Source organism: Schistocerca nitens, chromosome 6 (genome assembly GCF_023898315.1).
Source record: "Schistocerca nitens isolate TAMUIC-IGC-003100 chromosome 6, iqSchNite1.1, whole genome shotgun sequence".
In the NCBI taxonomy this organism is placed as follows: Eukaryota; Metazoa; Arthropoda; class Insecta; order Orthoptera; family Acrididae; genus Schistocerca; species Schistocerca nitens.
The window spans coordinates 368,364,149-368,508,327 of NC_064619.1; the positions used below are offsets into that span (position 1 = coordinate 368,364,149).

Consider the following 144,179-nt stretch of genomic DNA (forward strand, 5'->3'; position numbering starts at 1 on the left):
CAAAATTAAAAGAACAGAAACCGACGTCTTTGTGCTACGATAAGGCAAGGTAAATGCAAGACGTTAAAATATGTGTTTCTATACAAGTTCTATAATTGATTCCTGACATGAACGAGTTCTTCGTTGTAGCGACAGACGATTTCAGAAAAATCTCTCTACTGAATGGGCTCTAGTGTACTTTCCACCGAGGTTCGTGAAGTGTTCAATCAGATCTTCTAGACTTTCTTTGTTTCTAAGCTCCTCATAGTGAGTGGGAACCAATACCGCGTTTATGCTCTGGCGTAATTTGTTGCGAAAGATACATGAGAAAAAGTTACGCTTTATCATGGAAAACGTGAAACGTTAAATACAGGACAATCATTTGAACTTAATGACGTAGGTTTCAAAGCTGTAATTTGCTACCGATAATGGATTTCATGTATTTGCGTATTTCCTTCCGGGACATGCAACGTAAAGCATCACATTAAGCAGCCAATCACTTACCGTTTTGCGAACGACGTCTGACTCTCAGTGTTACAGTGCCTCAGATATCTTACAGGAAACGGTTGTTCGCTAGCTTTTTCCAATAATTATTTATCTGTCGATCTGTTCTTTTTACGTTGCTTGTTAAACGTCTCAGTAATCAAGTTCGTTGTAGTGAAGATCTGCTTTTTGCACAGCTTATTGTTACATTTTTTTATAATAATGAGTCTGTAGAGATTACTTTGTGGTGAGACAGTAGTACACGCTGACTATGAGTGTAACGGCGGCCAGAGTTCGTAATACTGTTGTTGCCTTTGTGTCACAGCGAATTAAAGTATCTGAGAAAATTAGCTATCCTGCCATATTTCCTTGTGGAGAAGAATACCTTCTGATTAGTGTAGAAGAGTTGGATTATTACGCCAAGTGGTGTCTTAAAAGATAACCAAGCAATGCCCCCACATAAAATAACAAAAATAGTCGACCAAATCCAGCAAAAACGAAGATGACGCCAGTTGTGTTTTAGCCTTAGAAAGCTAGAGTCCTTGTGGATTTTATGTAATCTGAAACATTAGTGAAGTCTGACGTAAACTGTTACACGCTTTGTAAATTTTGATGAGCCATTCAGAACCGAAAACGTCTAAATCTAGGAACTGAGATTTACCTTGATTCACGGCATTGCAGGCCCACGTACTATCAGCTACGCTGTCCTGACGGTTTGTATCTTTTTGAGAATGTTTTTTACTGCACTAAAATCGTGCCCAGTGATCATCACCTCTTCCTGCATCACAATATGTGGTTCTTATCAACATTCTTCACATCTATTTGTTGTAGAAGCTTAGAACATATTCTGAGCTCAAACGTAATGAGATGCTCCAAACAGCTTGGATTCTCAAAACATCGGTCATGCGAAATCCATGTGGCGCTTTTGTCATCCTGACATCCTGAAAGCCATGGATCAAGACAGTCAAACAGCTGCACTATTTATCGATTTCCGAACGGTTTTTGGCTCAGTACCACATCTGAACTAACTATCGAAAATGCAATCGTATGGGGCGTCCAGCGAAATTTGTGACTGGGTGGAGGATGTTTTGGTAGGGAGGACGTAACAAGTTGTCTTGGATGGAGGGTTATCGACAGATGCAGAGGTAACTTCGGATATGCCCCAGAGAAGTGGTTTGGGACCCTTGCTGTTTATGTTATATAGTATTAATGATCTTGCGGACAGTATTAACAGTAATCCGAGACTTTTCACAGATGTTGCTGTGTGTAAAAATCTACGCAAATGTTCAGTCAGATCTTGGTAAGATTTCAAAGTGCTGGAAAGATTGGCACTTGTTTTAAATGTTCAGAAATGTAAATCTGTGCACTTCGCACCCAAAACTAAAAAACGTTGTATCATATATCAATAATACCAATGAGTCACAATTGGAATCGGTCAACTGATACGAATACCTGGGAACTACATTGTAGGAATATGAAATGGAACGATCACATTGGCTTAGCAGTAGATAGGGCAGGTGGCAGAGACCGGTTCATTGGAAAAATGCTAGAGAAATGCAATGAGTGTACATAGCACATCGTTCACAAATCATTCGTGCGACATATTCTGGAATATTGCTCAAGTGTATTGGACCCGTACCAAATACGACTAAGAGGGGACATTGAACGTATACAGAGAAGAGCAGCATGGTTTGTTTGACCGGTGCGAGAGTGTCACAGAGATGCTGAAGAAACTAAACACGCAGACACTTCAAGATACACGTAAAATTTTCCGAGAAAACCTACTTACCTACTTCCAAAAACTAGCTTCAAATGATGAATCTAGGAATATGCTACAACACCCTACGTATCGCTTTCGCAGAGATAGTGAGGACAAAATTAGATCAGTTATAGCGAGTACAAAAGCATTCAAACATTCTTCCCACGCTCCGTATGTATGTGCAACTGGAAAAAATCCCTAGTGACAGATACAATGGGGAGAAGTCTCCGCCATGTAATTTACAGCATCTCGGAGAGTATGAATACAGATGTACATATGCATGTAGATGAGAGCGGAATTCAGATCTAGATGGCTGGAAATTCCAGTTACTTACATTCATTACGGAGTGTGTTCCACGTTATCAAAAGTGCTCGTATTATAATGCGTCCTGTGCGGAAAACATTATCAGGAAGTGTATGTGTGTGATTTGATAGTATATATATGAAATTCACACAAATAATACATTAATAATAATAATAATATATTAATACTAATCCTAATAAAATAATAATATTAGTATGTTGATGTGAATTAATCTTTCCCATCCAGTCGATTCTTTATTTTGGGAATCTCTCTAGACGAACATTCAATGTCACGTTGGCTGTTCCTGTTCTCGGCCGATCTGATACGGGGATCTGCCACCTGAGTGCAGTGGGAGGCGGCATGGCGCAAGTTCCGCGCATATCATAGCTGGCCGCCGTGTGAACGGCCCGTGACCGCTGGCCACTGCCGACACGTGGGCTGCACGTGCGCCCGCCGGCCTTGACCGCTCCGCCGCTGCTGGCCTCGCCGGCCAACCGCAGGCCCTCCACCCCCGCACACGTGCTGCCTCCCTGTCGCTGACCAGCTATGCCGACCCCGGCGGCAAACACTCTTTTTACTCTATAACTTCCCGTATAGGGTTACGATATGTTAACGAAGAGTACGGAAAACGTCTACTACGTACTCTCCCTTTTACACACCTGGTAAACCTTGGGTGCCCGTAACATTGGTGCAAAGTCATTCATTTTCTAGAAGAAATATAATATTAACGGTATTGCATATACACTATGTGATAAAAAGTATCTATACACCCCTACGTAATGTGGCATTGACCACAAGATGTGGTCAATACCCGTCGGATATAAAAGGAGGTGGGGAGTATGGGTCAGTCAGGAGTGTTCAGTCATTTCAAACGTGGATTAGTCATTGGAAGTCACCAGAGTAACAAAACCATCAGGTTCATTTCAACCCTGTTAAAGCTGCCGAAATCGACTGTTGGTGACGTGTCTGTGAAGTGGAAACGTGAAGGAACAACCATAGCTAAATCAAGACCAGGCAGTCCTCGTGTGCCTATGGTCAGAAACCGTTGAGCATTGCGGACGGTGCTTTCAATCAGCTGCATTAAATCAATGGAAGGAATCATTCGTGAGTCCCAAAGTGCGATGTGCAGTCCAGATAGTGCAATGACTGTGCGTAGGGAGTTAAAAAGAATGGGGTGCAATTGGCGACCAGCCCCTCGCAAACCAGTGTAATCAGTGTTAAGCAATGCTTGAAGGGGTGTAATAAGTGACGACACTGGACAGGGGATGACATCAAACAAGCAATTTGGAGTGATGAATCACGCTGTAACTAGTGACCATCCAGTGGATGGGTCCAGGTTTGGCGAATGACTGCTGTCATGTGCAGAGCCAGCAGTGATGTACGGAGAACGTGGTATTATAGTATGGAGTGTTTGCATGGTTAGAGTGTCGTCCCCTCTTTGCACTGAAGAATATGCTAAATGTGGAAGGACATGAATACATTTTACAGCATTAAGTACTGCGTTCTGTAGAGGAATAGTTCGGAGACGACGATCCTTTGTATCAGCATAACAATGCAACCTGTTATAAAATGAGGTAATGAAGAAAAGACATTTTTAAATATTTACAACAAAGCTGATAATCATTTATTGGCTGACTGCTTCCGGGCTTCGCCCATTTTCACAAGCCACGTATTTTGTATTTGAGTTGGGTCTGGTGTTGACAGCTCCACTCATGTCACCACACTTAAGATGTAGCTCAGATCTTCATTATCCATCATGAACTGTTCCACGCGACAATGATACTTCATACACAATGGAGAATTTGTCCTCGTTGGATAACTCTGTGTGTCAGATGGGCTTATTTTTCGTATGTGTTGTCGTAAATTTGACAGAGTTTGGTGGAAATAATAAAATTCTTTACATCACCATCTGTCAAATCATGAAAACACCTAAGAAAATAAGGCCACGAGACACACAGGTTATTCCAACGACAGCAAATTTCCCATTGTATTCGAAATGTATTGTCACGTGGATCACATGAAGTTGGATAATGAGGATATGACCTACATCTAAAGTGTGATGAAATAAATAGAACTATCCACACCAAACGTATCCCAAATACAAAATACGTGGCTTGTGAAAATGAGCAAAGTCGGAACTAGTCAGCCAATAAGTAATTAGCAACTTTAGTGTAAACACTTAAAAAGTCTTTCTACAATATTTGAAAGCTGCAAGACGCGACGTACTAAAACCGTTTGTATGTGAGGCAATGGTTAGATTACAATAACGGTTAATTAGTTAGTTTCTTGTTCCGTAGGTCAAATTCACGATGAATGTTATCATGCCGAACGTATCAATAGAACAATCGTAACATATTTATATACAACTTACAATTAAAAAATAAATAAAAAATAATATTTATATGTCTACAATTAGGCCTTGTACACGTTTGTAACTTTTTTAAACGTTTTTGATCAGTAATTATCTCTACTCAGGAATTCCTCTACGATATAGAAGGTGTTGACGAATAGAAACATCTTTAACTTGACTTGAAACCACTTATGTGATCTGTCAGGTATGTTATTTTCGTGGGTAGATTGTCAGAGTTTTTATAGCTACGTATTTCACCCCTTTCTGTGTCAAAGTTAGATTCATTAAAGGTAATGCAGATCATTTTTCCTCCTAATTTTGCACTTGTGAATATCTCTGTTACTCTCAAACTTAGATAAATTGTTGATAACAAATTTCATAAGGGAATAAATGTACTTTAAGGCAGTGTTAATATTCTCAGCTGCTTAAGGAGTCTCCTACAAAATGTACGTGTGTGAACTCCACACATAATTGTAATTACTTCCTTTTGTGAAATAGACAACCTTTGCCCAAGAGAGGAGATACCCCAGAATATCATCTCATAAGACATCAACGAACTAAAATACGCAAAATACGTTAACTTACTGACTTCTAGATCCTCAAATTTGGTAATTATTATTACGATAAAAGTAGTCGAAACTAAACGTGTTAGTAGATCTACTATATGGTTTTTTCTAGTTTAAGCTTTCATTAATACGTACATCTAAGAACTTTCAATTTTATAATCTGTTTATTATTTCTTGTTGATATACTAGCTTAAGAGGAGATGCAATATTTTTTACAGCACAAAACTGGACTTACTGCGTTTTTTTCAAAGTTTAAAGCTAGCTCTTTTGTGCAAAATCATTCAATAACCATACTATTTTCTCTGTTGATGCTTCTTTGCTCGGCTGCTCGACAGTGCTTCTGTTATCTGCAAACAGGAATACTTCAGCCTCCTACTTCAAATAAAGTGTCATGTCATTAACATAAGGCAAGAAAATACCGGAGTAATGATCGAATCCTGTGATACGCCCACTGTAATTTTTCCCCATGCACATGATGTACCTCTTTGTATTAAGCTGACAGCCTAGGGTAACTTTCTACATCCTATTCCTTAAATAAGAACTGAAACACTATGTGCTGCATTACATATCGCAAAATTACTTAACTTCTCTAATAGAATATTGTAACTGAAAAAAATCAGATGCCTCTGATAAGTCTCAGAATATCCCAATTGGCTATATTTTACCATTTAAAGAATTTTTTTACTTGCTCTATAAATGTATAAATAGCTGACATAGTGTGGCCCCTTTGAACCAAACTGTGGTCAGGTAAATATCCCATTATTATACAGGTGGGGAACAACCGCAGGCCGAAAAACACCATATTTCAGTTTTCTTGCAAAACACTTCGAGTAAGTAATTCATTACGTAAGTGTTTACGTGTTTTATTAGGGCCACAACCTTTTAGTGTCTTATTAGACATATATCCAGCCCATACGAACTTTTACTTTTAGAGTCATGATGATCTGCCTTACTTCATATGGGGATGTTGTAACCTCCCCGCAATAAAGTTGAAAAGTCAATGATTATAAAAAAAATTGCCAAATGTTGTCTTCCCACAAAACTGAATAATAAAAATGAGCCATGAACTGAATGTAACATCTCAACACAAATAATTAAACTTGATAAATCTTATAAGGGCAGCAACGCTGACCTTCGGCCCTGTGTTCTGAATAGAAAAACCAAAATTCTTACCTCAGTAGAACTGCATCTATATCTGCTCTTATTTTTCGGCATAGCTTCGTGCAATGCTGGCTTATATTTAATTTTTATTCTTGGAGGGAATGCATAGGAAATAATATTTAGCTTGAAATGAATCTTTTTCTTTAAATGAGTTACTTTATAAAAAGTATTATTGGGGCATCATTTTGAACAAATTAATTACAATTACCATACATTATTAGCTGAGCGCAATGCTGCTTCATTACCTTCTACAATAATACACATCGTCCACCACAATCCTGACCAGATTCGGAAGAACAGCACGCCGTCGACGCATGCCGACTCCCGCAGACTAGCACCGACTACTACACCAGACTGCTACTACTCTCCAACTGTCTACTCCCTCTCCCGACTCGCCACACACAACTAAACTCTCGCGCGGTCAAGCGCAGACTAGCCACGATAAATAACTCTCTGGTCAGAGATTCTGTCATGCCTCGCCATCGCTGGTAATGAATACATATGAAACATACGTGTTTCAATGTAAGATTAGTTTATATCTCATTACTTGTCCTCCGTACTGCTTCTTCAGTGTGCTGCTTTGCTGTCACTTCTAAACAATTTGGATCGATTCCTTAACCTATTTTTGAAAAGTAATTATCAAAAATATTTGATATATGTGCACTGTTTTTGTAATGTTCCGGCTCTCTTTAACACAGGTAGTATTATCTATAGAGTCTTTCCCTGTCTCTCTAATAACGATATTCCATAATGATTTTCATTTATTAACCGTTCTTTCAGTTTCAGACGTATGCCCATGCTCCTGGTTTTTTTAGACTTTTCTTACTATGTTTATAATAGGAAAGTGTTTCCAGGTCCTTACCTGTTGAGGCTATATTGTATGATGTCCTTTTTCGTTGTGAAGAGACATTCCTGAAATGGACTGAATTATCCACAGTCGTTTCGTTACAGGGGTCTCTACTTCTCAGTCAAGTAGCTCCTCAATTGGCCTCACAAGGGCTGAACGCATCCCGCTTGCCAACAGCGCTCAGCAGACCCAGATGGTTACCCATTCAAGTGCTAGCCAAGTCCGACAGAGCTTAACTTCGGTGATCTGACGGGAAGCGGAGTTACCATTGCGGCAAAGCCATTGGCCCAGAGACATTAAAACACCTCATTTAACGCTATTTTGTCTAAAACTGACATGGTGAGACCGTGGCTGTGTGCAATTAATGTAGGTTGAATCTTACAAAGAAGAAGACAGCAACCAGCCACTATTAATACTGCTATTTATTTAAGTAAATAGCGCCGTAACCGGTTTCGAACTGACAAGTTCATCATCCGACGGCTGTTCACAAGATTTACAATATGCACTTTACATATTCGCCAGTTTTCGATTTTTATTCTTCCACTGTAGCAAATTATTCTTGGTGTGTTGGTGCCCTACGGTAGATACAGTGTTAGAACCACCCTATGTGAACATAATTAACCTCTAAACGATGAAATACAGAGGAAACAAATATGTGAGGTTAAGTGGTTATAGTACTTACATCGAAAATTCCGCGCAATTTTGTTGCGAAGTTGAAGGATTGTATTTTTCAAATATTGCAAAATATATGCAACACTTATATGATTTGCACATCACCATTTGCCACATGTGGCAAATACTTTTGGTGTGTATGTGTGTGTTGCTTTGGACAATATGGTTTCCACCGTAGGGCACCAACACACCAAGAATATTTCGCTACAGTGGAAGATCAAAATCGAAAACTGACGATTATGTAAAGTACATCTCGTAAATCTTGTGAACAGCCGTCTGATGATGAACTTGTCAGTTCGAAACCGGTTACGGCGCTATTTACTTAAATATATAGCAGTATTCATAGTGGCTGGTTGCTGTCTTCTTCTTTGTAAGAATCAACCTACATTAACCTCATTTAAGGTGTTCCCAGCACAATACAAGCCCCCATAAACCCGAAGAGTGGATACACTCTAATTAATGTCGACTAAAAGGTGTCTGGGTACTTTTAATCAGTGTATAAGTTTATGTTACAGCGTCGCCTGCCCACAACGCCTCCAGGCGGCAGTGGCCTCAGTGGTTCGGTTCGTCAGTGTATTTGATATCATTAAACAGGTCTTCCCTGAATATGAAGTTGCAATGGTATTTGTTACTTTAAGTTTGATACTCTAGCGGAAAACATCACAGTGAGTTGTGAGGTTGAAGTACTGAGAGCTCACGCCACGGAAGTCAGAATACAAAGCAGTCCTAATACTGAGTTGCTATTCATCTGAACATAGAAAATGTAGAAAATGCAGTCTTGACCGGAGTGCAACGACTGAAACACGGCATCTTGGGTTACTCTAGTCTATCGATAACTTATGAAAAGCGGGATCATTTAGAAAACGAACGCAAAAGCTGTTCCCCACACTTTACTAGTGACAGACAGACAGACTAGCTGTGACAGACACCCAGCAGTTTAATGTGCTCGCCCCGTCTGTAGGTGGGAGTCCTGGGACGGCAGACAGCGGCGACGTGACACCGTCCACTCCCGTCGCCGATCCTCAGTTTCGCTCTCGCCTGTCTGTCTTATACAGCCTCCCTCTGGCCCTTTCTGAAGTTTAAATTCCTTATTGTTTCGTTTTTTTCTGGTTCTGATAATTTAGTAGAGTTTTGAAAGTCTTCTATTAGTGGAGGTGATCTTCTTTGCAACACAAACAATGGGTTGTTAGCCCGCATCTCGTGGTCGTGCGGTAGCGTTCTCGCTTCCCACGCCCGGGTTCCCGGGTTCGATTCCCGGCGGGGTCAGGGATTTTCTCTGCCTCGTGATGGCTGGGTGTTGTGTGCTGTCCTTAGGTTAGTTAGGTTTAAGTAGTTCTAGGGGACTTATGACCACAGCAGTTGAGTCCCATAGTGCTCAGAGCCATTTGAACCATTTTTTGAATGGGTTGTTATGCATTACTGATCAAACCATAACGAAAATGAAAAGATGGTACTATTTCAGGACACGAGGTGGTCTCTTCTTCCCCGGCGTTCCTGGCAGGTGAATTAAACAGTACGGTTCTCTAACCCTACGCCTGCGGCCATCAGAAAAGGGCGCTCCAGGACGCTGAAAAACTCACAATTTGCCCTCTATGTCCTCAGCCTGCTTTACTATATTGGATAATGAATGCTGTATTACCAAATGGCCGTGTGGTTCTAGGCGCTTCAGTTTGGAACCGCGTGATCGCTACGGTCGTAGGTTCGAATCCTGCCTCGGGCATGGATGTGTGTGATGTCCTTAGGTTAGTTAGATTTTAGTAGTTATAAGTTCTAGGGGACTGATGACCTCAGATGTTAAGTCCCATAGTGCTCAGAGCCATTTGAGCCATTTTTTTATTACCAAATAAACACATGAGAGTCTCCACTTTGCTCACTATAATGGTTCCCTTCAATTTAGAATTATAACGCTCCTCATACTTCAATGAAACTAATTGTGAAGTAAGCACGTTAAAAGGATCTTTATTTGTGTGGCCATTTTGTCCGCAGTTGCTTTATAGTTCTTGACGGTATTTTCGTTCTGTAGTTTCAACTACAAAAAATGCGTGTTTCTTTTCACCAGACGCGCTTCGCTTTATTGAGATAAAGCGTCATCAATGGTCTGTAATTAAATTATTTGCATTTTGATTTGTTTTAAGATCGAAAAAGAGTTCGTTAACAATATTTTGGTTTTTACTTCCGGTGATTTCCGCTTGATTTCTCGCCTACATCGGAAAATGCCGTCTGGTAGTACATCGTTGATGGTTGTTTTTTCTTCTTTAGACTTTGATAATTGTAATCTAATTTTTGCTTGCTCTGCAGAACTACGCATTTTTTATGTTTTACACGGCACAGTTTTTCGCACACCATTATTTTCTGTTTCTTTTCATACCTCTAAGTTTGTATTGTGGTTTGTGTTTTGTAGTGTCGCCAGCATAACCTTGCCACTAGTTTAAGTTATGTTGGCAACACTACAAACCACTATAGACAATTAGAAGTATAAAAACAAACAGAAAACAGTGGTGTGCGAGAAAGCGTGCCGTTTAAAACATAAAAAATGCATAGTTCCGCAGAGCAAGTAAAAATTAGTGTACCAATATCAGTGTCTAAAGAAGAAAAACATCAACGTGTGCTAGCAGACGGCATTTCCCGATATAGGCGAGAAATCAAGCGGTAACCACCATAATTAAAAACCAACATGTTGTTAACGAACAGTTTGTCGATCTTAAAGCAAATCAAAATGTAAATAACTTAATTACAGACCACAGATGATGCTTTACGTCAATAAAGCGAAAAGCTTCTGCTGAAAAAAAACAAGCATTTTTTCTGGTTGCAAGGACAGAACGAAAATACTTTCTAGAATATTAAAAGGTTATTTAAAAAAAGCATGGCTCTTATGTTAGACAGTATTTACATACTCCGCTTTGGCTCAAGCTCCTTTCAAAAATGTACGACTTCGTGGATCAATTCCCTCCATGCAGCATAAACTGCCAGATCTGCGGAAAACAATATAAACGCATTATTTAGGCATCTACTGAGTCAGAATGCCGATTTGAAACTTCCTGAAAGGTTGAAATTATGTGCTGGATTGGGAGTCGTATCAAGGAACTTTGCGTTTCGGGTGAAAATGCTCTGCCGACTAAGCTATCCAAGCATGGCGCACGATCCGTCCTCACAGCTGTACTTCCTCCAGTTCCTCTTCCCCTACCCTCCGAACTTCAGAGAAATTCTCCTGTGAACCTCCATTTCTTCGACGAGTAGTAGTACCTCGAGGTATACCGGAGAACTTCTATGAAGTTTGGGGAATGTGAGAAGAGGTATTCGTGAAAGTAAAGCAGGTCGTCAGTCGTACTCAGGTAGTCCAGTCGGTAGAGTACTTTCTCGCGGAAGAAAAGCTCCCAAGTACAGATCCGGCACACAGTTTTACGCTGCCAGGAAGTTCCTTCTTCTGAATGACATTGATTTTAGATGTCAGAAAGCCGTTTTTGGTGATGTGTTGCAGCTCTTTGATTGGAGTCACGTTGTTCAGCTGTTATTCAAAGAGAGTCAAACGAACGTACAAAGTGAATTACGCGATATCTTGACCAGGTCTGTTAACTGAAGTTATCTAGGATAATGTGACGTCAGCAAGCTGCACCACCGTCTTAAGCAATCAAGAATTGAAGTGACGAGCCAAACAGCTGAAGCGATAGAGATTAAATTCAAACGTGTGATCGCGTTAGGTCAGATGGAACCTATCGCAACGAAAGAGACATATGGTAGTTACTTAATGAATTAGCTCGTGACAATGCGCACAATAACCCGCACAAAAAGAGTGTCCCAAATGAGCCCAGTACTAGAGGATACGTAGAAGACTACGCCAACAACAAGTGATTAACACTACTAAGAAATGGCTCCGACATAGGGCTAGCGTGGCCGTGTTGGTGCCTGTAAAGGTCAGTGTTACGCCAAGCTCAGTGGGTGAAGAGCCATCAGATGAAGCGGAAATGTGAAGTGCCACTATGCCCCGCCGACTACAGATGGCGTAATATCAGTCCCTGTGTGACTCTTTAGGGGGCAGAGTGATCAGTCTTCAAGAAATGAGAACGCCATAGCTTAACATCATGGCTCATGCGTGGCTCGCGACAGTGAAACCATTAGACAGAAAAGCTTTTGACACAGCGACGAGAGGAACTGTGGCATGCAATGTGGACGCAGATGGGCCGCAATCCCGTAATCCAGTGGTCAAAAACCGAGTGTGATTCTTCGCGGGTGTCAGTGGATCACACAATCAAGTTAGATTCGTACGTATTGAGGGCAGTCTATACAAAAACCGGTATATAAGGATACTAGTAGAACGCCAAGCACTCTCCCTCCTTCAGAGATTACTCGTCTCATGTTTCAGCGGAACAATGACCAACCACATGTGAAAGGTAACGCGTAGGTATTCTTCAAAAACCAGCGAGCACCATCACATCATTCACAGGTTGCTCATCGAATGTACCTGTGGTATAATTGTTCGTCAACTAGTTAATATCGAATCCAGTACTTCTGCATCAAGTGTAGATGTTGAAGAATCACTGTGAAGCGCTCGGAGAGGCTGCGTACTCGTGTGAGACAGAGTTATGGTCATCTGACGGAGAGGGGTCTCACTGAGAGTCTCAATTTTGCCACCTGGTCCAATTGCGGTATATCCAAATATGTGGAACATTCTGATGTGACAGTGGCCCGACGTTGGACTGCACGGGAACCTGGTGGCAAGCATACTCGCCGTCAGGGTCCAGTCGACCATGTCTGATCATTACAAGGCATTATGCACCAAGCACATAGTAACCCGTTCACGCCTGCCCCTACCGTCTTAAAAGAAGTAATAGACTCCCTGGAACATTCTGTATCATGGTCCGAGACTAGCACAGCCAGACTAGAGAATTACCGTCCAATGCGGAGGCTGCCGCTAACACCACAACACAAACTGCTGCTTTTGGAGTGTGTCGCGAACAGGTAGCAAGGGCTGCTGATGAATGACGTCGCATTATGTTGAGCGATGAATCACTGTCTCCAACAGCAGGGGTGATCATCGTCGGCTAGCACAGCAGCGACCTAGTAAGAGACCCCATCCTCACAATGCTTTGAAGAGGCACAGCGATGATACTCCTGGGGCTATGGAGTGGATACCCATTTGGTATGACCAGTCACGTCTGGTAGTGATTGAGGAGAACTCCTCCCTCGGGATTGAGTATGTGTGTTGTTCTTAGAATAAGTTAGTTTAAGTTGGAGTAAGTAGTGTGTAAGTCTAGGTACCGATGACCCCAGCAGTTTGGTCCGTTAGAAATTCACACATTTGAGGAGAACTCTCACGGCACAACGAGACATCACGGACACCCTGCGCCGTCGTACGTTATCTCTCATGAAACAGTACGATGGTGTCACTTTTCAGCATGACAATGGCTCTCCACACATGGCACGTGTCTTGTGAACTGTCTGCGTGGTGCTGAGGTATTTCCGTGGCCAGCAACATCCCCAGATTTGCTCCCAATAGAACATTTCTGGGACGAGCTCGGGCGTCAACTCCGTCCTAACATCAGTACCCATAACATCGAGGACCAGTTACAACAGTTGTGGGCCATTTTGCCTCAGGAGAGAACATGACAGTTTTGACGACCTACCCAACGAAATCAGTGCCTGCATCTAGGGCGGAGCGAGTGCAACCTTTCACTGATAAGTTGGCTGATACTGCCAAGTTCTTTGCAAATTTGACTCGATTTTGTAATCACCAAAATAACATCACGTATCCTCTCAACTCGTTCCACCCGCCGAGTTTCGTTTCTTTTCCTCCTTCCTTCCTGGGTGCTTCACCTATTTTGTAAAGCAGTGTATCTCCAAATCGTACAAATTTTGAAGTGTGTGTTTCGATGTTCACCTGTAGTAAGTAGTGTTTCTGAGATGAGGAACTAGCATTAAATTCGCCTAGACGACTACGGAAAACATCTTAGGGATACCACTGAAATCCATCAGTGGTCAAGGTCAATTGTTGCCGAGTGGATTGAATCCCGGCACAATAGTGCACGCCAGATACTATTATACTTATATGACTACTACAAGGGTAGTGGTAGTTGGACTTTAAGTTCAGGTGTTAATATCAGTACGGTAACAACGTCCATCTTATCTGTTGGTGATCAGCATTGGATAACAGCTTACAGCTTTAAACTGAATAATCTGAATATGTAAAATTGACACTTATAGCAGGTTCATTGAACAACAGCAAAAAAATAGTCTGACAAGGTTATGAAAACTTCCACTTTATATTTTAACTTAATCATTGTTTGGATTCTAATTCTTTTCCTTTCCTAAGTAACTCAATGATGAGAATACATAGATGATTCACACATATAGTAGTATCACAAAATCTATTCCTTTTATTCACTGGAAACTTACATTACCTTATAATGCATTCCGCATATCTTCATTCACAATGATATCTTAAACTTTTCTCATGAAATATTTTTCAAGGCTTATTTTAACTAATCGAATCAGTAAGCCCTAATGCTGGAGTAAGGACAAAGCAAAATCTATCGCAGAAATGGGATCCTCAGACTGGCAGTTGTGTCTTTTATATTTTTTAACAGACAGCGAGTAGAGCTAAAATGACTACAGCGATGTTTTAACTACGCACGTGGACGTATTTGGAATCTAACTCGAGCGACAATCAAAGATATGGAACTCGTGGAAAAAACGGCTCGAAATAAAACTATATGTTATACCAGTTTGACACGTCTGAGGGATTTTATTATTCTGATACTGTGAGTGTGTTCTATACTTCCAAGATTTTTAGGTACCTGTGATGATTATAAATTAAACGATGAAGGAAATACATTGATACCTTAGTAGACTTAAACTTAATGTCTACTTATAAATAGGTGACTGAGGATTAGACACTGAGTAAACATGTTTGTAGCCAAGTTGGCGAATGTCATTTACAAGAAAAAATAATTTACGTGAATTAAAACTGTAAGAAAATCACTTGCTTTTCGGATGTTAATTATTCACGCTTGTGTGTCTGTCGCATTCGTCTAATTATTCCAAGTTCCCGCTTGTGTGACTACAACTTTGCCTTCAGTGTGGGCTCTTCTCGCTATAATTGTTGTTATATAGTACTTTTACTGCTAAAAGTATAAAAGTAAATGCAGACAAGAAAACACTTCAAGAGAAGAACGGCAGCTGTTAGCTTTTCTATCGACGCACTGTTGTGCTGGTCTGTGTTAACGGCAGTGCTCTGCTCCTGTGGCTTGCAACCTGCCGCGCTAGTAAGTTGAAATGGATGCCGCCATCCAGGCGTCACGGTTTATGCCTTGCTGGAGCGCAACAGGGCGCAGTGTTGGGGCACACGCCTAACTGAGCAAGAGCATACTATATTACCTTAGTCGTTTGGTGCTTTCAAAGGAAGTGTGGAAAAGAGTCAAAGTAGTACGTTTAACTAGAATACAGAGAACTGGCTTAACATTACACAATACTATTGTATTACAGTACTATTTCTAACTACTAAATAACTTTAAAATTTCTGCAGACGAAAAAAAAATGGACATCTGAAGCTGCAAGTGGAACATCGTTAATGTATACGAGTATTAGAACCAAGAGGACCCAAACAGGACCTTGTAGTATGCCATGTCTGATTGTTTGAAATTCTGAGTGCTTATTATTGAATCAAATGGTTCAAATGAGGGGACTTAATTAACATCTTCCTACCGAACTGCCGGTGCGACAGTAACTTGATATAAACAGTGCACTCCGCAGCTCTCGATCAACTCAGGTAGGGGCAGATGTGCATGTTCTGTAGTTGCATAGCAGCACACGATCAACGCTCGCTGCGTGTGCAATTTCGATCAACTTAGGTAGGGACAGATATGCATGTTCGGTAATTGCATAGCAGCACGCGATCAACGCTAAACAATGAAATAAATACCTGCAGCCATAAGTAGTAATAATTGAATATTCTGGCTGCGAGAATAATACATTTGAGTGTTATTTGTGTATATGTGTTAGTTATAAGATCATTTTGTGTCAACTTGTCAGTGATTTATATATTTGTTGTGCTATATTGGTGATAGAATGGTTAAACAAAAGAAAAATAAACCGAATGAGCATACTGATGCAGAGATGACATCAGAGTCTCAGGTAGAACAATCTACCCATATTTCTGTCGAATTATTAGAAAATTTAATTATGAAACTGATGTCCCGAGTGATAGTAAAACTGAGGAGTTGGCAAAACAAACTGACACTCCTGCATTCAACCAGTTAGGAATTAATGACAATATTTCTTCTGGGCAAGGGGCAGAAGTTAGCAATGCTCAAGCTATGTCGATACAGGATATTCTAACAGCATTTTTTGAAAAGTTTACTATTAAAGAGCAGGAGCGTGAAAGACAACGTCAGCAGGAAAAGGAAAAACGTAGACAGGAAAAGCTTATAGAAAAACAGCAACAGGAGCTCAGGGACCAAGAAAAGGAAAAGAAATTTATGGAAAATATAAACAATATTTTTCTGGAAAGAGATAAAGAAAATGTCCTTAGGATAAATCAAGTGTTGGTCGATCGTGATAATGCTATTACTACCCATTTTAAGCAGGAGATCGATGCAGTAAAAACCACTATTGAACCGTTAACAAACATTCCAGTTCAGGTCAATAGCCTTCAAACTGAAGTAGATAGACTAGATAACCAATTCAAAGCCTTGGCTAACGCTGTGGAAACAATGCAGGACATTCCCTCTGAAATCCGAAAGCAAATCCGAACAGAAGTAGCCAGGGTGCTGAGCTCTGAAAATCAAAACTTTGAAAATCTGACAGTATGCACTAATGACAACACTGGTACTGACAGGCAAAAGATCGCAGATAATCTGACGGCGAATATTAATGCACCACAAGGAAGACCAAATTTTGGTAATCAACCGATATTACCAGAGCAATATGTGACACCAAGGAACAATAATAGTGGAACAGAACGTACTTGTAATAAAGTAACCACACCAGCTGCGAATGATAGCAATTCCATGCACTTAACTACTTTGATGCATGAAGAAAGCCTAATTAAGCATAGACAGTTTCAAATATTTAACGAAGAAAGCAAGAAAAAATACATCCAGTAGTTTTCATTCGAAACTTCAAAAGTGTTCTTCCAAAATCATGGTCGGAAGAACAGAAAATACAGTTTGTGATTTCACATATTTCTGGTGATGCGTCGCTCTGGGCATTAAATGCAGCAGAAACTTGCAAGACTTTCCACGACTTTGAGAAGGCGTTCCTTGATCAATTCTGGTCAGCGTCTACTCAAGAGCGACTCCGTAAAATTGTTTACAATACAGAAATGTACAATCCGAAGTCAGCTTCCTTAAGAAAGTACTTCGAAAAATATATTAACATGACCCGGTACTGGGATGAGCCAGTAACCACCAGAGATATATTGCGAGTGTTAAAAGCTAGATTACCCACACATATTAGAGAAAAATTATTTAATGTTACAGATACCGATCTGAAAGAATTTCTGTCTGTAATTGATTCTCTAGATCTAGTGCAAGAAGACGCCAGAAAAAATTCTGACGTGATCAGCAATAATAATAGTCCTAATAGAAAAAATTCATGGAATGGAAATAATGGAAATAGGGGCGAAGGTAGTCCAAAGAAAAATAAAAGTAAAGCTTATAGTAACGGAAAATACAATAATAATAATAGTAGTAGGAATCCCTACAACCAAAATTTTGGTTATCCTAATAATAATAACAGTAATTATCAAAAGGCCGAAGAACACCAACAACCGAATGGTAATCAGAGGCCCGACCACAATGAAAACCCAAACAATAACAATAGCAATCGAAAGAGACGAAATGACAATAGGTCAGACAGTCCATATAAAGACAAGCCTAAAAATATGCGGGGTGACAGTGAATATTGGCGACAGCCAGGGCCAAGTCATTGGCAGCCGCAGAAAAATTCTATCAATGCAGGTCAGCCAATAAATTATGTACAGGCTATACCTATACCAAGCAATCAATATCCAACGTGGTGGGATCCAAACAGGCCTCCTCCGACTGAAAACTCACAAAATGTTAGAACAGTGGAGGTACCTTCGGAAACAAAACAAAACCCTTAGAAGCCAACAAACTAATTTCCATCCCTGTAGGCCTTCGCCAGGTGACCGAGGCCAACAATGAAGGCAACAGGTCGACGGAACAAAAAAAAAAAAAAAAAAAAAAACATGATACGGTATCAGGATGGCAACAGGATCGAAGATGAGCTATATCAGGAACCTGCTGTCTCTGATAAGCCACAAAGGGAAAATATCCAAGCAAGTGTCACCGGAGCTGTAAATGGTGTAACAGCTACTATTTTGCTTGACACAGGTGCAAATGTATCAGTTATGAACACGCAGTTTTTCAAGAAGGTATCGGAGATAAGGAGATTGACGATTTTGCCGGTTGCAAATTGTATGGTTATAGGGGCATTGGGAAAAAAGGTACAGAGTATAAAATACCAGACACAGGTGGAAGTTTCCTTGGGAAATGATCGCTTATTATGCACGTTCCTACTAATGGATAACTTGTCAGTACCGGTGCTTCTGGGACTTGAGTTCCTTCGGGAAAGGGAAGTGGTAATTGATCTCCCCCGTGGGACATGTGCACTTAAGTACCAACAGCGACCCATAACATTAATGCTGAATCGTGAAATCGGTGCGAACCTTCCGCTGATGAGAAAAATTAATCTTTCTGTCAGCAAACAGAAGTTGTTAGTGTTGGATCATAAGCACCCACAGATGTGTCACAAAAATCGAAATAACGATGCACCCAGCAACGTGAGTGACATCGTCACAACAATAGAAGAGAAAGTACAGGAGGCAACTTGTATTGATGCTTCAGAGGCTAGACAATTAACAGAATTATTATCCGGATACCTCAAAGTAGTCACTGAACGCCCTGGAATCATAAAAGATTACCAGTATAATATGAAAGTATATCCGCACAAGACCTATTGCAGAGCATCTTACTCGGTCCCCTGGCCTAAGAAAAACGAAGTGAAGATACAATGGACCAATCAGAAGTGCAAGTGCACTATCCCATAACTGTATATATAATGTTTATGGTAAAATAATTAGCAGTAATAATTTGATAATATTATGTATGTATTAGTTTATAAGCTTTTATATCAAGTATTACACTGCAATGTTCTTGAATTATTTGAACAAGGAGTAGAGAATCCCCATAATAAATATATTTTTACTCTAAAAGGGATCAATAACTTGATAAACACTTGAGTGTTATTGTATTAAATGTGAGGAATTTTACCTTTCTATACGTAGGATAGAAATGCTTAAAATGCTTAAATAATATATTTGTTTGTGTGTAAGAATGGATATAACAAAAATATTTTCATAAGATTGAGTCATGTAGTCCCACACACGTAGTGAGTGTTGGTGGTGTGTGAGCTGTGTGACTGAGAAAAAAAAATAAAAAAATAAAATAAACTGCTTTCACCACTAGTGAAGCAAAATCTGTATGTGTACTGATTTACGTACACGGTTTCATTACGAAGTCATTTAAAATGCTCTTATGAGCAACATTCCTGTTAGATAAACCGAACATGGACATCTGTCCCAAAAACATGGTAAATACAATCCCAATAAAAAAATAAAAAATATAAATATATGTATCTGTAATAAAAATGGAAATGTACTGTTATCTGGACAGTTCAGTAATGATCTCATGGTCAAGATAATGTAGCAGATTCTGAAAGTTTTATACTGTCTCATGTTTATGTGACAGTGTAAAATTTAAAATATTGATATTCAGTCATGGTAATATGAACTTAGGTGCAAGTGTACCAGACCTCATTATTTGAAAAGTGTCATTTGCATATAGATTGTCTGTTAAGTACTCTGGAAAACTACTGACAGCAATCAGAACAGTGAAACGTGTTTCGCAGGAACTAGTGGACGCGTGAAGAACTGTGATTTATATTGTGAATAATGATGAACAGTGATAAAAGCTGTGATCACGTAACCTTATGAACGCTCTTGGAGTGTCAAAGTTAGCAGCAACGCTATGAACGTTGAGTACTGTTGACTGAATTAATAATTAACTTGAACTGATGACCTTTAGTAGTTTGTTATGAAGCGTCTTTGCGTGCCAAATTTAATGTGACAGACTGTACAGCCAGCCGCGCGGCAAAACAATAATGCAACGTTGGCTACGCAACGCGTCGCGAAAATATTTACATTCCGCTTAAGTAAACGAAGCACACTACGGGCACTTGTATGATTAACGGTGCAGTGTTCAAAATGTGCATATTGTGATGAACTTACATGTGAATCACTACATTGTGTTGAACAGTGTCAAAATACAGAACATACTCCAAAAACAGTCTAATTCCATCCGTGTGAATGCAAGTGAAATGGACACTAATAAACTTTTCCACAGGATGAGAATAGTAATTATCTTGTCACTGATGCTTATATTTTGACATTTCATGTACCCGTCTTAAACTGAATGACGTGGGAAAGGAGAAACAAGACATGCTGCAGCGCGACTTCTAGCCTGCAGCAGATCCAATCCACGATTTTACTTTTTGTTGGTTGGCTTTTGTAGGTTCAGCACGCAAGACGCATATCAAACTGAGGTCTGTTAAGAAATTGTAATTATTTGTTAATTATTACTTGAAAATAGAGTTCATTATTATTATAAATATGAGAGATTAATTATTTGTAACTCTAATTCCTCTCTCAGTAAGCATTATTTGTGTTCATTATTTCTTTCCGCTGCACCGAGCGCAGCCATTGATGATAGCGATTTGTATCTCGTGTTTGTCTGTGTTTTCCTTAGAAACAAATCAAATGTTTGCTTGATGAAGTCTAAATAGTGCACAATACGAAAGTAGAGTTTCCGTAAAGTTCAATAAGCATTTAAAATACTTATTTGCTCTAACAATAGAAAGTCTCTATCAATTGTCTGCCGCCATCTTAACAATTATCACAGCGGCAAATTCAAAATACGCAATTCTGCAGACATAAATGCTGAACGTAATACAAATGTGTAAAAATAAATGTGCACCGGTGGTTCCGAACTCATATTAATGAAAATAATTCGAATCAGATTGGTTCTTAAAAAACAGTGCTCATAGCACGAAGGTTATAACAAACTTTTTTTAGCTGATGTATGGAGCCGAAATTAATTACGCACGAGTTTCGAAGAATATTGTTTCAGGTAACATACGTCAGTGTTGTGCGCGGCTGATATTCGGTGGTTTTACTGATCATTTTGCTGAAGATAACTGTTTCCATCATAATCCATAGTTGTATAGAATCTGTTGTATGAACTGTGGCATGCAATGTGGACGCAGATGGGCCGCAATCCCGTAATCCAGTGGTCAAAAACCGAGTGTGATTCTTCGCGGGTGTCAGTGGATCACACAATCAAGTTAGATTCGTACGTATTGAGGGCAGTCTATACAAAAACCGGTATATAAGGATTCTAGTAGAACGCCAAGCACTCTCCCTCCTTCAGAGATTACTCGTCTCATGTTTAAGCGGAACAATGACCAACCACATGTGGAAGGTAACGCGTAGGTATTCTTCGAAAACCAGCGAGCACCATCGCATCATTCACAGGTTGCTCATCGAATGTACCTGTGGTATAATTGTTCGTCAACTAGTTAATATCGAATCCAGTACTTCTGCATCAAGTGTAGATGTTGAAGAATCACTGTGAAGCGCTCGGAGAGGCTGCGTACTCGTGTGAGACAGAGTTATGGTCATCTGACGGAGAGGGGTCTCACTGAGAGTCTCAATTTTGCCACCTGGTCCAATTGCGGCATATCCAAATATGTGGAGCATTCTGATGTGACAGTGGCCCGACGTTGGACTGCACGGGAACCTGGTGCCAAGCATACTGTTGTTCTTAGAATAAGTTAGTTTAAGTTAGAGTAAGTAGTGTGTAAGTCTAGGTACCGATGACCCCAGCAGTTTGGTCCGTTAGAAATTCACACATTTGAGGAGAACTCTCACGGCACAACGAGACATCACGGACACCCTGCGCCGTCGTACGTTATCTCTCATGAAACAGTACGATGGTGTCACTTTTCAGCATGACAATGGCTCTCCACACATGGCACGTGTCTTGTGAACTGTCTGCGTGGTGCTGAGGTATTTCCGTGGCCAGCAACATCCCCAGATTTGCTCCCAATAGAACATTTCTGGGACGAGCTCGGGCGTCAACTCCGTCCTAACATCAGTACCCATAACATCGAGGACCAGTTACAACAGTTGTGGGCCATTTTGCCTCAGGAGAGAACATGACAGTTTTGACGACCTACCCAACGAAATCAGTGCCTGCATCTAGGGCGGAGCGAGTGCAACCTTTCACTGATAAGTTGGCTGATACTGCCAAGTTCTTTGCAAATTTGACTCGATTTTGTAATCACCAAAATAACATCACGTATCCTCTCAACTCGTTCCACCCGCCGAGTTTCGTTTCTTTTCCTCCTTCCTTTCCTGGGTGCTTCACCTATTTTGTAAAGCAGTGTATCTCCAAATCGTACAAATTTTGAAGTGTGTGTTTCGATGTTCACCTGTAGTAAGTAGTGTTTCTGAGATGAGGAACTAGCATTAAATTCGCCTAGACGACTACGGAAAACATCTTAGGGATACCACTGAAATCCATCAGTGGGGTCTAGTGAGGCAGGGGATACAACCCGTCGGCTTTGAACAATGACATCATTCCTTAGTCATAGATAGTAATGTCTTCACTTCGAGGCATAGATAATAAAGCAGTTCTGTGTTCTAATAAGCGCTATCATTCAAATAATTGAATGTGAATCTAAAAGCGATCGTTTATCTATATTTCACTATTTTACCATATTTCACTTTCTTATTCCACCAATATGCTTCAGTAGCTGATAAGTGTTTTTTGGCTCATTAAAAAAAATCTCACGAGATAGAATAAACTGATCCTAAGATACAGATGCTTCAGTAGCTGATAAGTGTTTTTTGGCGTTTTTAAAAAAAATCTCACGAGATAGAATAAACTGATCCCACTTTATTAAGCAATCAATAAAAAAACGAAACAAACATAACACCAAAACGAAAATGGTAAACTGCAAATAGAATAGATTAGCCATGCATAACACCCACCCACCTCCCCAGGAGTCGGAACTCCCGCACCCATTAGAATATACAGATGCTTCAGTAGTTGATAAGTGTTTTTTGGCTTTTTTAAAAAAAAATCTCACTAGATAGAATAAACTGATCCTAAGATACAGATGCTTCAGTAGCTGATAAGCGTTTTTTGGCTTTTTTTAAAAAATCTCACGAGATAGAATAAACAGATCCTACTTTTCGTAATCTATTCTATTTGCAGTTTACCATTTTCGCTTTTGCTGTTATGTTTTGTTTCGTTTTTTTACTGATTGCTTAATAAAGTAGGATCTGTTTATTCTATCTCGTGAGATTTTTTTTTTAAAGCCAAAAAACACTTATCAGCTACTGAAGGGAGCTACAACACTAAGAAGAATCGCTTCTCGGCTTTTGACAAGATCACTGTGTAGTTCCCTTTCAACAAGTGAAACACAAAGGTTAAATAAACAATCAAAACGTATAAAATGAAACAGGTTGCAAATGTAACGTACGTGTATTTCCACCTATTCGTTACCAGTGTACATATATCGAGGTCAATGGAAGTCTGGTATACATATATTACATACGTAGGACCTTCTGTCATCAGTAATACTGATATGTACGTAAGAAAGGACTGTTAGTAATAGCGGAGACGAAATAAACAGCACATCTACAATTTGTATCTCGTGTTCCACTTAGGGTTTACTGAAGCGGAGGATACATCATTCAGGCGAAGAACAGGACAGTAATGCTAGTGAAAACGAAGAAATCGCCTTACGACAAACTCGTATTCCGGACTGTACTTAAGCAACACACTTCGAATCAGCTTTTAATTTGTATCGGGTGTTTCATTTGCGGTTTAGCGAAGCAGGGGATACATAGTTCAAGTGAACAACAGGACAGCAATGCCACTTGAAACTAAGAAATCGAGTACGCTGAACTTGTATCCCGTACTGCACTTAAGCAATACAGTTCGAAAGACTTTCGAGATATAACTGACATACTTGTAACGTGATGTATTCTTTGCTAGTAATTTCATTCATTTCTTTCCATTGTATTTTGCGCAGAAATACTAAGATACAAACACGCGTTATCGTTAACGTGAAAATACTACTGGCCCTTACATATGTGAAATAAAGTTTATCTCTCTCGCATTCCTTTGTTTCTCAACATTCTCCTCAGCTGTTTCATCTTTGTAATACATGCTCTCTGGCGACTTGTGACGTCATTGTTCAAAGCCGACGGGTTGTATCCCCTGCTACACTAGACCCCATCAGTGGTCAAGGTCAATTGTCGCCGAGTGGATTGAATCTCGGCACAATATTGCACGCCAGATACTATTATACTTATATGACTACTACAAGGGTAGTGGTAGTTGGACTTTAAGTTCGGGTGTTAATATCAGTACGGTAACAACGTCCATCTATTTCCGTGGCCAGCAAGATCCACAGATTTGCTCCCAATAGAACATTTCACTGCCATACTGCAACTGTTGCACAATGTCTTACCAGAAAATGAAGATGTTAAAGAGTCAATTTGTCTTTATCTGTAGCGAGAGATAGACTACTACATGATTTAGTCTGAGTCACTCATTTTGTTCAAGTTTATTCAATGTGTCTGCGCGATTAACACTGACGTGCTAGTATTTGACGCCCGTGGAAGATTTAAATACGGTGACACAGTGCCCAGTGCTACGCAACTAATTGCTACCTGTAATCAGTCAATCATTTCATTAATCCCTTTTCTGATAACTGAGACGACCTGTGTAGTGGCTCATGGTTCATAGTCAAGTGTAACAGAACCTCAATCTTCAGAGTGTTTTGTTTTCTGTCTCTAACAAAAAAAAGTCTTGACACTGGCCATCAGCTACGCAACTGTATACGCATTACATAACCACCTGCTACTTATCCATCCACCAAGAGTACTAAGATCTGTTCTCATATTAATAACAATAATTATTGCCATTTCTATCTTTGAAGTTAACTAACAATATTAGGAAAGGATAGATTGGTACTCACCATAAAGATGATCCTTTGAGTTCCAGACAAGCAGCCGGCCGGAGTGGCCGTGCGGTTCTAGGCACTACAGTCTGGAACCGAGCGACCGCTTCGGTCGCAGGTTCGAATCCTGCCTCGGGCATGGATGTGTGTGATGTCTTTAGGTTAGTTAGGTTTAATTAGTTCTAAGTTCTAGGCGACTGATGACGTCAGAAGTTAAGTCGCATAGTGCTCAGAGCCATTTGAACCATTTTTTTGCAGACAAGCACAACGAAAAGAGCGTTACACATTACATTCGCACAAGCAAGCACGCATGACCGCTACACCCAGCAGCTTCGACCGGAACTCACGTGTGCATGAAATGTGCTTGCTTGTGCAAATGTGTGTTTGCCGAAGAAGGCGTTGGCTGAAAGCTGTAGTGTGTAACATTTTTGTTGTGCCTGTCTGCAACTCAACGGGTCATCTTTCGGTGAGTGTCAATATATACTATTCCTAAAACTGTTGATATCCCGTTCTGGAGTTTCCATTGTTTGAAATTAATTGAATATTTGAGGTAGAGAAAGTTTAAAATGTGCTCCATTTGGAAGAGAGTGTTTAACTGGTCTCACGTTCTACAATTGTAAATATTATACCATCTAATTTTTAGCATTTTCATGTATTTCAAAAGATTTTGTTCTCTTCTTTTCAGTACTGTGCATTGTCCTCGCTTCATTTTCATAAAAGGTTAGACTCCAGACAAATACCTTCAGAAAAGTTTTCCTAACATTTGAATTTATATGTCGTTTTAACAAATTGCTCTTACGTAGAAACATTTTTCTTCATACTGCCAGTCTGCATTTTATATCCTCTCCACATCGGCCATCGTTAGTTATTTTGCTGCAAACAGCGACAGTCATCTACTGCTTTTTGTGTCTCATTTCCTAATCTAACTCCCTCAGCATCGTCTGATTCAGTTCGATTACTTTCCGTCACTCCTGTTTTACTTTTGTTAATTTTCTTCTTATAATATCTTTTGAAATCACTATTCATTCCAGACAAATGCTCTTTCAATCCTGTCGCCCAGAAAGAGCCTCAGTCCATCATCTTTGTTTTATCTCTCAACTTGGCTAAGATTTGAATATCAAGTAATGTTTTTATATACTATGAAAGCTACCGGTAACTATGACCCAGGAAAGATCCTTTTTAGGCTTCCGTATCTCAACTGGTAAGAACAGAACCCTTATAGGATCACTTTGTTGTCCGTCTGTCTGTATGTCCGACTGTTAAAAAATCCTTTTTTCTCAGAAACGGGTAGACTAACCAAGTAGAAATTAATTTATGCCATACACTAACTCATTCATCAAAACCTATAGCGTAGTTTCCATTGGTCTAGAATCATGTAAATTGGCAAGAAGCAAGGTTCCACAGTAAAAGTAAAGGGAAAAGTCCGAAAGTTATTGATTTGTAATTATATCAGACGAAAAAAATTTGTCATTTGTTAGCTTACTGTCTTACCGTCTGTCTTTTAATTGCCCTTTCTTCAGAAACGGTTTAACGTATCAAGTTGAAATTTATGTCTTTGGCCGCTTTCCGGTGTAAAACATTTAAGCATCTAAGTCAGTGCAGTTAAAGGATTCAGCATTTATGTCATACATTTAGATGATGGCAAACTCACTGAGTAAATCTACAGGGCTCTTCTCGTTGACGTAGACTCACGAAATTTGGCAACAACCAAAGTTCCGCAGTACAAGCAAAGGAAAAAAAAGTCCGAAAATGTTTGTTTTTAGTTACACCAGATGAAAAAACATTTTTTTTTATTTTTTACATGACTATCTGTACGTCTGTTGCCAGCCCGTTTCTCAGGAATAGGTTGACGTGTCAAGTCCCTCAGCAGCGTAAAAAATATAAAAGTGTAAATATATTAACTCAGTTGAAAGATACTCCCCCCCTTCCATCCTGTTTTCTCCCCACCTACCCTCTCCCTACCTCCTTTCTCCCCCCCACCCCAAGTCCTTTTGTATTCCCCTCCTCTGCCTTTCCCACTCCCTATCGCATCTGCCCAGCAACCCCCCCCCCTCCTCTTATGGGTCCTCGTCCTCCATCGGCTCCTTTCCCTCCCTTTCCCCCCTTCGTTTTTCCTCTCCTTTCCCCCTTTTTATTTACCCATCATCTGTCCAGGTTCCCCTCACCTGCCCTCGGCTATGGTATGTCATATTTGCACAACATTTTAGTGCAGTGTTCAAGTGAATGTTCAGTGTTTCGTCTTTCCACAGTGTTGCGAACAAAAATCATGCTGTCGCTGGGTGTGAATTTTATGTCTCTTGCGAACAGAAACCAGACTGTCGCCGTGTTTCTTAATTGTCTGCCCATTATTTTACCTGTCTGCTTCATATGTATTTTATTAGCATCATCATCCCTTTGTTTCTATGTTTTAAGTTCCACGATTTTTTCCGCTCTGTTACCATTTAAGTCTCCGATTTTGTCGCCTGTTTTTATTATTTATTATCTTCCTCTTTTTAAAACAAATTCTGTAGGCTGAAGAGCGGCATACTAAGCTGCTGCCAGCCCGCCACCTTCGGTGGGAATCGAAACTCAATAAAGAAAAGAAAAAAATTGAAAGATACGGTCATATATTTCACATAATTATTTCAATATGTTGCCAGGATCGATGTTGGTAAAACACTCGCCGAAATTCTCGGATCCCGGGATGGGTGAACTATCTGTGTGCATAATTGACTTTGTACGAACCCTCGGTGTGCGAGTCTACATCGTGCTATACGATTTTTTTTTTTAGTTTAGGAGACATCTGTAGGGAATTAAAAAAATTTTCATTTTACTCAGCCAGACTGAGGTACGTAAAGGATGCACTATCTAAGTAAACTATTTTGTTAGTTTTGCAGTGATTCCATTTACAGTCCAGGGTTTACAATGAATCGTACTACAAGGTGGAGCGGTGTAGACACTAGGAGTTTTCGTTTATTGAAGCTGTTGCAGTACAGAAACTTTGGCGGGGAGCCAGGCAGCAGGCTTCAGGCAGCAGGCTTCAGGCTCTCAGGAGGCGTGCGGCTCGCCGCGCTCCCTGTCCCTGTCGCGGTCGCGGTCGCGGTCGCGCTCCCTGCCGGCCCTGGCCGCGGCGCGGCCGGCGCCGGACTGGGCGGGCGCCTTCAGCACGGCGGGGTCCAGGTGGTTGAGCGGCGCCTCGCTCCAGTCCACCGGCGCCGGCGACGCCGCCTGCTGCACCAGGTGCGGCGCCACCAGCACCATCATTTGCTGCCGGCACAACCAACACACACGATCTCTCGGTGACGCCGATCTCCTCAAGGGGGTGCTCAGAGCTAACTGAACCCATTCACCCATTCAGCGGCCAATTAATACGGAGAGTATCCGAAAGAACTACCCGACAGTAACTATTACGTTATTTGAAATATTTGCGTGAACAACGTACTGTTGGAAATACCAAACTCTCGAGTTTCACATAGTTCCCGGCAGGTAGTAGCAGTGTGCCCCCACATTAGTTCTAGTAAAAACGGTGTCAGGACAACTGAAAGCTATATATGAAGAACAGATACCACTGATGACCGTCAGCTTCTCTAGAATAAATGATAATTAATTGAAACCCTCAGCTGCCGACAGAGAAGCTGCACTGTCATCAATGGTATTTGTTCTTTCGATAACAGTTACTATCTTCATATGTAGTTAAAGGCTACCCAGCCATTGACCTTCGTCGGTGTGAATGTGCACAGGTTGCCCGAACTCTTACGGGAATCGTCACCTTAGTGTGCGCGAGTAATGAGTGGATGGGCAAATACGTATTAGGTGCATTACGTATGTAGATTGTGGACAGTTGGTAATGTGGGTCTCATGCGAAGTCGCGCTATTCATCTGTGTCTTCGGTGGCTCAAGCCGGCACGGTAGCTCAGCGTCTTTGGTCAGAGGGTTAGCTGCCTTCTGTAATAAAAGAAAACCTGAGTTAATAGGTCAACGACGAACTGAAACGCGTGTCTTGCGACGTCCGCCCCGAGCAGCTGCAACGACCGAAAACGAACAAAATGAGATTTAAAAAAAATGGATAGAGCGTCTGCCATGTAAGCAGGAGATCCCGATTCCCGGTCGGGGCACACATTTTCAGCTGTCCTTATCGCGGTATATCAAAAGCACCCGTTGGCAGCGGAGGGTTTCAATTAATTATCACAACTGAAAGCGTTTTGTGTTCTACGTTTTGCACAGTGCGGGTCAGTAACAACTGTCCGGCGTGACTTTCGTACTAGGTATGGTGTGGATCCTCCTATAGCACAGAGCATTAGACGATGGCATGAACGGTTCTGACAAACATGTTGCGTGTGCAAAAGCAAACCGCCGGGCCGTCCCCGAGAGTTTGACACAGACGTCGAACTCGTCCGCCATAGTTTCGCAAAGAGTTCGCAGAAACCCGTTTGCCGTGCAGCTCGACGACTCAGCATGCCCCCGATGTCCGTCTGGTGTATGATGCGTCGACGTTTGCACATGAAACCATACTGCAAACTCTTCGTGAAGGTGACAAACAACAACGTGTGGAGTTCTGTAATTTCGTTCTTGGCAAAATGGAGGATGACAGTTTTCCGCCACGTTTAGTGTTTAGTGACTTTTTTTCCTTTATTGTTATTTCATGCCTCAGATGAGGCGGGCCGGCAGCCGGCCTACATACGGCGCTCTTCGGGCAATAGATACAACATATAAACGTAGAAGACAGAGAAACATAAAAAGCATGGTAATACATGATGAACATTACATAATATATTAGAAGTCGTTCGACGGAAGGCACTGTACACAAAGGGTGTCACCAGTTGAACAGACGAAGACATCCAGTTGGAGACGCGAACATAGGAGAACACCGATGAAAACACTGTAGCACAGAACGGAGAAACACTGACACACGGAAACACTGGTGACGATCATTGGCGAAGCGCTCACAAACACACTGATGAAGAGGGGGGGGGGGGCTGCCTCTAGGTGGAAGGGAGAGGTAGGAGGGCGGGAAGGAGAGGGGTGGAGCCAGTGGGAGAAAGAAGGGAGAGTGGGGGGAGGGTAGGGGTTGGAAGCCTGGGGAGGGGGTGGAAGCGGGAGACATGGGAGAGAGGAGGGTGGGGGAAACGAAGGTGAGGAGGGAGAGCGGGAGCCTGGGGGAAAAGGGGGGGAATGGGAGGGGAGAGTCAGAGCTGGAAGGGGGGGTAGATGGACGGAATAAGGACTTCATCAGGGAGGGGGAGTTGGCATAAGCCACCCTGGCAAGGGTATGGAGGGTGTGAAGATGGAGAGCAGGTGGGATGCAAGAATACAGATGCAGCAGCAGGCTGGGATGGGCGAGGGTGGGAGAGACAAGCAGGTGTGAGGGATCGACCTTGCGGGAGGTGTAAAGTATCCATATCCATTCGACGAAAAGGAGAAGGTGCGGGAAGGGAATCAAGTTGTATAGGATCTACGTGGGGGATGGGAGACAGATGTGATAGGCGAGGCGAAGCACGTGGTGTTCAAGGATTTGGAGTGACTTATAGTAGGTGGGAGGGTGTTAAGTGACAAGGCAACATTTCATCTATTTGGAGAGGTAAACCGTCGTAATGTGAGAATATGGGCATGGAACTACCACATGAGGTTGTACAACATCAGAGGGACACTCCAAACTTTAATGTGTTTTTTGCTGTTTCACACAAAAAGGTGCATGGTCCATTTTTTTGCCGAGTACACTGTTACAGGAAGCACATATCTCGATATGCTTGATACATTTCTTTTCCCATAGTTGGACACTGATTCGAACGACTTCATTTACCAACAGGATGGGGCACTGCCACATTGGCATCTGGAAGTGCGGGAATTTTTAAATCAAAGGATTACTGAAAGATGGATTGGTCGCACTGGACCAAATGATTCAGCCTTACATTACCTGACTGTATGTTATTATTTCTTGTGGGGGTTTATTAAAGGCTCTGTTTATGTGCCTCCGTTACCAACTTTAGTTTTACTCGATGATTTCCCGTCTATTACTATGAACTGTGACCTTTCTGACAGGAAATCACGAATCCAGTCGCACAACTGAGGCGATGTTCCACAGGCACGCAATTTGGTTAGAAGACGCTTGTGGGGAACGGTGTCGAAAGCCTTCTGGAAATCTAAAAATATGGAATCAATTTGACTTCTCCTGTCGATAGAACTCATTACTCCATGAGTATAAAGAGCTAGCTGTGTTTCGCAAGAATAATATTTTCTGAATCCGTGCTGACTGCGTGTCAATAAATCGTTTTCTTCGAGGTACTTCATAGTGCTCGACTACAGTATATGTTCCAAAACCCTACTGCAAATAGACGTGAGTGAGTTGGACCTGTAATTCAACTGTTTACTCCTACTTTTTGGGTATTGGTGTGACTTGAGCGATTTTCCAGTCTTTAGGTACGGATCTTTCTGTGAGCGAGCGGTTGTATACAATTGCTAAATATGGAGCTATTGTATCAGCATACTCTGAGAGGAAGCTGACTGGTATACAATCTGGACCAGAAGTCTTGCCTTTATTAAGTGATATAAGCTGCTTTGCGACACCGACGATATCTACTTCTATGTATCTCATCTTGGCAGTTATTCTTGAGTGGAATTCAGGAATATGTATTTCGTCTTCTTTGGTGAAGGTATTTCGGAAAACCGTGTTTAATATCTCTGCTTTAGTAGCACTGTCATCAGTGACTTCACCGTTGTTATCGCGCAGTGAAGGTACTGATTGCGTCTTGCCACTGGTGTGCTTTATGTATGACCAGAATCTCTTTGGATTTTCTTCCAGATTTCGAGACAGAGTTTCTTTATGGAAATTATTAAAAGCATCTCGCATTGAAGTACGCGCTATGTTTCGAACTTCTGTAAATCTTAGCCAGTCTTGGAGATTTTGCGTTCTTTTAAATTTGGCATGCTTTTCTCGCTGCTTCTGCAACAGTGATCTGACCTATTTTGTGTACCATAGAGTATCAGTACCATCACAATTAATTTAATTGGTATATGTCTCTCAATTGCTGTCGATACTCTCTCTTCGAAACCATACCACAACTTTTCTACGCCTTACATGATCAGATCAGAAAGAGTGAAGACTGTCTCTTAAAAAATCGTCAAGAGCATTTTTATCAGCTTTTTTTTAAAAAGATATACTTTGCGTTTCTTTTTGACGGTTGTAGGTGTTAGGCATTCAGCCTAGCAGCAACTGCCTTGTGATCGCTAATCCCTGTATTCGTCACGATACGCATTATTTGTTGCTAAGAGGTCAAGTATGCTTACGCAACCATTTACGCTTCGAGTGGGCTCATGAACTAATTGTTCAAAATAATTTTCTGAGAAAGCATTCAGTACAATTTCGGATGACGTTTTATTCCTGCAGCTGGCTTTAAACGAATAATTTTTCCAGCATATCGAGGGTAGATTGAAGTCACCACCGACTATAGCTGTATGAGTGGGGTACCTATTTGAAATGAGACTCAAGTTTTCTTTGAACTGTTCAGTGACGATATCTTTTGAGTCGTGGGGAGGGGGGGGGGGGAGTTCGTAAAACGATCCAATTAATAGTTTAGTCAGATTGTCTAGTATAGCCTCTACCCATACTATTTGGCAGGAACTATCTACTTCAATTTCACTACAAGGCAAACTACTTCTGACAGCTACTGACTTCCACCACCAACTGTATTTAATCTATCCTTTCTGAACACTGTTAGATCGTTTGAAAAAATTTCGTCTGAACTTATTTCCGGCTTTAGCCAGCTTTCTGTACCTGTAACTATTTGAACTTCCGTGCTTTCTATTAGGGATTGGAACTCTGGTTCTTTCGCAACACAGCTACGACAATTAACAACTACAATAGCGATCGTTTCTGCAACTAACTTACTGTGGTTTTACCTGTCCCCTTTTAGACGGACGCCCATTCTGTGGTTCCCTGAGACCCTCTAACCTAAAAAAGAAACCGCCCAGTCCCTTCCACACAGTCCCCGCTACCCGTGTAGCCGCTTCCTGTGTGTGGTGGACTCCTGACCTACTGAGCGGAACCCGGAAACCCACCACCCTGTGGCGCAAGTCAAGGAATCTGCAGCCTATACAGTCACAGAACCACCTGAGTCTCTGATTCAGACCCTTCACTCGGCTCCGCACCAAAGGACCACATTCGGTTCTATCGACGATCTGCAGATGGTGAGCTCCACCTTAATCTCGCAAGCAAGACTGAAAGTCTTTACCATTTCCGCTAGCAGCCCGAAACCAGAGAGAATCTCCTCTGATCCAAAGCGACATACGTCATTGGTACCGACATGAGCCACCACCTGCAGTTGACTGCACCCTGTACTCTTCGTGGCATCCGGAAGCACCCTTTCCACATCCGGAATGACTCCCCCCGGAATGCATACGGAGTGCACACTGGCTTCCTTCCCCTCCTTGGCAGCCATGTTCCTAAGGGGCCCCATTACGCGCCTAACGTTGTAGCTCCCAACTACCAGCAGACCCCACACTCTGTGAATACCAAGACCTTTCAGGCCAAGAAGCTTCCTCTGGAAGAGGGTGGACGACCGCATCCGGCTCAGAGACATCGTCAGCCACAGATAACACCCGAAACCTGTTCGTCAAACGAACCGGGGAGGCCCTACAATCGGCCCCTCGGAAAGTTTTTCGCTGTCTGCCAGAATTTGGAATTACCTCCCACTCGACCACGGGTGAGGGGTCAACTCACAGCAGTGGACCTATCGGGGAACAAGGCGATGTGGAAGCAAGACGGGCCCCAAAATACGGTCGCCAGTTGTCCTGGCCCACTCATTCCAGTTGCACCGATGCTGATGAATTGCTGTCACCATTCCGTCGGGGTTCTACATACTATCCTACAGATGACTGTTATGAAAGTTGAAGATACCACTCCGCGTCAAGGAGCCGTCATCCGTGAATAGGATGGATGACACAAATCCCGGAATCGTGGTTGCCTGGTGAAGAAACGAGTGACAAAACTGCTCCCGATGTCGAAAGTCTGTCACTAGTAAGCCCTGCACATGCTACGATTGACACGCATAGTAACAATTCTCATGGAGAATGTTCCACACGGTCGTCTGGCTTACCCCGTACTGGCGGGCCAGTTGCCTGGTACTGACACGGCGGTCGCCGTCCGCAGTGTTAATTACAGTTTCCTCCAGGTCCGGTGTCCGAACATATTGGGAACGTCCTTCGTGATTTCCTGCTTCATGAAACGCCCTTGTCTCAGATAACTACGAAACACTGTTGCAAACATTGAATGCTGTGGTTGTAGTCTGCGGGGATATGTCTCCTGATACAACCTTGCTGCCCGCGCTGGTTGCCATTTTGCCTTTCCGTAAGTAAACACCATGTCGGTAAGCTCCCGATTCGAATACGGAACCATTGTGTAAAACGCTGTATCACGTCCACTACCAGGTGAATCAGCAAGAGAAGTAAATCGGATACAACATTACCAATTACTACGACGGAAGAGGGTGCTAGGTACAGCGCTTATTAGACCACAGTTCCTGTAACAAAGTGTGATTGAATAAATGGTCTCTAGCATGAAAACCATGAGTTTCCGGACGTAATTTCATTAGACCATTTTTCTTCCGTATCCTCTCATCGATCAAACCCTAGAGTTTTGCACACGGTGGAAAAAATCGCCCTCTATAAACTCCACTTTATCATCATTCAGTATTTCGTTGCATCGAAATGTTTTGGGTACTACGCCATAATGTGCAGGTGGTCGCATTATTTTGTCCAGTCTATTATGATAGTCATTGCTTGCTTTACTCGTATGTGGTACTAAGCAGCGTATCAGTTTGTCGAAACACCATACGTCGTTAAAGACGCAGCAAATTTACATACAGCTGGCAACATTTAGAGGTGTGTTACCCAATGGATACACACTCGTCGCGACGAGTCATTGTGCCACTACATCGGCTGACCTGCGGCTTCCTTCCTAGACTCGGTACAGAAACCATGCGATCACACAAGATTCTATACAGAATGAAACTAGCGACCGCTAAACCTGTAACTGAGCTGTGGCGTCACGAATTGAAATAAGCAATCAACACAAATAAAAGATGGGAGATTTTGCTCAGAATATCTTAGAATTTAGATGTATTTCAAGGGATTCAAGCGCCTGACGTTGCTGACGTTCTGTTAGCCATTTTCAGTTTCGGTACTCAATTATAACAAAGTGGCATGTAATCACTCTCCTCTGAGGGCAGTATTTGTACATTATTTATAGTACATTACATAATAAAGCATAAGTTGAAAGATTTACGCTTAATCGAATCAGTGACAAGCAGATTATTTGCAGATAATCGTCAGACGTCAAATTCACGTAGATTGTTGACAAAATTAGCTTCGTATGTTGCTTCTTTTCGAAGATACTGAGCATGACAGTATTGTAGAGTGAACTACCGGAAACATTCCTCAGATTTAATGAACCAAGTCTCTATCTTGACTCTTATCACAGGATGGGAGAAGCCAGCTGAGCTGCTGCTACGAAGAGTGCACCACTCGCTCATTGGCCGACGCAACCACAGTCAGAAAGCTGAACGGCAGCAGCTGGCCGCGGAGTGCGCGAGTGGACTCGACTGCGTACAAACTGGAGCAGTGAAAGTTCAAGCTGAGCACTGCTCTGTTCGTTAGACAGCTCATGCAGCAGCCGGGGGCGTAGCTCAGATGGTAGAGCGCTCGCTTAGCATGTGAGAGGTACCGGGATCGATACCCGGCGCCTCCAGGCACATATTTTGCTATATCTTTGAAGAATCATCCCGGAAATATCTGTACATATGGTGTAAAGTAATTCATGTTTAGCGCAGAAGAGTACGTCGGAACTTCCTGTTCTGATCGTAGTACGTTTAGAATCCTTTAACTATGAAATATTTCGGCCACTTAGTGTGTTCTCCGGAATCTCAAAAGGTTCTACATTTTTTTCAGTCTGCTACTACCAAATAAAAAGGAATTTGTTACTATCTCAGTTTTTCTAATCCTGTGGTTCAGATAAAAAATCCGCCTGCCTCTCGCATTTCTAATTAAAACTTTCGGACTAAAGATATCTTTATTGGGCTAAGAATACTGTTGAATAAGTAGACTATGCCATCTGAAGCAAGGACTACAACGTAATTAGATTTAAGGGAAGTTATGACATAGATCAATTTTTTTACGGTACACATTTCAATGTAACGCCAACGGCCTCGCCGCAGTGGTAACACCGATTCTCGGAAGATCACCAAAGTTAAGCGCTGTCTGTTTTGGGTAGCACTTCAATGGGTCACCCTCTGCGTCTGCCGAGTGCTGCTGGCAAGTGGGGTGCACTCAGCCCTTGTGAGACCAATTAGGAGCTACTTGGTTGAGAAGTAGCGAGACCTGTTACGAAAACTGACAACGGCCGGGATAGCAGTGTGCTGACCATATGCGCTTCGTATCAGCATCCTGTGACGCCTAAGGTCTGAGGACGACATGGCGGCTGGTCGGTACCGATGGGCCTTCAAGGCCTTTTCGGGAGGTGTTTGTTTTTATTTCAATGTAATTCCGATAAATACGGCCGACGTCCGGGTGTCATACATATGTCGGCGTTTTTGAACCAAAACTGTAATTCCGATAAATACGTCCGACGTCCGGGTGTCATACATATATGTCGGCGTTTTTGAACCAAAATAGCAGACAACATATCGAACACTGTGGAGAAGAAAGCCAACGAATACCCTAGCAAACTGGCCGTCCCCCGAATAAAATGGTATGTATGTATGAATGTATTAAACCGAGGGCCTGGAAACGACGGAGAGGCTTCGTCCCGCCATAGCCCTCAGTGGTTCACAACCCCACAACAGCCCACAGCAGTCCACCCACCCCACCGCCGCCCCACACCGAACCCAGAGTTATTGTGCGGTTCGGGCACGAATGAACCTCTCCGGGATCGTCTCATACCAGACGATTGTAGCCCAAACGTTTCCGTGGTAGAATAGTTATGGTGCACGCGTACGGTGTTTGCACAGCAATCGCCGACACAGTGTAACGGAGGCGGAGTGAGGGGAACCAGCCCGCATTCACCGAAGTAGATGGAAAACTGCCTTAAAAACCATTCACAGGCTGGCCGGCACACCGGACCTCGACACTAATCAGCCGTGCGGATTCGTGCAGGGGACCGGAATAAAATGGTACTCATGGAGTTTCTTACATATAACGGTACCAAGAAAATATTTTATTGACAATGTCAAAATATCTATCATGTCGAAGACTTGTTACCAACAAGAGTAGAACGTAGGACTGTCATAATGACGTTTACATTTACGTTCTGCAAGCCCTGTATTTCTTACCACTGTTTCGCTCTTCCTCCCGATTCCATTCGAGGAGAGAACAAGGGCAACTGAATATTTGTATGCCTCCATGAGCGCCATTATTTCTCTTACCTACTCCTTACAGTCATTACGTAAAAATAAAAACTATGCAGGTAGAAAAATTGTTTTACAATTACAATCTATTTGCAATATTGGTTATTTACAATGACACCATTTTGCAATAAGTACATCTTGTATATGGAGCAAGTATTACGTTGTTTTAGCAGAAATTATGTAAGACTTGTAGTGGCTGAAACGGTGACTTATAACGCTAGCAGAAAGTATTTGAGTCCCTTCAATCTGTATTTTTTTAAATATAACCTAGTGAGGATCCCGCACCACTCAAGTAATTCTCAAAAAATGGTTTCACGAATAGCGCCTTCCATTCACTTTCCTCAGAATCCATTGCGTATCGCATTGCTTCATAGGATTACTACTATTTAATCAACGTGATTCAGTACAGCAACAGGTTTAATATTACCTATATTTCTGTTCGCCTGTATAATCTAGAGTTTATCAACTTTTAAGGAAAGGTTCCGATCGTTGCACCAACATTTCCTCTTGGTTATTCGCCACTTCACTTCTTTGTCTGTTTTTATTCAGTACTCAACACTTACCCTTTTCTGCGAACTTTGAACGTAACAGCATAGACAGCAACACAATCATATAGTTGTCATTTGTGGTCCTGGAGTGCAACCTGACTCCATTCTCACCGTCAACTATCATTCAGACAACTTATTGATCTCTTCAGTCAGTTTATTCTAGTAAATCACACACTTAAAAGAAACACTGTATCACTACATCCCTTGTGTCAGCTGAAAATATGGTATGGTGTCGAACACCTCTGGGAATCTATACTGGCGAAATACACTTGTTTAACCTTGTCCACAACTTGTGAGATCTCATATACGAAAAGAATGTTTTCTCACAGTCCTCATAAACGGAAGTAACCTTGCTGTGCCAGCCAGAATGATATGGGTGTGAAATCAACCTATAGAAACGCAACATCAAGGAATCTGCACGCCATTACCATTTAGGGCTATAAATTTTTAATTTGGTACTACTGGCATTAATTGACACCACTTTTTCTGTGGACAAGATGCACGAAAGAGTTTCTCAAGTAGAGAGAACCTATTCTGTGTCCGTTCGGTCTACATAGCATGGAAACGCTGTTGTCAGTTTACGAGACCGGAGCCGCAACTTCTCAATCAAGTAGCTCCTCAGTTTGCCTCACAAGGGCTGAGTGCACGCCGCTTGCCAACAGCGCTCGGCAGACCGGAAAAGTGGTAGCCCAGTCCGACAGCCCTTAACTTCGGTGATCTGACGGGAACCAGAGCCTATTCTGTGTCAGGTGCGGTCTACATGGTACAGAAACACAGTGCTGTGCAACCAGAAACACCATGCACTGCTGAGACTCAGGGCCATACGACCGCGGGAATGCTCAGTTAACAGGATAAAAACTTATACGTCGTGATGGCTAGCTATTTGCGCGATTCCTGCTTTTCGCAAGGCAGTCATAAACGCTACCTCGTAAATCCTTCAAGACGTCAGCCGTAAAATCATCATCCTCCCACGGGACAAATACCACGTTTACCTGGACTCAAGGACGAGCGCCAATATTTGCTACATTCCTCACATTCTTACTGTGGTGTCACCGCTAGACACCACACTTGCTAGGTGGTAGCTTAAATCGGCCGCGGTCCATTAGTACATGTCGGACCCGCGTGTCGCCACTGTCAGGATCGCAGACCGAGCGCCACCACAAGGCAGGTCTCAAGAGACGTACTAGCACTCGCCCCAGTTGTACGACGGCGTTGCTAGCGACTACACTGACGAAGCCTTTTCTCATTTGCCGAGAGACAGTTAGAATAGCCTTCAGCTAAGTTAATGGCTACGACCTAGCAAGGCGCCATTTGTAGCATTGCATGTATCTCAAGATAGTCTCACTTGTATCATCAAGAATGCTGTATACCAAAGGACGATATAAAAGTTAAGTGTTCTAGTAGCTACGTTCTTTTCTTTATCACATTCATTACGAATCCTGTTCCAGACTTCGCGCCAGTCGGCGTGTGTGTACGTGTGCCCTCTCGGCTACCCGTCACTGTGGACTGGCTGCCTTGTCAGTCCACTACATTGGCGACGAGTCTCAAAAGGGACTTTAGCGTTCGTATTGTATTAATTTGCTTGTGTCATGGCTTCGCCACACTCTCCAGATGTACTGTCCGAATTTTATCGCTTGCAGAATCAGCAGACGCAGGCGTTATTGGATGCCCTTGGACAACTCGTCCAGGGTCAACGTGCGCTGCACAACGATGCGGCCGCCGCCGCTTCATCGCTACCGCAGCCACAACCCGCAGTTGCACCGCTGTTCCGTGCTTTTCGTCCCGACGACGAAAGCTGGACAGAATGGTCCCGACAATTTGGATTTCATCTCGCCGCCTACAGAATTCAAGGTAATGAGCGGCAGCCGTTTTTGCTTTCGTGTGTAGGTGTGTCCACCTACCGTGAGATAGTGAAATTGTTTCTCCGGCGCGACGTAGCAACTCTGTCATACGAAGAAATTTTGTCTGCTTTAGATGCCTATTTCAAAGACACAGTTAATGTAGTTGCAAAAAGGTATACGTTCTTTCGTACAAAACGTACGGCTGGTCAGACTAATAGGGAGTGGGTTGCAACATTGCAAGGCCTTACTAGGGATTGTGCGTTTGAATGTGAATGTGGACTCCCTTATTCGGATACTATGGTGCGTGATGCAATTGCACAGAACGTTTCTGACGTTCGCATACGGGAACAGATTTTGAAACTCGTCAATCCCTCCCTTCAACAAGTGATAGACATATTGGATAGGCAAGACACACTTGACTTTGCTCAGGAATCATTTGCAACTTCGCCAGCCGTGTGTCACATTAACCGGCCCGCCGGGCCCGCTGCACGGAACGCTAACCTGCCCTCGCGCACGTCCGCGCAGCCACGTGTCCCGCGCAAGCAAGCAAATGCAGTGAAATCATGCCCGCGGTGTGCAACTAGACATTCGCGTGAGAATTGCCCGTCACGCCAAGCTATTTGCTTTTTCTGTAATAAGAAAGGGCATGTTCAAAGTGTTTGCCAGGAAAAGCTCCGATCAGACACTCACAACCATTCCAGGCCCTTTGCTTCGCGCCGGAATCGAACCAAGGACACTCAGGCTCGTGGACCTTCGCCCATGGACATTCATGTAGTTAATGCCACTCCGCCCAGTGTTCCTCTCGCTAACAGTGACTGTGTTCGTCCCACAAAACGTGTGCGTCGACGTCGCCGGAAATTCCGTAACGTCGCACGTGATTCTGTACCAGTGTCTGTTCAAGTTGCACCAAACAGTCGCTCTTGTCGTCAGCAGGACCATAAACTTTTTGTAGACTCGGACTTTGAAGGCAACGTGATCCCATTCCAGCTCGATACCGGAGCTGCAGTTTCATTGCTCAATCACGCCACGTACAAACAACTGGGCGCACCTCTGTTGCGTGCCGCAAATGTTCAGCTCACGAGTTATTCCGGACAGAATATCCCTGTGTTAGGACAGTGCAGCCTTCTTGCAACATACAAGGGACAAACAAAACTTGTGTCTTTTTACGTTCTTCGTTCTTCTTCGGCAGTGAACTTGTTTGGTTTCGATTTATTTCAGTTGTTTAACTTGTCTATCGTCAATCAGGTCCTATCAGTGAATCAGACTGTGCCTTCAGCCAGTGTTTCTAGTCTATGTGAAGAATTTGCAGACATTTTTGCACCGGGCCTGGGTTGCGCTAAGAACTATAAAGCACCTTTGGACCTGAAAGCAAACGCGCAACCGAAATTTTTCCGAGCGCGCAGTGTTCCCCACGCATTGCGTTATGAGGTCGCCACCTGCTACAATATCTTGTATCGGTCCACTGCTCAGCACGGAAACGCTGATGCGTTGTCCCATTTGCCTGTTGCTGCGGATAAAGCATTCGATTCTTCCGAACTTGCTTGCATGTTCATTGATTCGGAAACCGATGACGTGGTCGAATCGTTTCCGATTGATTTTCGTCGTGTAGCTACAGCCACAGCTGCTGACCCTGTCCCTGCTACTGTTTTGCGTTTTGTTGCTACGCAATGGCCCTTGTCAAAGTCACGGATAGAGGATCCGTTAGTTCGCCGATTTTTTGCTCACAAGGAGAGACTTTTTGTACGACGTGGTGTTTTGTTGTTGCGTTCTGATAATGATCAGTCCCGAGTCGTGGTCCCACGTTCGTTACAGTCCTCTGTCTTACGGCTTCTTCACCAAGGACATTGGGGTATAGTGCACACGAAACAACTTGCTCGTCAGCACTGTACTTGGTTCGGAATCGATGCTGCGATTACGAATATGTGCTCTTCTTGCATGGCGTGTGCCGAACAACAATCCTCGCCGCCGCGAAATTTCTTTGCATGGCCGAAAGCCACTTCCCCTTGGCAACGCTTGCACATAGATTTTGCTGGTCCATTCTGGAATGCTCGATGGTTGGTTGTGGTCGATTCTTTCAGTAATTTTCCTTTTGTTGTCCGTATGTCTTCCACGACGTCATCTGCCACCATCCAAGCGTTATCCACTATTTTTTGCATTGAAGGTCTTCCGCAGACTATTGTTTCCGACAATGGCCCACAATTCATGTCCGCCGAATTTCAGTCACTCTGAAAGGCCAATGGTATTCAACATCTGACATCCGCGCCGTTTTCGCCTCAGTCAAACGGTGCCGCTGAACGGTTGGTCCGGACTTTCAAGTCACAGATGTTAAAGTTGAAAGAGTCGCATTCTCGGGAGGACGCGTTATTGCTCTTTTTGTCTTCGTATCGCTCTCAGCCCCGCGATGGTCGCTCGCCGGCTGATTTGCTCCATGGTCGTCCTCATCGAACCTTGATGTCTTTGCTGCATCCGCCGCATCAGGTTTCTGTGCAGCGGCAGACTCCTGCTTTTACTCCAGGCGACGTTGTATTCTATCGCAACTATCGCGGTTCACGGAGTTGGCTCGCAGGGCGCATTCTTCGCTGCCTCGGCCGCGCGATGTATTTGGTTTTGGGGGCCTCTGGTGAGGTGCGTCGGCATCTCAATCAGCTGCGCCTCTGCCGTCGCCTGGGTTCTGCCGCTCCCCGTCTGCTTTCAGCGACGGTGCCGTCCGGTCAGCGCCGCAGCCGCCAAGCGCCTCCCTGGGTCACGCGCCGCCGCTCGCTTCCCGTGACCAGCTGTCCTCCGCCATGGAACTCTTGCCCGCTCCGGACCAGATGTCGTCGCGCGTCAGATCCCCCGACGCAATGGAGGTCGACCCTTCGGCCCCTCCTGTCTCTCTACGGGCGCATACGCCGCATGTTGACGTGCACCCTGGACTAGGTTTTCAGGCGTTTCCTAGCTCCCCTCGGACCGAATGGCCGGGTGCGGGTGGCACAGCCTCGCCTGTTGTTAGGCTCCCCACCTCATCGCATACGTCAACATGGGGTCCTCCCCACGGCGGGCGGAAGCCTTATCACACGACCGTTCGCCGATTTGCGGGGGAGGAATGTGGTGTCACCGCTAGACACCACACTTGCTTGGTGGTAGCTTAAATCGGCCGCGGTCCATTAGTACATGTCGGACCCGCGTGTCGCCACTGTCAGGATCGCAGACCGAGCGCCACCACAAGGCAGGTCTCGAGAGACGTACTAGCACTCGCCCCAGTTGTACGACGACGTTGCTAGCGACTACACTGACGAAGCCTTTCTCTCATTTGCCGAGAGACAGTTAGAATAGCCTTCAGCTAAGTTAATGGCTACGACCTAGCAAGGCGCCATTTGTAGCATTGCATGTATCTCAAGATAGTCTCACTTGTATCATCAAGAATGCTGTATACCAAAGGACGATATAAAAGTTAAGTGTTCTAGTAGCTACGTTCTTTTCTTTATCACATTCATTACGAATCCTGTTCCAGACTTCGCGCCAGTCGGCGTGTGTGTACGTGTGCCCTCTCGGCTACCCGTCACTGTGGACTGACTGCCTTGTCAGTCCACTACACTTACAACTGCTTTCAATCTGAGCAGATAAAAAAGCTGTTTATGACAAGGCAGCCAAGAATCTTATTCCAGCGACGTTCCTTCTTCCGTAGTGGCGTTCCCACTACTTTCTGCAAACACAGACACACTTGTAGAAGATCGTATGGGATCATCGTCCGGAACATCCCGCATGGGAACCTGGAGCAAATATTTCCATTTGATGCCACTTGAGCGACTTGCGCGTCTTTTTGATGAAGCTGATATTTTATGATTGGAACAACACAAACACCCAGTCTCCGAGCGAAATCATTCACATGGTGATACCATACGTTCACCGACCAAGGACGTTCGTTAATTGTGAACTTGCCGTAACCAGTGGGGATTGTCTTCACTCCAATAATCTTGTCATGCCGGTTAACGCTATCATGGTCTGTGAACTGTAGTCATAGGAAAATAGCACCTCGGAAAAGAAAGTGGGGGTAATTTACATTTGTTGACGCGCCCACTCGCAAAACACTATCCATTTATGGAAATTGGCGCCATGTAAATCTTGAAGCAGTGGCACGTGGTATGGATGATACTTACGACGATGCAGTATTGTGACAACAGTACCTACGAACATACCGGAAACGCGGTGTAAACGTCGGACGCTTACCAGTGGGTTGTGGTGCACTGCCTCTAGTACAGCTTTTTCATTAGCTTCCTCTGTTTCGTTTCCTTTTACCGGTACGTACGCTGCCATCAGACGTAAGGGCGTCCACAATCTTGTAAAAGAAGGACGAGAGCGAGATTTCTCTGGAAAATGCTCGGCATGCAGCAGCCACAATATTTCTCCCACATTCTCCGTAAATCAGGATCATTCAATATTTTTCTTCTGTTTGCAACACTGATAATCCACTTGCACGTATATTCTCCAAATGATAGGTATCTGTGCAAGCAATAAACATTGCGCAAGTGTTGTAATGTTTAGAACCGCTATCCGTTCGACATCTGACGATACGTTAGCTACACAGTGTACTGCCTGTTATGATACGCCGGAGTTCGATATAAGGACACGGTGGCGCGTCGAGTAGTCTCCTGTTCCAACTGTCAGAGGAATGCAATGTAACGAATGGGGTTTCCAAATAGAAGTTATGAAACACTGGTCTATCCTATCCTTGCAGCACGGAGGTGGGGTCCCAAGTGCAATTCGATATTTAAGGGCCACTGAGTAGCATGTCGTAAACAACGGCTGTCTACCCGTTTCTATTCCTGCGACTACAGCGCCATCTGTGGAGAAACGAGGAAAATGCTTCTGACAAAACGTATGTAGATTTTACCGTAGAATCATACTCTCCAATCAAAAACGACGGGTTCCACTGAAGATTGCCCCCCGCCACCCAAGCACGGTGTGGGGCGGCGGGTTGAATGTGTCCCCCTCCGAGATAAACAAATTGGAACACATAACTTTTTTTGATCCGGTGTGTTGCTTTCGAGATATTTCAGTGTCTTCACTTAAAATGGACACCCTACACATACAGCGATGCAAAGCAATGGTAAAGGAATCACCTGTTCTTTCATTCGGATCCCTTTTCACGCGGGAATCACTCACAGTGAAAAGGTAGAGCAGTGAGCGAAGTCAGCAACAACATCACAAATTAGCTATCACTCAACATTTCCTAAATCAGGCCTTCATCCATAGATCAAAGAAAAAAATCATTATCTATTGTAAAAAAATCTTGGAACTTACCTATATCTAGTAAGAACAAACGGCATGCCCCGATACAAAGAACTGTTCCATCTAAATCTTGGTTCCGCTGAAGTGTATTATATAAAACGATGTTTTATTTTTATTATTTATATTTATATTTATATAAATATATAAATATATATTTATATTTATATAAGAAATTCTTACATCATAAAATTTATATGTAATATCAGTAATTTAAGAACAAATGTGATTGCAACTCACAGACATAATGCGTTGGTCGTAATAAGTAACCTCTGTATTGCATTCTTTTTTTGTTGAGAAACGAACGACTTCTTAGAAAGCTGAGAATTGCTGTTCTGGCAACCCACTTTTGTTCTGGCTTTCGAAGGATTGGAGGTACGTGTTGTCATTCCTCTGTAATCTCTGATTTATCGAATAATAATCACTTTATTCATGAATGAAGGTGTCTGCAATTATTTTAGAAACCTTTGTCATTAGCAGATTAATTTATTAGACGCTATTATATTTTTAAGATAGATATATCAGGAAATGGTGTCGCATTGTGTGAATGCATAACGACTATTGCGTATGCGTCATATCATTTAAGTATTTTAGTCTCCACAAGTCTAACCTGCAGATCTACTTTTACGAATTCCGAATTAATATTTATTACAATATTTTATGTAGATGTCAGTACAGTATTTTCACGGTCAACGAGCCTTCAAACAATGATGATGCCCATTAGCCATCAGTCATGATGTACGATAGCTTAAGAATTGAAATGACGAGGATTCAGTACGGCAGAAAGTTTGATTGTATTTCGATATGTGTAATATTACTAACTGCATCGTACTATCGGGTTTTTAGCGTTTCTTTACCGAGGCAAGCCATTCACGCATTACATACGTTTATCAAAACTTAGATTTTTCTCTCTCTTTTATCTGCCAGAAAGGAAAGATACGTTTCACCACAGCAAAAAATTCTCAAAGAAATTAATAACAAGCGTAATTCGGATGCGTTTTAATCGTGGACATATTCCAACGCTTCACCAAAGTAGTCTTGAATCATCCCTATAGTGACTGTCAAACATGCTGATCTCAACCATATTTTCCTCGCTTGGTCCAAACACAGTGTGCACAGATAGCTTTTCATGGAGGACTTCAGAAAATCTGGCGTACATTTACCTTGTGGTTTTTTAGTATCCTTTTCGGCAACTCCATCCATACACATAATACAATATTTAAATACTTAACATCTTGTCAAATTACAATACGGCTTTTATATATAATATCTACCTATTACAGAAATCAAAATTTAATTCCATATTTGTACCAACCATTCGAAATGTGTAGCGCCTACTGCTGTCAAACATAAGCTACAAACTGAGAAAGAAATATCTGCGAATGTACTTCTGATGCACAGTACTGCATGAACGTGAATCACTGGCAGTGGGAAACCGGAAAAGAAGAGAACTGAGGCTTTGAAATGTGGTCTTACAGATCTGTGTTGAAAATTAAGCTGGCTTGTAGAAATGAAGAGGTCCTCTGCAGAATCTGAGAGGAAAGTAATACGTGGGAAACATTAAGTAGAAGAAAGGACATGATATACAACGAGTGATGAGACGTTCCGGAATAAAATTCACGGCCCTAGACGGAGCTGTAGAGCATGAAGTGTGACACGACATTTTTTATGAAATGACATGTCCCACTTTCAGGGTTCTGTGATGAAGAAAGCTGTTCGTGACATTCAGTAGTAAGTAGGTTTCAGGACATCCCATTTTGAGAGAGATTATCACGATGTATGTGGGTTGGAGAGCATTTTGAATCCATTACTTCTGCAAGGCACGACAAGGAACGAGCTTCACCACCTGCTGTGTGGGGACGCTTGTTCCTTAGCGTCATGGTTTGAAGGTCTTTAGAAGACAAGCAGGAAAAAAGAAAAGGTCACGACTGCAATGGACGTCGTGACAAACGACTGTCGAACTGGCTTATGTAGATATGCTTCTTGTCTTGATCTCGTCCAAGCAACATCAGTTTAAAAAAGAATCTGTCAACCAGCGTTGTATACTATATCATTTTGTAAGAGAAAACTTGAACACAGAAAGTTTAATGTTTAGTCTTTTATGTCATTCAAGTAGTTTCGAAGACAATTAACGCTCTGTTTCAGCACCCATCCACGCCCAAGGAGAGGAAGTCCAGTGAAGACGGCTGTAACACGGTCGGGTGGATCTGATAATGATGTTTGGTTTGTGGGGCGCTCAACTGAGCGGTCATCTGTGCCCGTACAAAGTCCCAATTTTTACACAGTCCAATTTTTAAACAGTCCAATCTAGCCACTGTCACCAATGATGATGAAATAATGAGGACAACACAGACACCCAGTCCCCGGGCAGAGAAAATCCCCAACCCGGCCGGTAATCGAACCCGGGATCCCGTGATCCAGAGGCAGCAACGCTAGCCACTAGGCCACGAGCTGCGGACTCGGGTGGTTGTGACTAGCAGGGCCACCTCAGCAAACATCAAGGAAGGCGACCGAAAGAAATTTACTAAATAAATCTACTAACATCTAGCATCAGAGGGTTACAGATCGCACACAGGAAATGTAGCGTTGATGCCATACCGAAAACCATCCAAGGGAAAACATCTCATGTGATTTAACGTCGTTCGCAGTTTTCTTCTTTAGGCCGGCCGGCCGGAGTGGCCGTGCGGTTCTAGGCGCTACAGTCTGGAACCACGAGACCGCTTCGGTCGCAGGTTCGAATCCTGCCTCGGGCATGGATGTGTGTGACGTCCTTAGGTTAATTAGGTTTAAGTAGTTCTAAGTTCTAGGGGACTGATGACCTCAGCAGTTAAGTCCCATAGTGCTCAGAGCCATTTGAACTTTAGGCCGTGTGTATATGTGACGAATCCAGAGAAGAGTACAATCCATTTCTTCTTTCCATAGTGAAGTATGCTGCGTACCCTGTAATGAGTTGTAAGTCATACAGAAGCTCTCAGTGGACCCTATTGTCACACTAAAAAGCAAAGTAACGGCAAGAGTGATCTTAAATTTTAGATGATCACATTCATTCAAGATTGTTCTGTTCCACTCACACTGCTATGATGAGCGCATACAAGAAACAACATGTTTCTCTTAATTTCCACAGTAGCCAGATCTCAATGTTATTAAAGTCATTGTCATGTATGTTTTTGTTGCTCCTCCACTTCAGCATCTCTGAATGAATAGTAGACGTCTCTTAGCAAGAAAACATATGAACTCCAATTTATCATCATTCAGTATTTACTTGCATCGACATGTTTTGTTTGGGTACTACTCCATATTGTGCAGGTGGTCGTTTCATTTTGTCCGATCTATTACGATGGCCATTTCGTGTTTTTACTCGTATGTGGTACTTAACAGCGTATCAGTTTATCGGAATACCGTATGTCGCTAAAGAAACAGCAAATATACATTCAAGTGGCAACAGGTTAAGGGAAAGGGGCAATAGTGTGTCCCCCGACGATAAACATTCCACGCGACGAGTCATACTACACCAGCTGTCCTGGGGCTGCCATTGTTGACTCAGTATGAAAACCATATATGATAACTCAAGAATCTAGACAGAATGAAATCTAGTGGCCACTAAACCTGTAAACTGAGCTGTGACGACACGAATTAAAATAAGCTACCAAAACAAACATGAGAAGGGAGACATTTTACTTAACCCTGCTAACACCGTGGGGTCTTTTTCTAAAAGAAGCCTTGTTCTATATTCCTCAAAATTATGAAAAAAATCGTAATTTTCCTGACATAAGTAATAATACATTAATATTTTTAATGTATTATGTTTTGCAGAAACTCAAGAAAGGACCACTGAATACCACTGGGGTCATATTCGACCTCACTTCTACCTTGGGATTATATGATACATTAACGTTGTTTTACAATCTATAATGTTGACAGGACTTTACATGCCGTCAGTTATTTGTTGTTTGCTTGTGGAGACTAGTTCTGTGTCTGTTGCACTTAGCCAAAAAAATGGCTTGTCACCTTTCCCAAAAGGAAGTGCTCGAAATATTGCTGCAAGTTAAACCTCTCTCTGGAGAATCAAATACTGATATCAGTGAAGCAGAATATGATGTCTCATGTAGTGATGGAGACATAGACGTCTTAGAAGAGACTGTTCCTCAATTAGACGGAAATTCGGAAAAAGATTTGGGAAGTGCAAACATCCAGTCTGTAAAGGGACTGACGCATACTTCTGACTGTTTTAGGTAAGTACTTACTGTATTTTAAGCTACTATATGTGTGTGACAGCGTCTAATGCCACGATATATACTTTTTATCTCTTAGATTTAAGTCAAAAAACAAAGAAACAAAAACAAAGAAGAAGCGTGGCACAAACAAGAGTTGAGAAGAACTTGTGGAAGAGAGGAAAGATGAAATCGTTTCACCAAAATTTGAAGATGCATCCGATCTGACGAAGCGGATGCGAGACGTCGCAATCGAACTACGCTGAAAAATGTTCAAAATTTGGCTGTTCTATGTATAAAAATGACTCGGCAATTTCTTGCCTTAAACGCAATGTCTTATAATTGTCATTTTGGAATTTTATCAAAAATATTTTTAGTGTCGTCAGAGTTGTTTACACCTTTACTGAAATTAGTAATTAAAATAATTTTGCGTTTTTATTTATGTTCATTCCACTATCATCAAGTTTTAGAAAATGAAAAGAATATAAGGAACGCACTTATTAAAATTATCCTTAGTAAAAAACGTATTATAGTGGGGTCACTAGAGACCACTCTTGTGCTTAGCATAACAAAAAATATTCTGCATTAGGATGGTTAAATGGCGATCCTTAGCGGATCGATAGCAGGCGCCTGGAACGAGGCTTTGGCGGCGGAGGACAGTGACAACGATGAGCCTTACTTCTCTGGCGTTTAGAATATCCTAGATAGATGTATTTCAAGGGATGCTGGTGAGTGGTGTTGCTGACGGTCTGTTAGCGATTTTCAGTTTTGGTAATCAGTTATAAAAAAAATGGCATGTAACCACTTGCCTCCCAGGGTTGCTTTTGTACACTACTTATAGTAACTTACATAACACGGCATAAGTTGAAAGATTTACTCTTCATTCAAACTACTGACAAACAGACTATCTGTAGATCTTTATAATACGTCAGATTCACGTAGATCTCTTCGCTGACGAAATATGACTTCGTACATTGCTTCTATTCCAAGATACCGAAAAAAAACAGTACTGAAGAGTGAACTTTCAGAATCATTAACTCAGATTTAATGAACAAGGACTGTATCCTGAAACCTGTCGTAGGACAGGACGGGAGAAGCTACCTTAGTCGCTGCTTCAAAGCGTGTTCCACTCGCTCATTTGTCGATGCGTCCTCACTCTGCTAGATGAACAACAGCAGCCGGCCGCGGAGTGCGCTAAGTCGGACTCGACCGCCTGCAAACTGAAGCGGTGAAAGTTCAGGCTGGGCTCGGGCACTCCTGTATCTGCAGTTTGCCAGAACGTTAAACGCGTCTGGGGGTGTAGCTCAGATGGTTAGCCGGCACGGTAGCTCAGCGTGTTCGGTCAGAGGGTTAGCTGCCCTCTGTAATAAAGAAACTGAGTGAATCGATCAAAAACGAACTTCAGTGGGCGTCAGGTGACGTCCGCCACGAACATTTGAAACGAACAATAACGAACAAAATGAGATTAAAAAAAAAAAAAAAAAGATGGTAGAGCGCTCGCTTAGCATGTGAGACGTACCGGGATCGATACCCGGCGCCTCCAGCTACATATTTTGCTTTATCTTCGAAGAATCAGATCGGAAATGCAGCTGATGTGATGTACTTCATGTTTAGGATAAAAGTGTACATAGGAAGCGTATGAGCTCCTACAAACTTTCGTTTCTTCCTATGCTGATCGCAGCACTTTAACTACGAAGTATTTCGGTTTCCTAGACTGCTCTTCTCGGTTATCTCAAGAAGTTCTATGTTTTTCCATCTGCTACCACCAGTTCATAAGGAATTTATCAGTCTCTCACTTTTACTAACCTTACAGTTTAGCAAATTTAGTATTGTGGGCATCTACAGCTGTAGAACTGAACTAGGATGTATAAGAAGCAACTGTATAAAAAAAATTTTTGTTTCTGATCCAAGTAGTTATTTATGATTTATTTCAAACGATAAGCAGTAGATGACCCAACATTCTTTTTCCAGTTGTGATAAAACTGTTTAACCATCAAGAGGTCGGTAGTCAAAAAATCACCAGGATGTAGGGAACATCATCCCGCTGCAAAAAACTAAGGCTTAACATCGTCGCGACAACATGATGTACGCATCTAGCGCCTCCCTGGACGAACTCTTCGGCTAGGCCGTCACTGCTTACATCACGTTGTCACGACGATTTTAATCCTTAGTTTTTCTGTATCGGGATGATGTTCCCTACATTCTGGTCTGTTCTAATTGGGACTTCCAACATCTTGACGGTTAAACAGTTTTATCACAACTGGATGGGGAATGTTGGATCATCTACAACTTATCGTTTGGAATAAGTTATAAATCTGTATCCCTGAATGTGTGGCTCTAACGCCGCGAAACGTGGGATCAAAAATAAAGATTTATCACGCAGCTACAGTGGTCTTATTCATGATGATCCTACGGTTCAGGTTAAAAAACCGCCTGCCTCTCACATATCTTGGACAAAGAACACTCTTGAATAAGTAGACTCTGCCCCCTGGAACACGGGCAACACAATTACATTTAAGGAAGTTGTGAAGTAGACGAACTTTATACCCTACACATTTCAGTGTAATTGCGATAAATACGGAAGAAATCCGAGGGTGATATAAATGTTATCGTTTATGAATCACAATAGTAAATAGACAACAAATGGAAGTGTAAAGAGAGAAGCCAATGATTACTGGAGCAAGCTGATTGTCCCCTGAATATAATATTACTCGTGGAGTTCCTTCCACGCACCTGTATCCAGCAAATATTTTACTGACAATGGCAATATCATCTGTCACGTTGAAGACTTGTTATCAGTTCATTTTCCCAAGTATCCACTGCACATCGCATTACTTCGTAGGATTACAACTACTTAGTCGATCTGGTTCAGTATAGCAACATGCTGAATATTACCTTCACTTCTTTTCGCCTGTATAATCTAGTGTCTATCCATTTTTAAAGAAAGATTCGAGTCTGTTCGCAGCAGTACTTCGTCTTGGTCGTTCGCCATTTCACTTCATCGTCTCTTTTTTCAGTTATTCGACACTTATACTTTGCTGTGTTCTTTGTACATAACAGCATGGCCAGCAGCTCAGTCAGATAATTCTCATTTTTGGTCCTGGAGTGCAGTCTGGCTGCATTTCAGTAAGAAACGTTGTATCGCTACATCCTTCGCGACAGCTGCAAATGTGGTATGGTGTCGAACACCTCCGGGAATCCGTACTGGCGAATTTCACCTGTATAACCATGTCCACGACTTATGGGGTCTCTTATATGAAAAGAAAGTTTTCTCACAATCCTCACAAACGGAAGTAACCTTGCTGTGTAGCATTCTCATTCTGCCAGAATGATGCGGTTGTGAAATCACTCTGTAGAAACGCAACATCAAGGAATCTGCACGCCATTACAACCCGCAACAGCGAGTTAGAAGACGTGAGCCAAGCAGCAAGTGTCACCATCTGTGACAGGGCTTGCCACGGAATAGTTTATTTCTCTGTTGTGGCCGTAAATTTTTAGTGTGGAGCTACTGACTTTAATTGGCACTACCCAGTTCTGTGAGCAAGATGCACGAAGGAATTTCTCATGTAGACAGTCTATTTTGTGTCAGGTGCGGTCTACATGGCACAGAAAGGCTACGCTGAGCAAGAAGCTACACCATGCACTACTGAGACACAGGGCCGTACGAACGCGGGAATGCTCAGTTAACAGGATAAAAACATATGCATTGTGATGGCTAGCTTGTTGCACGATGCCTGCTTTTAGCAAGGCAATCAGAAACGCTTCCTCGTAAAAGTTTCAAGAGGTCAGCCATAAAACCATCGTCCTCCTACGGGACAAGTACCACATTTAACTGCACTCAAAGACAATCGCAAATATTGACTACATTGCTCATGCTCTTACAACTGCTTTTAATGTGAGCATATATAAAAGCTGCCTATGACAAGGCAGTCATAGGATCATCGTCCACCAACGTTCCTTCCTCTATACGCACCTTTCCCACCACTTTCTGGAGATACGGACACTCTTCTGTATGAAAATATCGAATGGAATTATTGGCCGGAATATCACGTTTGGGAATCTGAAGCAACTCTTTTTATTGATGGCACTTGAGCGACGTGTGTGTCTTTGTGATGAAGATGATACGAAATTATAGGACAACACAAATGCCCAGTCCCGGAGCGAAGATATTCTGCGACTCGGCCTGGAATCGAACCTCGGTCCCCGCGATCTAGTGACATCCACAGTAGCCACTAGACCACGAGCTTCGGGTAGTCTTCTGCACTGACCCCATATGAGTCCTTTTAGTGAGAACCGATATTTGACCACCGGACGTTGAGCGTGGGTGGGGGAAGAGTGCCCTACTGTGATCGCAGCCCATGTTCACTGCGTAAGAAGATATAAGACGCTAGAAAATCGATGTAAAACCTGTAGCGTGGTATTTTTGTAGACCCTAGGGAAAGTTAAGCAACTGGGGGGGGGGGGGGGGCGGAAACGAATCGTTGATAAATTGAAAGGTAGTAAACATCCGAATGATCATTAACAGCTCCGTCAACTGAAGGATAACACTCTACGTCTGACCAGCGGGTCAGTAACTGTTGAAAGCTTGGTTTATGTCAGTGTCAGATCAAGTAGCATGTTAAATGTAATGCTCTGCAGTGCTCTTAAGGATTTTTCGTTTCAGAATGCAGCAACTGTGATTGCGTCTATTCCCTTCTAGAGCAGTTACTCAAGAAGAGGTCATTGTGAGATAAATTTCTGTAAACCTCACCAGCAGGCCTTGCTTATCGTGAATCTTATTAATCGCTACCGCCTCTCCAAAATTTATGAAAACATGCCTAATCTTATCTATGAAAGGCCGTATGTCTTAATCAATCAATATATTCGCAGAGCTGAAGGTCACGACACTGTTCGACAAGCTTCGCACCAGTAAAGAACATTAGTACACTGTCGTCTCTTCTTCCAACCACTTGTTAATATTTTACGTGTCCATGTCTAGCAGAAGTTTGCAGCATATAACAGCCTTACCGGCTGCGTAGACGTTTGGTTTCATTGGGCTGTCACCGATTAATAAGCAACTAGAAAACGTCCGAGGACGTCTATCTTTAAAGGACACGGCTTCAGGTATTAAATGTGGTGTTGTTAGTATTAAACTGGACAATCTGTTGTCTTTTATGTTTGACCAATCACTATTTACTAGTGATGGACAGTTCAGTAAAGGAATCAATACCAAAACAACTCCCTTTTTTAAAATTAGTATTATCATAAAATGTTTATTGCTTTTCCAGTACCATAAACTGGCTGGCTGAACATGACAAAATTCCTCTGAGAATATAATTCACTTCCTCTGTAGAATCACAATTCTCACGCTAACGTGTACTCAGTTAATAGATATAACAATATACATTTAATATCTTACTTTCCATTCACACCTTCATTCATATTAATAATGAAATTAGCAATAATTAATGACAGTCGTTATAATCACAGTAATTACAGTTTTGTTTGCAAATATATTTTAACTACTTGATAATTTCATAGTCCGTAAGAAGCTGACGCCTTTCGGTCGTAGTCGTAACTACTCGCAGCTAGCTACTGACTCAGGTCGCATCTCTCATGCGATAACCATGACTCATTGTCTGAAGCTTTCTGCCCGCTACCGTCTCATTCTTAACATAGGCGCGATATGAAGCGCTACGCCTCGTGCTGAATAATGTAACTCAACACTAAACAAGATTTTCACATTGTGATAAACTGCTCTTCCATAAACTAGGCGATACTACTCTGTTTGCCAGTATATGGTTACATCATTTCCCCGTAGACGGTGTGGATTCATTATTACAAATGCATTGTGGGTCCTTCAGTCATTCACACTTGGCTGTAAAACGGGAGACTACATCCTTCCCAGCACAAAGAAACTTTCCACACTGTCAGTTTGGGAGACATTATCAAAAGAATGACTGAGAATGAAACGGACGAAATTCTTCCACAAGTTTTCAAACTATCGTATCTAACGGGTGCCATTCCTGCAACAAATGCTTCAGTTTAAAGTGAACGTGTAAAAACGTATTTGAGGAACCGTACGGCCCAGGGCCGCTTACCAGCTCTTGCTTCTACTTCAACTGAAAAACCAGTACTATGAATACTCGAAAGCGGAGACACATGGTACGATGATGTCGTCGAAACATTCGGGAAGAAGAAGAGCTTTCTTTGTTTTACAAGTAGCAATGCTCAAAGGGCCAAAGTACCAGTTCGTTTGTAAATAAAAGCGACTCTCTTTATTATTAGTAGTAGTTGTAGTAGTAGTAGTAGTAGTAGTAGTGATAGTTCTCATCTTAGAAGTAGTAATAGTGGTAGCAGAGTAGTGGTCATTAGGAACGCTAGATATGTTTAAATTGAAAGGAAAGGAAAGAAGATTTCCCAATACTTCGTGGCTTTCCGCAGAATTTGGACACATGATCCGCCTCTGGTTCCCCGTGTGTAAATGTAAGTGCAATAGAACTATTGAAATACATTCCCTTCTGCATTTAGCATTGTGCTGTATTCAAACAGTTACTTTTGATTTAGCTGTTATGTGTTCAAAATGACTCACCTTTGTTAACTGCTTGACTGTTGATGCCACTAACTCTCCACTTCTTCTACGACCCTTTGTTCCTTTTAGTTCTTTGTTCATATTTAAGAGTTGGAAGGTTCCAGTTTGGACCAAGAGTAGTACCAAAGTAAGCAAAGCTAGGCGTTCTGGCTCGATGGGCCAATCGGGAGCGATCAATCGCCGTGTCAACCTATCCCAGCGGCATAATTGGATGCAGTATGGAGGGACGTGGGTTGTCAGCACACGGCTGTCCCGGCCGTTCTTGGCTTTCTTGACCTTGGAAACGCTACTTCTTACTCAAGTAGCTCCTCAGTTAGCTAAGTGCATCCCGAACCAGTCCTCCCACCAAGGAAAAATACGTGGCAGTACCGCGAATCGAACTCAGGTGCTCCACACAGCAACTAGGCACGCTGACCACTGAGCTATGGGGGTGGACTCCCGGAACACTACCTTTCTATTTTTACTGTCCGCACATTTAAAATCCTTCCGCTGCAGAGCAGCTCCACATTTTTCTTCTACACGTTTTCAATGATTGTAAATGTCCTCTACGTTGTACAAGGTAGCGCAAATCCACTGAAGCGCCAAAGAAACTGGTAGAGGTATGCGTATTCAAATACAGAGATACATTAACAGGCAGAATAAGGTGCTGAGGTCGGCAGCGCCTATATAAGACAGCACGTGTCTGGCACTGTTGTTAGATCGGTTACTGCTACTACAACGGCAGCTTATAAAGATTTTAAGTGATTTTGAACGTAGTGTTATAGCTGGCGCACGAGCGATGGGACACAGCATCTCCGAGGTAGCGATGAAGTGGGGATTTTCCCGAACGACCATTTCACAAGTGTATCGTTAATATGAGGACTCCGGTAAAATATCAAATCTCCGCCATCGGTGCCGGACCAACGACTACTGAAGAGGATCGCTCAACGAGACAGAAGTGCAGCACTTCCACAGATTGCTGCAGATTTCAGTGCTGGGCAATCAACAAGTGTCAGCGTGCGAACCATTCAACGAAACTTCATCGATATGGGCTTTCGGAGCCGAAGGCCACTCGTGTACTCTTGATTACTGCACGACACAAAGTTTCGCGTCTTACCTGGGCCCATCATCACCGATGTTGGGCCGTTGATGAGTGAAAACATATTGCCTGGTCTCAAATTTATCGAACGGATGGACGTGTACGGGTGTGGAGACAACCCAATGAATCCATGGACCGTGCATGTCAGCATGCGACTCTTCAAGTTGGTGTAATGGTGTGGGCCTCGTGCAGTTGGAGTGATGTGGGACCCCTGATACGTCTAGGTACGACTCTGACAGGTGACACATACGTAAGCATCCTGTATGATCACCTACATCCATTATGTCCACTGTGCATTCCGACGGACTTGGGTAATTCCAGCAGGATAATGAGACATCCCACACGTCCAGAATTACTACAGAGTGGTTCCAGGAACACTCCTCTAAGTTTAAACTCTTCCACTGGCCACCAGACTCCCCAGACATGAACATTATTGAGCAAATCTGAGCTGCCTTGCAACGTGCTGTTCAGAAGAGATCTCCATCCCCTCGAACTCACGGATTTATTGACAGTCTTGCAGGATTCTTGGTACCAGTTCCATCCAGCACTTCTTCACGCATTAGATGAGTCCACGCCACTTCGTATTGCGGAACTTCTGCGCCCTCCCCGGGGCCCTACACAATATTAAGCAAGTGTACCAGATTCTTTGGCTCTTCAGTGTAAAAGTAGCACGTGTGAGTATAAAGGAAACGCAGTGAAACTACAGAAACGATGAGTTGAAATGGACTTACCATTAATTTACAGTGAAAAATTCGGTTAAAAATACATTCATGGAAGCTGTTGAAAGTGACCTCCCTGCAACACAATACACAGCTATGCCCGTGTAAGCACATTAAGATACACCGGCGTTAAGTTCGGACATGGATGACAGCAACTTCACGGCTGATGTTGTCTTTCAGATCCTGTATTGGTGTGGATTTGTTTCACTGAACTTACTTTTCAACTGTCCGCACACGAAAAAATCACATATTGTTAGGTCCAGCGAAAATGAAGGCTATAAATGTTTGCTAACAATTCTTTCCTCAGTGAAGCCATCATGGAGTCGTCTCACGGATACCTTAGACGTGTGGCGTGTTGCCCCATCTTGCTGGAAGAAGCAGTATTGTCTCTCATGTCCGATGAGCTGTGCACAAAACGTACCAAAAATGTCCATATACGAAACCATGTCGATGGTAGTGTCAAGAAATATCGGTCCAATGATGCGCGTTCCTGTTACACAGCACCAAACGCCCATTTTTTTCATCGTGGTATGTTATCTGACACAATGTTGGGATTCTCCGTTGCCCAGAACGTACTGTTCTGTGAATTCACATGACCGGAAAGATGAAACTATGCTTCAACCACGTGCACTAATCTGTTGTTTCTGTCCTCCTCCCGTAATTGCCGCACAGCAGTCACACGATATGGATTCAGATTAAGACTTTTCAATGTCTGCTGACAGTTCCTCCTACTTACATGCACCTATTGGCCCAGTTTACGTGTGGACTTCTTTGGATTCTGAGTAATTCTTCGGCGAATATCTGGAATGACTTTTGGTGTGTGAACTGGAGGAATTATTTCTCGTTTTACATTTCGCACACATCCGTAGGTGCGCCAGTTCTTATACAAACTCTGTATCGCTCTCTTTGCTGGTAGTCGTCTGTTTGGATACTTGACCCCGAAAATTTCGCGAGTTTCCTTAATCGAAACTGTTTTCACATATGCCTCCGCAATTTCAAGTCTTTCTTCTATCGAGAAAGTCATTTTGCAGACCGCAAAGAGCAACGTCCAACTTCACTGATGAAATAAACCGAAATGCTGACAGAAGAATGCTAACAATAGATTATTGCATATAATGTTTCACTGTAGCTGTTTACCCTATTTCAGAAGTCGAAATATTGCGTTCGCATTCAAAGGAGATGCGAGCTTCTCTTAACTGCGTCAACACGTACAAGGCTCCAGACGTGCCACATCCAGGATTTGTTTGATTTTAAGCCATTTCATTGCTTTTGTTTGCATCTCCTGGACTCGTGTGTACTCTCGTATTTTTCTTAATTTGGCGGTGTTCGTTGTTTTGATTCTGTTAAGATGATTTAACCCGCTGTTACTCTCTGTTGTTGGTACTCTTCACAACAATCCTTCCGTTTGTTTATCTTTATCCCATTTCTGTTCTAGGAAAACGTCCAACGAATGGTCTACGTTTTTCTTATTCGTACGTGTAAGAGATTGTCACCCATGGAACCTAGCAGCACTTGTTTTGGTATTTCACTGCTATTCTTATTTATTTACCTATTAGGTTCCGTGAGACCAATGCGAGCCAAAGCTACTTGGTCATGAGACGAGTCAGCTCATAGTTTACAGAATGCTGATTTCAAATTTTATAAACAAAAGAATTAAAGAATTAATTAAACACGCAAAATTGTGAGAGACTATACGAATAAATGATACACACTGCAGAGAAAATTCTCTACAGCAAGGAACTCCCGTACAGAAAAGAAGTAGTGTGCCACAAGGGACCCTTCACCTAGATTTGCATCTTGGAGGTTTATCACTCAATTTTTTTCAGTTCTGCTGGAAGCCTATTAAAAATGAAACCTTCTGAATAGTGGAGAAACTTCTGTACTTTTCATAAAGAAGCCTTACCTAAGTGCATGTTATTTTTCCGTCTAGTGTTCACTGAATAGATGTTACAGTTTCTTCTGAAATATTCAATATCGTACCGTGCAAGGCGGTGATTCATAATTTCTCTTACAGGGAGCAGCCGGCCCAGTATCGACTAAGCGGATCGCCGGAGCTTGTGGTGAAATGACACAAGCGCAGTGAGCATGTTCGTCTTGGTGCCTTTCTGCTTCTGATGCGTTCCTGCAGCCCAGGCCCTTCTCTTAACTTAGTGGAGCTCGCTGAGAAGGAATTTAGCCTAAGCACGCTAAGTTTGGCACATCTTATCGAAGGCTACTGCAGGACGATCACAAAAGAATAATTATTCATTGAGAACTTTGTTAAAGTTGCTTCGGATCTCACCAGAAAATTCACAATGTACATCTACCTCTTCTGACTATCATATTAAATATTTTATTTGTGTGTTCATCTTCCTCTGTGTTGGCTGCTAACTGTTGAGAACAGCGTTCCTTTTAAAGCACCTACCTTAGTTGGGGGACGTTTTGCAACGCCTCATCTCACTTGTTTTGTTTTGCCAAATCTTACTGGTTGTGCAAATTGGTGTTTTAACGATGTAAATTTTTCTTCAGTATGTTTCTCTCTTTATTATAGTTCTGCATCATTTGTTAACCTGACTTACTGTTGTTACTATTGCAAAGCTCCAGTGAGCTTGTTACGTCAACGCCTCAAATTTATGCTGTGTTATAAATTATTTAATTACGTTAGTTCGTCATTCGAGACCTTCATTGCTGATGAAATGTTATTCTCTTATTAAATGTCTAAAGATTTGTTTTTTGAGAAATTCTCTGTTGTCAACTTTTATTTCCGGAGAACATCTGCATCTACATCTACATGGTTACTCTGCCTGGCAGAGGCTTCATCGAACCTTTTTCGTACTACTTCTCCACCATTCCACTCTCGAATGGTGCGTGGGAAAAAGAAACACCTAAATTTTTCCGTTAGAGCTCTGATTTCTGTTATTTTATTATCATGATCATTTCTTCCTACGTAGGTGGGTGTCAACAAAATATTTTCGCATTCGGAAGAGAAAGTTGGTGATTAAAATTTCGTAAGTAGATCTTGCCGCAAAGAAAACCTCCTATGTTTCAGTGACTACCACCCCAACTCGGGTATCATATCAGAGACACTCTCACCCCTACTGCGCGATAACACGAAACGAGCTGCCCTTCTTTGCACTTTTTCGATGTCCTCCGTCAATCCTACCTGGTAAGGATCTCATACCGCGCAGCAATATTCCAACAGAGGACGGACAAGTATAATGTAGGCTGCCTCTTTAGTGGGTTTGTCGCATCTTCTAAGTGTTCTGCCAACAAAGCGCAGTCTTAGTTTCGCCTTCCCCACAATATTATCTATGTGCTCTTCCCAATTTATGTTGCTCGTAATTGTAATTCCTCGGTATTTAGTCGAATTGCCAGCCCTTAGATTTTTGCGATATATCGTATACCCAAAATTTATCGGATTTCTTTTAGTACCCATGTGGATGACCTCGGACTTTCCTTTGTTTAGTGCTAATTTCCACTTTTCGCATCGAACAGAAATTCTCTCTGGATCATTTTGTAATTGGTATTGATCGTCTGATGATTTTACTAGACGGTAAATTACAGCGTCATCTGCAAACAATCTAAGGGGGCTGCTCAGATTATCACCTAGATCATTTATTTAAATCAGGAACAGCAGAGGGCCTATGACACTACTTTGCGGAACGTCAGATGTCACTTCTGTTCGATGATTTACCGTCTATCGCTACGATCTGTGGCCTCTCTGAGAGGAAATCACGAATCCAGTCACACAACTGAGACGCAATTTGATTAATAGTCGCTTGTGAGGAACGGTATCAAAAGCCTTCTGGAAATCTAGGAATATGGAATCGATCTGAGATCCCTCATCGACTGCACTAATTACTTCATGGGAATAAAGAACTAGCTTGGGAAGATCGTAAAATTATTTGTACAGTTGTGCTTTTCGTGGCCTGGTACTTGACACTGTTTTGCTACTACCTATTAAATATTGCCACGTTTCAATGTCTTTATCAGGTTAGTCATTAAGTCTTCAGCTTGAAAGGTAAACACTGACTACATCTCTTCTTTATAGCCATTATTGCTTTTATCTCTCTTACTTCTCACTTTCATTATTTCTTCACAGGAATGCTTGACTCTTTACGACAGAGAATGGTTCAAATGGCTCTGAGCACTATGGGACTTAACATCTGAGGTCATCAGTCCCCTAGAACTTAGAACTACTTAAACCTAACTAACCTAAGGACATCACACACATCCATGCCCGAGGCAGGAATCGAACCTGCGACCGTATCAGTCGCGCGGTTCCGAACTGAAGCGCCTAGAACCGCTCGGCCACACCGGCCGGCCTCGAACAGAACGCACCAGCATACCACATACATCTCTTTCTCACAGGAGACGTTCAATAAACCCTCCGTGGGCACTGATAATGCACCAGCTCGCCTAAATAGTGAATCTCGGATGCGCTGAGAGTATTGCGTATGGTTTCACAGGCTTCCATAAAACGGGCACAGAGAATCTGAACATCTTTTACTGGGGTTCCATACACAAGAGCTTTCAAAAGCACCCCCAAATTAAAGTACAGTGGGTTTGGATCCGGAGAGTGTGGAGGCCGGGCAATAACAGATTCGGTGACAGAGGGATAGGTAGAGATGGACCAACTGCCTGAGCTCCATGCTCTCCGGACCTAAACCCATTGGTCTTCTATTTGTAGAGGCATTCGGAAACTCCTGTGTATGGAACCCCAGTACAAGATGTTCAGAGTTTCCATGCCCGTGTTATGGAAGGCTGCAAAACCATACACAATACTTCAGGGATACATCAGCTCATCAGAGATTCACTACCGAGGCGGGTTGAAGCACGTATCAGCACCCACGGAGGGTACACCGCGGCCGGCTTACGACAGTGAATACGTGTTTCAGATAAATGTAAGGGTAACTGAAGTGTACGGTCGTCCTTCCCTGACAACATGCAAACTCGGAGCTGAGAGACACGTGCACCAACCAACCAACCTCGGCCCAGGGCGTGAGCCCCATGGTGGTGAAGCGCAGCTGCCACTGCGGCAGGCCCTGGTGCACGAGCATCATGCGGAAGTAGGAGCTGAAGCTGTCGGCCAGGTGGTGCCACTGGAAGCTGCGGTCCAGCAGCCAGATGTGGCCCTCGGGGAAGACGAGGCACACCTTCCCGCCGCCCCGCACGCCGCTCACCTCGAACACCTGCAACCGGCCCACAGAGATCAGAAATGAACTCCGTATATTCGCTTTAAACTTGCCAGCGAGTCCTGTGACGAACTCGCCGTCTCCGTGTGCCGTAGAATGGAGTCGTGAGTCTCCGCCCCAGCCCACTGGTCACCTGAGTCTGTTGTCGGGTACAAATCGAGTCAACTCTCTCAGAACGGAGAGCGTGTACAAAAGCTCGCAAGTACCGGGTAATCAAAAAGTCAGTATAAATTTGAAAACTGAATAAATCACGGATTAATGTAGATAGAGAGGTACAAATTGACACACATGCTTAGAATGACATGGGGTTTTATTAGACTGAAAAAAATACGAAAGTTCAAAAAATGTCCGACAGACTGTGCTTCATCTGATCAGAATAGCAATAATTAGCATAACAAAGTAAGACGAAGCAAAGATGATGTTCTTTACAGGAAATGCTCAATATGTCCACCATCATTCCTCAACAATAGCTGTAGTCGAGGAATAATGTTGTGAACAGCACTTTAAAGCATGTCCGGAGCTATGGTGAGGCATTGGCGTCGGATGTTGTCTTTCAGCATCCCTGGAGATGTCGGTCGATCACGATACACTTGCGACTTCAGGTAACCCCAAAGCCAATAATCGCACGGACTGAGGTCTGGGGACCTGGGAGGCCAAGCATGACGAGAGTGGCGGCTGAGCACACGATCATCACCAAACGACGCGCGCAAGAGATCTTTCACGCGTCTAGCGATACGGGGTGGAGCGCCATCCTGCATAAACATCGTACGTTGCAGCAGGTGTTTATCAGCCAGGCTGGGGATGACGCGATTCTGTAACATATCGGCGTACCTCTCACCCGTCACGGTAGCAGTTACAAAACCAGAATCACGCATTTCCTCGAAGAAAAAAGGCCCGATAACAGTAGTTGTGGTAAATCCAACCCATACCGTGACTTTCTCGTCATGCAATGGAGTTTCCACGACAGTTCTACGATTTTCGGTGGGCCAAATTCTGCAATTGTGGGCGTTGACAGACCCGCGGAGCGTGAAATGAGCTTCGTCGGTCCACAACACGTTACTCGACCAATCGTCATCTTCCGCCATTCTTTGAAACGCCCACACCGCAAATGCCCTCCGCTTCACTAAATCGCCAGGTAACAGTTCATGATGCCGTTGGATTTTGTACGGATAGCATCGGAGGGTACGCCTCAGTGCCAACCAAACAGTAGTGTATGGAATGCCGGTGCGAACAGCCAGTGGCTTCGAACTTCGAAATCATTCTCGCCACAGCTGCATTTGTCAACGGACCTTTACCCATTCGAATCCCCTTCCTATGGCGATAGGATCGTAACGATGAACTAGCACATTCCCCATTCTGATAATACAGCTTCACTAAAAGCGCCTTTTCAGGTAAGCGCATCTGATTCTCTCTCTCATTACAGCTTCTTTTATACGCGATTGTCATGCGCAGTCACTGACGTTTTGCTGTCCAGCACCATCTGTCGGACATTTTGTGAACTTTGTTTTTTTTTGTTCTAATAAAACCCCATGTTATTCCAAGCATGTGTGTCAATTTTTACCTCTCTATCTCCATTATTCCGTGGTTTATTAAGTTTTCAAATTTATACTGACTTTTTGATCACCCGGTACAACCGCGGGCTCGAGGTATTCCCTTTAAATACGCAATTATTTTGAAAGAGATTTCCGCCATTGCATTCTAAATTACTATTCATTTATCTCGAATGATCAGATTTCGGCGTTACAGTCATTCTTAAGTGCAAGTTGATACGTCACAAAATGTCCGACCAGCCTAAATGACAGAAGCATGTTATAGATCAACACAGGATGTAACAAAAACGGCACAAATTGTAGGACACATTCCTCACACGTAGACGAAGAAATTATGTTATATGAACATGTGTCTGGAAACGCTTTGTTTCCATATTACAACTCACTTCCTCCAACTCATTAATCATGGGAAACACACTCGAACAGAACGGTTCAAATGGTTCTGAGCACTATGGGACTTAACATCTGAGATCATCAGTCCCCTAGAATTTAGAACTACTTAAACCTAACTAACCTAAGGACATCACACACATCCATGCCCAAGGCAGGATTCGAACCTTCGACCGTAAAGGTCGCGTGGTTCCAGACTGAAGAGCCTAGAACCGCTCTGCCACACCGGCCGGCCTCGAACAGAACGCACCAGCATACCACATATATCTCTTTCTCACAGGAGATGTTCAATAAACCCTCCGTGGTCATTGATAATGCATCAGTTCGCCTAAATAGTGAATCTCGGATGCGCTGAGAGTATTGCGTATGGTTTCACAGGCTTCCATAAAACGGGCACAGAGAATCTGAACATATTTTACTGGGGTTCCATACACAAGAGCTTTCAAAAGCACCCCCAAATTAAAGTACAGTGGGTTTAGATCCGGAGAGCATGGAGACCGGGCAATCAGATTCGGTGACAGAGGGATAGGTAGAGATGGACCAATTGCCTGAACTCCATGCTCTCCGGACCTAAACCCACTAGTCTTCTATTTGTGAAGGCGTTCGGAAGCTCTTGTGTGTGGAATCCCAGTACAAGACGTTCAGAGTTTCATGTCCATTTTACGGAAAGCTGCAAAACCATACACAATACTTCAGGGATACATCAGCGCATCCGAAATTCATTATCGAGGCGGGTTGATATACTTATCAGTACCCACGAAAGGTACATTGAACATCTCCTGTGAGAAGGAGTTGCATGTGGTATGCTGGTGCATTGGTTATTGGGTTGGAAAAAATGAGTTGTAACATGAAAACAAAGCGTTTTCAAAAACATGTTCATGTAACGTGATTTCTTCGTCTACATGTGAGGAATATGCAATTTGAGCCGTACATCTTGTTACACCTTGTATAACGACTGATCGGTTAGCAGTGAGTATTGTTCTGTTTTGTACATACATTTATATAAATAAAACGTTTTCGAAGATTGCTATTTCACTATTTAATATCTATTCAGAGAATGGCTAACAATTACATTGACATAGACACACTTTCGAGCTGTTACCGAATGTGTAGCGACAGTACCAGAAAACGTGATATGAGTATGAAGTGCAATCTCCAAATGGCGATTAATTATTATAATAAATTATAGAAATCAAAGATAAGCTACGCAACTTGCTGTTAGCCCATAAACGCAAGTTGCCATGAGCAAATTAGTACAGAAATATAGCGCTTTTTTGTCGCAGGGATATAACAGTGACGTTGCTCTGTGCCCAGCTTTGTTTCACGTACCATATTTACTGTTTCATAGTGGAGGTTGCAAGATCCCCTCGCTTCTAAACTGATACTGTTATTACTCAGCTTAGCCGCGAGTACGTAGAGGGTGGTATATGTGACGCACAGTATAACTGGTCAGCATTTCCACCCGAAATTTGCGAGTGTAGATCGGACCTTCCTTGATCCGCCTTGGTGGGTCGTGTCGTCGGATTTCCTCCTACCTGTGTGCGGTGCAGCTCTCGTAACTGTCGTTCGGTGCAGATTCTTCATCGGCGCATTGGATTTCGCTGTCGGTGGAAGCTAATTATCTGAAATTGCTGTCGATCAACTTTGCGGTATCTATTTACTCGAAATTAACATTCAGAATGCCGTAATATCACTTTTATTCCTATTAGATCAATAATGAAACACTCATGGCACAAACTACTCGTAACCGAGAGCATTGCTACCATCGAACAAGATAGGAAGAGCTCTTAATGCCGACTGCCGACTTTGGCGCGCAGTCCGTATCTCTTACTAGTTTCGTCACATTTCGTGGATTTCCGTTCAAGTTCGTACTTACTAAGATACGCATTTGTTAATGAACGGGTGTGAATTTTAACGAGGCAAAATTATGATAAATAGTTTTAAACATCCAGAGGCTCCTCCTAGTATACATGTTGTCATAAATGACTTTAATTATTAAATATAAATAAACAAAATCGGTGACTTTGGCGTCAAGATGACGGTGCTTCCCGTCCCAACAGCACTTCCTAACTATCGTAAATACATCAATAAGAGACAATAATTTATTAAAACTGGTAAAAATGTCTTCCTCACGCAAGAGGCACCTTACGAGGTGAAATAAACAAGAATACAACCATTCTGTTTGCGTTGGAAGAAATCTGTACGTTTTTCGTCTGAAGCGTGGGTTACTGCTTGAAACTTATTCCAGATATCACTCCTCCTGTAAGGGAACATATTTGCAATTGTGTACTCTGCATCAGTGAATTCTCGTCTTACATTTTCCACAGTCTCACAAAACACAGCTTCGTTAAATGCCACCCGCTCATGACAGTCGGTCATTTCGCCTTGTCAGTGCCACTTTACAGCAGCAAGATCGTGTTACAACTAGTCTTCCACTCCTGCATGCTTCAGAGAACGAGTCAACGAGTATGAAGTGACCGCAGCGCCATTTGTCAGACTCGTTATATTTGCGAAACTGCAGCGAGAACAAAGAAAACCAGTCAGCACTTATGTAACAGCGGCGCCTTGATTTGTGAAGCATGCAACCCGCAACATAAGTCTCGTACTCGCTCCGTTTCTGGTATGTACTGGGCCACTCACACATCCTAGGGTAAAGATAATGATTAAACTAGTGCTGTTCTGTGCATTAGCACAACTCTGAAGGTTTCAGCGGTTTACGTCACAGCTCGGAAGACTTGGATTCTGCTCGAGATCTCGGTCGCCCCGCGATCTAGTGACTTAGGATGTTGGTACTATGTCTACAAAGTGTCTCTGCGTTGTCAATATGAAATAGATTTCAGTAATAAAAATAAGCATGAAATATGGACTAAAATACATTGTAGGATGCACGTCTGTATTATAAGAACAGCAACTATACTAAATAAACAGATGATTGCAATGAAGATTCAGCCAAGTTCTTGAGCTTTTCGCTCTTACTTCGTTCTAGTGAATCTGTTGGCACTATTACCATGGGACATCTTGCCACTGTAATTTATTCTCACCATCGCAGTTACAGTCGGTTTAATATGATATATTTCATGTGTTAGGAATCTAACTGTTAATTAATTTTCTTCCTTGTTTCGTCTGAATGTTGCCATTTTGTTTCAAGTTGATTAAAAAATGGCTCTGAGCACTATGGGACTTAACATCTGTGGTCATCAGTCCCCTAGAACTTAGAACTACTTAAACCTAACGAACCTAAGGACATCACACACATCCATGCCCAAGGCAGATTTCAAACCTGCGACCGTAGCGGTCACGCGGTTCCAGACTGAAGCGCCTAGAACCGCACGGCCACACCACTGTACTCATCTTTTCAAGAGCTTCCGAATGGCGTTAAAAAGTATATCGTTCCATTTAAAAATACATACTTTCTTCAATATCTTGGCTGATATGAGTTAACAATATTATTCCTACAGTTTATGATATGCCCATCTGTCTACTCTTATTTGCCATAAACCTCATTTCAGTATCTTGAAGTGTTCACGAAATGAAACGGGTACAATCTTTAGGTGATTCATTTTGTATACAGAACCCTTACCCAAAGCGTCCTTACCTAAGACAGCACAGCCTGCATTACCTCCCCTCTCAAGTTTCATCGCTTCTTTCATATCCTGCAAGTAATGCTGTCCTCCTGATTTTCCACATTCGATTACCTTCTTCCCCATATTCTCTGCCAGCTCACAAAACTTCTCACAGCTTCTCAAACTTCTAGAACATCTCCACTTCTCCTACATCTCCAGTAAACTTGAGGCCCTACATCCTGCAGTCTCCTTTGTCCCTGAGAACACTGGCATGCTGTCGCACCACTGTCAACACGTTCCAACTTCCCCTCATCTCCAAAAGCTCCATAATCTTTCCCAACGTAATTTCTATCGCCTACCTCTCCCTTATTGAACTAATCCCTAAAATCTTTCCTTCATTCCAACCATAACTTGCCTTTTCCGTCCCAAATGAAGGTCCAAGCTCGACTCTCCCTTGCCCAGCTGGGATCATAATCGTCTTCTAACAATTGCATCCCAGTTATGATGGGGCTTCTGGTAACTGTAGGTAGGGATTGACAAATGGGAAGTATTGTGCGGGTGCCATATGGAAAAGAATGTGTGAGATCCTTGTGAGATGTAGAGGTAGAATAGAGATGTGGGAAGTATTACAAGAATGTTAGGTGGAAAAGGACGACCGTTGTCACATCGCTTTCCATTTAACAGCTCTACAATATTTCCCACATCTCAAATACCACTCAAGCCGGCTGGATAGCCGTCCATGTTAGCACGCTGATTCCAGGATATGATGAGGCACGCCGGCTTCGACGAAGGAGAAACGACGAGGGCCGGCGTGCTGGCCAGTCCGGGTTTGGTTTTTAGGCGGTTTCCCACATTTGACTAGGTGAATCACGTGCTGGTACTCTCGTCCCACCTCAGTTACACGATATCTGCCAACATTCAGAAACTATTCGCACACTTTCTCGTGGATAACACTACCCGCAGACAATTGATGAACGGAAATTTCGTACAGGAAGAGTAAAGGCGTGGCTACAGGAAGGGCACCCGGCCAGCCTTTAACATTAACATTGCACTCCAGATAATAACCATGCCGACCCCATGTAGGTACGGATTAAGGTAAAAGAAAAAAAAATGCCCGTCCACGGTTGACAGGAGCCCATAGCCCATATCATATTATCCTCATAATGAAGAGAATGTACGGCACATCACTATCACCTTAAAATACAGGTCAAAGAGGGAAAACACAAAGAAGACGATTTATTGTAACATCTTTTTTTTCAATCTGTAAATTGTATTACACAATGGAGGAAGAATGGTAGTCCTCAAACTGGATTCTAGGCGCTCAGTCCGGAACCGCACGACTGCTACGGTCGCAGGTTCGAATCCTGCCTCGGGCATGGATGTGTGTGATGTCCTTAGGTTAGTTAGGTTTAAGTAGTTCTAAGTTCTAGGGGACTGATGACCTCAGATGTTAAGTACCATAGTGCTCAGAGCCACCGAGCCCTCAAAATGGAGAATGTAAATAACTCTTAAAAAATGATAAAGAAACAGTATTTTAACATATTTTCATTGTAGACCTACTACTACCTCTTTCAGTACTATTGCTGTTCCTATAAGACAATTTTTTTCAGCAGCTTTGCTATGGCATTTTTTGTCACTTTAAGGTAATACTCCTTTTTTGTTACGAGAACACGACCCACCCTCCATTCGCAGCGTGTTGCTCACATTTTGTACAATATGTGAGCCAATGATTGGGGGAGCCATCAGGAAGCTTAGGCAAGGTGTGTTCATGTTCCACTTCTCCTGCTAGTACCAAGTATGAATTTGTATCAGTCTTTACGTTTGCATGTGGATGTTATGGGAAATTACGGTCCATACTGTATTTGACGCTGGTGTGATATAACGCCAGCAAAAGAGGAAATGTTTTGTGTAAGACTGGCGGAGCTGAATTGATCTGTATTACATATAGAGCAAGCCGTCTGTGCAGAATGTTGTTCCAACCCTCCATTTACGTCAAAAAGTTTGCTTGAAGCTGGCCTTGATTGCGAGGCAAACGCCGCAAGTGAAAATTCTATTCGAAATATTTACAACCAAGTACCCCTGTGCCACTCACAGCTCGCTGGGATCTAGTTGAGAAGATCTGAGCTGTATATAAGCATGGATCAAAAACCGCTAAAACTTTTATCCTAGAAAGGAATGAAACGTGTGTAACAGAGATAAAAGAAGAGCATGCTGGAGACAGACAGCACTGAGCCGGAATGTACTGTAGTGTGCGTTAAAAAAAGTCATCGACTTTATTCTTGTCTCTTTCGCAATCACTCGGGAAATTACACTTCAGTGCCCGGCAGGGAGTTCACCTAATCTACTCCACACTAATTCTCTATTATTCCACTCCCGAACAGAACGCGGAGAAAAAGAACACCTATATTTTTCCGTGCGAGTTCTGATATCCCTTATTTTATTATGATGATCTTTTCTTCCTGTGTATGCTGGCGTCAACAAAATATTTTCGCGTTCGGAGGAGAAAGTTTGAGATTGAAATTTCGTGAGAAGATCCCACCCAAACGAAAAACGCCTTTGTTCTAACGATTTCCACTCCAAAATCTGTATCATGTCCGAACACCCTCTCCCCTATTTCTCGATAACACAAAACTTGCTGCCCTTCTTCGAACTTTCTCGATGTACTCCGTTAATCCTGCCTGGTACGGATACCAGCAGTACTCCAAAAGAGGACGGACGGGTGGAGTGTAGGCAGTCCCTTTGGTAGATCTGTTGCATCTTCTAAGTGTTCTGCCAATAAAACGCAGTCTTTGGTTCGCCTTTCTTGCAACATTTTCCAGGTGTTCTTTCCATTTTAAGCTATTCTAATTGTTACTCCTAGGTGCTTAGTTGCTTTTACAGCCTTTACATCTGATTGATTTACTGTGAATCGAAGTCTAACGGATTCCTTTGAGCAATGATGTAGATGACCTCACACTCTTCATTAGTTAGGGTCAGTTGTTAATTTCCGCACCATACAGATATCTAAATTCTTTTGCAGTTGTTTTTGATCTTCTGATGACTTTACTAGACGTTAAACGACAGCATCATCTGCAAACAACGTAAGACAGCTGCTAAGATTGTCCCCTAAATCGTTTGTGAAGATAACGAACAGCTGAGGGAGTATAACACTTCCTTCGGGATTGCCAGAAATCACTTCTTTTTTACTCGACGACTTTCCGTCAATTACTACGAAATGTGAATTCTCTGACAGGAAATCACAAACCCAGTCGCATAAGTGAGACGATACTCCATGCGCACGCATAATTACAAGCCGCTTGTGAGGTACGGTGTCAAAAGCCTTCTGGAATTCAAGAAATACCGAATGAATCTGAAATCCTTTGTCGACAGCACTCAGTACTTCGTGTGAGTAAAGAGCTAGTTGTCTTTCACAAGAACGATGATTTCTAAATTCATGTTGACTATGTGTCAAAAATGCTCAAATATTTGTGAATTTCTAAGGGACCAAACTGCTGAGGTCATCGGTCCCTAGACTTACACACTACTTAAACTAACTTATGCTAGGAACAACACACTCCAATGCCCGAGGGAGGACTCGAACCTCCGGTGGGAGGGGCCGCGCAATCCGTGACATGGCGCCTCAAACGGCAAAGGCACTCGGCGCGGCGACTATGTGTCAATGGACCGTTCTCTTCGAGGTAATTCATGTAATTTAGTGGATTTCTCCTACTGGCTTTCTTGATTGTTGGTGTGACGTGTGCAAGTATGGAGCTATTGCACCAGCATACTCCGGAAGGAACCTAACTGGTATATAATCAGGACCGGAGGCCTTGCTTTTATTAAGTGATTTAAGTTGCTTCACTACTCGGAAGACGTCTACTTCTAAGTTACTCATATTGGCCGCTGTTGTTGATTCCAAATGGTTCAAATCGCTCTGAGCACTATGGGACTTAAATTCTGAGGTCATCAGTCCCCCAGAACTTAGAACTACTTAAACCTAACTAACCTAAGGACATCACACACATCCATGTCCGAGGCAGGATTCGAACCTGCGACCGTAGCGGTCGCGCGGTTCCAGACTGAAGCGCCTAGAACCGCTCGGCTACAACGGCCGGCGTTTAGTCTGACTTGTACGATAAGCAAGTTCTTTCACGCTCCTCGAAACAGGCTTGGCCACTGCTGTGATGTCAAAAATGATCCTTTTTAAAGTCGGAAGCAGAAAACAATAGAAAAGAAATTCTGTTAATGGCACACCAATAACAGCTCATGTCTGAACGAGGATATACACCGATGAGCCAAAACATTACGACCTCTGTCCACTGCGAGGTTTAATGCTGCCTGGTAGCGCAGCGGGAACGCGACACGATTAGTAAAGTACATAAACAGAGCAGAGACGAGCGAGGAATCATACTGGCAACGATACGTGTTGCAAATAGGTAAATCGACTGACATAAGCGACTTTGACAAAGGGCAGATAGTCATGGCTTCGTTCCTGGGAACGATCATCTCGGAAACGTCTAATCTGGACGGCTGTCGATACGCTCATGTCATGAGCGTCTATCGGAATCCAGGGAAACCAAGATTACACGAGAAGGTGTTGGACGGTCACGCGTCATCACAGAACGTGGAGTTTAGAGGCTTACCCACATTGCAAAACAGAATAGGCGGTAATCTGTGGCAGATTCGACCTCAAAGTACAATGCCGATGCTGGCACCACTGTTTTGGTGCACGCCAATCGACGCACTTGTTGACCCAATGACACCATGAATTTCGATTCCAGTGGGCACGAGATCATTGAGATTGGATCATGGATCACTGGTTGGATGAATCACATTTCTTGTAATACCGGCTCGATGGCAGTGTCTCTATACGCTGTCATTCAGGCGAACAGTGGTTCGAAACATGTGTCGCGCCATGGACGCAGCCAACTGAGGACAGTATCATTATAAGTGAGAGATTCAACTAAGCTTCCATAGGACCTATGGTAGTAACTGAATGCTCCATGAAATGTGTAAACTATTCAACATAATTACAGACCACTTGCATCCCTTCATGCTTCATCTCGTCCCCGAAGGCGATGGCATCGTCCAGTGGGATAATTGACCATTGGCCAGAATCACGCTATAGTGGTTTGAGAAGCTTGATTGTGAACTCACGTTGACGTCTTGGCCCCAAATTCGCCTGGTCTGGACCCGATGGAACGCATCTGATCCGGCGCCGCGCCCACAAACCACTGGCCAGCGATTTACGGTAATTGTGTAACCTGTGTGTTGACACCGTCACTTAGCTCTGGAAACGTACCAAGAACATATCGAACCCCACCACGCAGAATCGCGTTCCATAGAGTGACAAACACGTTATTAAACAGACGGTTATCATATTTTGGCTACTGAGTGTCTGTGTTGGATTTTTACTGTGTCTTAATTACAACATAATTTTTTTCGCTCACCTAGTTATGATCCATCAATCCTACAGGATTACCAGCACCTATTTTTCTGGTTTTTACGGAAGTTTTAATAATCGCGAGTAAAACAAAATTAATGGGAAGAAAGACTACAATGATGGTTCCACAGCAAAAGCGAAACATTAATGTTGTAGTGATAGTTGTACAGCTACAGTTGATAATTCCACTCTGACGTGCAATATTTCTATGGCTGACACAGTCGTCTTCTGCATATGCAGTGAATCGTGTTGTTATGTAAACTCGATGCTTGAGTGAGTTGTCGAAATTTTGTGCTTAAAATGGAATCTACATCTCAACTGCAGATCCCAAAGTATAGGGCGAGTAAAAAAGGACTTCAAATTTAGAATGATATAGACATTTATTGAGATAACTTACAGAATCGGTAGATGAGTCATTTTGTAGCAAATAACCTCAAGTTTCAGAAAAAAGTGTCAAGTGTAATTCTGGTTCGATTTGCGATGTGGCAAACATCACACTGGTAACAAATTTCTTTCTACAGTCGTTGCAGTAAATTGGGTGTAACTTGTGCAACAGAGCTTAGATTAGATTTTTCAGGTCGGCTAAATTGTTTGGTTAGGGTAGGAAGATACAGACGGTATTTAATGAAACCTAGAGAAATAATCCAGTGGTGTTAAGTCAGGGGAGCGAGGTGGCCATGTGATTGGTCCTGCACGATGAATTCACCAGTCTGGGAAGCGATTGTAGAGGAAACCTTCAACTTTCATGAGGAAATGAGGTGGTGCTACGTTTTTCTGTTGGTAAACCATCCCAACTCGGTCATTTTAATCGATCTGTGGAGTTCAAAAGTTCGTTTCATGAAACCAAAACACACAGCGAGTACACTCCGCACGAGTGAAAGTAGCCATTTAAACAGTGCTCTACGCTGGCGCTCCTCGTGGCGGAATGGGGTACTGACGACTACTTGAATCAAACTTGAGGTTGTTAGCTACAAAACGTTCGTTTGAGCAGTTACCAGACAGCGCCAGACAACAGGCTGTACTGCGCATGCGCAGCTACGATGACGTAGGCAGCCCGTGTTTGGTGCTTGCTCTGCTCATACGCTTTTCGTCGAATTTCTGGTGGAATTTCGTGGTGGGGAATCAAGTGACCATGTGCAGCCCTACGGCATGTTGAGAGGACATACAGAGTTGTACTTAGAGCAATTGTTTTTATCATATCTAACCCAAATAAAGGATGCAAATAAGGAAGCAAATCTTGGCAAAATAGCATTTCAAAATTAGACTCCACAGCTCGAAGTACCATAACATTTTGCTATGGGGTGACTTTCAATGATTATTTGTTTTTTAAATTATTACTCTGCAATATTGTTATGTAGCATTTCCAACAGGTTTACATCTACACAGCACTGCAGAAAGCTAGTAGGATGGAATACAAATTTCTTGCAAAAAAAAAAAAAAAAAAAAGAAAAGAAACAGTTTCTTGTGTAGCTTACACCGGAATAAAGGACAATAAATTTCATGACTATTTCAAAATGTGTAAAAAATTAACAAGGTTGTTTGTGAGGCAAAGAAATTGTACAACTGAGAGTTTATATTCTACTCTAGGAATAAGTATGAAGCCATGTGGGGGGTTAAAACGATAAAACACGGTATGCTGCCAGTCTACAATTTAGCATAGAATGGCATTCTATAAATTTAAAACGTCAACAGAAATTGAGAAATAACTTCAGGCCTTGTGATCGAAAAACACTTTCACAGAAGGCAGATTTGTAAAATTATGCCACAGCTGTCATTAAATTTGAAACAAATTATTTATTTCACAACTACTGACCAAAGTTGCCTAATTACTTAGCTTCAAGTAAATGTTTACGTATGTTCGTACGTATATAGCATTAAGAGGTCCTACAGTGTCATAAAAGGAACAGGACATCAGAGACTACTCCAGCATCGGAAATTCATAAACCCTACTAAAACACTTCATTCCACTCTAATTGCACATTCCTATGTCCAGATGCACTCTGAAGTAGGCTACCTGATATTCAGCTTTTCATGTGATACCAATTTTCTTGGAGGTCCAGCACTGTATCCTCATGTTTGGTTCTTTATTATGGTAAAATGTCATTCGTCCCAGAAAATGAAAATTTGCACTTGAAATTGAACGAAGTTGAAAGTAGCCACTTCGTTTCAAATAAACTAGCTGCCTCGGCGGAAAAAAAATTAATAGAAGCAAATTTCTCTACAAAAGAAACAGAAATAACTTCTTTAAGACATTAGTGGTTGATTGCTAATAACGTGGAAATAATATAAAACCAGAAAATTGAAACTACGAACTTATTTTGGTCTTTCATGGTTACGAGAATGTATATTAATTCACTTGATGGCTCCCAGCCACAGAAATCTATTTTGATTTCGTTTGACGTGGGACCTATAAACGAAGGGACCAGCAAAGACACGAAACATATACATGGGTCACGTGGGGATCCTCCCCCCCCCCCCCTTGCTACTTGCTGCTACTGCTCATACGGCAAACACCGACGCTTCAACTAGCCAGGAGCGGGAGGAAGGCACTGCTCAGACGCGAATTCAGCTCTGCGCATGCGCACGAGCCCACTGGCAACTGCTCATACGAACCTAAAATGACGTATCTACCGAATCTGTAAGTCATCACAATAATTTCTATATTACACCAAAGTTGTGTAGTCCTTTTTTAGTCCCCTGTATACCGTTACACAATTACGTCGAGTAAAACTGAGAGGCCAGTGAGACGATACGTGCTTCAGTGAACACATCCAAACTGTCATTGGTAACGGGCCAGAGGGTATATATGTACAGCTAGATGAAACATGAACAAAAGTGTGTGTGAGAGAGAGAGAGAGAGAGAGAGAGAGAGAGTGGCCAGTGCAGGCAGCACCTTGCAGCGCGCAGTGAAGGAGGGCGTGGTGCGCTGCTGGTCCTTGGCGCTGCCGGTGGCGGCGCTGGCGGCGGTGTCGAGCTCAGGCAGCTGGGGACAGTCGTCGGCGCAGCGCACGCCCGTCAGCCGGCGCAGCTCGGCCAGTGCGTTCACGCCCAACCAGCCCAGCGGCAGCACCTCGCCTGCAGAGAATCCACCACCCACTGTTCATTCCACGTGGCAGCGGCGGCGGCAAACTGGAGGCCGCAGCATTTTAACTTGGACTGAGGCTCATCGACACATGTAGAAGTAAATTCAGATGTATCCGAGAGAAGTGTTTTGGGACCCTTGCTATTTATGTCGTAGGGGATAGTCGTGCAGTATCGGACGGCTTACAGTACCAGCCATTACTGTGATTTCCCTTTCTGCCTCCGAATGGCAGAAGATTACAGTAAGGAGAGGAAAGCTTGTGTATCCATGTGCACTGGAGTTGGATATCTTCTTCCTGTCTTCAGTGCTTTGTCTGCTCTGAGTGCTTGATGGTGTTGCTGTAGCTCTTAGTGCATGGAAGATATTTTGAGACAACTTTTCAGACAGAAATGGTAGAAAATGAGAAAAAAGTGAGTGAGAAATGGAATGAAGAGTGCTGGAAAATGGCTGTGAGGTAGGTTATGTCTAACAAAATGACCCTGAGGGAAGCAGCTGAAGCGTTTTCAACAATTATAAAAGAAAAATATCGCTATCAAAGAAAACCGATTAAAAGCAGGAAAAAATAAAGTCTGACTCAGACTTTAAGAAAGCTGAACTTAAATCAGGTGTTCCAAAATAAAATAAAGATACAAAGTGTGGCTATGGAAAGCCAATTACAAAAATGCGAAGAAAACTGGAATATGTTGGAAATAGTGATAAACAGAAAATATGTTTGGAGTCATTTGAAGAAGACTGGGTGTAGTGTCTCATGCTGGATGTGTGAATCAGGAGAATTTTTGTATTTTATTTGTGACATTTTTAAAACAATGAACTACACAATGGAGAACTGAGCTAAAATAATAAATAACTGTGCCTATAAGTGTCATTGCACTGTATAAATAACAAGCAATATAATCATAGGAAAGAGAGTGACTTATACTGCAAGCCACTTTCCACAAGTCTTGTAATTATAACTCTTTCACTTTCGATGTAATTAAGAACTGTAATTAAAAAAATAAAAATCATTACACTGTGCCATTCATAAAACGTACCTTGAGGTAAGAACAGTATACCAAAAATGCAATTGAGCTCTACAGTTACCCAGTAAAGTCAAAAAACTTAACCTGTCTATTAATGCACGACTCTTCCCTACACTAATGACCCAACTGGGAATGTAAGGCATTACTTCAGATTTCCTGCAGCAGATGCAGTTATCTACAAGGCACTTTAAGTAAGTATTGCAACTCATTTTTTTCTCGGTCCATTTCGGTAGAAAACATGCGGAATTTGTTGTGAGACATCATGGAATATTCCCACTTGAGCCCGTATAGCTTCATGAAGTTCCGATAGGTGGCAGCGCTATATGTAGCCTTCAAAAATGGCGTCTGTAAATGAGGTGCATTCCAAGCAGAAAGCTGTCGTTAAACTTCTTTTGGCGGAAAACCAGAGCATCACAGATATCCTCTGTTGGCTGCAGATTGTCTACAGAGATCTGTTAGAGAATAAAAGCAAGGTGAGTCGTTGGGCGAGGTGTGTGTCATAATCAAAACACAGTCACGCAAACGTGTCTGATCACTCATGTGCAAGATGGCTCCACACAGCTGTGATTCCTGCTGTGTTGGGACGTGCGGATACTCTAATTCGAGATGATCGAATAATCACAATCAAACACCTCACTGCTCAATTGGACTTCTCTGTTGGTAGTGCTGATACACCAGGTGGGTTCCTCATCCACCCTACAGCCCAGATTCCGCACCTTCTCACTTCCATCTATATCGCCCAATGAAGGATGCACTCTATGGGAAGCAGTGCATTGGTGATGTTATTGATGCAGCAAGATGTTGGCTCTGACATCGGCCAGTAGAGTGGTACCATGCTGTCATACAGGCTCTCCCAGTAGGGTGGCATAAGGCCATCACATTGAACAGAGATTATGTTGCAAAACAGGGTTTTGTAGCCAAAAGAATGGGGAATAATATGTTGTACTGGAATCCTGAATAAAACCAACCTGCTTTCAGAAAAAAATATGTTGCATAACTTATTGAAAATTCCTCACATAATAAAGTACAGCATGAAAAAATTTGTACAAATATCCAGTCAAATCCTGATAACATTCTGAAGTGCTGCAGCTCGCTTATAATTGACAGAAATGTAACACTGCGCACTTTACAAAACACAATAATGAAGTATCCTATGATTGCAATATCACTCATTCCCAACTGGAATCAGTCAGCACATACAAATAGCTGGATGTAACAATTTGTGGATATGTGAAATGGAATGATAACTTGGGCCTAGTGATAAGTAAAGCACGTGGCATACTCCCTACTCAAATGGAACAGGAAGCAATCCAAGCATTGTGCCTGGCTTTGCATGGTCATCCAATAGTACAGAGGCAACAGGGTCCGATCGCCACATATGCTGAGAGTAGTTCCTAAGATTTTAGCAGGAGGTGATTGGCTACAGCTGATCCAGGCAAGCTACGTCTGTCTTTGCAAAGAAAAGCTTTGCACCAGTTAGCACTGTAGACCGGTGATTTCTGTCATGAAAAGCACCTCGTAATTCTGTCATAGACGCATATACTGTCTCTGTCTCGCATTGTGCTGTATGAAATGAAGTTAGGTCTTATAGTTAGTTGTCTGGTCTCCGAATAAAAATTGCAGTATGTTGTCGCATCCCTATCAGAAGTTACTGTTTGGTAGAATGAGACCAGTCGAATAAATCGTGTTGCACATCACATCCCCTGTTGTCACATCTCGCAGAGGATTTTTATGGAACTGATCAGTGTCTCCACTGCACCACTCAACGATCAAAAGTGGAATTACTACTTCCGCAATGCGCTATCAGAGTTGCATAACAATGTGTCAAACTGGGGATATAAGGACAGTAAACTGTTAAGAGTTGGTTCTAGTAGCGAATTCTGTTGTGGTTTTAGACAGCTTGCTTCTATTATTTAGACAAAAGCTGGGTCTTTGGTACACTTCAGACACATTATTAAAATCATTTTTCTTTCAAAATACCTTTGTGAAACTTAAACAATGACAGTCACTATTAAAAAAATCAAGACCTCGAAGTAATATGATGCATTCATTATTATGGTCAAATACGAATTTTTACAAGAAAACAGTCTTATGTAGGGTATGACGGAAACAGACTTTGGGAAGTTGTGCACACTTCTCACATCAGAAAAAAGAAAAAAAATTCAGATAAGCAAATATCTGAAAATCTGTCATCAATGAACATTTTTCAGGGTTCTGAATCAAGAAACAAACGCAAAGTGTCCAAGACATCCGTCGCTTGCCTTCAGTGGCGGCTGTTGTGTAAGAGCACAAGAGCACATGAACACCCTAACTTTGACACCTTTTAGATTTATTGCTTTTTTAAAATCTGAATGCTGTTAAACGGGGGGGGGGGGGGGGTGGCAGCAGTGTAATATGCTGCTCTACAGCCTACAGAAAAGATAAAAAACATAATGAGAACATAAACAAACAAGAACAAAGCGATAAAATGGTGACATTATGAAAAACTGTAAATTGGCGCAAAGTTGTGGAATTTAAAACATAAAAACACTGCAGTGATGATGCAGATGAAAACACAATTAAAGAAACAAGGCGACAGTCTGTTCGCATGAGATAAAAAACACAACTAGCGACACTATGGTGGCTGTTTGCAACACTGACAGGGGACGCACAACATTGAACACTCACGTAAAACAGCGCTATACAGGTGACACGGTGGCAGATGGGGGGGGGGGGGGGGGAAGACCCGGACCAATGAGGGAAAAAAGGGGGGAGGAGAGGAAAAGAAAAAAGTGGCAGCCGATGGAGGGAGAGGACATAGAAAGGGGGGGCAGGGCAGACACGAGAAAGAGTGGGAAAGGCAGTGGAAGGGAGAGCAAAAAGGACTTGGTGGAGAGAAGGGAGGCAAAGAGACAGTAGGTGGGAATAAAACAGGATGGAAGGGAGGAATAGGGAGCCCAGGGAAAGGACAGAGGAAAGGAGGGGGAGGTGAGGATCAGAGTTGATAGGAGGGATCAATGGAGGGAGAGAGGGCATCATCTGGGAGGGGGAGTCAATGGAAGCCACCTTGGGAAGGGAGATGAAGGGTGTAGAGATGAAGGGTAGGGGGGACACAATGGTGAAGACGCGGCAGAGGGCGGAGGTTGGAGAGGAGAGGAGCAACCAGTGGATGAGGGGGATCAAGGCGGTGGGAGGTGTAGAGGACACAGATACGTTCGTGTTAAATGTAATGTAGATGTGGTAATTTAAAATACATGGCATTAAATATACCGTGCTGTGCTAAATTGCTCTCTGGAATCAGTTAAGCTTGGCATCAAAAGTTGCAAGCACACCTTCACTTGTGCTCGTTTTAAGGAGCTTCTGCACATGCGCAACTGGGGTGATGTAATTACCTTACGAGCCAAATACAAATTTGATAAACAATGTGCACGGTTCAAGGGGAGCACAGCTAGCCCTTTCCACTCAACTACAAGTTGACATCAGTGCCACTAGGTCGTAGCACACTGCAGCAGACTTTTATCCAGGTTCGTTAGGCATAAATACTACTAGGTGGTAGCACACACCACAAACATGCCAATTCACTCAGTATATGGTAAAATTAGATTGGACATCAGCATATATTATAGTTATACTGACAGAAAAACCTATTTTGTAGGATTCTGAATGAGATGTAGTATATTAAGTTTTGGATTTTATCATACAATAATCCATTTTAAGCGCTGAGAACCATTAAGCACATCATTGTCAATTGTGAGACTGTAGCATTTATTCATGCTTCTGACGTCTGGGTCAAGTTTATCTGTACTGTAGACCCACGTTGTATATATATCTGAACATTCACGAAAAGCTGTCCCTCTGATTTCTCTGATATTCACTTAAACACGTGGGATCGAAGACAGCATGCTTTTGGCCCTTATGGCTCTCGACGCCTCAGTTGTATTCTACTCAAGTGACCTTGTTGCTAGATAGTACTACTTGTATTTAATAATTTCCGCAAACGGCAGTTTGTGTTTGGGGCTGGTTGTTTACTGTGCAGGAACTGGCTTTGCTGTGCAGTGTCAGTATGAATTCTATTGAACCTGTATTAAGCGCTAACAGAAAAGAAAATTACCAGGAAAAGTTAACCACAAAGGAATTAGGGCTTCACAGACCAGATCCAATGTCTGACAAGGTGACGAAATCAAATAAGCGTGACTACAAGCAACATTTAAAAAACAAACCTATAATAAGTGTAAGTTGTTGTGTGGGTTCAACGTAAGAATGCCTGATTTTCAGCCTGGAAGTTAATTCGTTAATTAATACATGAATTAGGGTTCTTGTACATTTGTCTGAAAAAATAAAAGAGTACTAAAATTTCCACTTACACAAAAATGTGAAATGGAGAGTAACGAAAGCTTAAACATTTTTTTCGTTCTTGCCATAAACTGTACTTAATTATGTACAAAACGACAAAATTCCACAAAAACAGTTCTTCCTTTTTTCAGACAAGTTCTGCATCTTATTATTATTACTTTTAGTATTTTTACTATTATTAATGTTGTTATTACTATTATTATTATTATTATTATTATTATTATTATTATTATTATTGACAGCTGCTGATGCTGTATAAAAATGTTGATAAAAGTATACCTGTTACACAGCAGCTGCTATTAATTTTGCACACTTATATTTACCTTAATTTAAAAATCTGTGAACACTCAGAATACATACCAGGCCACCACTGCTTGCCTTTACATGTATTTATGTAGATGACATGGAAATTTGCGTACTTCCAAAAATCAGTGGAAGGCGTCAGATGTTTTCTCAGATCTCATGAAACAGTGCCTATGTGATTGCATTAGTAATGGCAGCAGCTCCATAAACCAATTGTCTCAGATGGTTTCACAGAATTTGTACGCCATGGAACAGAACCCATACCCATCCTGCTGTGTCCTGTGACTAGTCACTACTGCCTGCCACCAGTCACACAGTCGTGTACCGGTTGCCTAAGCTCCAACCTGCTAAAGACAGAACCTCTGGAGATCAAAGGGAAACAGTCTGACATGCCAGAAACATGTTGGGTTGTTTTCAACCAAACCTCAAGCAGCCTCCACAGTACCACGTGGTTTCAGCCTCCCCACCAGGGCCATAATCATTGTCGTAAACAGCGACCATAACGGCACTACCTCACTTCTGTCTGTTATGTGCTCCCAGCAGCACTGATCCAGTATCCACTCTACAGCCAGTTCACAGTCCAGGCTTACGCTGGCCACACATAGTATCCCATCAATTGGAGTTCACTTCATCAAGCGGAATGAGAAGCATTTCAGTGCAGTGTCTGTCCTCAAGCATCCTGCTGCTCAACACCAACCATGTCCCACCACAGCATGCCCCACTGCAACACCCTCCCCTCCCCACAGCCCCCATAAAGCAGGCCATCCCATGACAGCCAGCCTCCACCTCAGCCTACCTCGTTGCAGCCCACCCCACCATAGCCCACCCAGTTGCAGCCTGCTATGTCACAGCCTGACCTGCTGCACCCCACCCCACTGCAACCCACCCCACTGCACCTTGTCATGCTGTAGTCCACCCTACCAGAGCTCTACTTCCCATATCCCCAAATCTCCTCAACCAGCCCTACTACAGACTGAACCCCCTCAGCATGACCCCTGCCTCCCACCACCTGCAGTCTACCCCCATCAGACAGCTCCTGCATCCTGATCCCCACACCTTGCCAACCTGCCACACACCTCTTACAGAACACACCTCCTTGCAGCCAACCCTCTGCAAACGGACCCTCCCCCACAGCTCAACATCTCACAGCCTGCTGCCTGCATAAGCCACTGCCCATCCCACACAGCCCACCCATCCCCCAGTAGATCCCACACAGCCTGCCAAACTGCCTGGCCACTGCTGCCTGCCACTACATAGCCTACTCCCCCAAAGAGACCCCACAGCCTGAAAACCACTGGCACTCATGCATCCTGCCCCCCTACAGCCTGCAACATTGTTTCCAGCCCCCACATAGCCTGCCTGCTCCCCACATTACACTGCCGAAAACCTCCCCTCCCCCCCCCCCCACAGGCTGCCCCCACCATTCACTTCAGCCCGACTCCCTCTGTCTGACCCCACGTCCACCACCTGCAGTCCAACCCTAAGGCATGCTCCCTGCAGCCCACCTTCCTCAAAGCCTGCCTCCTGCTGCAGGCCCCTTATGCTGGGTCGCATCTACCTCCCATCCCATGCAGCCTGACTTGCTGCTGCTGGGCCCCACTGCCAGCCCTTCCATTGCCAGCCTCCCTGAAACTGGCACCTCCATATGTTCAACTCCCCCTACCCTGCCTCCACTACTGGCTCAGCCCTGCTGCACCCTTCCCTGCCCCCCCCCCCACCTGCTTGTGTCTGCTGCAGCCAACCCTGCCCCCCCCTGCTGCCTGACCCCCTGTGAGTTGTCCCCCCTCTGATTGCTCTGCACAGCCTGCCCCCACACAGCCTTCCCCCTCATAGCCTGCCCCCTCAGCTCACCTCTCCCTACAGTATGCTCCCCACATTCCACCCCCTGACAAACTTCCCTTTGCAGCCTGCCCCCCACCACTTGTCCTCATGCGAGCCCTCCCACAGCCAGCCCCAAGCAACCAGCCCCCCATAGCCTGACCCCTATACCGCCTGATCTTCCACAGACTGCAATAGTAGATGTCAACCAGTGTGTTTTGAACAGGTGGACTAAAATGTGCTGGAGTTCCTGCATGCTTCAGCCCATTTCCTAAGAGTATGAGATGTAGCTTGTTTGGATAATTGTTACCAATAAACTCCTTGCAGAGAGCACCTGAAAGATATATGATAAAGACAATCTTCTGGAACTCTAGCCCAAACTTAAACGTTGCATTGTTACTAGCGTTTGTCATAGATGTACCAGGGCATCTTCATCCAGCCACAAAAAAAGGCCAACAAAATTTTCTGCTGCATCTCTTTCGAAAGTTGCGTCAGACAACATACTTAAAAGCGTGTGCAGCAGCCCACCAGAAAAAGTTCTCCTACAGGCGGTGGTGCACACTATATGTGTGCATCAACTTCTGGTGAAGTTTCCTTCATGTGGTACTGGGAGAAGCATTACATGGCACAGCAATGAATCATTTGCTTATAGCTGGGTCCTCTTCGACAATGTAAAGAATACATTCTTCATATTCAGGAGCACATGCAAATCATGGTCTACTTAGATTCATGATTTGTGATGCTGCTGATCTTGCTCAGCAACTCGATGATAAACTGCAGGAAACATTGGATGACCTCAGTGTATTTTGCATGGAAACACGTTTTGGTACAGCTACACAGCCTCGCATCCATTACCATTCTGGCAGTCCTGCATACACTGGTGTCCAATATAAAAGTAACAAACAGCTATTTCCCCGTGTTGTGTCTAATTCACCGTATAATCATATAAAAGTCAGCAGATGTCCGTACAATCGTGTTTTGCACGGAATATGGCATTCTGGTCAATGGACAACCACGTCAATGATGACGTCCGGGCACCTATCAAACGGGGTAGAGTTTACTGGGTAGTCCCACATCCACAATCGCTGTGTATACAGTCACATACGGTGCAGTATGGCACAAAGGAAAAGCATACCAGACTCTCAGCAGTGGAGAGACATAAGAAGAATGGAAACAGATCAGTCGTAAACTACTGTGACCCAAATGCTTAATGTGAATCATTCTGTTGTTTCTCGAATGTGGCGGCAATTTATAGAGACCGAAACAATATCCCAAAGACCAGGGCAGGGTGTACCATGTATGATATCAAAAAGAGAGGACCGTTATTAGGCCGTAAGCTTTCGACGGTACCGCCTTAGTATTGCACAGCAACTGGCATTTGACCTCGTATCATCCACAGGCCGTGTTGTATGGAGACAAAGGATGTACAGAAGGCTTCACAGAATGGCCTTTACTGTATGCGTGCCTCTGACGTATCTTCACGAAAGGGAACGTATAGAGTGGAATCGACACGAGAAATGTGGGCCAATACTCATTTCACGGATGAGTCCCGATTTGGTCTAGAGAGTAAGTCCCGACGCATTAGCATCTGGAGGAAACGTGCAATGTGACATCGGGACCCAAAGATTATGGAAAGAGATCAATATCGAGGAGGGTCCCTAATGGTGTGGGCAGGGATTACACTATGTGATCAAATGTATCCGGACACCCCCCAAAACATACATTATTCGTATTAGGTGCACTGTGCATTCTGCTACCACCTACTACCTGGTACTCCATATCAGCGACCTCATTAGTCATTAGACATCGTGAGAGAGTAGAATGGGTCGCTCCGCAGAACTCACAGACTTCGAACGTGGTCAGGTTATTGGGTGTCACTTGTGTCATACATCTCTACGTGAGATTTCCACACTCCTAAACATCCTAGGTCCTCTGTTTCTGATATGATAGTGAAGTGGAAACGTGAAGGGACTTGTACAGCGAAAAAGAGTACAGGCCGACCTCGTCTGTTGACAGAAACCGCCGACAGTTGAAGAGGGTGCCGGCCGAAGTGGCCGTGCGGTTAAAGGCGCTGCAGTCTGGAACCGCAAGACCGCTACGGTCGCAGGTTCGAATCCTGCCTCGGGCATGGACGTTTGTGATGTCCTTAGGTTAGTTAGGTTTAACTAGTTCTAAGTTCTAGGGGACTAATGACCTCAGCAGTTGAGTCCCATAGTGCTCAGAGCCATTTGAACCATTTTGAAGAGGGTCGAAATGCATAATAGGCAGACATCTATCCAGACATCACACAGGAATTCCAAACAGCATCAGGATGCACTGAAAATACTATGACAATTAGGCGGAAAGTGAGAAAACTTAGATTTCAAGGTCGAGCGGCTGCTCACAAGCCATGCATCACCCTGGTAAATGCCAAACGACTCCTCGCTTGGTGTAAGGAGCGTAAACATTAGACGATCGAACAGTGGAAAAACGTTGTGTGGAGTGACGAATCACGGTACACAGTATGGCGATCCTATGACAGGGTGTGGGCATGGCGAATGCCCAGTGAACGTCATCTGCCAGCGTGTGTAGTGCCAATAGTAAAATTCGGAGGTGGTGGTGTTATGGCGTGGTCGTGTTTTTCATGGAGGTGGCTTGCACCCCTTGTTGTTTTGCGTGGCGCTATCACAGCACAGGCCCACATTGATGTTTTGAGCACCTTCTTGCTTCCCACTGTTGAAGAGCAATTCGGGGACGGCGACTGCATCTTTTAACACGATCGAGCTCCTGTTCATAATTCACGGCCTGTGGCAGAGTGGTTACACGACAATAATATCCCTATAATACACTGGCCTGCACAGGTTCCTGACCTGAATCCTATAGAACACCTTTGGGATGTTTTGGAACTCTGACTTCGTGCCAGGTCTCACCGAACGACATCGATACCTCTCCTCAGTGCAGCACTCCGTGAAGAATGGGCTACCATTCCGCAAGAAACCTTCCTGCACCTGACTGAACGTATGCCTGCGAGAGTGGAAGCTGTCATCAAGATTAAGGGTGGGCTAACACAATACTGAATTCCAGCATTAGCGATGGAGGGTGCCACAAACTTGTAAGTCATTTTCAGCTAGGTGTCCAGATACTTTTGATCACAGAGTGTATGTTGACCACTCGAACACCTCTTCATTAAATTCTAGGGGTGAATCAGCATGGTTCAACTGCAGTCAGGTATCGTGACGAGATCTCGGGACATGATGTGCGGTTGTTGCGAGGTGGTGTGAGCCCAGACTTTGTACTGATGGACGATAATGCTCGACCTCGTAGAGCACGGGTGGTTTCTTGGAAAAAGAGCAGATATTGCACACATGGCGTGACCTACTCGTTCCCCCGATTTGAATCCCACAGAGCATATCTGTGATGCTCTGTGTAGATAGTCTCTCTAAGACCTGCGAGCAGCTCTCCAGGAAGAATGAGCGTTATTACCACAACATGAGATTGATGTCATCATTCACAGCATCCCTGTCGTCCACAGGCCTGTACTGCTGCCAGAGGCAGTTACACCCAAGACTGAGCACATTAACCAGTTGCCGGAATATGTGTGCAAATCCGTTAACTTGGAAAAAACGAAGAACATTTTTGTCTGCCTTCATGCATATTGCAGTTGTTTACGTTCTGTGTTCTTTACATTGTTTTTAATTTACTATCACCTGTTTATACTGTTTTGTGGCAAAACATTGCAGGCCGCGCTCGGTCTGATGGCGATGGCGCCTTGTCACGGTCCGCGCGGCTCCCTCCGTCGGAGGTTCGAGTCCTCCCTCGGGCAGGGATGTGTGTGTTGTCCTTAGCGTAAGTTAGTTTAAGTTAGACTAAATAGTATGTACGCTTAGGGACCGATGACCTCAGCAGTTTGGTCCCAAAATATCTTACCACAAATTTCCAATTTTCCAAAACATTGCAAAATTTCCGTCTGGTGCTTTAATTTTGAACACCAGAGTAAAAATCACATCCACCTGCGCACATAATGAATATTTTGTCACAGTTAAACAGGACACTCAACAGTAACCGTTATTTAGCTACATTTACATTACATATTTGAGGAGTTATCGACAAACTAGTGTCATATGTACACAGTCATCAAATATAAAGTTTCTGTAGCGACACATCATCCCCAAAGACACAGTCTCACCATATCAACAGACTAAAATGTCAGAAGATAATTCAAGAAAACGAGTCTTTATCACTGGTTAAAACTGTGGATATTATAAAAATATGTACCGAGTATATATAGAACTATTATGTTATACACCTCTCAGAATATCATGTCTACACACTGTTGTAACAAGAAACATACTTATATAACATGTAAGGCATCTGCCACAGTACATAATATGAGGTATTGTATACAAAGTGAACATTAATAAAACCGACTAACTGCAGGGGTGGATTCCTAACTGGAAATGGAAGAAACAAAGTCTTATGAATGCATCGTTGTTATGGTAGATGTCACAGAATGACAGTTCTTCTGACCATGTGCCTTGAGTTCCTTGTGTATTGCAGGCTGTGTGACTGATGTAGCATATTATAATAAGCAGAATGGTCCACTATTCAGGTCAGGAAAAAGTCGAGATGGCGTTTGTGTACGGCCAAGCAAATGGAAACGGACGACAGGCAGCACTGCTATGCCAAAACAAGTGCACTAACAGATACCAACCACTTCACACAACATTTCAAGGTCTGTCTGGATGTTAGTGTGATCAAGAGTCCTTTCAGACAGACGAGCGTTCAGGAAGGTGGCAGGCTGTGCGTACACCATATTGAGATGAACCCTATTACAAACTTCAGGCAAGCGGCCCACCAGCATGGTGTAGGCCAAAATACAGTTATGTGTATCCTGCTAGACAACCGCCACTGTCCCTATCACGTGCAGTCCCATGGAGGCCACTTTGAACATGTTGTGATGTGCACGTAATGCAGCTCCATACCATGTTCCAGGATCATTTGTTTATTGCACACATGCCGTCCATTTCTGAACACATGTTCATGGGACCTTTTTCCTGCATTTCCAGTCAGGAAATCTGTCCTTGCAGTTTTCAGTTTTATTAATGTTCCTCATGTTTAACAAGTGACTGCATATATTTCTGCATGCATCTTATCTCTTTATCTTTGTGGATTTTACACATATCACAGCCGAGCAGTCTAAGGCGCTGCAGTCTTGGCCTGTGCGGCTGGTCCCGGCGGAGGTTCGAGTCCTCCCTCGGGTATGGGTGTGTGTGTTTGTCCTTAGGATAATTTAGGTTAAGTAGTGTGTAAGCTTAGGGACTGATGACCTTAGCAGTTAAGTCCCGTAAGGTTTCACACATATTTGAACATTTTGAACACACATCACATGAAATCAATAGAATTTTTTAATCCATTTAAGGTATAGATTTTTATAAATTTGCCTTAGTGCAGTTCCTGGAAGCACGTTCCCCTTCTGCCAAAGTTTAGCTTTTCATTTGGCTGGGAAGTAACTCTCACAAACCCGACGGCATGTACATGACTGCCTTTGACTTTTACTTTGAAACAGACTAGAGGGTGAGAGAATCCCACACATTCAGGCAGTACTGGAGCAGACGTACTGACCTGCGTACTCGTAGCTCCAGGTGAGCAGGAAGCCGTCGGTGGAGGCGTAGAAGTGCCTGAGGTCCGCCGGCAGGGCGCAGCAGTGTCGCTGCTCCCAGGCGCCCAGCAGCGCGCGCTCGCACGGCAGCCGGCGCTCCAGCGACACATCCTTCACCCCGGGCCGCGACTCTGCACAACAACCGAGTCAAGCGGCTGACGTTGCATGAGCGAGGCAGTGCGTGGTCCTCAAGATTATACATCACCTATTCAGAATACACTACATGTGTCAAGTAATAATACTGACTCTTCCCATATCCGGACCAGTGGCAGAGGTCGCTAATGCATGCTTGTCCGGTGGTACTCGACCCGTGGGTAAGCCAGTTCGAATGCTGGGGGTAGAAAAAAATTTCACTGCGAGTATTTGGCCGGCAAGGGGAGGAGAGATGGTGGTGTAAAGGTCCTGATCACCAGACTTTGCGCCAGAGTCCTGGTTTAAATACCAAATCCCTCTGCACCGGCCGGGATGGCCGAGCGGTTCTAGGCGCTATAGTCTCGAACCGCACACCGCTAAGGTCGCAGGTTCGAATCCTGCCTCGGGCATGGATGTGTGTGATGGTCTTAGGTTAGTTAGATTTAAGTAGTTCTAGGGGACTGATGACCTCAGAAGTTAAGTCCCATAGTGTTCAGAGCCATTTGAACCAAATCTCTCTGCAGTGTCTCATGAAGTTACGGATGTGACACTGTTTATGGTGATCCATCTGTCGGATGGGGACCTTAAGTTGGCGGCCCCTTTGGTTCTATTTGCTAGGATTAGGATGTGTGCCAGCACCAGGTTTCACCCTCTACCTTTTCTCATCATCATCATACAATACAAACATTATACTACAGCCGGCCGATGCGACCGACCGTTTCTAGGCGCTTCAGTCCGGAGCCGCGCTGCTGCTGTGGTCGTGGGTTCGAGTCCTGCCTCGGGAATTGATGTATGTGATGTCCTTGACTTGGTTAGGTTTAAGTAGTTCTAAGTCTAGGGGACTGATGACCTCAGATGTTATGTCCCATAGTGCTCAGAGCCATTTGAACCATTTTGTAATTAATCTGTGAAACAAATGGATTACAAAACATTTGTTTGAAGGACGAAGAGAAGCGTTTTTAATCATGGGGTCATTTAGTCGGCGTGAGAACATTATGGAGATCCTCAATAAACTTCATTTGCAGATGCGGTCCATCACGGACAGGTTACCAACGGCCTTGCTACGTTGCTAACATTGGTTCTCACCTGATCACCGAAGTTAAGCACCTTGACTCCAGCTAATAGTTGATCGGATGACCATCCAGGGAAAATCTGGTGCTGTTGGTTTTAAGAAAATGCAAGTCGCCGAAGTGGCGTCCATTTGAAAGACATGCAGCAAACTGTGGCGCCACACGACATTTTTACAGACATGTTAGTAATCAATTTCTGAGAGCGTACATACCAAGAAGAGTCGAGCAACAATTTACTTCCTCGCACACACATCCTTCAAATTGATCTATGACGAGAAAATCAAAAACATTACTGCTCATACGGAGGTTCGTCGATGTCGTGCTTCCCACGCACCATTGTAGTGGATTAGGCAAGGGGAGGAATGATACTGATACCACAAGCACCCTTCACCATGCACCATAAGGTGACTCTGTCTCTATTCTGTATCTATTGATTACCTAATCAAATGTATCCTGACACCTATTAGTAGACATTAATATGGGTTGTGTCCACATTTTACCTTTATGATAGCTTGAACTCTGCTGGGGTCACTTTCAATGAGGAGTCTAAATGGCTGTGGAGGAATGACACCCCAATCTTCCTCAAGTGCTGCAACGAGAAACATTAGTGATGTTGGGCGCAGCAGTTTGGATCGAAGTCGCTTTCTAACTCATCCCAAAGGTTTTCCATTCGATTAAGGTTGGGATTCTTGGCAGGTCAGTCATTTCAGGAATGTTATTCTCCACAAACCATTGCCTCACAGATGCTGCTTTAAGACAAGAGTGGATTGACGTGTTGATACGAATAGTCATCGTCTCCGAACAGTCCCCTATTGCACGCCGTACACAATACTGTAAAATGTATACAGATTCTTCCCTATTTTGCGTTACTTTCAGCGCAATAAGGTGCCACACTCTAACCCAGAAAATACCTCCATAACAGAAGACCACCTTCTCTTTGCCCCACTGTTGGCATGACACAGGATGGCAGGTAACGTACACCAGACATTCGCCAAACCCAAGCCCTTCCATCGGATTACCACAGCGTGTAGAGTGGTTCGTGACTACTAATCACTCGTTTCCAGTAATCCGCTCTCCAGTTGTGTCGCTCATTACACCAGCTCAAGCGCCGCTTAGCATTGACTCTAGAAAGTATGGCTTCTGAGGAGTTGTTCGATCATTGTTTTATCTCGCTGCACACAGTCATTGTGGTAGGTGGGGAGTAGCACTTCGGAACTCACGAGGATTCCTTCCGCCGATTTGACGCGATTTCTTGCAACCCCCGTCCGCAACGCTAGATGGTCCCCGTCCATCAGTACGTGAGGCCTGCCTGGTCTTGGTTTAGCTGTGGTAGTTCGTTCGCGCTTCCACTCCACATTCACATCACCAACAGTCGACTTGGGCAGCTTTAGAATGGATGAAATGTCCCTGATGGATTTGTTACCCAGGGGACGACATCCAATGACTAGTCCACGTTCGAAGTCACTATGCTCTCTTGACCGAGCCATCACGCTGTTATTGTTTGTCTGCTGACAAAACAAAGTTCCCCACCTAATTTTACAATGGCGGGTCCGCATTTCGTAATATCTGGTGGCCAATTCTGCGTTACAAGGGTTGTTCGGATACTTTTGATCAGACAGTGTACATTTAGCGGTTTTATTACAGAAGCGACCTTAAACACCTAATATTTTGCAAATATAGAGCATTAGCTTAAAACTGAACTTCTCGACCCTCAACTACAAAAATGTAGGCAAAACGTGTCGAAAAATATTTATTGCGACTGTTTTTGTGCTCCTGTAATTTATTAACAGCGACGGGGATAGACTTAACGGTTAGTGTTATGTCAACTAGCTCAAATACCTAGAATTATCGTAAGTAATTTAATCTAATCATTTCGAATCTTCAGCTAAAGCGACAGAAAAACATAATCAATATTAATGTGGAAAAACTCATTTTTCCAAGGAAAAATCAAAACTGAAGCACACACAACAGAATTCTGGAGCAGTTGTCTTTAACGAAATTTAAAATAAACTAGCAAATAGAAATCATTCACTATTAAGGAACCGTGCTCATCCAGCGGCAGAATGAGATCGGATTAAAAGTTTCTTTCCATGTAAGGTTTCTCTTACAGTCGTTTCTTAAGCTGTCATTTAATACCGAGATAAAATAACAGCGTATGCCTGACAACATTGTCGTATTTTAGTCAAGGAATTTTACTAAGTATAGAGGAAAACATAAATGCATGTGGGATAATGGATATGAAAAGAACAGTACAGTATCTCCCATACAGATGAATGAGCCAAACCTGAAGCATTCACAGTATCGTTGTTTGATAGGTAACAGCCCACATATGCGTATCTGAGCCACAGTGTTATTCGTACGTAAGTAAAATACAGATCAGTGTATTTAGGTTTTGAACTTTCTGCAAGAATTGTAATAAACATCGTTGCCGCACATATCGAATCTAATATTTTCGCTTGAAATTTTTTATTCTAGCGTAGAAACAGCTGTGAAGTACTGAGGATTTAAAAAAATCAACTGTACTGCCGAAAACATTTCGATCTCTTTTGTGCTTCTCTTATCCTCTTTTATTTATTTGTTTATTGACGCAATACATTAAACGCAAGTGAACGAATAAGAAAAATGAAGCTTGCATCCATCTACAAGAATCTAACATTAACTACGAAATTAAATCAAATGAAAATAAAATATGTTGGCTCAGTTATATGTCGTTTTTTACTTGAGTGATTCAATCATCTAGCAAACAAATAAAAAGCTTCGATATGTCATTTATTTAACCTCACTTCATTATGCAGCAATTTTGGTTGCTAATTTGTTCAATTTAAAACACTGTAGCTCTATTTTAGATGGTATATCCGTCGGCGAATTCTGAATCTTAATTTTAAAAAATTGTTGGTGCAAGTTTCTCTCCAGCAGGAATCGTATAAAGTATCCTTTCCTTCTGGTCTCGAAAGGTACAGCTGAAAAAACAAAACTGTGACATCATTTCAACGGAAACTTCCAAAATTACATAATACTCGTACAATCTAAACTACATGCGTAACAGGAAAACCCAGTATGGTCGAAAGCGTCATGTGACGCGACTTCAGCCAGTCATGGACTGTAGACGGTTGCAAGCGGAGAGGAAAATGACTGTCATATTTCCTCTATATAAATCTTTGGTTAGGATAGGTCAATAGGTTGTGTGTCTCCCACGGAAGTGTTCCCGGAAACACGCGGAGCAGTCACGCGAGCCCGTATGTCCGCATGTCGCCTATTGCTGGCAGCCGAGACGAGCCTTTTTCCATCATCGTGACTCACGATTGTGAGCCACTTGACTATCCCGGTCGCCTCTCGTACTTTCTTTTTCAGAGTAAGTGGGTGCCTAACTAGCAAGTGAACCTACTAGGTGTGTACATGTCCACCACATTCATTTTGGTGTTCTTCCTCTGCGAATTTATCATGTTGTTCGAGTTATATGTAACGCTCGTTCTCTTTTAGTCATGTCCTAATAGGTCGCCACGTCTCTCCAATGCAAACCATTCCGCACCAGCAGGTGACTCCGTCAACTCCCGACGCTTGCAGCGTTTCTACGGCGTCCTGGTGGACACCAACAGTTACCTCACATCATTGTTGCCCCCATTCATTAGTTAAATGCCAATTCGGCGAAGAATTTCCCGCATACGCTTGGTGTAGGTGAGGCAGAAATCCCGTGCGTGGTCCTCCCACCTCCCCAGAGGAAGGTGCGATGCTGACTGGCCGCTGTGTCATTCTCTGCTAAAAGCGTCATCTGGATACAGTATATAGGGGCATGCAGTCATCACACTGCTCTCGAGACGTTGTTAGCTTCCCAGACCTCAGTATCGATACTTCTCATTCTGTAGCTCCTAAACTGACCTCACCATTCTGAGTGCATTCCGTTCCAGCCTGCCGACCAAAAAAAAATCCCTGATAGCACCAGAAATCGATCCCCTGCTTCCGCATGGCAGTTAGAAACTCAACTACGGAGGTAGACGTCTTGTTCTTAGTAGACAAGATTTTACTGAGTACTTCTTCGTACTCTTCGTTAGCAAACCTAACTGCATTGCGTATTCGGTGAGAACTTCTAGTAGAACTTCGTAAAACAGAGTTTTTCTGGGGTCGGTGTAGTGAAGTATAGCGTGCAAGAATCTATCGATAATTCTGGACTTCCACTATACCATGCCCCAAAGTGTCTGTACACTTGTATGTCTGAATAGGCAACACACCGTGTTTTTCTATTTCCACTGGAAACAGAATTCTTTAGTGCTGTGCGTTGAGACATTGGTGATGCCGCTGTCTCCCTCATGAGTCTAGGTGACAAAAGTATCGTCAACACAGCAACTGCTTTGTACGAGGGCTATCCACAAAGTACATTACGTTTTGGAATTAAAAATAAATAAAGTATTGGAAATTTTTTATTATATACTGATGAAAGCCACACTTAAATACTACTTTTCTACATAGTTGCCATTTAAATTAAGGCACTTATCGTAGCGATGGACGAGCTTGGAAATTCCTTCGTCGTAAAATTCGGCCGCCTGCACCTTCAACCACGTGGTTACCTCTTCTTGAAGCTGTGCGTCGTCATCAAAACGCTGCATAGCCAACCACTTCTTCATTGCTGGGAATAAGTGGAAGTCGCTCGGTGCCAGGTCGGGACTGTACGGCGTATGAGGAAACAACTCCCACTTAAAAGATTCGAGAACTTCACGAGTGGCATTTGCCGTGTGGGCCCTGGCGTTGTCGTGAATCAGCAGGATCTTTGAGCCCAACTTTCCCCTGCGCTTGTTTTGTTTTGCTCTTCTGAGGTTGTGCAGAGTTTGGCAATACCTTTGAGAGTTTATTGTAGTGCAACTTTCCAGGAAATCCACAAAAATCACACCTTTTCTGTCCCAAAAGACAGCCGCCATCACCTTCCTTGCCGACTTTGTCTGCATGCATTTCTTGGGTTTTGGGGGGGAATTTGTGTGCCCCCACTGCATTGACTGCAATTTTGTCTCGCAGTTCACATGCTTAACCCATGTTTCGTCACCAGTAACGATGCGATCGAGTAATGAGTCGCCATCTTTCTCGTAAGCTTCCAAAAACGTTAACGCTGCAGCCATTCGCAGATTTTTGTGAATCTCTGTCAAGATTTTTGGTATCCATCTTGCACAAAACTTGTGGTAACCAAGCTTTTCGGTAATGATTTCGTGCAAAAAACTTCGTGAAATTTGTGGAAAACTCATAGAGAGTTCCGTTATTGTGAAATTACGGTTTTCACGGCCCGCGGCATCGACTTTTACGACAAGTTCGGCAGTCACTATGTTGGGTCTTCCACTTCGCTCTTCGTCGTGAACGTTAGTTCCGCCATTTTTAAATTTTATGACTCATTGACGCACTCCACCTTCAGTGATTATGTTGTCCCCATACACTTCACAAAGCTGCCGATAGATTTCTATCCGGCCGGCCGAAGTGGCCGAGCGGTTCTAGGCGCTACAGTCTGGAGCCGCGCGACTGCTACGGTCGCAGGTTCGAATCCTGCCTCGGGCATGGATGTGTGTGCTGTCCTTAGGTTAGTTAGGTTTAAGTAGTTCTAAGTTCTAGGGGACTGATGACCATAGATGTTAAGTCCCATAGTGCTCAGAGCCATTTGAACCATTTGAACCTCCCCCCCCCCCCCTCCTTTTTCCCCAGAAAAAAATCTTCCAAGGCCCAATTAGAATCTTGCCACTCCAGATAGACAGAATTGTCAATGTAGTATCAGTTAGGAGAAAGTAAGAACACGTGATGGATATTAACATGTAGCAAACGTACCCAGAGCTACTTACCGTGAAATCTCAAAATTACTTCGTCCTTCACCGCAGTACTAAAATAATCTATCCTACTCTCTAGCTTAGATTCTGGGTACGCAAAATGAAGTGCCGATTCTTCCAGTGCTTCCATTACGGGGTCCCCTTCTAATGGAGAACATGAGTGCCATTGCTATGACGTTCTTGTTGTTGTGGTCTTTAGTCCAAAGACTGGTTTGATGCACCTCTCCATACTACTCTCTGCGTAACTACTGCAACCTACATCCTTATGAGTCTGCTTATTGTATTCATCTCTTGGTCTCCCTCTACGATTTTTAACCTCAACGCTTCCCTCCAATATTAAGTTGGTGATCCCTTGACGCCTAAGAATGTGTCCTACCTACCGATATCTTCTTCTAGTCAGTTTGTGCCACAGATTCCTCTTCTCCTCAATTCTGTTCAGTACCTCCTTATTAGTTACGTGATCTACCCATTTAATCTTCAGCATTCTTCAGTAGCACATCTCAAAAGCTTCTATTCTCTTCTTGTCTGCCCTGTTTATTACCCATGTTTCACTTTCATACATGGCTACACTCCATACAAATACTTCCAGAAAAGACTTCCTGACACTTAAATCTATACTCGATGTTAACAAATTTCTCTACTTCAAAAACGCTTTCCTCGCCATAGCCTATCTACATTATATATCCTCTCTACTTCGACCATCATTTTCTCCCCAAATAGCAAAACTCATTTACTACTTTAAGTGTCTCATTTCCTAATCTTACTCCTTCAGCATCAACTGATTTAATTTGACTACATTCCATTATCCTCATTTTGCTTTTGTTAATGTTCGTCTTATATCATCCTTTCAAGACACTGTCCATTCCTTTTAACTGCTCCTCCAGGTCCTTTGCTGTCTCTGACAGAATTACAATGTCATATGCAATCCTCAAAGTTTTTATTTCTCCTCCACGGACTTTAATTACTACTTCAAATTTTTCTTGTGTTTCCTTTATTGCTTGCTAATATACAGATTGAATAATATCGGGGATAGGCTACAGCTCTGTCTCACTACTCCCTTCCCAAACACTGCTCCCCTTTCATGCCCCTTGACTCTTATAACTGCCATCTGCTTTCTGTACAAATTCTAAATAGCCTTTTGTTCCCTATATTTTACCACTGCCACCTTCAGTTTTTGAAAGAGAGTATTCCAGTCAATATTTTCAAAGGCTTTCTCTAAGTCTATAAATGCTAGAAACGTAGTTGTACCTTTCCTTAATCCATCTTCTAAGATAAGTCGTAGTATCAGTATTGCCCCGCGTGTTCCTGCATTTCTACGGAATCCAAACTGATCTTTCTCGAGGTCTGCTTCTACCAGTTTTCCCATTCGTCCGTAAAGATTTCGTATTAGCATTTTGCAGCCGTGACTTAGTAACTGATAGTTGAGTAATTTTCACACCTGCCAGCATCTGCTTTCTTTGGGATTGCAATTACTATATTTATCTTGAAAACTGAGGGTACTGCGCTTGTCTCATACATCTTGCTCACCAGATGATAGAGTTTTTTCATGGCTGACTCTCCCGAGGCTATTAGTAGTTCTAATGGAATGTTGTCTACTTCCGGGGCCTTGTTTCGACTTAGGTCTTTCAGTGCTTTGTCAAATTCTTCACGCAGTTTCATACCCCACATTTCATCTTCACCTACGTCCTCTTCAATCGCCAAAATATTGCTCTCAAGTACATTGCCCTTGTATAGACCCTCTATACAGGGTGGTCAACTGATCGTGACCGGGCCAAATATCACACGAAATAAGCGTCAAACGAAAAAACTACAAAGAACGAAACTTGTCTAGCTCGAAGAGGGAAATCAGATGACGCTATGGTTGGATTTAAATCTGAACCCCAATTTTTATTACATATTCGTGTAGTACGTAAAGAAATACGAATGTTTTAGTTGGCCCACTTTTTTCGCTTTGTGATAGATGGCGCTGTAATAGTCACAAACATATGGTTCACAATTTTAGACGAACAGTTGGTAACAGGTAGGTTTTTTAAATTAAAATACAGAACATAGGTACGTTTGTACATTTTATTTCGGTTGTTCTAGGTGATACATGTGCCTTTGTGAACTTATCATGTCTGAGAACGCATGCTGGTACAGAGTGATTACCTGTAAATATCACATTAATGCAATAAATGCTCAAAATGATATCCGTCAACGTCAATGCATTTGGCAATACGTGTAACGATGTTCCTCTCAACAGCGAGTAGTTCGCCTTCCGTAATGTTCGCACATGAATTGACAATGCGATGATGCATGATGTCAGGCGTTGTCGGTGGATCACGATAGCAAATATCCTTCAACTTTCCCCACAGAAAGAAATCAGGGGACGGCATATACGGTGAACGTGTGGGCCATGGTATGGTTCAAATGGCTCTGAGCACTATGGGACTCAACTGCTGTGGTCATTAGTCCCCTAGAACTTAGAACTACTTAAACCTAACTATCCTAAGGACATCACAAACATCCATGCCCGAGGCAGGATTCGAACCTGCGACCGTAACAGTCGCACTGTTCCGGACTGCGCGCCTAGAACCTCGAGACCACCGCGGGGCCATGGTATGGTGCTTCGACGACCAATCCACCTGTCATGAAATATGCTATTCAATACCGCTTCAACCGCACGCGCGCTATGTGCCGGACATCCATCATGTTGGAAGTACAAGTACATGGAAACATCTTGTAGTAACATCGGAAGAACGTTACGTAGGAAATCAGCATACATTGCACCATTTAGACTGCCATCGATAAAATGGGGGCCAATTATCCTTCCTTCCATAATGTTGCACCATACATTAATCCGCCAAGGTCGCTGATGTTCCACTTGTCGCAGCCATCGTGGATTTTCCTTTGTCCAATAGTGCATATTATGCCGGTTTACGTAACAGCTGTTGGTGAATGACGCTTCGTCGCTAAATAGAACGCGTGCAAAAAATCTGTCATCGTCCCGTAATTTCTCGTGTTCTCAGTGGCAGAACTGTACACGACGTTCAAAGTCGTCGCCATGCAATTCCAGTTGCATAGAAATATGGTTCGGATCCCAGACAGAGAAAACATGAAGCATTCTAAACACCGACATTTTTGAGATTCCGGATTCTCGCGCAATTTGTCTGCTACTGATGTGCGGACTAGCCGCGACAGCAGCTAAAACACCTACTTGGGCATCATCATTTGTTGCAGGTCGTGGTTGACGTTTCACATGTGGCTGAACACTTCCTGTTTCCTTAAATAACGTAACTATCCGGCGAACGGTCCGGACACTTGGATGACGTCGTCCAGGATACCGAGCAGCATACATAGCACACGCCCGTTGGGCATTTTGATCACAGTAGCCATACATCAACAGGATATCGACCTTTTCCGCAATTGGTAAACGGTCCAAGTTAACACGGGTAATGTATCATGAAGCAAATACCGTCTGCACCGGCGGAATGTTACGTGATACCACGTACTTATACATTTGTGATTATTACAGTGTCATCTATCACAAAGCGAAAAAAGTGGTCCAACTAAAACATTCATATTTCTTTACGTACTACACGAATATGTAATAAAAATGGGGGTTTCTATTTAAAAAAAAAAACGCAGTTGATATCCGTTTGACCTATGGCAGCGCCATCTAGCGGGCCAACCATAGCGCCATCTGGTTTCCCCCTTCAAGCTATACGAGTTTCGTTCTTTGTAGCTTTTTCGTTTGATGCTTATTTCGTGATATATTTGTCCCAGTCACTGTCAATGTTCTACCTTGTATACTCCTTCCACCTTTCTGCTTTCCTTTGTTTGCTTAGGACTGGTTTTCCATCTGATCTCTTGATATTCATACAGGCGACTCTCTTTTCTCCAAAGGTCTCTTTAATTTTCCTCTAGGTAGTATCTATCTTATCCTAGTGATGTACGCTTCTACATCCTTACATTTGTCCTCTAGCCGTCCCTGCTTAGCCATCTTGCACTTCCTCATTTTTGAGGTGTTTGTACACCTTTCCGCCTGCTTCGTTTACTGCATTTTTATATTTTCTCCTTTCATTAATTAAATTCAATATTTCTTCTGTTACCAAAGGATTTCTACTAGCCCTCGTCTTTTTACCTACTTGATCTACTGCTGCCTTCACTATTTCATCTCTCAAAGCTATGCATTCTTCTTCTACTGTATTTCTTTCCCCTGCTCTTGTCAATCGTTCTCTAATGCTCTCTCTGAAACTCTCTACAACCTCTGGTTCTTTCAGTTTATCCAGGTCCCATCTCACTAAATTCCTAGTTTTCTTCAGTTTTAATCTGCAGTTCATAACCAATAAATTGAGGTCAGAGTCCACATCTGCCCCTGGAAACGTCGTACAATGTAAAACCTGGTTCCTAAATCTCTGTCTTACCATCATACTGTATAATCTATCTGAAACCTTCGAGTATCTCCAGGCCTCTTCCACGTATACAACCCTCTTTCATGACTCTTAAACCACGTGTTAGCTATGATTAATTTATGTTCTGTGCAAAATTCTACCAGTCGGCTTCCTCTTTCATTCTTTACTCCGAGTCCATATTCACCTACTACTATCCCCTCGTTTTCTTATCCTACTTTCGAATTCCAGTCCCCTACGACTAATAAATTTTCGTCTTCCTTTACCATCTGAATAGTTTCTTTTATCGCGTCATAGATTTCTTCAACCTCTTCATCATCTTCGGAGCTAGTTGGCATATAGATTTGTACCACTGTGGTCGTGTCTCTCTTGGCTACAATAATGCGTTCACTATGCTCTTCGTAGTAGCTTATCCGAGCTCCTATTTTTTTTCCATTATTAAGCCTACTCCTGTATTACACTTATTTGATTTTGTGTTTATAACCCTGTATTCATCTGACCAGAAGTCTTGTTCCCCTGCAACCGAACTTCACTAATTCTCATTATATGTAACTTTAACCTATCCATTTGCCTTTTTAAATTTCTAACCTACCTGCCCGATTAAGTGATCCAACATTCCACGCTCCGATCCGTAGAACGCCTTCGTCAATTAACCATACATTAATGTTGCATGGCCTCGGGAAAAACTACAGTTGTAGTTTCCCCTTGCTTTCAGCCGTTCGCAGTACCAGCACAAAAATGGTTCAAATGGCTCTGAGCACTACGGAACTTAACTTCTCAGGTCATCAGTCCCCTAGAACTTAGAACTACTTAAACCTAACTAACCTAAGGACACCACAAACATCCATGCCCGAGGCAGGATTCGAACCAGCGACCGTAGCGGTCGCGCGGTTCCAGACTGTAGCGCCTAGAACCGCTCGGCCACACCAGCACAGCACGGCCGTTTTGGTTAATGTTACAATCATCAGTGTCAATCATCCAGACCGTTGTCCCTGCAACTACTGAAAAGACTGCTGCCGCTCTTCAGGAACCACACGTTGGTGTAACGATGTCGTCTACGGGCAATATGGACTGTTGCTTATCGTTCCCGAGTAACGTTCTTCAACTTTTGTAATTGATTATATTTGACTATGTCGTGAACCTTTGGTCCAGATATCTTACACATTGTAAAATGAAAACGTATATAAACGTACGAACATTGTATCTTACTTGCCTTCAGTCTCAACAAGAGAGGTAGCTCTTACTAATTCAGTTGTCATTCCAGCAATGCCCAGCCATCAGCACGCATCTCCTGATAAGCCGCACCAGGCCTGCTCCATATAAAGCACCCAAAGACTCTCTCCACCTAGAGATTCGCAACCGTCACTGTCCACCATTCGCTCTCGGCTGACGAGGAGTTAACCAGCCAGTCGCAGTGGCCTCAGGACCCCTGACGCCGATGGCATGAAACGTGTGCCACAGCCGTCGCCCCAGATGCCTCATCGCTGCCGCAGCCCAGAACAGCAGCCTTAATTCCATTGACCGTGACCAGTGCAATTACCAACTTATATGTATCATATCGTTTACTAGCTGTTGCTGGCCAATTTCCTCAACATTCGCACATGACATGCAAATGCCTATACATCCTTCACTATTACTATACACTGAAGTGCCGGCCGCTGTGGCCGAGCGGTTCTAGGCGCTTCATTCCGTAACCGCGCTGCTGCTACGGTCGCAGGTTCGAATCCTGCCTCGGGCATGGATGCGTGTGATGTCATTAGGTTAGTTAGGTTTAAATAGTTCTAAGTCTAGGGGACTGATGATCTCAGATGTTAAGTCCCATAGTGCTTAGAGCCATTTGAACCATTTGAATATACACTGAAGCGCCAAAGAAACTGGTACAAGCATGCGTACTGAAATAAAGAGATATGTAACAGGCGGAATACGGCGTTGCGGTCGGCAACGCCTATAAAACACAAGTGTCTAGCGCAGTCGTTAGAGCGGTTATTGCTGCTACAATGGCGGGTTAACAAAATTTAAGTGAGTTTGAACATGGTGTTATAATCGGCGCACGAGTGATGGAACACAGTATCTCCGAGGTAGCGATGAAGTGGGGATTTTCCCGTGCAACCATTTCCTGTACGACCATGAATATCTGGAATCCGGCAAAACATCAAATCTCCGACATCGCTGCTGCTGGAAAAAGATCCTGCAAGAAGGGGACCATCGACGACTGAAGAACTGTTCAGCGTGACAGAAGTGGAACCCTTCCGCATATTGCTACAGATTTCAATGCTGGGCCATCAACAAGTGTCAGTGTGCGAACCATTCGACGAAACATCATCGATATGGGCTTTCAAAGCCGAAGGCCCACTCGTGTACCCTTGAGAACACAAAGCTTTACGCCTCGCCTGGGCCCATCAACACCGACTTTGGACAGTTGATGACTGGAAACATGCTGCCTCGTAAAACGAGTCTCGTTTCAAATTGTATCGAGCAGATGGATGTGTATGGGTATAGCGACAACCACATGAATCCATGGATCCTGCATGTCAGCAGGGGGCTGTTCAAACTGGTGGAGACACTGAAGCGGTGTGGGGCGTGTGCAGTAAGAGTGATTTGGGACCACTGATACGTCTAGATACGACTCTGGCAGGTGACACATATGTAAGCATCCTGTCTGATCACCTGCATCCTTTCGTGTCCTTTGTGCATTCCGACGGACTGGGGCAATTCCAGCAGGACAATTCGACATCCCACACGTCCATAATTGTTACAGAGTGGCTCCCGGAACACTCTTCCGCTGGCCACGAAACTCCCCAGACATGAACATTATTGAGCAAATCTGGGATGCTTCGCAACGTGGTGTTTAGAAGAGCTCTCCACCCCCTCGTACTCTTACGGATTTATCGATAGCCCTGCAGGATTCATGGTGTCAATTCCCTCCAGCACTACTTCACACAAAGTCGAGTACATGCCACGTCGCGTTGCGGCATTTCTGTGTGCTCGCGGGAGCCCTACACGAAATTAGGCAGGTGTACCAATTTCTGTGGCTCTTCAGTGTAATGTCCAATCAGAAGTATTCGGACACATACCAGTGGATATCAATGTAGTGAGTGACCATCCTTCGTGTTCCTGACGGAGTGAACTCTTCTGGAGATATTTTCGATTGGGTGTCTGAATATCTGCGGAGGAATAGCAGGCAGTTCTTCCTCAACAGCCGAAACCAGAAGAGGTAGTGAGTGATGTTGGACGTTGGGGTGTGGAGGACGACGTTCTAACTCATCCCAAAGGTGATCCGTTGGGTTCAGGCCGGGTCTGTGGGCTACCCAGTCCATTAGAGGAAAGTTATTACCCTCAGACTATTGTCTTACAGTTTCTGTTCTTATGACAAGGCGCGTTGCCATGCTCATACAGTACTCAAAGATGTAAATGTGCTCATATCCTATCTCACTTAGCATTAAGCACAATAATGGGACGACACCTAAACATGAAAAACACCTCCACACAGTGACATCGCCTCCTCCTTACTTCACTGTTGGCACTAAACATGGCGGCAGGTAACCTTCTCAAGCCATTCGCCAAACCCGAAACTATTCCATCAGATTGCCATAGATATAGCGTCATACGTCGCTCCTAGCCACTCGTTTCCAGTCATGCATTGTCCATTGGCGTCGTTATTTGCACCACCTCAAGCGTTGTTTAGCACTGACTAAAGAAATGTGTGGCTTGTGAGGAGCTGCTCGACCACTTTACCTCCTTCTTCTTAGCTCCCTACGCACAGTCATTGTGCTAGCTGGACTTCAGGCAGCACTTTGCAAATCACGGATATTTCCTTCCACTGAATTCATGCTTCTCTACTGACAACAAAATACTCTCAGCCTCCTTTTAGAGTATTTAGACTGTCGGACCGCCTATCGAGACAGCTAGTGGTCAATTCCTAATTACATACCGGCGTACAGATACTTTTGGTCACAGAATATAGACGTAATTAAGCAGGAAAAAGAACTAAAATTATATAAAGCTGTCTGATTTGACAGTCTAAAGAACAAACACTATAAGTATGGCCATAGCTGGCTGAACTACTGTGCACTATTAGGCTAACATCTGACGCGCGATCCAACTCTCGTAAAATACACAGACAAGAAAAGTCACGAAAAACATTACTATCCATTTTAAAACAGAAACTTGTAATAAAACGACCGAAGTAAAACCTCTGTACGAAATAGGTGCTTATTTCTCCTGTGGCACACTATTGGCTTTTTGTAGAGGCAGCAAATTTAAACTAAATCAGGGGACAGTGGCGCTTACGGTGGCACTGAACTACACTACGATGTTTGGTCACGCGACCACAGCACTCGTAAAATTACAAACCTGTGAAAAATTTAAAAGAACTGTCGAACCCAGACAAAAAAACAGTTACGGTTCTCTTCCATACAGAGCACATAATTAAATGAGTAAATTAAACGCCATGTTACTACAACATAACGAAAATCTTGTGACAGCGACTAGATTAACATGCATGAAACGTTCGTGAATATTCTTGTTATTGGATGAAAGAAGACGAGTTGATTGTGCATAACTGTGGTAGAGACTTACCCAGCAGGCGAATGAGACCCAGAGTGAGGTTCTCATAGAAGGAGTCTTCAGAGACGACGTCGACGACGAAAGCCATGGCAGGAAGGCGGCGCCGTTGCCCAGACAACGCCTCAAACGGCGGGTGGTAGCCACAGCGACGCTACCCACAGCTGTCTGGCGAGCCTCCTTACACCGGACCGAAAAGAAGCGAACACAAGCGAACGACCATTCAGCGACAATTCACCAGTGTTCGCTACTGTTCGCTTGTGCCGGTGACCAAGTGCATAAACGGGAGAGGAGAATACTAGGGAACGAGCATAGCTTGTCAATCCAATGAATGCTGGGCAATTGTTTTTCGCGCTAATAATCGGCAGACAGGCTTCACTCGATATAACACTAGTTACGGTACAGATGCGATGTAAAACTTTGTCATTCAGACAGGATAATCTTGGGGGCATAGCGCGCTGTTTTTGACGAAACCAGCAAAATGGCGTAGAAAAAGAAAAAAAACGTGGGTATCTGAATTCTTACGCGGGTGTGAAACGCTTGGAGATGGTGAACTTATCACTGAACTGCAGCGCCATCTTCCTTAGCATTATTCCAAAACCTTGCGCGTCCGTTTCTCATTGCAGCTGAGAGGGGAATTTAAACGCAAGACACTAATTACTGCCGAGCGATATAAATCGAAGTTCTTTTCACAATTATATGTCTATGTTGTGTAGTTTGGTCGAGAGCATGGAGCGTTAAGTGTTAAGTGTAAGAAATTATACATTTCTGAGGTCCACGGAAACTAAAATCGTCGAAAGTGCGCGAAGTCATTTCACCCTGATACAGAGAAGAGACGAATATGAATTACAATAATAGTATTGCAAATTTCTGTTTTTTTAATTCTTAACAGAAATATCCACCGTGTGTTACCCAAAGGGCCATTTATTTTGTACGTACCACATATTTTAAAATACGATGCCATGAAACAGATGTATACTTTTTTTCAAAAGCAGATAAAATCTATTAGTTATGTAAACACGGAACGTGTGTCATAAAACAAAGATTGACTTTCTGACAGAAAGCCTTAGATTTCTGTAACTTTACGTACAGTTAAATTGCCCATCTATCATTGACCAGTCGGTCCTCTTTACAGTTGTGGCAAGATTCGGGGTAAAACCTTTTATACCAAGCGTTCTAAAACTCATGATTGATTGATTAATTGAGGGGGTTCATGGGACTCAAGGGCAAGGTCATCAGACCAGCGATTCCGAAGCTACACACGAAAGATAGGGAAGAGAGAGGGCCCGCTAAAAGTGGAGAGGAGTCAAACCATAAATCGAGGAAGTTGAAACGCACAAAGCAGAATGTATAACATGGTAGCCCAAATCTAAAAACTGGGAAAACGGAGGGATAAAAGAGCGGTCTTTGCAAGGGGGAGTGGTCATGGGTCCCAGACAGAGAAAACATGAAGAGAGGCCCCAACCATAACCACCCTGCTCCTGCTCCAGGAGTAAAGCAAAACCTCATATCTGAAAATAAAAACCACTTTCAGGGAGGAAACTGAGGAACAGTTCCACCACCCATGAATCGCCTGCTAATATTAAATTTAAGGAATCTGGAAGATTATACTTATTACGAAGGGCCAAAAGAAAGGGACATTCCACCGACATATGTAATATCATCAGTTTTGCTCCACAGCAACATTGTGGGGAGTGGTTCGTTACGCAAGAGGAAACAATGAGTGAGCTTGGTATGACCAACGCGTAGACGGCATAAGACAGTGGACTTCTTCCGAGAGGAGTGAAAGAAAGAGCGCCAAACCGCAGTAGACTGCTTCGTTGTGCGGAGTTTATTACTGAGAGCAGTAGCTCATCAGATGTCTTTCCACTTTTGGGCAGAGAGAGATTTGACCTAGATCCGCATACCCTCAGCTGAAATCATGAAAGAGGATGCGGAGTAAGTATCCGCTTCTCTAGCAAACAGTCAGCCAGTTCATTCCCTGGGATGCCCAAATGACTTAGGACCCCGAGAAAGACAACTGAGCAGGTGGCACGGCCAAGGGCAGAGAAAAGGTCATGGATAGCAGAGACCAAAGGGTGACGCGAGTAGCATCGGTCTATAGTCTGCAGGCTGCTCATTGAGTAGGTACACATCAAAAAATGTGAAAAGAGGCCTGAGAAACAATATGGAGGGTCCTACTGATGGCTAGTAGCTCTGCTACGAATACACTACAAGATCCTAGCCATAAATGGTGTTCTAAACCAGTACGAGACGTGAAAGCGTGTCCCGCCTTATCTGTCATCTTAGAACCATCAGTGCAGAAGATGATGGCACCCTGGAACTCTGCAAGGAGGGAACATAAAAGACGCCAGAAAACCATAGGGACTGCAGAGACTTTAGAACCCTAGAATAGATCAGCCCTAATCCATGGTCTGGGCACCATGCAAGGAAGGGTGTGGGAAGAAATACACAGGAAGCATTCCAATGAGTGGAGATGTAAGATCCCGGCAGAGGAAAGTGAGGCACATTCCAACTGGCAATCCCAATCATGGGTGCTTATGAGGAGGGAGACATCCCTCGCTTGCAAAGAGGACAAGTTACAAGGAATGGTCAGGGAATCGGCGAATGGCGATTGTGTAAGAAACCAGGAGTTGGCACTGTCGTATTTCTAGAGGGGGAACCCATGCATCTGAGAGGAATCTGTCAATGGGACTAGTGTGAAAGGCACCAATATCCAGACGTACCTCACAGTGGTGAACAGGGAAGGACCCACTGAGCCATAAACTTGACAATCATAATCTAGTCTGAATAAGACCAGAGCACAGTAATGACAGAGAAGAGTAGCATGATCTGCACCCCAAGATGTATGGACCGGGAGGCAGAGAGCATAAAGCTTCTGCATGCACATAGTCTTCAGGTGGCGAATATGGGGCAGCCACGTCGGCTTTTTATCAAAAATAAGGCCCAAGGAACGGAACTGTACTACTACGTCGAGGAGCTGGTCACCTAATTAAAGTTATGGATTGGGGTGTACTGTAGGTCGACGACAAAAATGCATAACAAGCGTTTCGGAGTGAGAAAACATGAAGCCATGGGAGATGGTCCACACAGAGCCCGTCAGATTGTGCTTTGGAGCTGGCACTCAGCAGATGCTATCAAGTGGGAGCTGCACCAGATGCAAAAATCGTCGACATACAACGCCAAGGTAACCATTGGCCCAACAGAGGTTACAAGCCCGTTGATGACTATGTGGAAGAGTGTGACACTTAATACAAAACCCTGAGGAAAACCGTTATCCAGTACCCGCAGGATGCTGAGTGAAGTGCCAACTATAGCCCAGAGGAGCTGGCGAGATAAAAACTTGCAGATAAAAACCGGAAGGGGGCCGCGAAAGATCCAATTGTGGAGGGTAACTAAAAGTGTGATGGTGCTAATCCATGTCATGTGCCTTATGTAGGTCAAAGAAGACTGTGGCAACGTGCTGGCGGTTAGTAAAAGTCCGTTGGACTGTTGTTTCCAATCTGAGTAGATGGTCAGCTGTAGATCGTCTTTCCCAGAACCACACTGATATGGGGACAAAAGGCCTCGAGATATGAGTACCCAGTGTAATTGGAAGCTAACCATCCTCTCAAGCCGTTTACAAAGTACGTTCGTCAGCGGACAGTACCTGTTGAGAGACGTTGGTTTCTTCCTGGGCTTAAGGATGAGGATAACTATACCGTCTCACCACTGCGACGGGAAAGCACCCACGAGCCAAACGCGGTTGAAAACCCTTATTAAATGTTGCCTCTGGGTAACGTCCAAATGTTGGATCATCTGGTTGTGGATGGAATCCAGGCCTGGTACTGTGTCATGTGAAGAGGTTAAAGCTTGCAAGAATTCCCATTCAGTGAATGATTAATTCTAGGATTCAGCATGATGAGGGCTGAAACAGAGATGGGTCTGTTCAACTCGAGCATTTCTGCTGGAGAAAGGTAGCGGGCTAGGAAGATGACGCCGATGCCGCCGCGAAGTACATCGCGAGGTGTTCTGCAAGGACCAATGGATCAGTGCCCAGAGCACCTTGGAGGATAAGACCCTGGAGAGCTGATTGTCGCTGGGGGCCCAGAAGGCTATGGAGCTTGAACCAAACCTGTGAGGAAGAGGCATACGTCTCCAGGGAGGAAACATAGCGCTCCCAGCATTCCTTCTTACTCTGCTTAGGAAGTTAGTAAGGTAACGAGACTCAGCACGGAGATGCTTAAAAACGAGGAGGGTGGTTTGTGAAAGGCGTTGTTTAAATCGCTGCAGCGGCCGTCGGCGGTCCTGAATAGAGACTGCTGCGTCCTTGGTCCACCACGGTACTGGTCGACGACGAGGGGGACCCGTGGACAGGGGAACAACAGTGCCAGCAACGTGATGAATAGTGGCAGATATACCCTGTACGACCGCATCAATGCAATTAGAGAGAGAGATGACGAAGAGCACAGCAGACGTATATAAAGCCCAGTTGGCCCAACAGAATGACCAGCGTGGGGGCCTGTCTCCATGGCGGCGGCAGGGAAGCGATAAAATCACCGGAATGTGGTCACTGTTATAAAGATCGTCATGGGGTGACAAGTTTACGGAAGCCACGAGAGCAGGGGAGGAGATTGTGAGATCGACAGTAGTAAAGCTGCCATGAGCAGTACTGAAGTGTGCAAGGGAACCGTCATTGAGGAAACACAAATCGATGGCTGTAATAAGCTGGTCAATGAAGAGACCCCTAACCGTCGAAGTGGCACGCTCCCACAGGCGGTGGTGTGCATTAAGACCCAGAGAAGGAGAAATTGGGGGGGGGGGGGGGGGAGTTGCTGTATTAAGGGAGACAGTTCAAAATAAGGAAGTGGTCTACCTGGAGAGAGATAGACGTGAGAAACGGTGATTTCCGGAGTCGATTGCATTCTAACCACTGTTGCTTCCAGGTTTATTTATTTATTTATCTATTGACACGTCTAGTTCCATAAGGCCAAATATGAGGAGCAAATCTCCAAGGTCATGGAACGTGTCAGTACATTAAATTACGACATAAAAGTAATAACAGACCAAATAAAATATTTATGAACCCAAAAACCCAAGCCATACGTTTAAGTAAACTCAATCAACGATATAACGTAGGAATCAGCTTAATTGTTCAAGAAACTTCTCGACAGAATAGAAGGATTGACCCATGAGGAAACTCTCCAGTTTCGTTTGAAAGCGCTTGGATTACTGCTAAGATTTTTGAGTTCTTGTGATAGCTTATTGAAAATGGATGCAACAGTATAATGCACGCGTTTCTGCACAAGAGTTAAGAAAGTGAGATCCAAATGCAGGTTGGATTTCTGCCGAGTATTAACTGAGTGAAAGCTGCTAGTTCTTGAGAATAAGCTGATATTGTTAACAAGAAACGACAGTAAAGAATATACATATTGAGAGGCCAATGTCAGAATGCCCAGAACAGTGAACAGAGGTCGATAAGAGGTTCGCAAACTTACACCACTTATTGCCCGAACTGCCCGTTTCCGAGCCAAAAAGTTGCTCCAAAATGTAATACCATATGACATAAGAGAATGGAAATAAGCAAAGTAGACTAATTTTCGTGTCGAATCATCACTTACTTCAGATACCGTTCGAATAGTAAAAACGGCAGCATTAAGTCTTTGAACAAGATCCTGAACGTGGGCTTTCCACGACAGTTTACTATCTATCTGAACACCTATAAATTTGAACCGCTCAGTTTCACTAATCATATGCCCATTCTGTGAAATTAAAACGTCCTGTTTTGTTGAATTTTGTGTTAGGAACAGTAAAAACTGAGTCTTACTGTGGTTTAGCTTTAGTTTATTTTCTACAAGCCATGAACTTATGTCATGAACTGCACTATTTGAAACAGAGTCAATGTTGCACACAACATCCTTTACTAATAAGCTAGCGTCAACAGCAAACAGAAATATTTTAGAATTACCTGTAATACTAGAGGGTATATCATTTATATAAATACGGAACAGGAGTGGCCCAAACACTGATCCCTGGGGCACACCCCATTTGACCGTACCCCACTCACACCCCATATCACAGTCATTCTCAACACCATGAATAAATCACCTTTTTGCTGTTTGTTGTTAAAGTAAGAGCAGAACCAATTGTGAGCTTCTCCCCAAACTCCATAATGGTCCAACTTCTGGACCAATATTTTGTGATCAACACAATAAAACGCCTTAGTTAAATCCACAAATAAGCCTACCTTTCGAAATCTTTTGTTTAATCCATCCAGTACCCCACAGAGAAAAGAGAATATAGCATTTTCAGTTGTTTAACGACTTCTAAAGCCGAAGTGTACATTTGATAGCAAATTATGTGATATAAAGTGATGAATTATCCTCATATACACAGCCTTTTCAGTAACTTTAGCAAACTCTGATGGCATAAAAATAGGCCTAAAATTTTCTACATTATCCCTTTCTCCCTTTTTATAAAGCGGCTTTACTACTGAGTACTTTAATCATACAGGAAACTGACCATTCACGAAGGAAAAATAACAAATAAAGCTAAATACAGGGCTAACATATGCAGCCCAGTACTTTAATATTCTGCCAGGCACTCCATCATATCCATGAGAGACCTCAGTCTTCAGCGATTTAATTATTGGCTCAATCTCCCCGTTGTCAGTGTCACAGAGGAGTATTTTAGACATCAATCCCAGAAAGGCATTTTTTAAGACAGTTATATGATTCCAGAATCTAAGTTTTTATTTAATTCACCAGCAATGCTCAGAAAGTGAGTGTTAAATACTGTACATATATCTGACTTACCAGTAACAGAAATATTTTACTATGAACTGACTTTATATCGTCGACCTTGTGCTGCAGACCGACACTTCCTTCACAACTGACCATATGATTTTAATTTTATTCTGTGAATTAGCTATACTATTTCTGTACCACATACTCTTTGCCCTCCTAATAACGTTTTTAAGCACCTTACAATACTATTTGTAATGGGCTACTGTAGCTTTGTTGTGAATACTTCTAACATTTTGATATAATTCCCACTTTGCTTCACAAGATATCCTTATCCCACTAGTCAGCCACCCAGGCTGCCTGTAACTGCTAGTACCATGTTTAGAATGTTGTAATGAAAAGCAATTCTCAAAGAGCATGAAAAATGTGTTAAGGAAAGAATTATATTTGTCAACTATCTTATTAGGTATATAAACATCCTGCCACTCTTGTTCCTTACTGAGGTTTCAAAAACTCTCTGTTGCTTTTGGATTAACTTTCCTATATAGCTTATAATTATGTGTAACATTTGTTTGAGTACAAAAGCCTTTTAGTGTTCAAATTTTTGCATCATGGGCTGAAAGGCCATTCACCCTTTGAAAACAGAATGCCCATGTATTAATGAAACATGTCCGGCCCCGGTAGCTGAGTGGTCAGCGTGACAAACTGTCAATCCTAAGGTCCCGGGTTCGATTCCCGGCTGGGTCAGAGATTTTCTCCGCTCAGGGACTGGGTGTTGTGTTGTCCTAATCATCATCATTTCATCCCCATCGACACGCAGGTCGCCGACGTGGCGTCAACTCGAAAGACCTGCACCAGGCGAACGGTCTACCCGACGGGAGGCCCTAGCCACACGCCATTATTATTATAATGAAACATGAATAAAAATATTGTCTATGACTGTGCTATTGTTCCCCTGCGCCATGATTGGAAACAAGAGCAATCTACAATAGATCATATTATTTAAGAGATCTACTAACATCGTCTTTCTTGCACAACCATGTACAAAATTAATATTGAAGTCCCCACATGTAACTAGTTTTTGGTACTTCCTATAAAGTGAACCAAGAACCCTCTCTAACTTGAGCAGAAGTGCTGTGAAGTCAGAGTTAGGGGACCTATAAACAACAACAATTAGAAGTTTAGTTTCACCAAATTCAACTGCCCCCACACAACATTCAAATACCTGTTCAGTGCAGTGCCATGATATGTCTGCGACTCATATGGAATACTGTTATTTTAAGTACATGGCCACTTCCCCACCCTGCAAAGAATTCTTTGGAAGCTAACTTGTATCCTGGTAAAGTGAGGCTCTGAATTGTCAAATTATTTAAGTGGTGCTCCGATACACCAATAATTTTAGAGTCAATATCTATAAGCAGTTCACTAACTTTATTTCTAATACCTCTTATATTCTGATGAAATATGCTAATTCCTTCTCTGCTTGGAAACATGACATCCTCTGAAGGTGAGCCCTTAGCTAGAGGGACTTCCTTTAAGCAGGTATACCTATCAGCTGACTTCAATCTAAAAAAGATGTAGCTCTAACACCAAGTATACAGGAATTTTTCCATGAGTGATCCCACCAGCACCCACTACACTGTCACCTATTAGCTTTTCTAGCGCCCCCCCCCCCCCCCACCTTCCCATACCTATTGAGATACAGGCCCTGCCTAATGAACCCCGATCTAATGATACATTCAACTGGCACCACTGAAATGTGACCCATGACCTCTGCTATCAGTGCCCTCTCCAGACCCATGTTAACGCTCCTAACAGGTGCAGTAAGATGAGGCCAATCATGATGCTGAAACAGTTGCACTAAATGCACATTAGTGCCACCAGTTTGAGTAGCTATCTTTACCAGGTCACCACCTACATCATATTCCCGATCCTTATGTCCACCCCGATACCTGAGTGGTCAGCATGACAGATTGCTGTCCTACAGGCCTAGGTTCGATTCCCGGCTGGGTCGGAGATTTTCTCCGTTCAGAGACTGTGTGTTGTATCGTCTTCATCATCATTTCATCCCCATCTGGCGCGCAGGTCGCCCAATGTGGTGTCGAATGTAATAAGACCTGCACCAAGGTGGCCGGACCTGCCCCGCAAGGGGCCTCCTGGCCAATGACGCCAAACGCTCATTTCCATTTTTCCCCATTCCTATCAAGACTTTTCCCTGCTCCACCCACTATTACTAGCTGATCCTCCTTCGTAAAATTCCTACATAACTCCCCTATGCTGTCAGTCACCTAAGCCAACCCTACACTAGGCTTCACAATGCTGGTGACCTGGTACTCACTCCCCAGCATTTTCTGCAACTGCTGGCCCACACCTCTAACGTTCGAACTACCTAGCAGCAGAACATTCTTCTCCCTGTTAGACTTTGCAACTGACCTAGGCCTTCTAACTGCTGAGGACTGCTGCGTGTTCCCTACACCTATAGGTAAAAGAGGCTCCTCTCCACTCAACTCTGACAGTTGGTCAGATCTATTGCATATACGCAAAGTATAACTGTCTGAATACCTCCTCCTCCTAGCTTCCTTCTTGCCAACTGCTAGTTCCCATTCCCCAGCACCCTTCACCCTCCTCAACCTATCTAGTTCCTCCTTTGCATGTTGTAACTGCACCTGAAGGACACAGATCTTACGCTCCTGCTCCTCTATCACCTTATTTCTACTGCAGATTCTGCATTCCCAGGAGAGTATCTCGCTAGAATGCCCACTGGCTTGTCCACTGCATTCCCCCCAATGAAAATACTTTGAACAAATCCCACAGAGTAACCCACTACTCACAAACCAACGGCATAGCCCACACTTCTCACTCATGGTAATGATTTAATGACGTATATCCAAGAAAATATAATGACTGCTAACAATGAGTTAAATTTCATTCGAGCAGCAAATTGTACTGTGTTTTGAATCTTCAGGTAATGTTACTCCATTCTTAATTGTCAGTATTGTGTCCTTCTTACTTTTATTAATTTGTCTGGTATTACAGCATATGTCATGTACCAGGTTGTGATTTTAGAAGCCCACTCATAAGTACCAATCGTTACTGTGTCCGCAAATGAGATAAATGTTGCAAAGCCTTCTAATGCCACAACTGGCAAGACAGATTCACGAGCCACATTTTATATCTCATCTTCTTTGGTGAATGTCATGTAAGGATCACAGGCATGGGCGCAGCCACCACGTGCGAGTAAGACTGCAAGCTGGCCTTATCGTGGAATGCTGACGAACTGCAGTGTCAGTAAGACTAGTGGCAGAGCACCTCCAGGCACGCAATAGTCGCAGTAGTAGTAGCGTAGCGTCGGTGGCCGCCTGCACGGACAGAACTGTTTCCAATGCGTGTGGTTTCATCGCGGAATTTATGTCTTTTTCGGCTCTCAATGAAGTCTTGACAAATCCGTATTTGTTTATGTTAGGATGTCAGACTCAGTTATGATGAGTCGGCGTAGCGAGCACGTTATTAGAAATGTGTTTATAGAAATAAAGTGATGATGGTTAAAAATTCATAATTTACGTGTTTCTGTATCCCCTCATGGACCCAGTGTCCGCAATAATCCTAACAAATACTAAGGGAGACCCTCAACCGAGGTCACAAACTTCATAAACGCCTTTTGGAAGTGGTCTCAGCATGGCGATCAATCATGGTAACCCTACAGTCCTGAGGAGGTGCAGCGATGTGTGAACCTCCGAGAATTTCCAAGTTCCTGGCACATCTCCACGGCGAATCAGCAGCAGCAGCAGTAGCAGCAGCAACGTGTACGTCATCTGACAACACGATGTCATCCAACGCTGGAATTCAGGTTACTCTACTCAAATTTGAGTAGGATACGAAAGGCAGTGATGGATTTGTATAACTTTTGAACAGAGATTTTGTTGGCATATATAAATCAGTATGACATAATCTAACCTGGGTAACATGGCCGATCTCCAAACTGTTATAAACGATTTGCGAAAAGAGATTCAGTGGTTAAAAGCAGATAGAATAGAGCGGATCCTTCCACATGACTTGTCAAATGATAGCTCTTGCAGTGCTTCCCCATAAAGAGTTTTTCATTATTGCCGTCGGTACCAGTGTTTAGCAGTAACCCAAGGAAGACGAAAAAGTAGTTGAGCCGTGGTAAAATTTGCTGTTTTGAAGAGCGCGTAGTGTAAAGCAGTCTCCCTCCGTTTCTGGCAGTGGCGCCGCTGTGGCTATCGCAGCTTTGTTGTCTCCCTCTGGTGGGAAAGGGGAAAGGTAGCCTGTTCATGTGCATTTAAGGGCCGCTATGAACTCGCTAGGCGGTTAGTCAGTCGGAGGCAGTTGATCAGCCAAGTTAGTCTGTCAGTCTCGGCGAGTTTGGTCAGTTGGTCAGCCGGGTCAATGTGGGCCAGTCAGTGTCTCTCTGTCGTTTGGAGTGCTAGTATGTGTTAGGCCGCTAGTCTGCTCGAGTTTGTTCAGGCAATGGGCGTTAGCGTTGGATCGATCGGTTGGTGGGTCGCGCACTGAGACACCAGATGACTTGTCCTCCTGGAGCGTCAGCGCATGTGAGGTCGCCACGTGAGTCCAGTGGGCCGCGCCGTATAGCGAGGGGTAGTGGCTTCGCGGCCGACACGAGAGCAACAGGAGTCAGCCCCACGACATCGGTCTGGCCGGGGCGAGCTGCGACGCCGTGAGACGGGAGATCGGCGCGCCTTGCTGTGTCCGTTGAAGCGGCTGGCAGCGGACGGTTCGGGAGAGCATTTTGGGGGTGGTGCGCCAGGTCTTCGCCAGAAATCGCAGTTTATTAGAAGTCAAGTGATTCGTGATATGTTGTGTCACTTACTTGTTAAATTCTACTTGTTTTCTTGGTCAGTTTCTCGCCCCCAGCTTGCTTGTCTGTCTCCCGTCCGCATTTGTTAGGCAGTTAGTGTCTGTCTGTCTGTCTGTCTGTCGGACTGCCGTACGTTAATAGCTGCCTCTGTCACGTTTGTCGGATTCGGTGTTAACGAATTTATTCCTGGCAGTGAAGTGTAACGGCCGAATTCCTGAAATATGTTTTTTATCTTGCCTATCATTTCGAGAGGCGGTATATCTGTAATGTAGAGCATGTTGTACATTTTATGTAAGTCTGAATTTCATGGGTTTTATTTAAATAGTCATTTTTATAAAGGTGCCACCCTTCCACCGTAAGACTCCTTTTAAAAACAAATTGTACTTTCGGTGGCAAATAATTTTTTAGTATGAGTGTTTGTACCATTTCCATCCCTCTTACAGGGTGCATAGTTAATGTGTTTGTGTGAGTTGTTAAAAATTTTAGTTTAAAATAATCTGGTGTTTTGCAGATTTGCACCAGTGTAGTCTTTCAGAGGTTGTTGTGAGCGGTCGTGACTACGGCCGTGTTGAAAGGGAGAGGCAAGCTTCTCAGCCCGAAGGCTCATACTGTCAATATTGTTCTTTCTGCCTCTCAATAAAATTGTAACTTGATATTTCGAGGGTTCTTTTCTGCTTGTAAATTTTAAATCTGTTTTTGAAAAGGCTATTATGAATAAAATTCCCATTTGCTAAAGGTAATTTCATTTTCATCAGTTACTCCCTGGCAACTACTTCCACGCTCACCTAGTGTGATTAAATGTGTTAATGTTCTTGATGAATCGCTAGTATAAAAGCAAATTCTTTAAGAAAAGATTTTGAAAGTATATTCACGGTTCAGTAATCTTCCAAAAACTCGAAGAAACTGCCTTGTTGGGTTCATGTACTAATTCAGATAAATTAGCAGTTGCTAAATTAAGAATTCAGGGAGTCGCACAAGATTTCATCAGCGCGGAGCCCACTTGCGTGATATCAGAAGATTACAATGAATACAAAGCGACAGTTGTTTAGAGACTCAAACGCAAAAATGCTATATGATTCTACAGGGATCAACTTCACAGTCTGCGGATGCGACAAGACAAATCTATTGAGCAATTTGCAGACAGAATTCAAAACATTAACGCTCAAATATCCGAGCTGGTAGAGGTCGAGAATGAGAATCGCAGTCAGCTGTTCGAAGCTTTAGACACATTCATCCATGGGTTGTATGGCCAGGAAGTAAGCAAAGCACCCAGATTAGCGCAATGTAAGACCTTTCAGGAAGCAGCATAAACAGGTGTTGGCTTCGTGGAAGCATTAAGACGGCCGAATGATACGCGAAAAGAAGAAAATTGCGTATTCAACACAAATGCAGAATGTTACAGATGTAACAAGTCTGGTCCTAAACGTAAAGACTCTAAAGAGAAACGAATTTGCTACAATTGCGGGATACAGGCCACATATCGAGAGACTGCCGCAATAAAAGAAAGAGTAATGCGAGCAACAGACAACCTGGCAGATCGCTAAACGAGTACAGGGACGTACGTGCCACCACATCGTCCACCCTCTGCCCGAGACAGTGATTCCTGTTAACTCCACCGAAAATTGGAACTACAATGATTTTGTGATAGGTACTGTATATCGTGTACGACAGATTAAGCTACTTATTGTTATAGGAGCACAGATCCCGCTAATGTGTGTTACATTGAGAAAAGTTAAGACCGCCAGTTTAAGGCGCGCGGGTTAAACGGCGGGAAGTTGCGTAACCACAAAGACTTTGACGTAGAGTTATGTTTAAGCCAAGAAAAATACACAGCGAGGGTGCAAGTGCTTACAAACAATGAAAAGCGCTACGACAGTGTACTTGGATTTGATTTCTTGACTGCTAACAGGGCAGATATATTTGTCGTAGATAGAATGATCAAACTAGGAAATCGCTCTTCAGATCATTGTGCATTTTGTGTATTGTGTATTAAACCGGGGACCTAGAAACGACGGAGAGGCTTCGTCCCGCCGTAGCCCTCAGTGGTTCACAACCCCACAACAGCCCACAGCAGTCCACCCACCACACCGCCACCGCCACCCTACACTGAACCCAGGGTTATTGTGCGGTTCGGCTCCCAGGGGACCCCCGGGAACATCCCATTCTAGACTTGTATACTTGTGTAACACGAAACGTTTGTGTGTTAGAGTAATTATGGTGTGCGCGTACATGGAGACAGTGTTTGCACACCAATAGCCGACGTAGTGTAACTGAGGCGGAATAAGGGGAGCCAGCCCGCATTTGCCGAGGCAGATGGAAAACCACCTTAAAAACCAGCCACAGGCTGGCTGGCACACCGGACCTCGACACTAAGCTGGCGGGCGGAGTCGTGCACGCCTTCCCACTTGCCCACTTGGGGAGCAACGAGTGAGACCGCGTGGCTAGCCAGGCGGGCTCTTCAGATTATACTCAAAGGACCAGCAGCACTGACGGCGTGGGATCGGTCTATCCGACTGATGCATTAGCTCGACCATCTGAGTCGATGTACAGATTGATAAGCCTCAGCAAATTCCCCAGGAAGCAGGAAAAACAATCTATATCAAAGTCAAGTCACCCCGATGCAAAGAAGCTACAACGGAACAGCCCTCAGCGTACTGGCGGCGAGGTGAATTGGGCGCGGCGGAAGAGGACTCGGCGTGGCGTTGTATACGTTCTGATGTAGGGAAATACACTCCACCACAAATCAAAATAAAGAAGAGGAAACGCACATTTTCGAAAGAATATCTACATTTTAATTATATTTTATGTTTCTTTACAAAGAAATTTTAAGTTAGTAAAAAAAAATTTTTTTCATTTCATGGTCCACTCAAAAAAAGATTATTCATATGTTATTACTTTAAAAATTGTTTATTAAAAAGAATATTCACCATTAATATATACGGTGAAATAATAACAGATGCACAATTTTATAGGTAGAGGGCACTTTTTACAGTTACCTATCATGTTATTCTTAAAACTGCGATATAAGGTTTTAACAGATTAAAATTTACTTTACTTATGACAGCGAACCAATTGTTCTGTACGGGCAAGTTACTCTGTAACTGCAATGTATGGTATGTTGGCATTTAATACGTTCCAAAATTTCTTTTTGTAAACTAAGATATTTCTATCACTAACTGTATCTCTCTTATTAATTATATTTTTAACTTTGTCTAATAGATCTGGAGATGGGCAACTAGCCCGAAACCGCTAATTGAAAATAAAGAATAGCGATCGAAGACTGAAAGGCCATATTTTACAGATTTTTGTAGTGATACCGAAAAATAGCAGTCAGGGGTCGAAATTAATAATGAACTAAAGAACCACATTTGGCAGAAGATAGAATATTTGACAGTTTAAGAATAGAAGATCTGAGCACCTGTTTTATTGGAGTATGCAGATCTTTTCCAAGAGCGTGAAAATTTACTTGTTACTAATCTGGTTGAACATCGTATACATATTGAAAACACACCACTGATCACTCAGATACCTTACAGAATACCATTCAGTTAGACAGAGCTGGTAGAAGAAATGATTAAAGAACAACTAGAAGCCAGAATTAAAGAACCAAACCCTGCAGATTCACAATGGTGTTCACCGGTTGTCGTTTTTAAGAAGAAATCCGTTTCTGGAGAACCGCAGTTCCGTTTTTGTGTGGATTACCAAGATCTGAATTCAGTAACCACACCAGATATCTACCCCTTACCAAACCTGGTAGAAGCTCTGGATTACTTGGGTAGATGTCGATTTTTTCGGTTTGTGATCTAACAATTGGATATCAGCAGCTGACAGCGCATCCAGATGATCGAGCGAAAATCTCGTTTGTTATAACAACAGGAGTGTATAAATACTTGTGTATGCCATTTGGACTTCGCAATGCACCAGCCACCTTTCAACACCTGATGGATTCCGTTTTATGGGGGCTTGCACCAACACAAGCTCTTGTATATAATTTTCTGTGAAAACATGAAGTGGCATACTAAGAGAATCAAGCAGTTTTTGAGCGTATAAGAAGTGCGACCTGTCCTTGTGAACAGATAAATATCACTTTTCACAAAATCAAGTGAAGTACCTTGGACATGTACTAGTGAAGACGTCTGACCTGATCCAAAATTAACTGAAGTTGTCAAGAATTTTCCAGAACCACAGAATTTAAAGGAATTATAATCATTCCTGGGATTAGCAATGTTCTATAGGCGTTTCATAGCCAGCTAAGCAAATCTAGCATGCCCAATCACACAGATACTTAAAAGGGGAACTACATTCAAATGATCAATAGATTGCACAAAGGCAATGGAAGAACTTAAAACTGTCCTAACCACAGCTTCAGTGTTAGCCTATCTAGATTTCAGTAAGCCCTTCATTCTTTCAACGGATGCTTCAGATTTTGCTGTTGGTGCTGTTTCATCTCAAGAAATTGATGGCCATGAACACCCAGTATCATTTGCTTCCAAACAAGTAAATAAATCAGAATGGAATTACACGAGTACTACAATAGAAAAGGAGCTTGGTGCTTTGGTTTTTGGTATAGCGAATAACAGACTTATCTGACAGGAAGAGAATTCACAGCGATTACAGATCATGCTGCGCTTAAATGGCTATTGACCTTAAAGGACCCAAGTTCCAGACTAACAAGGTGAGACTCTGTGAGTTTCAGTTTAAAGTTATTGATCGATCTGGCAAACTACAAGTAAATGCTGATATGAAGGTGAGTGTTTGTGTTACAATAAATCATGAGGAAGAGTCAAAAGCAGCTCAGGCAGAGGATCAAAAATGCAAAGTATGAAAAAATGATCAACGTTTTGTCCAAATTGATGGATTGCAGTACAAGATCACTAGCAAAGGAAACTGCCTAGTTATTCCGAAAAGCATGAGAGAGCAAATCATGATAGAACAACACAATTCTTTATTATCTGGACACTGTGGTGAAAAACAACAACATTAAACATCCGAGGTATATTGGTGGCCAAGACGTAAAGCTGACATTTTTGAGTTTGTTTCATCATATGATTCTCGCAACAGATGGAATAATTTGGGAAAAAATAAGGCCCTATTACAAGAACTGCCAGAAACTAGTGAACCATTTGAAAGAGTGGGCCTTGATGTTGTTGGACCTTTGCCTGAGACTAGGAATAAACACATATTGACAATGTTAGATCATTTTTCCAAATATATTTTCATGGTGCCAATAACTGATTAGAGTCAGAGATCATGGCTAAGTTTTTTGTAAAAGATAGGATTCTAAAGTTTGGATCACCATTAAGCATAACCAGTTACCAAGGATCAAATTTCATGAATGAATTGCTGAAACAGACTTGTAAGCGAATGCAAATAAAGCAACTAAGGACTACACCGGCACACCCTGAAGGAACTGGATACATTCAACAAGTTCACAGAACAATCATTAAGATAGTTAGCCACCACATAAGCAGCAAGCATGACAGTTGGGATGTGTGTCTTCTATAAGTAGTGAGCGCTTACAATGCAAAAACGCACAAGTCAACTGGCTTAAGCCCATATGAAGTTATATGTGGAAGAAGGATGCATTCACCCTTGGACTTTGAACGATCGACCACTCGAATCAGCAATGAACATGTAAAGGAATTAGTGCGCAAGCTAAAGAAGACATGGAAGGGAGTGATATGACGGAATTATCCATCTTTTCTGCAGCAAATGAAACAACACGATCGCCAAGCAGTTGAGCCATAGTATCAAGTCAGAGATCTTGTCTACCTGAGCAACGTAGTGTTAAAGAAGAGTCTGATCAAAAAGTTTAAGGAGTTTTGGAAAGGACCGTATCCAATCTTGGAGGTGTTGCCGCCAGTCACTCTTAAGCTCCAACTGCCTTTTCGTTAGATTGCCGTTCATGTCAGTCATGTAAAACTAATTCAAGGTAGTCTTCCTGTAGCATCGCGAGATGACGACAAGGGCCGATCAAGAGGCCGACCAGCTGTTTCTAAATCCAGGAACGAGCAATGCGACATTGCAGTCCAGACATCGAGGCTGAGGCGTCGCCATACACCAAGCGATCTAGCCCCAGACACCGCTACAATCCTGGTAGATGTGTGTAATGAGAGTGCGTGTAAAACACGTGTTTATGTCTCAGCCATGTGCATATGTGAATGTGTTGTGCAAATATAGATTGCAGCTATTACATAAAATGTGTAAGAGTGACTAATGTTTATTCCACAGGTTACCACAACAGACGCATTAGAACTAATTAACCATGTTTACCATAATTCTAATTCTTATTATGATAACATGTTCCATTGTAGTAGTATCACAGACAACAGCTGTTTCGTTTGAACCACAATCAGACACGGTAGTTTCAACAAATAATGCTAAGTGAATACTTAAATACAATTTAATTGAGATTCAACAACAATTCAATTCAGTTAAGAAGCAAATTGATTCGATTCGTACAGTCAAAGATAATGACAAGTTTCTGAAATGGGAACGCCTCGGTATAACAATTGGATAACTGCCAAAATGCAGGTAGAGTCCACATTTGCTAATTATGAAAAGAGGTTAACTGTTTCTTAAACCTTTTGCCACACAAACCCTTGTTAGGCGCAAACATGCCTAGTATGATTTTGGAAGAAGAGTCCTTCATACTGTATTTGGTACTTTAATAAGCTGAGATCTGCTCAACATTAAAGACAAAATTACACTCCTCAAACAAGTCAAGTACGAATTCATTTCACCCATCTAATGAAATAATTGTATGAAGGAGTATGCAAAGAACATTTACTAATCACACAGCTTTTATAGAAGAAATTGTAAAGCAAGTTATTACGCATTTCCACATGATTCATGGTGAGATGAACGCAACCGTCCATGAGCTGTTTGAAGGATTAAATGCTGTGAGTGCTCACTTGGATTTAAACACTCTGGTTTTAAGAATTACTGACAGTCTATCAAGTGCTACAATGGTTGCTCTTAATTATCCTGTTAATTCTTATAATTTGTACGATTACTACAAGTTAACTACAACACACTCTTTAATGACTGAAGATGAATTAACTGTTATTGTTTGTGTACCCATTGCCATATTACAGCATATATTTGAAATACATGAAATTTATACTTACCATGCATTATGGCAACAAGCAGGCCTTCACGTCATGTATCAGCTAAAGGATTATTTATTTATCAGTAAGGAACAAAGGTAATTTTTATCTCTGAAAGAGCATGATCTGTGTATATGTAAACGTAGTGATAAGTTAATTTGCCCCGAATCAGCAGCATTTTTAATATAGTAGAGTGTATAGCAGGGAGAAAGAATTGTTTATGAATAATCCTCCGAGAGATGATTGCCTTAGGAAGTTAACGCACCCACATCAGCCATTTCTTAAATGATGTTATGAAGGTACAATTTAATCTTTCAATTCGACTTTCGATGTCACATTTAGATGTACAACTTCTGGTACACTGGATCAACATTTCACCCTCAAATTAAATGGTAGTGAATTAATTTTAAATGCCACCCACTGTGATTTAGCATGTGATCTGTTTGATATGCCTTCTGCATAGTCAACTACATTTGATGCAGCTGGAAAGCTCCCATTAATGAGAATGTTACCTCATACAATGTAAACTTTCACGGCCGGTATTGTCTTCACTTAAAACTTCCGGGCTGATAGGCCGTGGTCGAAGTTTTATACTTCGACCACGGCCTATCAGCCCGGAAGTTTTAAGTGAAGAGAATGTTACCTGTTTCCTATAAGGAATCATTCATACTAACATACGCAAACCATCCCCCGTCCAGTTTTCCCAAGGCTTACTATTTATGCTAACTTTTTGCAAGTGTGTATATGCAGACTGAAGTGATGAATGAAAATTTGTACCAACGCTAGGATTCGCATCCAGGTCTCCTGCTCACGAGGGAGATGCGCTCATCATTACACCACCCTGACACAGTAGCTTTGAACAATTGCACAGGTCATCCTAGCATGCCTCCCTGCTCAATCTGAATTCACATTCACTCCTCAGCCCACTTGGTATTCCCCATAACAGCATACCAAAGGTTTTCCAACTGTATAGGAGCAGCGCTTCAGCATCAAACGAAATGGGAGTTCCTGCCTGAAACCCAGGCACAGGTACTTTAATCCAATGAAACTACATCGTTCCAGTGACTTTTCAAGCATCAAACATATATTATGTAAACATGCAGACTGAAGCGATAAATGAAAATTTGTACCTAAGCTGGGATCAGCACCCAACACTCTGCTCTCTAGGCAGGTGCACTAACCACTATTCCACCCTGGCATAGTGACTTTGCACAGCTGCACAAACTTTCAAGTGGTTCAAATGGTTCAAATGGCTCTGAGCACTATGGGACTCAACTGCTGAGGTCATTAGTCCCCTAGAACTTAGAACTAGTTAAACCTAACTAACCTAAGGACATCACAAACATCCATGCCCGAGGCAGGATTCGAACCTGCGACCGTAGCGGTCTTGCGGTTCCAGACTGCAGCGCCTTTAACCGCACGGCCACTTCGGCCGGCCTTTCAAGTGGGATGAGGTGTGAATGGGAATTTGGACTGAGGAGGGAGGCATGCTACAGGTATTCTGCACAGTTGTGCAAGACCACTTTGCGAGGATGGCTTAGTAGTTAGTGCATCTGCCTAGTGGGCAAGAGACCTGGGTTCGAATCCTCGCTTTGGTACAAATTTACAGTCAGTCTGCTTATATATGGAGGTCTGAAACTTAAAGGTTTCTGAAACAATATGTTTTCAATGGATTTTTACAGGTTCTTATCTTAGCCATGTGGTCAAACTCGAACGTTCTCTGGCTGTACAAGTTCACGTTCCTGAAGAATGTAACAGACGAGCACCTGTCAATTTTCCTGACATCGAAGGACGAGTAAGTCATTGGAAGCCTTTTACAACTGAATCGGTTACATATTTCTGAAGCAACGCCAATCATGGTGTGACACAAGAGATACTGTATTTTCCAGTCAACTAACAGTTGCTTTTAGACGTTGAATATAGTAAAAATACTATGTGTTGCTATTCTAAATATGTTGATTGTACGCTCTACAGAACCTCTGCAGAACCTTGGGTAGATACGGTGAGAATAGCAAACTCGTTTACACTAGTGAGCCCAAACATATTGACCACTGTGTTGTTGAGGTGTTCGTCCACAGCTGCGATTCTACAGCGCATGGATTCAAAAAATTCTTGGTAAGTTTCCAGAGGTTGTGACACCAGGTACCTAAGTGCAGGTCAAGCAATTCCCGTAAATCATGGGCCAGTGGTTTGCGGGCGGGAGGTTGGCGCCCATTACCATCCAAGATGTGTTCCATCAAGTACACATCAGGCAAATGTGGTTGCCAAGATATTAATATGAGTTAACTGTCGTGCTCCTCAAACCACTATAGCATGATTCTGTCCTCGTAATACCAATAGTTATCCTGCTGGAAGATGCCATCGCCATTGGGGAAGACACCCATTTGTGGCCCATATCGTCGCTATAATGGTTCCCAATTCCTTTCTGCTCCACTGAAGACAGTGTACTGAACAATGTTACATCAGTGCTTACTTCATTTGCAGACTAATAATTACAGACATTAGGTATAGTGTGTTTTTAGGTTGGTTAGTACCTCCAAGTACATGTGGCAAAAGCAAACTGTTAATACTTACTTTCCACTGAGCAGCAGATCAGGTTTTGGATTATGGACAGGTGGATGCAAGATGGTTAGTCTCTCCTGTACATGTAGCGAACTTAGTGGTGCACTTACGACCACGCAGAAAACATCACATAGCAAATTATGTGACTGGAAATGGAGGAATAAAGGTCCTATGAACATTTGTCTGGAAATGGATGGTGTGTGCGCAATGACAATAAATCATCCCAGAACATGGGGGGCTGCATCACATTCATGTCACAACAGATGTTCAAAGTGGTCTCCATGGGACACAATGCATGGTTCACATGGCACATCATGAATTACTACACTCGTTCGCACGTTCTGGCCTCTCTCCGAATTGCATCACAGGTATCATAAACGCGCTGTTGAAGGGTCTGCACATCAGGGACTGGTGTAGCCTACACAACGCTTTTCAGATGCTACCATAAGTAAAAATCGATGGGTTTTAAGTGTGGTGATCTAGCAACCAATGGTACATGGTCTCTATGTCCTAGCCAACGTCTGGGGAAGATGTTGTTGAGGTGTGGACGAAATGTAAAGTCATGCAGAAGCCACATAACTAGTTGTATTGCCAAAGGCACATTCCTAAACAGCCCAGGCAGAGTATTCTGTGGGTAGTCCAGGTACATTCCACCACTGAGGTGCTGTGGAATAATGACCGATCTAAGTATGTGGTTGCCGAGAATCCATGTCCACACACTGATGCTGAATCGATGGTGATGAGATGACTCAACTATTCCCCAAGGATTGTCTCTGGCCTTCGGATGACATTAAAGAGGACTGATGAAAAAAAATGGTTCAAATGGCTCTGAGCACTATGGGACTTAACAGCTATGGTCATCAGTCCCCTAGAACTTAGAACTACTTAAATCTAACTAACCTAAGGACATCACACAACACCCAGTAATCACGAGGCAGAGAAAATCCCTGACCCCGCCGGGAATCGAACCCGGGAACCCGGGCGTGGTAAGCGAGAACGCTACCGCACGACCACGAGCTGCGGACAGGACTGATGACAGGAATCCCATAATTGTGATGGTCTGGTACGAGAGCTATCGAAAGAATCCTTTGTGTAAAGAGAAATCCGCTGCTGATACTCCTTGCACTCGTTGCAGGTGATAGGGATAGTAGCAGTTGTCATACAGGATACACATAATCGTACTTTGGCTTACATCATGTTGGCGGGCTTTGGGTTCATCTCAATATCCTTTAGAATCCGGTCCTCCAAATCTAGTGTATGTGCAATCTACCACCTCTTAGCATGTCCATCTGCCTGAAAGGACCCACGATCACACAAAAGCCCGAAACGGGCTTAAAATGTTTTTTGGTGTGGTTGATGTCTCTCAGGATACTTGTTATGGTACAGCTCTGCTGTCTCTCGACTGTTTCCATCTACTTGGCCGTACACAAACGCCATCTCGGCTTCTTCCCGACAGGAACACCGGACCGCTTTGCTACTTACAGTACGCTTTGTCAGTCACACAGCCTGCAACACACGAGGAACACGTGGCATGTGGTCAGAGGAAGTTTCGTACACCATCTACTGTGACAGCGATGCATTTCATAAGACCTTTTTCCTTTATTTCCAGTTAAGAATCCGTCCCTGCAGTTTGTCGGTTTTATTAATGTTCACCCTGTATATAACCACTTTCCTTACCGCGTCACGTGCCAGCAACACCATCAGGGGCATAATATTTTGGCTCATTTGGGTGTATTTACAGTATTTCAGTGTTGTGAGCTATGTGATATTTAACAGAAAAGAAGGTAATGGAAACTGTGATCTACGTCAGTCATAATTGCGGTCCAGGCAAGATATTCTGAATCAATGGCTGAAACTCGCTGTTGTAGCGCAGACATGAACCTGTATAAGAGTGTTGTGTTAAAATTTCAGTTACCGAAAGCGGTTTCGATCCGTTGAAGGCCTAAGCTGTATGGTACACAAAGTGGAATCGACTTTCATGGGCTCGAACCCGCCACCTCATCAGAAAATCTTCCACGCTCTCGCTGTGTTCATTGTTGGTACCGACTAGACATGGGCAAACTCGTTCATCCTTGGGAACTAGTTCTCTGGTGATCGCTCTTTTTTGGGGATCGTTCATTTTTACTCGTTCACAGTTCATATGTGCATGGTAAATGGTTCTTATGAAAAACTGAAAATTAATAGCATAGGTGACTGAAGAACGGAAGGCGCCAAGATGGGGCATTTGCCTCCCCCCTGGAGTACAGAGTTTTTATTCATTACAGAATTCTCACACGCTTGTAGAAATAATTTTCGTGATTCTGCAAAACCTCTCGTTATCAGCGTTATGTGGCTGATCGCAGTGAAATAACATAAGGTGGCGCACGAAAAACCGGCCCCGAATACAGACTGCTCGCCAATTACGCACGATTTGTAGACCCCCACGAGCAGAATAGATAAGCATCTAGTAATTAGGCAGTAAAGAAATAAAAAATAAGCTAATGCAAACAACTACTTAGAAACAATAGATGACGTGAGGTGGGCGACAGTGAGCAGTCTAGTACTCAGGCCGATTTTTCGTGCGCCACCCTGTACCACTGAAATAATATTGTGAAGTTATCATATTCTCTTTATAAAATATGAGATAAAACACTAGATTATGGAGCGCGGGCTTCATTCGGCTGTAAGTCGGTCTGCCTTCCATAGCAATGTTTTACCTTGGATCAAAAAAAGACGGAAAATGGCCACTCTTGTGGGCCGTGCAGATTTCCTTTGCATGTGTAATAACCAAAAAAAACTTGCCTTTTATAAGCAATTTGTCGAAATAATGACATGAGCTGATATGCCCTTTTGGTTCCTGAAAAGATGTATGTATTACATACAACTTAATTTTTATGTAATGTATGTAATTATAAAATACATTTTCATTACCGGTCTTGGACGGTGAATAGAATACGAAAAGAACCAAAAGTCCATAGTTCAAGAAAGGTTTGAAACAGATCTAGAATGGACGTGCGCAGCGAACATCTCGATACTGAACTAGGAGCAGTCGGCAGTGGAGCTGCGGCGAGTGGCCACACGAAGAAGAACGAGTCCGGCCGAGGGAGACCGAGACCGAGACAGAGACGGGAACGGGACTGAAGCTAGAACGAGACCGGCCGACGTGCCGTTGCGGGAACGAGACCGACCGTTTCCCGTTCTGGGGAATTAAAAGTAGAAAGCCGCGACCGAAGTGAACTATGAAAGACTGTTCCTTAGAATTCGTTCCTCGCTCCTTCCGTTCATTTTCGTGAACCGTTTCTTTGGACCCGTTAGTTCGCGAACGACCCATCTCTACTACCGACGTGTGCCGCGCTGTATTTTTTATTTATGCAGTCGCTGCGAGCCCTGACTGTGTTCATCGTCATCGTCTACACTGCCATCATATGCCACTGTTGCCTTCAGCACATTTGCGCTGGCCCATCTTCACCGTCATCACCATCGCCTACGCTGCCTTTCGGATCGCCACCCCGCTGCCATCACATGTCCTTAGTCCAGATGTCACTCCCATCATAGCCTGCATTACTGCTATATCTTACTGTTGGTTAGCTTCCTAGTTGTCAACTGATAATCCAACAACCCCCACCACCATATCAACACTCATATATTCACACCTTTACTCCCCAACCTCATTTCTGTGATCAAAGGCACTGCCTTGTGATGGCAGCAGATGAAGTGAAGCACGAGTTTAACTCCAATCTTGACAGCTAGATAAGAAAAGCTCTCAACCTGACACAAAACCGTTTCCATGGCAAAAGAGAGAAGTCCCACATGGATTCTAAGGCAAACTGCGCAGTCAGTAATAGAACAGAAAACACAAATATAACATAGAATATCTCTTGTTCGAAATGTCATAGAGCAGATTTCGCCAACGTCCTATGGGTAGACCTGGAGACAGCCTTCATGAAAGCGCCAGCGCCTGCATTAGGTCGCTCCCCCCCCCCCCCCCCCTCTCGTGGAAGGAGGCCCAGTTGAGGGAAGGCAACGTCCAGCCCGCATCCACCACTCTGGCCCACAGCCATGCCCCATCCAGACAGCCACAGCCTGTCCCTTCCACACCTCAGGAAGACAGTGTTACAGTGCAATGTGTAGAAAGTTTTGTATCAGCGAAATTGCGATAGTGTAAGTGATTATGAAACCAAGGAAGAGAAAAATCTGCCTCCCCTTTGCCTCATAAAGTGTTTGTGTTCCATAGAGATGTCCAATATAAAGTTGTGTCTTTCTTCTGTCGTCCTTTTGTCTCATTGTTTAGATTAGATATATTATAATATTATTTGACCCAATGTTTCTTGAACCAATTTCTGTTATCCCTTATATGCCATCACCAAGCTTGTTTATGTCGACTTATAATTGCTCCTGATGTTTCATTCCTATATGTTGTCCTCTCCGCTTCTTACTTTTTACTAACATATTTCCGTCTGTTCCACAAAAAAATTGTTGTCTTACTCATTTAAATGTTACTATGTTTAGTAATATAATAACACTCCTATTTACATTGATTGTAGCAACTAATGCTTTTAAACAAGGAAAAGACCAACTAGTTTAGAGAACTCTCAAAATAAGACTCTAGGGACGATAAAGCAAAGAGAAAAATGCAAGCAACCAAGCTATAAGCAAAGCAAATTCTTAACACAAAGCAAAAATAAACAAGTACGAAACGAAAATTTAAAAGGAAATATGGCCATACTTCATTAAAGAAACAAAGTATATGTTGTTGGAAAAAAATGTATGGTAGCAGGTTTGCGTCCACCGCCTTCAAAACTTTTTTAGCCACTTTTTTAAAAGATTCAATGTCATTCTAGTTTAGAGAACTCTCATAATAAGACTCAAGGGACGATAAAGCAAAGAGAAAAATGCAAGCAATCAGGATATAAGCAAAGCAAACTCTTAACACAAAGCAAAAATAAACAAGTACGAAACGAAAATTTAAAAGGAAATATGGCTATACTTCATTAAAGAAACGAAGTATATGTTGTTGAAAAAAAGGTATGGTAGCAGGTTTGCGTCCACCGCCTTCAAAACTTTTTTAGGCACTTTTTTAAAAGATTCAAGGTCATTCTTATTCATTTAATAGAAATATTATCCCAAAAGTCGATGTTATTTATTATAAATAATCCATTTTTTGCAGCTCTTGCTGCAAAGGCCAACGAGTGAAATGTTTCCCCAGTGACCAGAAATCTTAATATGACTGTCAGTGCAAGTCTGAAAGTAAACACAAGCTGTACACAGGAAACTTCTGCTATTATGCAACTTTTTATAAAATATGTACATCTTTCTCCAGGTTTATGGACTGGCTCACGCTTGTACACTCCTGGAAATGGAAAAAAGAACACATTGACACCGGTGTGTCAGACCCACCATACTTGCTCCGGACACTGCGAGACGGCTGTACAAGCAATGATCACACGCACGGCACAGCGGACACACCAGGAACCGCGCTGTTGGCCGTCGAATGGCGCTAGCTGCGCAGCATTTGTGCACCGCCGCCGTCAGTGTCAGCCAGTTTGCCGTGGCATACGGAGCTCCATCGCAGTCTTTAACACTGGTAGCATGCCGCGACAGCGTGGACGTGAACCGTATGTGCAGTTGACGGACTTTGAGCGAGGGCGTATAGTGGGCATGCGGGAGGCCGGGTGGACGTACCGCCGAATTGCTCAACACGTGGGGCGTGAGGTCTCCACAGTACATCGATGTTGTCGCCAGTGGTCGGCGGAAGGTGCACGTGCCCGTCGACCTGGGACCGGACCGCAGCGGCGCACGGATGCACGCCAAGACCGTAGGATCCTACGCAGTGCCGTAGGGGACCGCACCGCCACTTACCAGCAAATTAGGGACACTGTTGCTCCTGGGGTATCGGCGAGGACCATTCGCAACCGTCTCCATGAAGCTGGGCTACGGTCCCGCACACCGTTAGGCCGTCTTCCGCTCACGCCCCAACATTGTGCAGCCCGCCTCCAGTGGTGTCGCGACAGGCGTGAATGGAGGGACGAATGGAGACGTGTCGTCTTCAGCGATGAGAGTCGCTTCTGCCTTGGTGCCAATGATGGTCGTATGCGTGTTTGGCGCCGTGCAGGTGAGCGCCACAATCAGGACTGCATACGACCGAGGCACACAGGGCCAACACCCGGCATCATGGTGTGGGGAGCGATCTCCTACACTGGCCGTACACCACTGGTGATCGTCGAGGGGACACTGAATAGTGCACGGTACATCCAAACCGTCATCGAACCCATCGTTCTACCATTCCTAGACCGGCAAGGGAACTTGCTGTTCCAACAGGACAATGCACGTCCGCATGTATCCCGTGCCACCCAACGTGCTCTAGAAGGTGTAAGTCAACTACCCTGGCCAGCAAGATCTCCGGATCTGTCCCCCATTGAGCATGTTTGGGACTGGATGAAGCGTCGTCCCACGCGGTCTGCACGTCCAGCACGAACGCTGGTCCAACTGAGGCGCCAGGTGGAAATGGCATGGCAAGCCGTTCCACAGGACTACATCCAGCATCTCTACGATCGTCTCCATGGGAGAATAGCAGCCTGCATTGCTGCGAAAGGTGGATATACACTGTACTATTGCCGACATTGTGCCTGCTCTGTTGCTTGTGTCTATGTGCCTGTGGTTCTGTCAGTGTGATCATGTGATGTATCTGACCCCAGGAATGTGTCAATAAAGTTTCCCCTTCCTGGGACAATGAATTCGCGGTGTTCTTATTTCAATTTCCAGGAGTGTATTTTGCTAGCAAATGTCTTTCTCAGAGGTGATGAGCAGCTTCGAAAAAATCTCCTCTTCCATTCGAACGAAATTACGAAACGAATCTCGATCTTGGAACCTGTCATGAAGTACGTTATTCCAGAGTTTGGTAGTCAATGCAATGTCGAGAATATTGATATTATGCAGGCGCAAACTGATATGACACACTATGCTTTAACTATATTCATTATACAGTTGGATGAAAATTCGGTTGAGTTAACGAATAACTTCTACTAGTAGGCCTATGTATCTTAGATCATTGTACAGCATTATGTAGGGTCCTTTACCAGCAATTCGCTGTTCAAACTATCGACGATTCCAGAATCTTCTTCGCGATTTTCCGTTCTTCCACAATTGCTAACAGAATTAACACACCTATTTTACGTGTCTCATAAAGAAACTGTGTGGTTTTCGAACTAAATGAAGCCGACAATGGCGGCTGGAGAGCGCTGACAACGCAAATCACGTTAAACAGCTCGTCCCGTATGCTGGCGGCGTTGTCTCCTCTGAGGTCAGACGTCCCTTTCATGTCCACTCCAACGTTAGCTGCCTCGTGAGTACAGGATTAAGACTTCCAGGTTAGTTTTCCTTTCTGTCCATCTTGTTCTTGTCATTTTCCGCTCTATCCACATTTCAGCAGCTTCAAGTCGATTCGTTTCCAGTTTACCCAGAGTCCAACTTTCACTTCCTAAGAGCAATGTATTCCATACAAACGATTTTGCAAAGGATTTTCAGACATCTACAGAACCTCATAAATCATGTCAATAATCATTTTCATATGTTTGTGACATGTCTTTATTGCTCATTTCAAAAAATACTTAGGTACTTAGATTCTAAAGGAAGTCACGTGTATTTTACACATTAAGGTGCAATTCTGCTGTTCTGTGGAGGAAGAAGCTAGACGCGACTTGCGTACATTGAGAAAATATTGGCGTTTCCCAAAAAGCAGCACTGACAGTGCGCCTCTAAATGAAACTAGGTAAAGAGTTTGGAGAAAATAAATCGCAAAGCTGTGTTGCAGTTCCTATGATGTCGTTAAAAGATTGATGCTGAAGAACTGAAAAGGAATGCTACCAAGGAATATTCTTTGTGCATTGAATACTGAGTGAAATGTGGCATCAATACACAGCAAATCTGATACTATGTCGCATCTATGTTAGTATTCTCCCATCCTCATATTTCAAATAGAAGGCATTTTCTCCGCTTCCATTTAAAAGTTCCTTATCTGCTATCTCGCACACGCGTATATGAATCATGTACACACAAATAACCGAGCATGTAATAGCCATGCCTGTTGTCATCTGGCGCTATACTGCTCCACACCTGCATCCCTCATGTGTACCAGGGAACAGTAGTGAGGGAACAATCGAAAAAAGAAACCAAGTGATTTACTCGATTGTTGGGTGTCTGTTGTATTATTGTTCATTTATTTCGAGTGAAACTAAACTGTGGGCACAAACGAATGAAAAAGGTCAGCTGTCACTGGCGCATTCAGCTCAGAGCGGAAACATTCCATCGTTTTGGCATTGGTAAATCGACGTTGTTGAATGCACTCTGTTATCTCCTGTCGACACTGTTACTGTCGTTTCGTGGTTGCTTGTTACTTAGAGGCAACAAGTAGGTTTTAGTTCAGTTTTTCGTCCATGTTTCTGAATAGCCATTTACTTAATAGTAAACTTTGTGTCTGGATCAAAATATAGAAGCACTCAGCAGCATGGGAATGTAAGAAATTATATGGTTAGATAAAAGGTGTTCGTCAAGATAAATTCAATGCGATATACCGTACATGCGAGGACGATTCATATTCTGAATCTATATTAAGGAAATTCAACGAAAATTAACGAAGATAACAAATATTTCTCGTGAACCAAACCCCACTTCAAGAAGTTTACGATACATATATTTCATTTACTCGTACTTTGAGAAACCAGATAAAGTGACTGGTTCTGCTGAGAACATTTATTGTTAGCGAATCACAAACAATACGGTTTATTATGAAAGCTATTATTCATTTCAAGCACTTTTAAATAAACTCGGTTTTAGTAATATTCCGCATGCTACCATACGACACTGTTTCACACTGAAATCTTAAAGCGAACATCCGGTGTGAATAATTATTCCGAAAGCAGATTTTCAAGTACATCCAACAATGCGGGCACACACATCGTCTGAATGCCGCTGCCTGTCTAGCACTGACTTGACCACCACAATAGGTGCTCGCGCAGAGCAGCAACAATATTTACTACTGAAAGCATTGTGAAAGGACAGAGGTTACTTTGGAATATTGGACTCGTCTAGGCCAGTGGTAGTTGCATTAACGTAATATACACTTTGCAGTAAAGATCGATAAGTTCACAACCAAATGTCACAAATAATGACAAATATGTTGAGGTGGAAGGATATACATTGGACTGCCAAACAAACTGGTACACCTGCCTAATATCGTGTAGGGCCCACGCGAGCATGCAGAAGTGCCGCAAAACGACTAATGCCTGAAGTAAGGCTGGAGGGAATTGATGTCGTGAATACTGCCGGGCTGTCCATGAATCCGTAAGAATATGAGGGGGTGGAGATCTCTTCTGAGCAGCACGTTGCAAGGCATCCCAGAAATGCTCAATAATGTTCATGTCTGGAGAGTTTGGTGACCAGCGGAAGAGTTTAAACTCTGAATAGTGTTCCTGGAGTCACTCTGTAGCAATTCTGGACATGTGAGGTGTCGCACTGTCCTGCTGGAATTGCCGAAGTCCGTTGAAATGCACAGTGGACATGAACGAATGCAGATGATCAGCAGGATGCATTACGTGCGTTTCACCTGTCAAAGTCATATCTAGACGCGTAAGAGGTCCCATATCACTCCAACTGCACATGCCCCACACCATTACAGAGCCTCCACCAGCTTGAGCAGTCCCCTGCTGATATTCAGGGTCCGTGGATATTGAGGTTGTCTCCATACCCGTTACGTCCATCCGCTCGATAAAATTTGAAATGGGACTCGTTCCACCAGGCAACATGTTTCCAGTCATCAACAGTCCAACGTCGGCGTTGACGGGTCCAATTGATGTGTAAAGCTTTGTGTTGTGCAGTCATTAAGCATACATGAGTGGGCTCTCAGCTTTGAAAGCCCATATAGATGATGTTTTGTTGAATGGTTTGCATGCTGGCACTTTTGATGGCCCAGTGTTGAAAAAATGGTTCAAATGGCTCTGAGCACCATGGGACTTAACTTCTAACATCATCAGTCCCCTATAACGTAGAACTACTTAAACGTAACTAACCTAAGGACATCACACACATCCATGCCCGAGACAGGATTCGAACCTGCGACCGTAGCGGTCGCGCGCTTCCAGACTGTAGCGCCTAGACCCAGTGTTGAAATCTGCAGCAATTTGCGGAAGGTTTGCTTTCTGTCATCTAGAACGATTCTTTTCAGTTGCCGTTGATCCTGTGCTTGCAGGATTTTCCGGCCGCAGCGATGTCGGAAATTTGATGTTTTAACGGATTCCTGATATTTACGATACACTAGTGAAATGGTCGTACAGGAAAATCCTCACTTCATCGCTACCTCGGAGATGCCGTGTCCCATCACTCGTGCGCCGACTATAACACCACATTCAAACTCACTCAAATCTTGATAACCTGCCACCGCAGCAACAGTAACCGATCTAACAACTGCGCCATCTCTGTATTTGAATACGCATGCCTATACCAGTTTCTTTGGCGTTTCAGTGTATCATACTCACTAACAAGGACATTCTGCAGGAGGTAGGGTGTTAGATGCATTCTTGTGGGGTTTGCTAGCGGAAAATTCACGCAAAGTGTAAGTGGAATTACCAGAATCATTAAAAGATGCTGTAGCAGTTGTTACAGCTTTAGCAGATAAATAGATACAGTGATCAGGATGAGGGAAAATAAGGTCTTTAATTCAGAAGTCATATGCTATCGATGTAGTAAACTTGGTCATGTGTGACAGACTAGTAGGAAACCTCAGTGTGGAAGGTATAAATTAACTGGACATGCGAAAGAGGCATGTCTGTACAGCCTTCCACAGACACAGGAAGGGTGGTCGCAAGTTAGAGCTTGCACCCTGGCATTAAGGGAGTAAGAAACGATGCAGCCCCTCTGCAGTGTTCCCAGTAAATATGAGGACAGGATACCCAGGAGCTGACAATGGAGCTTCTCCTGTGTCGGTCAGTTGAAAGGGACCGACGAGTCGACGAGGGTCAACGAGTCGGAGAGTGTTTTTGGATGATTGTTTTCGCTTTTGGCGATTGGCAGAAGAGCCAGACGGCTGCGAACTCGAGGTACACAAGAAATCTTACTGGGAATATTCCTTTTTGAATTGATGATTCGTTGGCTGCGTTGCAACCGTCTTCGTCGGTGAGGGCGAAGACCGGGTAGCAGAATCTACAGCCTGGAAAGCGGGAGACAGGGTATCAGCTTGAAGGAGAGGCGACTTTGCCACCATCAAACTGAACTGTAAGTCACAAGTTTGCGTAGCCATGTTTTTCGTGGGACGAAGAGAGGCTAACACTGTGCTGTAGCTTCCAAATGAAGGGACAGTCGGTTTACGGCTCGCCAACAGTTTCCAGGTAACAGGATAGGGTACCTTCTCCTTCACCCTTAGCTCCAGAACAGCCCGCTCATCTTGACATACGGGACAAGAAGAAGCAGCATGGTCTCCATGACAATTAATGCAATGCGGGAAAGGAGGTGGAAAGGCGCCTTCGTGTGCATCCCTGCTACAAGTGACACATGTGGCTGCATTTTTACATGACGTGCTGGTATGATTGAACCGGTGACATTTATAACATCGCAACGGATTGGGAACGTAAGGGCGCAAAGAGATGACTTCATAGCCTGCCTTTATCTTTATAGGAAGCGTTAACCGATCGAAACGCAGGAACAATGTGCGAGTGGGCACCAATTCGGCAGCTTCCTTTTTCATAACTCGATGAACAGCAGTAACGCCCTGATCCGATAGATAATTAGTTATTTCGTCCTCCGTCAAATCATCCAACAGCCGGGTGTAGATAACACCACAGGGAGAGTTAAGTGTCCTGTGAGCCTCCACTTTTATAGGACATTCGTGGAGGGTTTGGGCCTTGAGTAGTTTCTGTGCCTAGAGAGCACTATCAATTTCCAAAAGCAGCATTCCATTGTGGAGACAGAAGCATGGCTTCACAGGGCCGGCGATGCCATCCACACCTTTCTGTATAACAAAGGGGTTTACAGAAGCAAAAGTCTGGTTTTCGTCTAAACATAAGACTATAAGATTTCGAGGGGCAGCAGGTAGAGACATTGAGGCAGGAGCCTCATTCCACTTCCTTTTGTGGGAAACACTCGGAGAAAGAGAAGTAAAATCAGTCATTGGGAAGAATTCACCCATGATTGCTAGCGTCTTCGATGGCGTGCTCCTTCCAGCAGGGGCCCTCCAAAGGGGAGCCCCTGTCTTAGGTGATTTTGCACACCTTAGGTCACACCTCCCAAATGAATGACGGAGGGACCAATCGGCAGAGGACGAAGGTAACAGCTCAGGCAGTCACCTCTCCCTGGGCCTGGCCTGTACCAGGGGATACGTGCAGGCCCTACATGCCAACCCGGGGCTGGGAATTACCCGTTACCCAGTATCCTGCTACGCATGAAACGCGTGGGTGGCCGTCAGGTACACACAGGGAGGAGAAGAAAAGATAAGAAGGAAAGGAAGAAAGAAATAATGGCCTCAAACGCCGCAGCACAGGAAAAAGAAATCAGAACAAGATAAGAGCAGATCAAGGAATGAAAGGAACAAGGAAAGAAAGGAACAAGGAAAAGAGCGGAACAAGAAAAACTGAACAGGGAAGAGGAAACAGGGAAAGAGCAAAACGAGGAAAGAGCAGTGCAGGAAAGAAGTGATACAGGAAAAGAGCAGTGCAGGGAAAGAGTGATACGGGAAAAGAGGAGTGTAGGGAAAGATCAATACAGGAAAAGAGCAGTGTAGGGAAAGAGCGATACAAGAAAAGAGCAGTGTAAGGAAAGAGTGATACAGGAAAAGGGCAGTGTAGGGAAAGAGCGATACAGGGAAAGGACAGTATAGGGAAAGAGCGTTACAGGGAAAGGACAGTATAGGGAAAGAGCAGTATAAGACAGAAGAGACCTACAAGTAAACCAACGCAAATGAGCTTCAAGAGCCTATGGAGCCATGAGACATCTCTCCAAGAGAGGGGAAAAGGACAGAATAAGAGGAGACAAGCAGCACTGAAAGAGAAGCGGTGTTGCAAGGACTAGGGCCCCATGGTCGAAGCACGTACTCACCAAAGAGCGGTGAGCCCCCTGGGGGGAACACTGTTGATAATCACAAGCTGCCTTCAATGCTGATTGGCAAATCTGCTAGGCCGAGAGCTTTTAAAAACTACAACATCAAGTCCCTGCCCATTTATTATCGCAACCAGAAAAAAAAAACAAGGATGGATGGTAAGCTGTTCAAAGAATGGTTTCACGGCCAGTTTGTTCCCTCTGTTCTACGGTTTTCTAAGGAAAATCATTTGTCTCTCTGTGCAATCCTTTTGATTGATAACGCGCCATCTCACCCCAACACTGAGGAATTATGTGATGGAGTAATTGTGATGAAGTTTTTGCCGTCAAATGATGCACCACTTCTACAGCCGATGGACCAGAGTGTACTGCAAACATTAAAACTGATCTACAGAAAACAATTTTTATGAATGCTGATCGAAGATGATAGCATTCCTTTAGTGGACAAAATAAAAAAGACCAATGTGAAGGATATTGTTTATTGGGCGGCTGAGGCATGGCAGAATATTTCAGAAAATACTCTGAGAAAAATCGTGGAGAAAACTGAGGACATCTCTTGAATTTCAGGACAACCTAGTTGAAAATGAAGAGGAAAATCTACTACAAATGATACAGACAATCCCTGGCTGTGAAGAAGTTAGTAGATGAGTGGATGGCAGTGGATGCGGCATGTGTGGAGAACCTTACTGACGCTGATTTAGTTGGTGCTCTGACTCAAGACCAGGAAGAAGGACTGCTGTGACGGAAGTGACAATGAGCCTGAAAGCGACAAAGGAGAACTGGTGCCACACAGTGATGCAGCAGAAGTCCTTGAACTCGCGCTACGTTATTTGGAGCAACAGTCCACTGCTACACCTGCTGATTTGATGTTTATGAGACGATGGCGCAAATATGCGTCATATCACAGACTGTCTTCATTACACCAAAAAACAATGACTGAGTTTTTTGTCATCTAAAAAGTAGGGATAAAATGTCCGCTGCATTTTAGTAAGCTTGACAGCTTTTCTTTCATTTTATGCATTGTTTAAACCTAATGGTTTCTTGCCAATTTTTCTAATACATGTTTACTGTACTGTGTAAATTAAAATAGTGTTTATGTACAGCAGTTTAACGCACAGTTTTCCACACTCAGATTAACATTTTCATGTTTGGATTAACCGAACATTTGGGTTACGGGGGTTCGGATTAGCAGGACTCTGCTGTACTTCGCGCCTAGGGCCAGTTTAATGTTGGCAGTGTTCAGAGACAAATGAATATCTTTCAGGTAGTGCCGATTTTCTCCGCTTCTGGCAGCACTAGTGAAATTGTCAAGTTGTTATGGCCAAACAATAAACGTGTCTCGGCTCACATGCAGTAACACAACAATTGTTTACCAATTCAAGCTCACATACTCTTCAGTTCCTCTATAGCGACTAACTGCTTCTTTCCACAAAACCACAGCCAAACTATAACTCTAAACAAACGTGGAGCGCTACCATTACTCTTTAACAATAAATATATAGTTTCATGTAGTTGTCGTTTCGTAGAATAGCGGCCAGAACGCCCAGGATAATCTCTGGCGTGTGTTGCTGCTGTCAGCCACCACTGCATAGATGATCTTTGCCGCTTCACCTGTAAAGCTGGTTACAATATGTTTACTGGTTTTTCTAGCATGCACACACACACACACACACACACACACACACACTGACTTTAGTTACACGAAACAAAGTAATTTTACATCCTTTATTTGCTTTACGACATTTTGCCTCTGTCATAATAGATTTAACGACCACATTATTTCTGTAACGCCACGAAACTGTCCAAAATTAATTTTTAAACATTACAAGATTTCAGTATGAAGTATTCTAAGCTGGGACAGTCTGCCGATTTAGCATCACTGCAGGTAAAAGTATCACATTTGCAAGGAAGTGATAGGGAGGTAATGGAAAAGATGTTAGCGGAATATGCGGAATTATTCAACACCCCCAGACCATTGACACTACGTCAGTAACACAGAATAAGAGTGTACAAGGAACTGTACCAAGTTCCAACCACCTCCAACTGCTGATGGAGGAATTTATAAATCACCATTTACATGACAGAATAGAGTACCAGTGCATGGGTGGAACTTGTAGTTAACATACCAAGAGCTCAGATGGAAGTAGGACCCATAGATTCTGTTCTGACTACTGATATTTGAATCAAAATATGACCACAGATGTGTACCCAATGTCAAAAATCACGGAAACATTGGCTAACCTGAAGTAGTGATGTTGACCACGGATTTGTGAAGTGGGTAGCATCAGTTGGAGGTAGCGCCAGAAGGCAGACCTAAAACCAGATTTATGCTTCCATCCAATTATTACCAGTACCTCTGAAAGCCTTTCAGGTTGAAAAATGGGTAAGTTGCATACCAAAGCCTATTCGATGAGGTATTATTAGGCCTTATATCAAAAGAAGGTATGGTGCGCTTAGACAGTATTACAGGATTTTCTAAGGACATGAAAGAACTTATGGTTTGTTGACAGGACATCTTTAGTTAACTGTGAGTAGCACAGCTGTCAGAAGAAGTTCATTATTTGGGTCACGTTATCAGCCAGGATGACGTGCAAACAAAGCCCCAGTTCACACAACCTGTGCAGGGATTCCGTATTCCTACAATGGAGAAGAGTTTCAGTCCATTTTATGTTTAATTATTGCAGCAAGTTTGTTCCAAAGTTTTCCACCACAAGACCTCTTACATATCTGTTAAAGAAGGAAATAAAGTTTCAATGGCCTCCAGATTGCAAGCAGACCTTTATGTGATTACAGGACATATTGACTTCTGCTCCCGTGCATGCTCTCCTGGATTCTTAAAATTAATCCACACTGCCTTGTGATACCAGTAGCCATTCCTTATGGTGAATGTTAAGCCAAGAAATAGACAGGGCAGAGCACTCACTAAGTAGCCTATGCTTATAGGCAACTAAGTATGGCAGAAAAGACTTATTCAGCTACAGAGAAAAATATGCTCAGCCTGATTAATGGTATTACATATTTATGTTGTTACTAATATTGTAGACACTTCGAAGTCATACAGCACTGAAACAGCTAGTGTGCCTTAAACTTCCAACTAGCTGCTTGACCCAATGGGCTTTATGGTTTCTGCAGTAGTACATCATCCTATAAAAAGTGCATGGCAGTGTTAACAGATTAAGACACAAGCTACACATGATAGAACATATTGGTATTTTTGCAAACGAGTGCTGAAAGCTCGGGCCAGTGACAGAGACTGTTAGCAGTTTGTGGCTCAAACCAAGTTCTGTGCTGACGATGAAGTATTGTAGAAAGGAACAATGTGTGGATGACTTAGTCATCAGCAGATTATATTACCGAGATTGTCAGAAGCCAACAGATAATTTCAGGTAGTTGGTGTGGACATTCCCAGACCACCTGCAAAGACGCCAGCAGGGAATCGATACATCTTAACTATAATGAATCGCTTCTTATGTTACTTGTCTATGACTGCTGTGCCAAATCTGTAGGTGCAGACGGTAGCTCAAGCAATGGTGAATCAATGGGTTCTAAAGTTTGGGCATTGGAAACTGTGATAAATATCACTGTCAAGCTAATGAAATAGTTATGTAGACTATTAGATAGATAGATAGATATTCAGTGATCACAGGCGCTGCAGACCATGAGCTGCTTCCACAGACTGCCTCCATTCCTTCCTGCTTTGGGCCCGGTTCCTCCAGGTGTCTTCAGTTCCCAGGGCTGCTAGGTCCTTCACGAGACCGTCCATCCAGCGCTGCCGTGGTCATCCAATGGGGCGTTTGGTGTTTGGTTTC

The 144,179-nt window shown here is 43.3% G+C and overlaps 1 protein-coding gene and 1 non-coding gene across 2 annotated transcripts; one reads left to right on the forward strand and one right to left on the reverse strand.

Annotated features, from left to right (window-relative positions):
* Nucleotides 1-2,778: 2,778 nt before the first annotated feature.
* LOC126263366 (tubulin polyglutamylase complex subunit 2) lies at nt 2,779-106,185 on the reverse strand. Its single transcript, XM_049960458.1, has 7 exons — nt 106,097-106,185; nt 90,094-90,261; nt 76,832-77,013; nt 62,807-63,010; nt 28,329-28,475; nt 3,168-3,231; nt 2,779-3,068 (listed from the first exon to the last, which is right to left on the reverse strand). The coding sequence occupies exons 1-7, from the start codon at nt 106,170-106,172 to the stop codon at nt 2,779-2,781; spliced, it is 1,131 nt and encodes a 376-aa protein (XP_049816415.1). The 5' UTR covers nt 106,173-106,185.
* On the forward strand, nt 35,877-35,949 carry Trnaa-agc (transfer RNA alanine (anticodon AGC)). The gene has a single exon. It is a non-coding gene; the product is annotated as a tRNA-Ala (tRNA).
* Nucleotides 106,186-144,179: the final 37,994 nt, after the last annotated feature.

Bases quoted from the DNA above. Each gene is read 5' to 3' on its own strand.
- LOC126263366 (XM_049960458.1), bottom strand. From the start codon at position 106,172: ATGGCTTTCGTCGTCGACGTCGTCTCTGAAGACTCCTTCTATGAGAAC. The intron at 77,014-90,093 runs GTCAGTACGTCT...GATTCTCTGCAG, and splicing joins CTGGAGCTACGAGTACGCAG to GCGAGGTGCTGCCGCTGGGC. The intron at 63,011-76,831 runs GTGCTGCCTGCA...GGCCGGTTGCAG, and splicing joins CCTTCACTGCGCGCTGCAAG to GTGTTCGAGGTGAGCGGCGT.